This window comes from Coregonus lavaretus (assembly GCF_964263955.1).
Source record: "Coregonus lavaretus genome assembly, chromosome: 28".
NCBI lineage: Eukaryota > Metazoa > Chordata > Actinopteri > Salmoniformes > Salmonidae > Coregonus > Coregonus lavaretus.
Genome location: NC_140015.1, coordinates 23,380,674 through 23,524,852, shown reverse-complemented (window position 1 = coordinate 23,524,852; position 144,179 = coordinate 23,380,674). Strand labels below are relative to the sequence as shown.

Sequence of the window (144,179 nt, the reverse complement as noted above, 5' to 3'; positions counted from 1 at the left end):
GTGCGTATAAGACAAATGATAACAAATTACTGGCACCAAAACTGAATATCTATAATCTTGGCAACTACTTCCACTTCTGTGGAACTCATACCAATACATTTAGCTTGCTTGTCTCTGACATAATTTCACCTCCTTTCAGAGATAAATGACAGTATACGTTCACTTCTTGCCAGTTATAGTATTTGGCAGTGGAAATACTTGGACCTGCTGTCACTATTTAGATGTGTACTTCTGTTACACCCCAAATGGTCCACTGCTGATTTGCTTACCACTAAATCTCTCCATGCCGTCAATCTTACTGCAAGTTTGTTTTTTTATATACATTTTATCCTAGGCAACCATCGTAATTACGATACATATCTAATTCACTTAATCTTCTCAGTGCCTAGATAACAGCCTATCTGGAGAAAGTATCCTTGGGTAGACGACTTATGAGTATCCAAGATTGTGAAATTATACCAGACCGTGGAAAGAAACAAACTCTTTCTTAATGAGGAGAGAAGGCCACTCAGGGCAGAGCTTCAGTGTGGAACCCAGGGAGGGATGAGAGGAACCACTGGTGCATGCAGCAGCACAGTGGTCTAGTGTCTCCAGGGCCGTGCAGTCTGCATGCCTCCTTTCCCGGGATCACTGGATGCAGCTCTGTGGGACCCATCTGTATCTGCTGCAATTCATTTGACGTTCCAGAATATGATATACTGTAGAGCCACTTTCATATCTGTGAGACTGTCATGAACTTTAAAAGGGAGTAGTGTACATTTCCAACTGGCAAGTTATCACTACTATGTAACAGGATGTCAGTACTGTCCTGTTATATCCCTTTCATACACAGACCAAAATCCCACTAATTTATCATGCCTGCTTTTTTATCCCAGATTTTTTTTATATATCTGAAAGGGGTAGGTAAAAAACATGGTGGAGTAGTGAGGAGGCAGACAAGATGTTGCCAGTGCAATGCCCAGGATGAGGGTGTTTTATTTACAGTGAAGGAGAAGCTGGCTGTACACTATATGTACATATCACCTTAATTGGGGAGGACGGGCTCGTGATAATGACTGAAGCAGAATCAGTGGAATGGTATAAAAATACATCAAACACATGGTTTCCATGGTTTCCAGGTGTTTGATGCCATTCCATTTGCTCCATTCCGGCCATTATTATGAGCCTTTCTCCCCTCAGCAGCCTTCTGTGGACAAAACAAAAATAACTAACATTGCATAGACTAAGACAGGAAACATAAACTGGAATGGAGAATAACTGAAAGTAGGCCTAAGACCAATAATAAGTTGGGCTCAAAATAGCCAGGCCTCAATCATGGCTGTAACTGGTAGCACGCCAACCTTACCCTGACTCCCCCAAGGCCTCAATTTAAAAATACCAATATTAACCAATCATCAATTAACAAGTTCAAATAAAGGCATGAAAGTACAAATAACATATTCAGGCAATTATCAGAAATATACACATTTTCAATAATAGTGTTTAACCCTGCTTTAAGCAGTAAGTCAACCAGGGAACACATTTATCTCCTTCTTCGGATTAAGCAACATTAACCACATAGGGTAGTTGGCGTTCCTGAACGCAGCTTTGTTTGACACACACCCACAGAGAGGAACAAATATCCCCTTTCCCAATAAAGAGGAATTAAGGTAAGTTTGCCCCAAAAGATTATGTAGAAATAGCGATCTAGTTACCAAAACATGTGCACTTTGTAGAGGTAACATTGATTGACAAAAGGAATGATTAGAAGAGCTAATGGGCGTGTTCGAGCAGATACATTTTGTAAAGTCGTTGACCATCGTTGGTCACCGCCTTTCAAAGTCTGTAGCATTCTGAGGATACAAATTGCCCAACATGTCGACTGCATTAACTTTACAAAAAACGTGATAAAAGGTCATCAGTTTTTGATGAAGTCTCCTTCAAGTCATTGCAGTTGCTTCTCACCAACTGCACCATGCAGCCATCACCTGCATTGTGGGAGCCACTATTTGTCAACCAATCATTAGGGTGTTTTTGGTTGACCCACACGAATGTGACCAAAGACATGACTGAAACAGGAACCAACTTTGCCGCGATTCTAAAGCTACAGGGGATACAAATGAAAGTGATATTTGAGACCTCTCTCTAACCAATTAATTGTACACACGTTATGTTTTCAGTTTGTGAGTGTGTGATATGGGAGTATAGAAACGTTTATTTTGACATTTATAAAGACAAACTTTTATAAACAATAGCAGCTATGTTGACACTGCCATTTTAATCTGAGCCTTGCTGTTGGAAAACCACTACCGTGTTTGACTTTTGCCTGTTACAGATGTACCTCCCCGACTTCACTCGCCAATTTCCATCTATAGTCGGTATCGTTAGCCTTTCTGCTCGAACACACCCAATATTAGCGGAGCAACAAACAAATTGTTTGCGCACTAAAACCAAATGAATGTTGTCGTGCCGACTACAAACGTCTAAAAAGCCCCTTTGGATAGGCTACTTTTGTGAACTCTATACTTAATAAACTTTATTTACGTAATACTGTATACAGTAAATGTTTTCTTAATGATCCAGAGTGCTCTCCAGGATTAACTCATGGACCAACATGAACACATTTAGAACTTGATGTCAGTGCTTGTCAGGTGGGCCGTGGAGATAAGGCCTGCAGTTTGTTTAGGATAGAAAGCACATTTATCAACTACCTAGACTTTTTAAAGAGTTTAGGATTACTTCTCTTGGCTTTTAACTTAGAAATGCAACACTGGTGGCCTGTATGGTCCAGCGGCTAGTGCTGCGTAACCTGGCACATATGTACAGCCTAGGCTACCAGAGTTTGCATCCGCCCTATGCCCTTCTGACTCACAACCTCTCTTACCTTTCCTGTCTCCTCTTCACTGTCCTATCTCAATACAACACATTAATATATACAGTATATATTCTGTATATACAGTGCTGTGAAAAAGTATTTGCCCCCTTTCTAATTTTCTCTACTTTTGCATATTTATGATACTGAATGATCTTCACCCAAAACCTAATATTAGATAAATGTCTCTAATAGTGGCGCAGTGGTCTCCCGAGTGGCGCAGTGGTCTAAGGCACTGCATCGCAGTGCTAGCTGTGCCACTAGAGATCCTGGTTCGAATCCAGGCTCTGTCGTAGCCGGCCGCGACCGGGAGACCCATGGGGCGGCGCGCAATTGGCCCAGCGTCGTCCAGGGTAGGGGAGGGAATGGCCGGCAGGGATGTAGCTCAGTAGATAGAGCATGGCGTTTGCAACGCCTGGGTTGTGGGTTCGTTTCCCACAGGGGGTATGAAAAATAAAATAAAATATGTATGCACTAACTGTAAGTCGCTCTGGATAAGAGCGTCTGCTAAATGACTAAAATGTAAATGATAAATGGAACCTGAGTGAACAAATAACACAACAATTACATACTTATTTAATTTATTTCATAAACAAAGTTATGCAACACCCAATGTCCCTGTGTGAAAAAGTAATTGCCCCCTTACACTCAATAACTGGTTGTGCCACCTTTAGCTGCAATGACTGCAAACAAATGCTTCTTGTAGTTGTTGATCAGTCTCTCACATCACTGTGGAGGAATTTTGGCCCACTCTTGCATGCAGAACTGCTTTAACTCAGCGACATTTGTGGGTTTTCAAGTATGAACTGCTCGTTTCAAGTCCTGCTACAGCATCTCAATTGGGATTAGGTCTGGGCTGCTTTTTAACAATTTTCATGTAGACTTGATTGTGTGTTTTGGATCATTGTGATCATCTGACATTCTCCTGTAGAATTATCTGATACAAAGCAGAATTCATGGTTCCTTCTCTTAAGGCAAGTCGTCCAGGTCCTGAGGTAGCAAAGCATCCCCAAACCATCACACTACCACCACACACGCACACACGCACACACGCACACACACCACACACGCACACACACCATCACACTACCACCACGCACGCACACACACATCGTGGATGAATACTATCCGAATGCACTGTATATACTGTATATATATATATAAAACATTAGGAACACATGCTCTTACCATGACATATTCTGACCAGGTGAATCCAGGTGAAAGCTATGATCCGTTGTTAATGTCACTTGTTAAATCCACTTCAATCAGTGTAGATGAAGGGTAGGAGACAGGATAAAGAAGGATTTTTAAGCCTTGAGACAATTGAGACATGGATTGTGTATATGTGCCATTCAGAGGGTGAATGGGCAAGACAAAAGATTTAAGTGCCTTTGAATGGGGTATGGTAGTAGGTGCCAGGCGCACCGGTTTGTGTCAAGAACTACAACGCTGCTGGGATTTCACCCTCAACAGTTTCCTGTGTGTAACAAGAATGGTCCACCACCCAAAGGACATCCAGCCAATTTGACACAACTGTGGGAAGCATTAGAGTTAACATGGGCCAGCATCCCTGTGGAATGCTTTCGACACCTTGCCCTGACGAATTGAGGCTGTTCTGAGGGGAAAAGGGGGTGTAACTCAACATTAATGTTTTGTACACTCAGTATATATATATATAAGAGATTGCAACACTGTATGCACTTACTCTAGAGTCTAGGCCTACTGTATATCAAGCAACTGTAGGCAAGGATGAAATAATGATTTGAAATAATTGCAATACATTTACACTGAATCAAATCAAATCAAAGTTTATTGGTCGTGTACACATCTTTTTGCAGATGTTATCACAGGTGCAGTGAAATGCTTATTTTTCTAACTCCAACAATGCAGCAATATCTAGCAATACAATAGCAAAACACACATAATCCAAAAGTTTGAAAAATATATAATTTTTGACAAACCAGAATGAGCAATAGCAGAACGAGCAATTTCAGAGTCCGGAATATAAAGATATATGTATGTGAATGGTGTGTATAGACATTATGGACAGTATATGAATAGAAAAGGTGTGTACAGCAGTAGTTATATAGGATGAGCCATGGCTAGATTACAGTATATACATATTAAGTGGGTAAAACAGTATGTAAACATTGTTAAAGTGACCAGTGTTCAATGACTCTAAGTACAAGATTCAGGGCAGGGTACTGGGCGGAGGCCGGCCAGTGATGGCCTGGAGATGATCAGTCTCTCGGTCCCAGCATTGATGCAGCTGTACTGTCTACGTCTTGTAGATGGTAGTGGGGTGAACAGGCCGTGGCTCGGCTGGCTGAGGCCCTTGATGAGCTTCTTAGCCTTTCTGTGACACTGAGGGCTGTAGATGTCCTGGAGGGCAGGTAGTGTGCCCCCGATGATGCGTTGGGCTGACCGCACCGCCCTCTGGAGAGCCCTGAAGTTGTGGGCGGTGAGGTTGCCATACCAGGTGGTGCTACAGCCAGACAGAATGCTCTCGATGGTCTCTGAAGGACACGTGTATACAACCACTCGATCTTCCAAGTAGTGACAGAAATGCTGTTTTGCTTGTAGGGCCTACTGCAGTTAATGCTTCATAGTTACAATATAATGATTACGGCTTCCTGTACAGGTTAGCTTCAAAGAATAGCCATTGTATTAGCCCTGATTATTCAGCCCACGCTTTTCACGCTCCTAATTAAACTGCATATCTCTGTAAGTTCCACTGCATTGTCTTCCATTACTTTTACATTCTTGGTTTATCTTCCTTTCCGATTTAACACTAGTTTGATTGACAGTTTCTTGAAGGCAGCAGAAACGTATAATTTATTTTGTAGCAAGAGAGAGAGAGAGAGAGAGAGAGAGAGAGAGAGAGAGAGAGAGAGAGAGAGAGAGAGAGAGAGAGAGAGAGAGAGAGAGAGAATGAATTAAAATGTGAAATAGAAAGGGTCATAGCTAAATTAGTAATTCGTTATGAAGTGTTGCTCCTCATGAAAGGATCTCAGTCTTCCTGTGTCCTCTGGATGTGTGGTGTCTTGAAGTACACTCAAAGGAAAACCCCATTGTTAATATACTTTTTGGCACTGGAGGATTCCCCTTTATTTCTCTATACTTAAACATTTAGCTCTGTGTCTTTGTGTCTGCTCCATGCTGGATAGACTTTGCTCAGCATGGCAACTGGAGTGATAACAGCCTAGCTCTACACATGAATGTAAAACTGGAGTAGTGGTAAATCCCAAGTTTCTGATGCCTTCAAGAAACTGTCAATCAAACTAGTATTGAATCGGAAAGGAAGAAAAACCAAGAATGTAAAAAATTATGGAAGACAATGCAGTGGAACGTATAGAGATATGCAGTTTAATTAGGAGCGTGAAAAGCATGGGCTGAATAAACAGGGCTAATTCAATGGCTATTCTTTGTATCTAACCTGTACAGGAAGCAATAATCATTCTACTGTAACAATGAAGCATTAACTGAACAAGCAAGACAGCATTACTGTCATACTTATTAGATCGAGTGGTTGTATACATGTGTCCTTCAGTGTAAATGTATTGCAATTATTTTAAGTCACTATTTCATCCTTGCCTACAGTTGGTTGACGTAGAGTAAGAGCATACAGTGTTACATTCCTTATAGATATATACAGTATTTCACATTTGTAAATGTATCGAATGCTTCCTTAGCTCTGCTCCACCATTTATCTGTTCAGTCTAAGGGAAGTTGCCCTTCAAAGTTCTCCTGGGGATGTATGGAGATGATAAAGAGCGGGCCTATAGCTCTGGTCCTCCACACCATCACAGCAGTGCTTCTTGTTGCAGAGATAAGGAGGAGGTTGCCTAGTGGGATCAGACGCCGTCAAATCACAGATCAGGACGAGACTGTCGAGCAGGAAGAGGAAGACAGGAGGAAGGGAGTGTGTGAGTGTGTGTGTGTCTGTCTGTGTGCGTGCTTGTGTGCGTGTGTGTGTGTGTGTGTGTGAGTATTCACTCTTGTAATCATGAACACACACACACCTATTGATAAGCTGCTGTCCTTGTCCACTGACACTGAACATCTGACCTGACCTTGTATCCCCCAGCTAAGTGAACAGGGCTGAATGATAATCATGTTTTACCAGCCTCACCACCCACATTAACCTTTATGAACAGGTGTTTGTACAGACCTCAGTTTGTTTGTCTACCCTTCTGCATTTTCGCTAACATTGTTCTACGAGGTCTAACTGCTGCCTGGGGGCATTTTTTTGTACGTCCTGCGACTATTAAACTCTCATACTTAGTGAGGATGAATGGAATTGTAGTACTTAAATAGGATTATACAAGTAAAGAGGAAATAGTCATAAAATATGATCTTCCCTGTTGTTTTTCATGGTACAGGATGCTGAAACAGACAGAATGGGCCAGAACAGGAGCACCTGTAACTTGGCAGCCATGGAGGAGAGATTTAAGAGAGGATGGAGGTTGAACTGGATGTGCCTGTCCTGGTTCTGCCAGTCTAACAGTGATGAACAGCTACATTAATCAACCCCGTCCAGCAGACAAGGGGAGAGTCCAAAATTAACACTTCACCAAATTTAGCCGCTACTGAGAGGTTGCTTCCGCCTCCCCAGGAATACCCTGGCCCACTTCTCCCTCTCCCTCCATCTGTCTCCCCCTGCACTCTCCCTCTCCATTCTCTCCCACTGTTTCTTTATTCAAGAGAATCTTCCCTTTGTTGATATTAAGGTTCACTTCCCTGAACAGTTACTGTGAGAAAATATGAAGTTGGTTTTGGCAGACTGAAGCACTTTATGGTATTGTTATGTTGATGACTTTGTGGTTGGATTGATTACACAATCTAGGCTACTTTGCATTGCTGCTTGTCATTTCGAAATAATAGAGGCTACATTGTCAGGGTCAAAATACTTAACCTGTAAACAAGTGTATAGAAGAAGAGGATCTGATATACCAATATGATACCATCTACAGTGTAAACACACTGCTGCACCAAACATACCCAGAGTCTCTCTTCAGGGAAATGGGCTCCAGAGTGATGGGCCTGATTGTTCTGGGGAGATAAGACTCAGGCCTCTCTGATGTAGACAGCTTCCTTTCACACAAAGACACAAAGAAGCGGACTGCATTGATTTAGTATCGATTCAAGGGCCCAGACTTTGGAGATCTCTCCAGTTAGTTCTCGTCTAGCTGGGAGTGTGTCGAAGGAAGCAGATCATATTGTGAGAGATGATAACGCAGTTAGAAAGCAATAGAGAGGAATTATATTATTGTGGCGCTATGATTTTCTCTCCCATCTGAAGGCTCCTGGTAGTGTCCCAATGGCCAATATGAGATGTAATTTTGTCACGGTAGAATGAGCACCTGTCTGTTGAGCCTACAGGCTGCTGGTGGCCCATTAGTTATGGTGAGAGAGAGTATGGCCATTTATCAGCTTGGGCGATTTCTTAAATGAGGACATATTGGGGCAGGTGACAGAGCAGCACGAGAGGAGATTAGGCCTGTAAATCGTCTGTAGCCAGAGAGCCGAAGTGACAGCAGGCATCTCCCCTGGATCTAATAGGAGCTACGCTGTCTGTGTGTAGGCTCCTACTGCACAGGGTCTGTTCCACTATTCACAGTCAATTCCTGGGGCACTGGAGAGCAAGGTGCTAGAGTACCTATCCACGATAGGGAAGAACTGGGGACAGAAGGAAGGGAGTTGTCCCAGTTGTAATAATGGCATGCATGAAGGGGCCCTGGCAGAATTGTTGTAATGTTTTCTAATGCTAAATCAGAACAAGGGAAACAGACAGTCCATCATGACAATGTCCCAAATGTAGAGACTTTAATTCCGCACAAATGTGAACTTGGAATTCAGAGAACTGTGTATCCCAAACAACTAATGCAAAAACAGGAACCTCATTGTACAATGGTACAATGGATGTTTTCTTATTGGCAGATTTGTGACTGTGTCTGTTTACAGATGATAAATCCCAGACTTGTATTTTCAGTATGACTGCAGTCGGCCTGTTATTAATTGCCGTAGGTTTTGCTAAATGGGGGTACTTGAAGAACAGCACAGCCTTGGCCATGCAGAGCATGAGAGATGTGACAAAGCCACTGATGAATTTATAACAATAGAGTCGACCAAGGAAAGAGGATCATATATTAAGTCATACAGACAAGATAAATATGGGGGATCAATTATATTTGCTGCAGATACAAAGGTAGATGGATTATGCCTGTTCCCAAACAGTAAATTAAAATGCAGTATATTTACCTCTCCAAGTGCCTCCTCTGCAAAAACGTGTGATTGGGGCAGTCAGCAGGATGGAATTATAAATGGTGTCTTTGGCGGTTGGTTAAGACTCATTAAGGATTTCTACAGTTGGGACCCTCCTGAGTCTGTGTGCTTCTGAATAGCCCAGAAAATAAATATTGTGTTTCAACCATCAATCTTTTCTCTCCCAGGGATTATATTAAAGAGAAAGTGGGCGTGTGGCAATCAGCTAATGGCTAGGCTGGCCGCAAGCTGAAGGCTATTAGCGGTGGTGTTGCACGGCAATTAGCTTGTGATTGCAAGAGACAGCTGAGACATGGCTGGGTTTCTCTGTGGACGATCTAGCGTTCCACTTAATGGGATGCTACTTAAAATGTTGTCCTTTATTTTTACGAGTAAAACTTTCCCAAACTCCATAATTTTGCCAAAATGTGCATTCCTTCCCAGCTCAAGGGTCATTCATGTTCACTACTCTCCATTCTCCTCCTCTACCTCCTTCTCTATGCCTCTGACCATAACATGTTCTCTGCCATCGAGCTGTCACCACTCAACTGTAACCATGAAACATTGCAATTTCTATATATATATATGCAAGCAATATGCACAACACAAGTGTGTGTGTGTGTGCGTGCGTGCGTGCGTGCGTGCGTGTGTGTGTGTGTGTGTGTGTGTGTGTGTGTGTGTGTGTGTGCGTGCGTGCGTGCGTGCGTGTGTGTGTGTGTGTGTGTGTGTGTGTGTGTGTGTGTGTGTGCGTGCGTGCGTGCGTGCGTGCGTGCGTGCGTGCGTGCGTGCGTGTGTGTGTGTGTGTTTGTTTGCTATTGTTCTCCTTTCTTCTGCAACAGCAATACAATATGAAAGAGAGAGAAGATCATGGTCGTGCTGATTTTTGTCTGGTGTATGCTGTCAGGAGGAGGACAAGGGGAGGTCTCTGATGTACCAATAGTACTGTAGTGAAGGAACCAGGGCTCTGATGTACCAATAGTACTGTAGTGAAGGAACCAGGGCTCTGATGTACCAACAGTACTGCAGTGAAGGAACCAGGGCTCTGATGTACCAACAGTACTGCAGTGAAGGAACCAGGGCTCTGATGTACCAACAGTACCGTAGTGAAGGAACCAGGGCTCTGATGTACCAACAGTACCGTAGTGAAGGAACCAGGGCTCTGATGTACCAACAGTACTGTAGTGAAGGAACCAGGGCTCTGATGTACCAACAGTACTGCAGTGAAGGAACCAGGGCTCTGATGTACCAACAGTACCGTAGTGAAGGAACCAGGGCTCTGATGTACCAACAGTACCGTAGTGAAGGAACCAGGGCTCTGATGTACCAACAGTACTGTAGTGAAGGAACCAGGGCTCTGATGTACCAACAGTACTGCAGTGAAGGAACCAGGGCTCTGATGTACCAATAGTACTGTAGTGAAGGAACCAGGGCTCTGATGTACCAACAGTACCGTAGTGAAGGAACCAGGGCTCTGATGTACCAACAGTACTGTAGTGAAGGAACCAGGGCTCTGATGTACCAATAGTACTGTAGTGAAGGAACCAGGGCTCTGATGTACCAACAGTACTGTAGTGAAGGGACCAGGGAACTCAAGTCCTCCTGTTTTATCTCCAACAACTAACTTTGTTCAAAGATAATCTTGAGCTGAATGCAAAGAGACCAAATTAATACTCTTCTTGAAGCTATCGTATAAAGCCCTCAAAGCATTAAGTCATGGTTTGATTAAGTAATTTAGATATTACAAGTACATGAGATTTTGTCTTGATGATAATCTGTGGTCTCGGTGTAAATGCTTTTTTCTTGTTAAAAAGTTCAACTCTTTCCAGTGACTAGAAAATTACCACCTCTACCTGAACTTTCTCTTAATCTCTATTGCAATTTCACAGTGACTGGTGATACCTCAATATTGTATTATAAATCATGCTATATAGGCTTAATCTTTTATAGGTACCAAACATTCAGTAACACAAGCACACACATATACGTGTGTACTGTAACTAATGACTCATTTGACTGCCTTGTTACATCTTTCCCTCCACGGCTACCCCACACCATTCTGTTCTTAATGTAACCTAAAAGGTACACTCTTAGAAAAAAGGGTTCCAAAAGGGTTCTTTGGCTGTCCCCATAGGATAACCTTTTTTGGTTCCATGGAGAACCCTTTCTGGTTACACATAAACCCTTTTGGGTTCCATGTAGAACCCTCTGTGGAAAGGGTCCTACATGGAACCCAAAAGGGTTCTTCAAAGGGTTATCCTACGGGGACAGCCGAAGAACCCTTTTAGGTTCTAGATAGCATATTTTCTTCTAAGAATGTACAAGCCCTTTGATGTTGCATGGTCTGATTGATCGAGTCATGTAGGCTGCGTTTAGATAGGCAGCCCAATTTTGATCATTTTTTTCACTAATTGGTCTTTTGACCAATCAGATCAGCTCTGAAAAAGATCCGATGTGAAAATATCTGATGTGATTGGTGAAAAGACCAATTAGTGGAAGAAATATCAGAATTGGGCTGCCTGTCTAAATGCAGCCGTATAGACCTGTAGCCTTGAACCTGTTTCTTTATTTTCATTGTCTTCTTCAGTAAATATTGTAGTTGTAGTAAGTAGAAGAAACCCACAGTGTCTTCACCCTAAATGGGAATCATCAGTGAGAGCCACCGAAGTGAGTGAGAGCTATCCGTCTGGGGCTTCTCAGTGACAGAGGCAGGGGTCTGAGTGACTTTGTTCAATAGGATCCACGAGATTCCTGTCTCTGTTGATGATTCCTGGGGATGTAATCTTTTGAAACTAACCCATGCAGCCCTTATTCTTGGCCAATTCCCAGAACAGAACCCAGAAGATATCTTGTGATTTATTTCTATATATATTTTCTGTCTACATTTTGTTTGGTCCCTCCCCCTTCTTCCAGTGTGCCATGTCTTTGGTGTCTGGGAGAGCAGCTTCAGTTCCATCAGCTTCATTGTGTCCCTTACATGAAAAGAGAGTGAGACACCTCCCCTGCGGTAGAGTAATGATTTATTGCACAGCCTTCTTGCTCTTCTCATCTCACTTGCAAGGGGGGGAAGAGAGAGTTTAACAAGCACGCTTGTTTTCACCCAGCCCTCAGATAGTCCCCACTTAGAGCAATGAGAAATGTGCCATGGTGTCACTCTGTGCAGCTGTGACCCAGTTCATAGACTCTCACCAGCACAGTGTCAGTGGGGAGGACACCAGATACACAGTGGGCACACACATTTGATTTGCTGGGGCACACACACCATCCCCCCACACTGGCACTGCCACAGCGTTCTTTAGTGCCAACCTTCTAATGACGGACGAAGGCAAAACAACATTTGTTGACTTCTGATGCCATCACATCTTATAAAAAAATTGTGAACTTAGTGCTTTTCAATTTATTAGCTTGTCCAGAGACTTGCTGTCTTTAACAGTATATGGCTAGTCATGGCAGCCATTTTGGCAGAGGACCAACAACCTAGCAGAAGAACATTGCACTTTAGAGAAAGACTGTTTTCATGGTATCTGTGCCCAGGTTCACCAAGTCGGAGAAAGGAAGTGACTGCACCTGATGAAACAGAAAACCCCATTGGGATTCTCACTAGCTGACAAGATTTAGCACTTAAAAGACTGCATATTGATTTCATACAAAGTCTAAGGGATTAGGGCAACCAAATTTCACATTTGGAAGGGAACATCAAATCAAATGAGCTTATTAAGTAGAAAGAAATACTTTAAAAATAACGTTTTAAATAGATTTTTACAGCAAGAGAGATGAATAGAGCAATATAGCACCTTGCTGTTATGTATGTGAACCCATATCTACCTTGTTAAAATGTTAACAATTTTGGCCATATTTTCACTTTGAAAGTTTGAGATCTTGAAGTTGAACGCAGTCTTGACCATTCACTCTGTTCTATCTTCTGTCATCCTGCCCTCAACTTAAACTATTCTGAATAATAGTTGCTAGGGAAATATTGAAAATGATTTCCTTAACAGCATCTGATAACCATCCATTCTAATCCTTTAGTGTGATTAGACCCAAATTCAATTAATTTCAAATGAACCCCCCTCTCTTCCTTTTTACTCTGCTGGCTAATCATCTTTCTTTCATTGTGGGAACATCATATCCTTTCATCAGTAGTTTAGAGAGACTCCATTATTAGAGCCTTAGAAACAGCTGGCCATAGGGTTGTTTTACTATGGGCCTTCTGTGTTTAAACTGGGGGATAACTTTACTGACTGTCTGGCACAGGTTGATTCTGTGTCAATACACTATTACACTTGTAAGGATGTACTCTCAGTCAGAACCATGTTGGAGCCAAAACCTCTCAGCATTTTATGGTTTATCCAATGATACATTACAGTGCTCTCTACATGCCAAATGGATTCCTAGATCTATTTTGTAGATTCTTAAAAATGTTTTTTCCAACAGTAGCAATACAGTGATCTCCCTCATCCCTATATGAACTATGGCCGCGTCATTCAACAGATAGTGCATATAGGAACAGCTTGTGTGTAGAGTTCAGTCATCCATGGGGATAGAGTTGTTGATGCACCTGTCAGTTCTCTGTCCTGCGCCTGGAGCTGTCGGAGTGGAGATACCTGCCCTTATTAAGATTCATGTACAATCACTGGGTCTGGCTGTTGAGCCTGTGCGTCTTGATGTAATTTCTCCATTCCATACAACACAGGACTGCCCCTTGATGATCTTTTCATGTGAAATTGATTTATATGGAGGTTATTACAATTGGCAATGATGGATAATGCTCCTGTATTTTTTATAATTATGTTGAGATTAAACATGTTTCAGAAATTTCAAATGTCAAAAACTATTAAAAAGTAGAAAGAAGTGAAAGACCTGTTGCTATGGTTCCTTGATCAGTAATTTATTTGAAAGTGAACATTTGAGGAATGTGAGATTTACTCTCAGGATATTTCCTCTTTACCCATGATACACCATTTTCTTCCATTTTGTCTTGCCTGTAGTTGACATCCTTCCAAAACCTTCCATATAGCATAGCCGGCAAAACCTATCCAATATTATATAGTTTGTAAACACATTGCAACTACATGACAATACTCCTCTTAATTTGCCTTACCTGTCATGTGAAAACACAGTTTGTCACGCAGTTCAAGTTTGGCAATCAGAAAATATCTAGCTCTCGAAAGGTCTCGCAGGTTTCAAACAGGCTGTGTGATTGAGGTATGTCAGAGCTTCAATTACTAGTGCAGATAAATGGAGAAAACAGTGATATGGGAGCGAAGAAAAGACTGAAGGTGATCAAGCCAAGGACCGCTGGGCTTCAGTGAGCCTGTCAATGAACCACATACTTCAAGAGAAAGCTTGAAAGTTTCCCGGGCTGAGAAATCGTCCCCTAGAATTGCAAGGTCTTAGTGCCTAATTGAGCTGATTAAAGGAACTCCTAAGCCGGCACTTTTGATTAAATGGAGTGATGGGGGTGATAAAGCCTGCCTGTCAGGTGGGTCAGGCCCATTAGATGGACAGAATGAAGGGAAGTTCACACTATCCTCCATCACCACATCACAGGGAGAGAAAGAAATGAACACATCAATCGTTATGAAATCATTATGGGCTGTAGGCATCAAATGTACAGTTACATCTACAGTATCTACATCTACAAATATAAAGTTGCATCTACAGTACAGTATATAGCCTACTGTATCTGTTTATCTAGGAGCTTCTAGGAACTGACAAACCACATGTAATTCCTGATCTGACACTATAAGGTATCATTCAAGTAATATGCATAATCTAAATCCTCTCCAGTCCATTTTGTTTTGGTCATTTCTTCACTATTCGCTGTATTTTTCTCAAGTCTTAAGATTTGAGAAAAATCTTCATTAAACTGACGTATTTCACGGCACAATACAGCACTTGTAATTGGCAGATAGCATACAATTTTCTCTGAAAGATGTTGGAACAAAAGTGTGATTCAATTTAAAAACAATAACAAGGAGAGGAGAGGCTCCTATGACATCCTGAGGGCATGTGCCATAATTCAGTTTGGATGCCACAAAAACAGTTTGTTACTTGGCTTTATTCCAATGACTTACTGTATGTGTGCTGTGTGCTCTGCGACTTTGTCAGTGTGCCCCTGCACCCTTGCTGTGTCCGCCTGGTCCCTGTAGGCCAGAGCCTGTATGTTCTTCTGGCCATCTTGATAGGACATTTTATATTGCCAACACACAGCAGGACACACACACACACACACACTAAACACAAGGGGCAGGTTTCTCTTGATGGGCCGGGATGAAGCTGAGCCTCTCAGTATAATTTAGGAACAGCAGTCTCTGAAAGAAATTGGGTAGTTGGCAACTTAGCGTGAGGGGTTGGGGTGGGGTGAAGATTTGACCTGTGGAGAGAGTCACATTGAGGCTGTGGGTCTAATGTAGCTCTCACACTTGGTTTAATTGGACGGGTCATTTCAGATCAAAATGTGCTTGATAGTTTTTACTAATTTTGTAGTGTGAAACTAATGCAGGCAAGTTGGGTCAAAATAACTTGCAAATGACCTCTGATCTGATCAGAGCTTCAGCAAATGACCTATAGTATGTGTGAAAGCCACCTTAGACCATAGAGGATGTGCTCTCTTTCTCTCCTTCCCTACTATTCATCTCATCCACTGTCTGTCTTATGTAGCACTTTGAAAACTCTGCCAGATGCATTTTGCAGAAGCTACTTAATAATGCCTTGTGATCTGAGGGAGAGGGAGCGAAAGAGAGAGAGGATGAGAGAGAGACTGGGATATAAGAATAGCTGATAGTTCAGGATTAACAGATAACTACCCTTTCATATGAACCACGTCATGACAAGATGCCCATTACATGAATCATTGAAGTTTAAAAGATATGTTTTGCTACTACCCCAGACATTGAAAAAAAAAAAACAGTCAGTTAAAAATTCAGAGCCCAAGAACAATCTATTGCGAAGACGTGAGAGGGTTTGGCCACTATGGGACCAGGATCATTCTACTGTAGCTGCTTGGTTAAAGCTGTACAACCCTAGACTATCCTACTTCAACACCTCCTTACAATAACCAGAAAGTTATTTTTTCATAAAACATGACACAGGACGGTTATTGCTTCTGGCTTATTAAAAGTAAATGTATTGGCATTTCAATCAGTCAACTTCCTTTTCTTAAATTCACTGACCATCGCGTATCTTATGAAATTCCCTTTGGCCCATATCCGTGCCCTATTTTTAATAAAAATGTTTATTTGCAAAAAGAAAGCTTTACCTTCCTGGTTGTCTATAGCCTCACTCCTCACTTATCACTACACCATTAATTATTCATATACAGAGACAAATGAAGTTTATTTTGTAAGGTTTTGATATGTACATCAAATCTAAGGAACTGCCAGGGCTGCTCATGGTTACTGTCGCTCCAAGTGCTAAGGTAATTTGAGATGTATACAGTTTCATGCATGTTAAACTGTGTGTAAATTTCCCCCATATACTCTCTTTCCACCAGGCATTGGTTTCCTCTCAGTCTGGGTCCAGCGATAGTTTGTGATGTAATTCCAAAGCTGTGACATTTACGTCCAAATGGTAATTGATTCAGAGGAAGCTGTTGTTATGCAGCTACAATTTAACAACCCGTCTCAGGGGGTGTCAAGCTGTGGGAAGGAGGAAACAGGAAATTAGTTGTACTCAATGTTTACCGAATGCCAATTTGAGACTGCCCACGTTCCACACCACAGAGAGGGCAGCCAAGCCCGGGGAACTGTGTAAGAGGAGATTGGAACAGATTTCTTGTTCTCCATATTCTGCTTAGTGGCTTACCTTACTCTACAAACATCCAGGCCCAGCACAACCCTGCTAGTGAGGCTACTATTGATTGGTGGCTGCAGGAAAAAAGGAACCTAGTGCATGCTATCCAAGCTCTGTGCTGTGTTTACTGGTGCGGCATAGTCTCCACCGCTGCAAAGCCAGGCCGCCACAACAGGGACAGACAAGCAACAGTAATCCTCCATCCTTCACAGATGCTGTCAAGCTTTTCCAAAGGAAATTCTGGCATCAACCTCAGTACAAAACACCTAGGATTCCACAAAATGCTAAAAGAGTCCCTCACAATTACTTCTCAACCGTATTGACCATGGTCGTTTGTAAAGATGACATCGTAAAGACGAATGCAGTAATGACGGCCATTAAACATGACCCTTGGCGATCATCAGCAGTGGTCATTTCGTGCTATTGTCCTCATTACACTTCTCTATAACAGCTGTGCATACCAATGTGCTTATAGCTACTCATTTATCATGAACCGCATTAAGCGACAATTAAGGAAAGACAGTGTTATCACGGCAGAAGAAAATGTAATGTCTGTTCCCTTAATGTTGTTGGGAATGAAAAAAAAGAGAACACTCATAATGGTTCTGTATACATTTTCACTGTGTTTGTATGTCTGTAGCCTACTTGTGCTGGAGCTATTGGAATGCCAGTCTCAGTTAGTGAAGGACCAGGTTAGTGTGGAATGTTCTTTCCCTATAGTGGTGGAGTTATTAAAACAGTGTTTTCCTCCATACAACAACCAATCTTAGCTGCCATGATGCCTTCCCATAAATGCATGTTTGTTCATCCAAAAGCAGCTGTGACACACGGTGCTGCCTGTTCTCTGCTCCCCCACCCTCCCCTACTACTGTCTGGGGGTTTGTTTCTGTTTTGCTATTGCTTTTTACACTCACATATTTTGTTTCCTTTCAACAGTGTGTTTTGTTTCCTTTCAACAGTGTGTTTTGTTTCCTTTCAACAGTGTGTTTTGCTGCCCTGAGGTTCCACCATGTGTGAAGATAAACTCTTATAATGTGTCTTACAGTTACAGAAATAAAATGAACCCCCGAGGTCGACAATATGTCCACCCCCATTGTGCAATGATGTTGTTATGTCTCCATTAACTGTGTCCTGGACTTATCATGATGTTCAATACCCAAGTAGTGAACTACATGTCACGTCAAGTAAGTAACAATCAGTCCACATGGAAGTTTAACCGACCCTTCTACTATGCCCTTCCTCTGAATCCTCTGAGTTTGAGAGAGATAAGGGTTTGTGGCGTTAACCGCTAACAGCACACCACACAGACAGTCACTCCTTTCATAGTCTGAGCGTGCCAGCAGCAGCAGCAGTTGCCTCAGTCAGTGCTGGCTGTGCAGCTTTGCTGGGGCTGATAAAGTGAAAGAGGGAGAGAGAGGCAGTGCTGCTACAGCTTTGCTCTAATTTTCCCCAGACTGGCTGCTGGTCCTCTTTACTCTGTCTCTCTCTGATAGCATGGTGTGGTGGAACAGACACAGGCCAGAACCCCTTCCTCCTCCTCCTCCTCCTCTCTCTAACCATAACACTCTCCCTCCATCCATCCATGCTCACTTTCTCTCCACATGCCACATGGGTCCAAACTTTTCTTTGACATATCCCCCTGGACCATGTTGTGGTTCTTTACTATGTGCCGGTGCATTCCCCGAAAAATGGCATGAAAGCAACCATATACAGTGGGGGAAAAAAGTATTTAGTCAGCCACCAATTGTGCAAGTTCTCCCACTTAAAAAGATGAGAGAGGCCTGTAATTTTCATCATAGGTACACGTCAACTATGACAGACAAATTGAGAAAAGAAATCCAGAAATTCACATTGTAGGATTTTTTATGAATTATTTTGCAAATTATGGTGGAAAATAAGTATTTGGTCACCTACAAACAAGCAAGATTTCTGGCTCTCACAGACCTGTAACTTCTTCTTTAAGAGGCTCCTCTGTCCTCCACTCATTACCTGTATTAATGGCACCTGTTTGAACTTGTTATCAGTATAAAAGACACCTGTCCACAACCTCAAACAGTCACACTCCAAACTCCACTATGGCCAAGACCAAAGAGCTGTCAAAGGACACCAGAAACAAAATTGTAGACCTGCACCAGGCTGGGAAGACTGAATCTGCAATAGGTAAGCAGCTTGGTTTGAAGAAATCAACTGTGGGAGCAATTCTTAGGAAATGGAAGACATACAAGACCACTGATAATCTCCCTCGATCTGGGGCTCCACGCAAGATCTCACCCCGTGGGGTCAAAATGATCACAAGAACGGTGAGCAAAAATCCCAGAACCACACGGGGGGACCTAGTGAATGACCTGCAGAGAGCTGGGACCAAAGTAACAAAGCCTACCATCAGTAACACACTACGCCGCCAGGGACTCAAATCCTGCAGTGCCAGACGTGTCCCCCTGCTTAAGCCAGTACATGTCCAGGCCCGTCTGAAGTTTGCTAGAGTGCATTTGGATGATCCAGAAGAGGATTGGGAGAATGTCATATGGTCAGATGAAACCAAAATAGAACTTTTTGGTAAAAACTCAACTCGTCGTGTTTGAAGGACAAAGAATGCTGAGTTGCATCCAAAGAACACCATACCTACTGTGAAGCATGGGGGTGGAAACATCATGCTTTGGGGCTGTTTTTCTGCAAAGGGACCAGGACGACTGATCCGTGTAAAGGAAAGAATGAATGGGGCCATGTATCGTGAGATTTTGAGTGAAAACCTCCTTCCATCAGCAAGGGCATTGAAGATGAAACGTGGCTGGGTCTTTCAGCATGACAATGATCCCAAACACACCCCCCGGGCAATGAAGGAGTGGCTTCGTAAGAAGCATTTCAAGGTCCTGGAGTGGCCTAGCCAGTCTCCAGATCTCAACCCCATAGAAAATCTTTGGAGGGAGTTGAAAGTCCGTGTTGCCCAGCGACAGCCCCAAAACATCACTGCTCTAGAGGAGATCTGCATGGAGGAATGGGCCAAAATACCAGCAACAGTGTGTGAAAACCTTGTGAAGACTTACAGAAAATGTTTGACCTGTGTCATTGCCAACAAAGGGTATATAACAAAGTATTGAGAAACTTTTGTTAATGACCAAATACTTATTTTCCACCATAATTTGCAAATAAATTCATAAAAAATCCTACAATGTGATTTTCTGGAGAAAAAAAATATAATTTTGTCTGTCATAGTTGACGTGTACCTATGATGAAAATTACAGGCCTCTCTCATCTTTTTAAGTGGGAGAACTTGCACAATTGGTGGCTGACTAAATACTTTTTTTCCCCACTGTAGATACGGCAAAAGTGTTTGAAGTCAGTAACAACTATGTGGTTCTGGCTTTACTCTGAAATTGGAGATAAGTAGTAGGCCACACAGAAGCTGCCTAGTAGGCCCCAAATGACTAACTTTGATAACATCGACTAATTTCCCCATGCATATCTGCTGTTGAGGGGAGATCACTTGGGCCTGTCAAAATGGGGGAGATAGGGTGCCATTACATATGTTCCCATTAAATTGAAAGGTGTATTGGTAGTTTGAAGTGGGTTTACTTCTACATCTCAGGGGACATTCACATAGATTTAGCATAACCCTTCCAGACTCAATGATTGTGGGACTTTGGAATACATGTATGTGGGCTGATGGTGCTTCTAAGAATTCAAATCTTATTAAATCTTATACAAATGCCTTAAACAATTCATTTTTCAAAGAGTTCTTGCTTTTTTGATGAAACATGTTTTGACAGTTCCATTAACTCAAAACATACCCAAACATTTCAACATTACACACTACTCTGTTTTGCATAAGAACTAGGGCAGACATTTTGGTTATGCTCTGAGCTGAAGCCCAAACAAGATCCACATACAATCCCTGATTGAAAGAGCAGAGTTTAGACACACAGCAAACAGATGTGGTACAGTAGGTGGGGCATATTCATGATGTCGTCATAACAATGACACATCATTATTGTCACTTAGTCTTCTGTTTGGAGAAAACATACTATTAGACAGTATTGTTTCCAATTAGTTGTTGTTTCAAGATGTTGCTCATTCCACTTAATTAGGAGAACACAAGAGAGCAGAATTCCCAGGTTGGAATCCTAATGATTTAATTCTTCTGAGGAATGGTCTCATTATTCCTGAGCCAATGTCGACCCAGTCGTTACCTGTCAATGCTTTTTGCTGAGGCTTGCTTTCTCCGCCCTAAGCTGTTAAACACTAATGGACAATCCTTCTTCCCTTCGTGCTCGATATGACATCTGATGTGCCATTTTGACTGACAGAGAGTTGGGGGGCTAATTTGCAAATGCTGCCGTCCATAGCATCCAGTGAAGAAACACATTCATCAAAAGCCATGTGCCCTTATCGTGTCTCCTTGTCATATTAGCTTCTGAACACTATCAGGGGCAGCGTGGAGTTTAGGGATTTCATTTCAAAGGCCTCGCTGTCTTCAACATGCAACTCAATGTGTGGACAAGGTTAAAAAGGCTACCTCATTCAACCATGGGCCACAAAGTAACTTACTGTGCTTGGAGATTAACAGTCGCTCATCATACTCATCCTTTTCTTGTAATATGGATCAAACACAACTGAAAGTACACAAACCTGTAGAAATGAACAATGAGGGGGGAAAGTACATCAAATCTGTAGAGTTGTCTGAAACGATAGGGATTGTTAGATTTAGATTGCACAAGGTCTCCCAGGAACCTCCAATGAACTAGGGGCTGGCGTCAATTATGTAGGCCATTGTTCTTTTTCAGTCTCCACTGCCTCATCCAAAATTACATGGAGGTTGAACATGATGCAGTGCCTTTCATTGAAAATGAGGCTACTGCGGTTTCTGGAGCCTCCTATAAGTAAGTGTGTTAGCTGTAATGCAGCTTTTTCACTGAATATTAACCAACTGCATTCTGTTGTAATGTATGTTGTCTCTCTTTCCAACAAGCCGCATTCCAGATTAGATATCAATGTCTTGGGAAATATAGCCACTTTTCTGAACACCAGAATGGAACATTCCAATAGCCTGGAGGCAAACTCTGCTATCATGTCATGTTAAATTGTGTATTACCAGCATATTGTGGCATGTTATTGTATTACCTAAAACAGATCTGTCCCAATCTCTCGCATAATAAAAGCCAACTATATAGAAGCACCAACAATTGCAACATGCTGTTGTTACATGGTATGAGTGAATGCAGCATTGTGCAGTAGAGCGAAGATTTACACCACCAATGTCGGCTCTGAAATAGAAAGCTCTAATGCAGTTCTAGAATGGTCCAGATTATTGAGTGCAGCCTGTAGGCATGACTGAGCGCACTGCTGTCAGGGGCCGGTTTCTAATTAACTGAGGTACCTGTATTTGTGACGTAGATGCACTCATGTGGAGGGGGGAGTGCGGGATGGAGTCTGGTCGGAGCAGAGCGGGGTCTCACGCTGAGCTGAGGTACTTTGGTTCAGTCTGTGGTAGAGTCGAGACACCCCAACGGGTAAGTGCTTATCTGTTTCGTTGCTGGGTGATTTTCGTTGTCTTGTTTGTACAAACGTTTAGTTAGATTCGCCTTCTTTTCTCCATGAATAGAACTGGAGGAAAGTAAACTTCGTACAAGAAAAGAGGGGGGAAACAACCAGCATTTAATATGTGAGGCTATTTCTCTGGAAAATGTGTTAAGACTTTTTATTTTTCTGCGTTATAACTTTGAAGTGGACATTCCAAAATAGAAAGCATAGCACAAAGAACCACTCAAGTATATATTCGCACTGTGACCGCGCTGTGTTGCGCTGTCCATGGTGTTGAAACAGTTTGCGCGTCTGTGAGGGAACGTTTGTTTGACTGAACATAATGGTTTTATGCGCATTCATATGCACCTGTTTAGTTGGCATTGATACGCAATTCATAAAATGAGATTTAATTTGGTGCAGATGGTTATGTTATTTTTCTTATGCAAAATGTTTGTTCGTTTTATTTTATTTTAACAAATTATTTTTTTACATTAGGAATTTACTGAATCTCTGTCTTTCTCTCCTGTTTTCTTCTCTACAGGGAAAAAATGTACAAGATTTAGAGCATTGCTAATAAAGATATACTTATGGTAGATGGCATTGTCGGATATATCCGGAGGGGATTCTTCAGCCCATTTCTCAAGCTGAATCCAAATGACATTTCCTCCACCCAAAAGTCCCCCGATGACCACAGAACTCCACTTAAATTCGGAAGATGGTGCACAATGTGTGACACCGTCGTCCGACTGCAATTGATTGGTGCAAGAAGGGTCCTTCCCTCAACCAGAGCATGACACTCTCAGCAGTGGACAGTTGGAGAAGGACTTCGGAAATGAACTCCTGTGGACAGCCGCAAGACTGGGTCAGTGGCAGGAGCACGACTAGGTAAAGAAGCATAGGTCTTCGTGTGAGGAGAGAAAGCATACAACTAAAAAAGTGGGGGCAAACGATCGCATCAGCAAAGACATACAACCTCAAATCATGGGGATACAGCATCTTCTGCTTCTTTTGATTTACTTGGACCCGCTGAATGTACTGTGCGCGGCTACGGCCAACAAGAAGAAAAACGCTCCAAAGCGGAATCAGAAGATGAAGGAGGTGAACAGCACGGAGGCGCCCACGGCGGTTCCGCGGCGAAACACCCAGGTCCAGGCACCTTCAATCGCTACCCATGACACGTGCCTGGGCTACTACGACGTGAGCGGAGCGTATGATAAAGTGTTCGAGTGCAACAACACTGAGCACCGCTACTGTTGTGGAAGTTGTTTCCTGCGCTATTGCTGTGCAGAAAAAGGGAAACGCATAGAACAGAAAACTTGCACGAATTATAACACCCCAGATTGGATCAAAACGCAGCCTCCCTCCCCGGCACCAACAGGTGACACTTACGATCCTGATTTGGATCAGACTAACACAACGGTATACATCACCTGTGGTGTCATAGCTTTTATCATCCTCCTCGGAGTTTCTGCAAAAGTTGCCTACGACAAAGCAACCAAGCCCCCTCAGGAAATGAATGTCCATAGGTAAGTCACTCTGACATTCAGGTTAAGAAACAGTCATTTACTATGGGGGCCACTTTTTCCTCTCTCTCTCTCTCTCTGTGTGTGTGTGTGTGTGTGTGTGTGTGTGTGTGTGTGTGTGTGTGTGTGTGTGTGTGTGTGTGTGTGTGTGTGTGTGTGTGTCCGTGTGTCTGTGTGTGTGTCTGTGTGTGTATGTGTGTGATTGTTTGTGTGATCACTGTTATGAAACACCAGCTTCAGTTTTCACAGACATGAAAAGTCTCCTGATGACAGTAAAAATGTGTACAGTGGCTATAGAAAGCTAAATTAGATTTGTGAATAGACTAAATCATGAGCACTTCATCACAAAGATGCATATAAATATGATCATCACAGGTGTGCAGCTATATGCTCAACTTTTGAATAGGGAAAGCCATAATTCATAATGATGCTCAATTTCATTCCTCTCTGTACATTTTTTTTACACCACCTGCAAGCCATTATGCAAAGGAAAACTAATCATTACAATCAACTCCCTTTCAAATACCTCTCTTATGCAGATATACACAGTCCCCCAAATGACAGTCAACCTGATTCACCACTACTACCACCACTACCACCACCACTACCACCAGAACATTAAATGTCTCTGTATACTAAAGTATTGCTCAGTTTTCATCAGCAGCACAAACAAACCTCCATGAGGCAGGTGTGGAATGATATAATAAATAATATAATATGCCATTTAGCAGACGCTTTTATCCAAAGCGACTTACAGTCATGCGTGCATGATATTTTTTTTTGTGTGTGTGTATGGGTGGTCCCGGGGATCGAACCCACAACCTTGGCGTTACAAGCGCCGTGCTCATCCAGCTGAGCTACAGAGGACCACAAAGGTCCATTGAATTGAATGTCTCTGTCAAAGAAAAGGCATCACATTCATGGTCATGGTATAACAATCAGGCTAGGAGCAAGGTTGGGTTGCTTCACTGCTAACAACCCAGAGGACATACTGTACAGTATGGATTTAGGATGTCACTCTCCCTTCCTTTGATTTACTTTTTATCTTACGGTATAATGGCCCATGGATGGACTGTTGTTGGGAAAGTATGAGCTAAACACATCATGGTAGAATACATCTAACTGTTGAGGAATCAATGTGTCAATGTATTAATTATATTATGTCCCTATGAATCGAATGAATACATACTGTACCACCAATCCTTATAATCAGGCACTCTGCAGTCCAACAATTTGCAAGTAATTGGATATGTGCTGAAAATAACAAATTGCCTCCGCAATTATTGAAGCTGGTGCTTTTTTCCATGACACATTAGAAGCCTTGACTATATTGTTAAGCACTTCCTAGAGCTAGGAGAGCAACTACTGCACCGTAGTCTGAATTAAAAGACAGTTAACCTTCCAAAGTGGAGGAGTATGTTAGGGGTTTTGTGCTCAGACATCAACACGCCATGAGGAATTATGCAGATTAAGCCAGCAGCTATCTAATTCACTCACTGTGTTCTATGTGAGTAGTATACCTATGCCTTGCAAGAAAAGCTATAACGACACAGTACCCAAAGAGACAGTTTGGGTGGAGAAGCCACATGTTGTTAGCCAATCATTGTGGTTGTCTAATGGTGGTCTGGTGTCTATTAGCCCATAGCAGAGGGGGTTGTCTACCTGTTCAGCCAAAGCTAAGATCTTGATTAAAGCCAATGTGAGGCTAATTGTGCCTTGCTAGGACTGGCTTCTGTAGCCTCGTTACCTGCTGGCTCCACAAAATCAAGGCATTGATTGGAATTCAGATTGATTGTTCTCAAGAGTCCATGCAGCATTCATTTGTACCCATTCTTATGCAAGCCCCTCCTATGGCATCAATCCTAGATAGAAAATGGATGTTTCTCCACTAGAGATAATTTGTACCACTAGCCTAATGGATATAGTCGCTGGTCTAGCAGACTGGAAGACCTTTGTTTGGGGTTAAATGCAGCTTGAATTGTAGTGGTGGCCAGATGTTCAATATGGGGTAAGCTCCAAGGATGACACTGACTGCCATCTTCTCATGACAGGGATCCATAACCATGGATCTGTCTCTCTTGCAAAACATCCATTAACCTCAGCACCTGTTTTTCTCCATTGATACTTCTGCTGTTAGATGACTCACACTCAAACTGTTGTTAGAAGGCCATGCTTCAACCTGTCAATTGTCATTGACTCCTAGCTGAACAATGCATATCAAAGCATTAGAAAGGAAACTTTTTTTTTTCTTCAGTTTACTAAACATCTGGGTCTGAAGAGAAGTCTTTCAGGTTGACAGCTCTGTTGACAAAATATAGACACGAGAACAAGGCTTGGATCAGTGCCCCCCATTCATTTTTCCTTTAGAAAAGTAATGGTTATGTCTACAACCTCAATAGCTATTGATTTAATAGTTACAACAATAGATGGTGTCAAGTAAAGGCCTTTGGTTTAAGAGCAAATTTTCTCAGACACATTTTTCTGCATGTAGAGTGACATTCAAATATAGAATCCTTAAGTGCAAGCCAAGCCATTACCTTGACAGTTTCAAAGATGACAGTACAAGTAGAAAATATGATACCAATATCTGTCTGTCTCTAGTGTATTCCTACAGTTCTATTCAAAGCTATTTCATGCAACCTACCAAACGACTCACTTTGATCCCACTAAAGACTATTAAACTTCTGAGGCTGTAGCAGTGCCTCCATCTCAGTACTCAGAACTGAGGAGACTGTGAGGATTTATGGCCCCTTAATGCTCTCCTATCCTAGCCATGGGGCATACTTTCAAATGGAGATGCTTACTGCCACCACCACATCAGTATGAGTGGTGGTGAGAGAGATGAGACAGCTGCTGCGTTTACACAGGCAGCCCAATTCTGATCTTTAAAAAAAACGAATTGGTCTTTTGACCAATCAGATCAGCAAAAATGAATAACTGATGTGAAAATATCTGATGTGATTGGTCAAAAGACCAATTAGTGTAAAAAAACAAAACAGAATTAGGCTGCCTGTGTAAATGTAGCCAAAGCAGGGATGACTAAACGAGGTGACATTGCATAGCGGACATTCAATAGCTTTTTTTATGATTTGTTTATTTTCAACAATCATTTGGCACAGTGCTGTCATAATGATCTCTACCGGGGGAAAAAAGAAACTTGAGACATCCATGCTGACAACCGTGTCTAGAAAGCTGTATTGGAACATGGGATTAACTATATACTAGGCAATGGTTTGCTTCCTCTGTTAATTTATTTAGCCCTGTAAAGTGATTCAGAGTTTTACCTCAGTGACTGGGGGTGGATTGTGAGGGGAATGTTAAGGCATTGGCAGACCTTTGCTGTGACCTTCATCGAGACACAAGAAATGTCGGGTGAAAGCCAAAGCCAGGGATTTGAGTGGTCTTTATTGATCACTTTCTCGAAAGCAAACCTGGATGCAATTTAAGATGGATCTGTTGCAAAAAAGGTGTCTACTCTCAGATTGAGCACATATTAGGTTTTGTTATGCCAGAGAGAGTCAGTTCCAATAAATTCAAATATAATTTCTAAATTGACCTGCAAGCAGCAAGATTGAATATGTCATTTTTGAGCGATTTTACCATAATATTGGGCAGAGAAAGCAGATTGGGTGAGGTAGGTGAGATAGTATGACTTTGCAATGTCTCCCGTATATAAACCTAACTGGTACTGGTACTGGTCCTCGAGCATCTGACCATATTATAAAATATTTTAGTTCTGGGTTAACCGAGATTAATGACAACCTGAAAGGCAGGGTCAATGCTACAATAATGTTCTAACATATATATTCAGCCATGAATAATGGCTTGGCAAAATTTTTGTGGAGTTCAGGATCCAAGGGGAATAGAAATTCCCATTGGTTTGCATTTTTTTCTCTCCAATGCTTTTTAACCTATTTTAATTGGTAAATGGTCAGGTGCAGCAGAGAAATACCTAGCAAAGCTGCAGTTGGCAAATAAAAAAGCAGCACGCCTTGCCCTTAACTGTACACACAGAGCTAATATCAATAACATGCATGAGTCTTTCATGGTTGAGGGTTGAGGTGAAATGTGCTACTTCTCTTCTAGTCTTTTTAAGAAACGTGTGTGTGTTGAAAATACCTAACCACTTGTATAATCTATATGCATACACTTCAAACAGACATACTGTATATACCCCACCAGATACGCCACTATGGGTTTCTTCACTGTACCCAAACCAAAAACAGATTTAATGCATCGCTCAGTTACTGTATGTATAGAGCCATGTCATCATGGAATGCTCTGCCACCAGAGGTTACTCAGGCAAAAAGCAAGTTTAGCTTTAAAAAACAGATTTTAAAAAACATATTGTATCACAGCATCTCTCCTCTTTCTAGAGATTTAATGTAATTGTATTGTATATAGGAATATGAATATATATATATGAATAGTGTGTAAATAGTATTTTTATTGTCTCTTGGTGTCTTTCCAATATATAACTCTTATTTTATGTGCATTTTTTATTTTTTATTTAATGTAATATTTAATGTGGTTCTTGTCTATAACTGTTCTGTACTTTGTCATGTATTTGTACATGTTATGTGGACCCCAGGAAGAGTAGCTGCTGCAAGTGCAGTAGCTAATGGGGATCCTAATAAACTAAACTAATCCGTTTAGAATGCAGATGATAGACTTGTTGAACATCTGCACCACATGCTCATAATAATTAAATCTCTTTCTCATTCTGAAATAATTGCAAACATGTCGCCAAATCTGTAAACACATTCTAGGCTTCCTTATCTCTTTTGACAATGTAGAAATGTGTTAAAATAACATTAGCTAAAAAAAATCCCATTTCATTGTTGATGCAAGTCCCTCTGATAACCAACAAGACATATTTACATCCTCTATCATGTGTTGCAAGTGCAGTGTGAAGGGAATTAGAAGATCATTTGTTTTCACTTCTCTTCTTTACAATATTTACTTTACTCCCTCGATGGATGATGTCTTGTAGATTTTTTTTTTCCTTCCCATACATAGAAATGAACTGGTGCTATTTAAACATGATTTACCTAAGAGATTTTGTAGGAGAGGAAACTGTGACTGGTCTAGACTTTGGGTCTTTCAAACACAATATTTTTCAAAAGCCCCTCTATTCCTCCACTATGTGGGACTGGTTGTGCGTGTTCCTGCTATACAAGACACAAAGTAGTCAACTGGGGCGATGAAAACCAGGTCGCCTCAGTCTGTGAAAAGGATATGGTTAAAGTGTGCCCATCCTAGAAGGGAAAGGTTATTAATACATAGTTCCCAAATTCACACAGAGTTATGGAAAGAAGTTGACTCAGGTCGACTTTGACACAGTTAAATTACCCATTCAACTCTTTGAAGAAACCAATATGTTCGCCATCCTCACCACTTTACATCAATAGGGGCCAGTGTTGAAAATGGTGATAGCAAGATCCTTTGTGTAGAGCCCTTGAAAATTGGTAACTTGGTAGGAGTTAGATTCCCATTTGAACCTTAGTAGTGGGGGCGTATAGTTCTACCAGAACATTCTTCGAGAAATATTGATGAATGGCTTTAGCTGTTTTCCCTTGGCCTGAAGGGGAAGGCCCATCTGTACTCAGTATTGAAACCTGGCCTATTGGCCACCTTGGGTGTAATTACACTTTACACTGTGCCTGGTTCTGGAGCTCCACCAACACAATTGGAGCTGTAACTAAATAAATTAAGTAGGCCTTCTGGGGATGTTGAGAATAATGGTTGTCGGTGATTGAAAACAGGAAAGTGTTTCTGTTTCTGTTTGTACAGTCTGAAAACGCTAAAATTGCATCTGTGTTTTTTATTTTTATTTTGCAGAGCCCTTGCAGACATTTTGAGGCAACAAGGACTAAATCAGGAGAACGAAAATATTGCAGCGTTGGAGGGTTCACCCAAAGACATAGACACACCTCTCCGAACGTCCAAGAACCATTACACCCCAGTTCACACCATGCTAGCAAACCACGGTGGGTACCTGCACTGTTTTTACTTCACATATCCAAGAATATCTAGCAAAAATGATACAGTATTTGGCCTAAGCATAGGTTCTGAAAATGGTCTTTACCTCTAGTACGCTGCATGGTGCACTATGAGGTGAATCAAAGTCCTTTCTCTGTATCAAATCGACAGAGTTACTATGGAAACAGAGATTGTGTTAAATAGTTAGATACTCTCTTCAGGTAAATTAAATGAAAAGAGGTTCAATATAAATGTCATGAGAACATGATAGAGATGGTGTTATTAAAGCCATATTCTTTGCCCTCAGTTAAATTCTATAAGTGGTGGAGATCCAGTCTGAATTTCATATATATTAATTGGTAGGAATTATGGTGGTAGATCTATATAAATCTCATAGAAACGAGACAGGCAAAGATGACTGAATAAGAAGGTGACATTCTATTATGGACTTTCAATAGCTTTTTATGATTACACAGTAATCTCCATTGTACACGCTTCTATGTAACAGTATATATAATTCTACTGTCATTACACTTCGCTGACATGTGTACAACAATGTTATTTCTATGGTATGAGACCTTTGCATTGTAAAGTGGGACCGTATTGCTTTCATTATTGTTCAAGATGGTCTTTGACACACTCACTGAAATAGATGATGGGCAGTGCTGTGTGAAGCTACTAGTTTACCAATCTACCCACACTGGAGGAAGTTAAACTACACTAAAGCTACCCTTAAAGTTACTACTTAGTGAAAAATTATCATACCTGAATCTTAAATGTCACAGACTACAAATTGCAAGAACAGATCACTCTGGAGTCAGATGTTAACAGAATGTGTATTTTGGCCTATTAAACTCAAAAAGTGTTTCAAGTTAGAATTAGGCAGGTTTGATGCCGAAAAATAAAGGAAACTCTTCCCTACTTCACCCATTCTTTTTGCAAAAAAAAGTAGTGTGTAGTTCTAGTAGTAAGCTACACCACTACATTGAAAACAAGTAATGAACCACTGAAAACACTACCAGGATTAGAATTTAGTTGAACTACCGCCAAGCTACTGTAAAATGTATTTAAATTGCTAGTTGAACCACATGTAGTTCACTACTCCCCAACACTGATGATGGGTCCCTGCTACTTAAGTATATATTTTTAAGACTTAAGAAGATATAGCAGTTTAGACAAAGGGCCTCGGCTGAGTCTATTTTCATGCTGGGGTTCCATAAGCCTACTCAGCATTGGCTCAAAATGGAGATGCAAATGAACATGTTCTTCGGGAGACACATTGCTTTTTTCCGGAGATAATTCTGTCTTGCGACGCTGTTCCTCCTTCTTTTATCCAGTCTCCAGATCCCTGCTCCGGGGATCGCTTGCTAAGTGCCCTAGTATGGTGTCCCAGATTCAGTGTTATGTTTCACTCTCGTGTCAAAGTAGACTCCTCCTCATCCATGGATTGTGTCAGAGGAGAACTGTTACGTGCTACACCACGGGATGTGAGACGCTTTTCTCAGACTTGACTTGGGACACAAAAGCCACAGCTGCTGGTATGTGCAGTTCGTTAAATGAAACTACTGTAAGGGCCATCCAGCAGAGGTAGTTACAGTTATGTTTGCCTGAATTCTAGCACTTGACACTTCAATAGTTCTCATAGGAATCAATAACCACTTTGACTGCCATTTCACAGTTGCCCAAAACTAGGATTGTTTAACCCCTTATCGGCTTTCATCCCCTCTAACAGCTCTGTGCTTCATTGATCCATCATGTTAACCCTGAAGTGACCTCCAGACTACCATGGCTCTCCAGTGTTGTACATTTAGAGATTGTGGACTGTGCTGGATACTTCCCCAGTGTTTTACATTAAGAGATTGTGGACTGTGCTGGATACTTCCCCAGTGTTTTACATTAAGAGATTGTGGACTGTGCTGGATACTTCCCCAGTGTTTTACATTAAGAGATTGTGGACTGTGCTGGATACTTCCCCAGTGTTTTACATTAAGAGATTGTGGACTGTGTTGGATACTTCCCCAGTGTTTTACATTAAGATATTGTGGACTGTGCTGGATACTTCCCTTGAGGCTGACTCTGTTTGGGTTCATGTCAGTCCTGTAATTGGTCTTCATCCCATGTGGCCTCCTTTCTGACATGACTCATCTTTCTGTTGTGAAATGCTGTTTGCATCTCCCTCAAGTCGGGCACCATCTGTACTATACTGGGTTAAACTGGCCTTGACTGAACTGGCCTTGATTTTCACATATAGAAATATATTATGTTGTAACATTATTTTCTCTTTGATGTTGGTTGGTCTCTGCTTGGACCCTAAAGTCTTCTACTAAAGGAAAATCAGCTAAATGACCCCTTTGAGACAATGTATCAGTGTATTTCAGCATAAGAACACAAAGTATCATAGTCAACGTCTCCTACAATAGAACATGAATTCAGCCCTTAGGCACTGTCCTTAGAGTAGACTAAGCTTAGAAAGCTGATTATCCCCATCACAGCTTCTCAAACACTGGCAGAGATACACTACCGTTCAAAAGTTTGGGGTCACTTAGAAATGTCATTTTTTTTCGAAAGAAAAGCAATTTTTTGGTCCATTAAAATAACATCAAATTGATCAGAAATACAGTGTAGACATTGTTAATGTTGTAAATGGCTATTGTAGCTGGAAACGGCTGATTTTTAATGGAATATCTACATAGGCGTACAGAGGCCCATTATCAGCAACCATCAGTCCTGTGTTCCAATGGCACGTTGTGTTTGCTAATCCAAGTTTATCATTTTAAAAGGCTAATAGATCAGTAGAAAACCCTTTTGCAATTATGTTACCACAGCTGAAAACTGATGTGCTGATTAAAGAAGCAATAAAACTAGCCTTCTTGAGACTAGTTGAGTATCTGGAGCATCAGCAATTGTGGGTTTGATTACAGGCTCAAAATGGCTAGAAACAAATAACTTTCTTCTGAAACTCGTCAGTCTATTCTTGTTCTGAGAAATGAAGGCTATTCCATGTGAGAAATTGCCAAGAAACTGAAGATCTCGTACAACGCTGTGTACTACTCCCTTCACAGAACAGCGCAAACTGGCTCTAACCAGAATAGAAATAGGAGTGGGAGGCCCCGGTGCACAACTGAGCAAGAGGACATATGCATTAGGGTGCCTCACAGGTCCTCAACTGGCAGCTTCATTAAATATCTCAGACTGCCCATCTTAATCTTTTGTTTTTATTGGCCAGTCTGAGATATGGCTTTTTCTTTGCAACTCTGCCTAGAAGGTCAGCATCCCGGAGTCGCCTCTTCACTGTTGACGTTGAGACTGGTGTTTTGTGGGTACTATTTAATGAAGCTGCCAGTTGAGGACCTGTGAGGCACCTGTTTCTCAAACTAGACACTCTAATGTATTTGTCATCTTGCTCAGTTGTGCACCGGGGCCTCCCACTCTTCTTTCTATTCTGGTTAGATCCAGTTTGCGCTGTTCTGTGAAGGGAGTAGTACGAGATCGTCAGTTTCTTGGCAATTTCTCGCATGGAATAGCCTTCATTTCTCAGAACAAGAATAGACTGACGAGTTTCAGAAGAAAGTTAATTGTTTCTGGCCATTTTGAGCCTGTAATCAAACCCACAATTGCTGATGCTCCAGATACTCAACTAGTCTCAAGAAGGCCAGTTTTATTGCTTCTTTAATCAGCACAACAGTTTTCAGCTGTGCTAACATAATTGCAAAAGGGTTTTCTAATGATCAATTAGCCTTTTAAAATGATAAACTTGGATTAGCAACACAATGTGCCATTGGAACACAGGACTGATGGTTGCTGATAATGGGCCTCTGTACGCCTATGTAGATATTCCATAAAAAATCTGCCATTTCCAGCTACAATAGCCATTTACAACATTAACAATGTCTACACTGTATTTCTGATCAATTTTATGTTATTTTAATGGACAAAACATTTGCTTTTCTTTAGAAAAAATGAAATTTCTAAGTGACTGCAAACTTTGGAACGGTAGTGTATGTGTTGTAGTTATTTTCCTTTTGGTATTATTCTAAGGCAAGAAGACTTCATGAAGGCAAACCTTTACTAACAGATACAAAATTTACACATAAACGCCTCTTTCTATCCAGCATAAATTGGATACAGTCAACTTCTTTACCAGTTTCTTAGTACGAAAATCCCAAAGTAACAGTGATGGGCAAAATATTTCAGTAATCAGTTTACAGTATCCTTTGGGCTTGAAAACAGAAACAAACAAGCTTTACAGAGCTCAGGCCTATGTCAAACGTCAATGTAATGAAGACCTGGGCTAACGGTCCCAGGTGTTCCTTCTCATTTTGATCATTTGAAATGCGGTTCGATATCTGCCTCCATGGCCCAAAGGTCTGAGTGACACTATTGACTTTGAAGTTGCTCCATTGAGATGAGGCTGTTGAACTATTTGCCAGCTAATGCAGACTGGCACTAACAGGAAGGAAGAGAGTGGGGGGAGTGGAGCTCAATAGGCCACTGTAAGACAGGCCGTCATGTTGTTTCTCCTCTATTTTCAGTTTAAGCTTTCACTGTCTGATACACACTCTTTTCTCAGCCTACCTGCATCTTTTTGTGCGCAACATTTTGGTGTTTGATTGGCAGGACAAATGGAAGTTGTCAGACTGCTGGCAGGCACTTTGATGGTCCATTGTGGACCTCTGCACTCTCAATTACAGGATTCGTTCCAGCCAGACACAATATAGCATCTTGGAACAAATTATGTCACATAGTGATCTTTAAGACCAAGGAAATCCAGGATGAAATGTTGCGTTGCAAGGCACATTTTTTATAAACTGACAATTCATAGATACAGTACTACAATGCAGCTATAACAGATTATGAAGCTAGATCCAATTACACAGTATATTAATCAGTTATATAAGGTCCCTCCGTAGTGTAGGTCTATGTGGGGTAAAAGCATTCTACTGTATAATTTGAGGATGGAACTAATCAGTTTTAAAGCACAGGAGAGTGTGTCGGTTAGAAGCCTTCTTTAGAATCTCTCCACTGACCTTCAGGGTCAAGTGCCCAGGCCTGAAATACATTTTGCCACCCAATTAAAGTTTTAATGTTTTACCTGCCATGGCGAAAGGGCAAGGCTTTTGACCCTGAAGGGGCATCTTTGTTCAATTTGGGAACAATACGAGAAGGGAAGGTCTTCACTAGCTCCCCCAGCTCGCAGCTTTGGGGAGCATGACCTTTGCGGTGGTGATGATCCTGAGTGTACATCAGACAGCATAAATTGTTAATGTGAGACTTACCTTGCCTTCTGTGTCTCTGTTCCTTTATCAGTTGACTGAGCCAAAGAGGGAGTGAAATACAGAGGCAGAGTAATAGCTGAACTGAACTAAGACACCATAAAAGCCAACCTCCCGTGAACACAGCTATTCAGCTAACTAAAGAACGAGGCAAATGCATCATATAATACTGCCATTAATTAGGCTGTTTGGATGAATTAAGAGTGTCCCAGACTCTGATATGTGTAAACAGTTTGTGATTTTGTGTGTGAGTGTTGGTACGAAAATCATCAACGAACATGCTTAGTGAATTGTCTCGGTCAGATAAATGGTATTGGTCTCTTCTCATGCTATCTTAACTCTGCATTTCTCCCACAGGGCACTACGGGAAAGAGAACTTCCGCCAAGGCCAACTTGATCACAACTTCATCTCTTCTGGATTTGTGACACTGGGACGACCGCACCTAAAAGGTATTGTCCATCTCCATTGTCTGTTGGTCTGATGACACTTATTATGTCTTCACAGAGTAAAGACAGCGTCGTCGTACAAACTTCTAACACAAATCTCACTCTCATTTTGACGTTGCCTCTCACCTCCACACATTTCCTCCACTCTTTGTCTAAAAAGTTTTCAATTTTTCGAACCACTGTTTGAGTAGATCAGGGGGAAACACAGTGCAATAGTCCATACAATTATTTGACTTCCTCACTTCTCAGCTGGCAGTCACCTTGGGAAATGGGACTGAAGCTTTTGGCAGAACAATAACGGCATTTCTCAAGAGAAAAGCCTCAATGAGTTACTGCTTTGTTCAGCGGTGAATAGTACTCTCTCCTTTTTGTTATGTTTTCCCCCTGACTGACTCATACAGGCATTTACACAATGGCCATGTGTGGATGAAATAATACTCAGCAGTATCAGCACAGCATGCTGTATTTCTCACATCCTCCACCTCTTCTTTGTGCCAGATCACTGTGTACAGGACTGTCTATGGTACGAGAACAATGGAGTCAGTTGAGCTGACAGAGTCTCGTCTCCGCTCACTAAGGAGGCTTAAAACATTGACGATAGTTGTACAAAGTGACTTCCTGTCAAATGCCTAGAGAACTACATTATGATATACACCTATGAATTTATCAGTTGAAATATAAATAGACTACACGTTTCTATCTGAATTGCAACATAGAAAACTAAATGTTCTTAATCTGGTAATATAAGATGGTAATAGATAGAGTTGGTGTATAAAGCTAAGTAGTAAACAAGTGGCTGTTCTCTGTCTTTGCAGCGCAGCACTCTGTAGACGATTTAGGGCAACTGTCCTGGCAGGGAGATCTGGACGTTCCTAATATCTCTTACAGTATGTAACATATTCTCACTATGGAGACCCCTGCTTCCTGCCAGAGAACAGCCACACACCTGCTTTCTGCTCCCGCCAGATAGGACAAGTCACACACTTCACACACGTAGACCCTGGGCCCATGGAGTGGGTTTTGCCGCTAATTGCACCAGCTCCTCATAATGCAGGGCATCAGAGCAGGCGCCCTGCCACTATCATCAACCAGCCCAGTACAGCTTTCAGAATGCATGGCTGTCTGGTGTACCTAATGCAAAACATTGAGAAACAATTCCACAAGGAGGAGTGGAAAGCAGGCTTGAATGTCTGTGCTGGTCTGTTCTCCAAGTATGAAGCAGTCATGGGTTCCGTAGATGATTAAGATAGATAAGGAGGGTGACAAGCATTAAAATGGTTGCTATGTCATGATTGACAGTGTGTGTGTGTGTGTGTGTGTGTGTGTGTGTGTGTGTGTGTGCTGAGACACAGTCTGATGGTGTTATTGTGTCTGCAATTTCATAACCACTTCTTCTACATTTTAGGTGTCTGCAAGGTAAGTGGTATTTTACCAAGTGACATACACACTTGCAATGAAAAATTACTGTTTTACATTTGCTTCTAATTCAAATTCAAATATTTCCTTGCAAATCTATATAGTTGCTCAATATCTTCATATCTTTATACAAAGAATGCTGATACTGAACGTGGAAATTGGGTAGGCCAATTGGGGTTTGAACAGCAACCCTCTGCCAACCAGTTAGGACACATCACTGCTGCCTGGTGTTATACGAACTGTCATTACAAAGCCGATGGCTTGTCAACCTCAATCACATGTCACAGTCTAACAGCTGGCTGTCAACAGGCTCTCTGTTTGCTCCCTGTACCTCCTGTCACTATCGCCAGTTTGACAGCCAGTATTGGCACTGACCCTGTATATAGCTTCCTCTCTTATTTCTTATGTTTTCTTTATTATATATACACTACCGGTCAAAAGTTTTAGAACACCTACTCATTCAATGTTTTTTCTTTATATTTACTATTTTCTACATTGTCGAATAATAGTGAAGACATCAAAACTATGAAATAACACATATGGAATAATGTAGTAACCAAACAAGTGTTAAACAAATCAAAATATATTTTATATTTGAGATTGCCAAGAATGCCAAGAGTGTGCAAAGCTGTCATCAAGGCAAAGGGTGGCTATTTGAAGAATCTCAAATATATTTGTTTAACACTTTTTTGGTTACTACATGATTCCATATGTGTTATTTCATAGTTTTGATGTCTTCACTATTATTCTACAATGTAGATAATAGTAAAAATAAAGAAAAATTCTTGAATGAGTAGGTGTTCTAAAACTTTTGACCGGTAGTGTATATATATATATATATATATATATATATATATATATATATATATATATATATACAGTGGGGGAAAAAAGTATTTAGTCAGCCACCAATTGTGCAAGTTCTCCCACTTAAAAAGATGAGAGAGGCCTGTAATTTTCATCATAGGTACACGTCAACTATGACAGACAAATTGAGAAATACAAATCCAGAAAATCACATTGTAGGATTTTTAATGAATTTATTTGCAAATTATGGTGGAAAATAAGTATTTGGTCACCTACAAACAAGCAAGATTTCTGGCTCTCACAGACCTGTAACTTCTTCTTTAAGAGGCTCCATCTGTATTAATGGCACCTGTTTGAACTTGTTATCAGTATAAAAGACACCTGTCCACAACCTCAAACAGTCACACTCCAAACCCCACTATGGCCAAGGCCAAAGAGCTGTCAAAGGACACCAGAAACAAAATTGTAGACCTGCACCAGGCTGGGAAGACTGAATCTGCAATAGGTAAGCAGCTTAGTTTGAAGAAATCAACTGTGGGAGCAATTATTAGGAAATGGAAGACATACAAGACCACTGATAATCTCCCTCGATCTGGGGCTCCACGCAAGATCTCACCCCGTGGGGTCAAAATGATCACAAGAACGGTGAGCAAAAATCCCAGAACCACACGGGGGGACCTAGTGAATGACCTGCAGAGAGCTGGGACCAAAGTAACAAAGCCTACCATCAGTAACACACTACGCCGCCAGGGACTCAAATCCTGCAGTGCCAGACGTGTCCCCCTGCTTAAGCCAGTACATGTCCAGGCCCGTCTGAAGTTTGCTAGAGTGCATTTGGATGATCCAGAAGAGGATTGGGAGAATGTCATATGGTCAGATGAAACCAAAATATAACTTTTTGGTAAAAACTCAACTCGTCGTGTTTGGAGGACAAAGAATGCTGAGTTGCATCCAAAGAACACCATACCTACTGTGAAGCATGGGGGTGGAAACATCTTGCTTTGGGGCTGTTTTTCTGCAAAGGGACCAGGACGACTGATCCGTATAAAGGAAAGAATGAATGGGGCCATGTATCATGAGATTTTGAGTGAAAACCTCCTTCCATCAGCAAGGGCATTGAAGATGAAACGTGGCTGGGTCTTTCAGCATGACAATGATCCCAAACACACCACCCGGGCAACGAAGGAGTGGCTTCATAAGAAGCATTTCAAGGTCCTGGAGTGGCCTAGCCAGTCTCCAGATCTCAACCCCATAGAAAATCTTTGGAGGGAGTTGAAAGTCTGTGTTGCCCAGCGACAGCCCCAAAACATCACTGCTCTAGAGGAGATCTGCATGGAGGAATGGGACAAAATACCAGCAACAATGTGTGAAAACCTTGTGAAGACTTACAGAAAACGTTTGACCTGTGTCATTGCCAACAAAGGGTATATAACAAAGTATAGAGAAACTTTTGTTATTGACCAAATACTTATTTTCCACCATAATTTGCAAATAAATTCATTAAAAATCCTACAATGTGATTTTCTGGAAAAAAAATTCTCATTTTGTCTGTCATAGTTGACGTGTACCAATGATGAAAATTACAGGCCTCTCTCATCTTTTTAAGTGGGAGAACTTGCACAATTGGTGGCTGACTAAATACTTTTTCCCCCACTGTATATATATATAAAAAAAATATGTTATACTATTTTGATATTGATTCCTGCACTGTTGGGTTGAGCTGTCAAGTTAAGCATTTCACTGTACTTGTGCATGTGACAATAAACCTGTGCATTCAAGTAGAACTGTAAATATGTATTAAAGAATATCCATATGCTAATACAATCAAGATAGTTTAAACCAGGGCTGTTCAATTCCGGTCCTGAAGTGTCGAAACAATTCCAGGTCTGTATTAGTCCTTATTATAAGGAGATGATGAAAACCCAAAGTGATTAGGCCCTCCAGGACCGACATTGAACAGCCCTGGTTTAAACACAGAGCTGTTCCCTGCTTTACAAGAAAAACAACTGCTTAATACAATAGGAATGACCTCAAATGTTATTAAACAAAATACTTTCATTCTCTGTGGGGGCGACACAGTGCGAAGAACTAGCTGTATACAAAGAATTGTACACATTTAAATAAGCGTTGGGGGTAACAGGAAAACATGTTTACATTAATATTCATACATCACTGACATAACGTTATAGCGTACACTCTACTCCTATAGACACAGACACTATGGGGCTGCAGGCTAACGTACAGTAGCAAGCTCATGTAGCTCAAGGTAGATCGTTTTTGTGGGTGGCTAGTGAAGTGTCTGGTGGAAACTTGTGCAGTGAGTGTGATTTATAAGTGATATCAGTGAGTGGTGTGGATTGGCCATGTCTACCCATCTCCATGATGGATGGGCCAGGCAGACGTCTCCATTTAGCCACTGTGGACCGCTACAGATTTATTAGACACAGTTAAGGCCAAGCAGGTGCCACACAGTAAATGCTTCAGGAGATTCCACTTCATTCATTTAAATGACAAACATTGAATTGATAAAAGGTGTTTTTGAAGCTGGTTAAGATATATCTGCCAGCTGAAATATGTACAGTGCCTTGCAAAAGTATTCATCCCCCTTGGTGTTTTTCCTATTTTGTTGCATTACAACCTGTAATTTAAATCGATTTTTATTTGGATTTCATGTCATGGACATACACAAAATAGTCAAAATTGGTGAAGTGAAATGAAAAAAATAATTTGTTTCAAAAAAGTCTAAAAAATAAATAACGGAAAAGTGGTGCATGCATATACAGTGGGGAGAACAAGTATTTGATACACTGACAATTTTGCAGGTTTTCCTACTTACAAAGCATGTAGAGGTCTGTAATTTTTTATCATAGGTACACTTCAACTGTGAGAGACGGCATCTAAAACAAGAATCCAGAAAATCACATTGTATGATTTTTAAGTAATTAATTTGCATTTTATTGCATGACATAAGTATTTGATACATCAGAAAAGCAGAACTTAATATTTGGTACAGAAACCTTTGTTTGCAATTACAGAGATCATACGTTTCCTGTAGGTCTTGACCAGGTTTGCACACACTGCAGCAGGGATTTTGGCCCACTCCTCCATACAGACCTTCTCCAGATCCTTCAGGTTTCGGGGCTGTCGCTGGGCAATACGGACTTTCAGCTCCCTCCAAAGATTTTCTATTGGGTTCAGGTCTGGAGACTGGCTAGGCCACTCCAGGACCTTGAGATGCTTCATACGGAGCCACTCCTTAGTTGCCCTGGCTGTGTGTGTCGGGTCGTTGTCATGCTGGAAGACCCAGTCACGACCCATCTTCAATGCTCTTACTGAGGGAAGGAGGTTGTTGGCCAAGATCTCACGATACATGGCCCCATCCATCCTCCCCTCAATATGGTGCAGTCTCCTTTGCAGAAAAGCATCCCCAAAGAATGATGTTTCCACCTCCATGCTTCACGGTTGGGATGGTGTTCTTGGGGTTGTACTCATCCTTCTTCTTCCTCCAAACCTGTGAGTGGAGTTTAGACCAAAAAGCTCTATTTTTGTCTCATCAGACCACATGACCTTCTCCCATTCCTCCTCTGGATCATCCAGATGGTCATTGGCAAACTTCAGACGGGCCTGGACATGCGCTGGCTTGAGCAGGGGGACCTTGCGTGCGCTGCAGGATTTTAATTTGTGACGGCGTAGTGTGTTACTAATGGTTTTCTTTGAGACTGTGTCCCAGCTCTCTTCAGGTCATTGACCAGGTCCTGTTGTGTAGTTCTGGGCTGATCCCTCACCTTCCTCATGATCATTGATGCCCCACGAGGTGAGATCTTGCATGGAGCCCCAGACCGAGGGTGATTGACTGTCAACTTGAACTTCTTCCATTTTCTAATAATTGCGCCAACAGTTGTTGCCTTCTCACCAAGCTGCTTGCCTATTGTCCTGTAGCCCATCCCAGCCTTGTGCAGGTCTACAATTTTATCCCTGATGTCCTTACACAGCTCTCTTATCTTGGCCATTGTGGAGAGGTTGGAGTCTGTTTGATTGAGTTGTCTTTTATACAGGTAACGAGTTCAAACAGGTGCAGTTAATACAGGTAATGAGTGGAGAACAGGAGGGCTTCTTAAAGAAAAACTAACAGGTCTGTGAGAGCCGGAATTCTTACTGGTTGGTAGGTGATCAAATACTTATGTCATGCAATAAAATGCAAATTAATTACTTAAAAATCATACAATGTGATTTTCTGGATTTTTGTTTTAGATTCCGTCTCTCACAGTTGAAGTGTACCAATGATAAAAATTACAGACCTCTACATGCTTTGTAAGTAGGGAAACCTGCAAAATCGGCAGTGTATCAAATACTTGTTCTCCCCACTGTATATTCACCCCCTTTGCTATGAAGCCCCTAAATAAGATCTGGTGCAACCAATTACCTTCAGAAGTCACATAATTAGTTAAATAAAGTCCAGCTGTGTGCAATCTAAGTGTCACATGATCTGTCACATGATCTCAGTATATACAGTGGGGGAAAAAAATATTTAGTCAGCCACCAATTGTGCAAGTTCTCCCACTTAAAAAGATGAGAGAGGCCTGTAATTTTCATCATAGGTACACATCAACTATGACAGACAAATTGAGGAAAAAAATTCCAGAAAATCACATTGTAGGATTTTTAATGAATTTATTTGCAAATGATGGTGGAAAATAAGTATTTGGTCACCTACAAACAAGCAAGATTTCTGGCTCTCACAGACCTGTAACTTCTTCTTTAAGAGGCTCCTCTGTCCTCCACTCGTTACCTGTATTAATGGCACCTGTTTGAACTTGTTATCAGTATAAAAGACACCTGTCCACAACCTCAAACAGTCACACTCCAAACTCCACTATGGCCAAGACCAAAGAGCTGTCAAAGGACACCAGAAACAAAATTGTAGACCTGCACCAGGCAGGGAAGACTGAATCTGCAATAGGTAAGCAGCTTGGTTTGAAGAAATCAACTGTGGGAGCAATTATTAGGAAATGGAAGACATACAAGACCACTGATAATCTCCCTCGATCTGGGGCTCCACGCAAGATCTCACCCCGTGGGGTCAAAATGATCACAAGAACGGTGAGCAAAAATCCCAGAACCACACAGTGGGACCTAGTGAATGACCTGCAGAGAGCTGGGTCCAAAGTAACAAAGCCTACCATCAGTAAAACACAACGCTGGCAGGGACTCAAATCCTGCAGTGCCAGACGTGTCCCCCTGCTTAAGCCAGTACATGTCCAGGCCCATCTGAAGTTTGCTAGAGTGCATTTTGATGATCCAGAAGAGGATTGGGAGAATGTCATATGGTCAGATGAAACCAAAATAGAACTTGTCGTGTTTGGAGGACAAAGAATGCTGAGTTGCATCCAAAGAACACCATACCTACTGTGAAGCATGGGGGTGGAAACATCATGCTTTGGGGCTGTTTTTCTGCAAAGGGACCAGGACGACTGATCCGTGTAAAGGAAAGAATGAATGGGGCCATGTATCGTGAGATTTTTAGTGAAAACCTCCTTCCATCAGCAAGGGCATTGAAGATGAAACGTGGCTGGGTCTTTCAGCATGACAATGATCCCAAACACACTGCCCGGGCAACGAAGGAGTGGCTTCGTAAGAAGCATTTCAAGGTCCTGGAGTGGCCTAGCCAGTCTCCAGATCTCAACCCCATAGAAAATCTTTGGAGGGAGTTGAACGTCCGTGTTGCCCAGCGACAGCCCCAAAACATCACTGCTCTAGAGGAGATCTGCATGGAGGAATGGGCCAAAATACCAGCAACAGTGTGTGAAAACCTTATGAAGACTTACAGAAAACGTTTGACCTGTGTCATTGCCAACAAAGGGTATATAACAAAGTATAGAGAAACTTTTGTTATTGACCAAATACTTATTTTCCACCATAATTTGCAATAAATTCATTAAAAATCCTACAATGTGATTTTCTGGATTTCTTTTTCTCATTTTGTCTGTCATAGTTGACGTGTACCTATGATGAAAATTACAGGCCTCTCTCATCTTTTTAAGCGGGAGAACATGCACAATTGGTGGCTGACTAAATACTTTTTTTCCCCACTGTATACACCTGTTCTGAAAGGCCCCAGAGTCTGCAACACCACTAAGCAAGGGGCACCACTAAGCAAGCGGCACCATGAAGACCAATGAGCTCTCCAAACAGGTCAGGGACAAAGATGTGGAGAAGTACAGATCAGGGTTAAGTTATAAAAAAATATCCAAAACTTTGAACATCCCACGGAGCACCATTAATTCCATTATTAAATAATGGAAAGAATATGGCACCACAACAAACCTGCCAAGAGAGAGCCGCCCACCAAAACTCACAGACCAGGCAAGGAGGGCATTAATCAGAGAGGCAACAAAGAGACCAAAGATAACCCTGAAGGGGCTGCAAAGCCCCACAGCGGAGATTGGAGTATCTGTCCATAGGACCACTTTAAGCCGTACACTCCACAGAGCTGGGCTTTACGGAAGAGTGGCCAGAAAAAAAGTCATTGCTTAAAGAAAAAAATAAGCAAACACGTTTGGTGTTCGCCAAAAGGCATGTGGGAGACTCCCCAAACATATGGAAGAAGGTACTCTGGTCAGATGAGACTAAAATTGAGCTTTTTGGCCATCAAGGAAAACGCTATGTCTGGCGCAAATCCAACACCTCTCATCACCCCGAGAACACCATCCCCACAGTGAAGCATGGTGGTGGCAGCATCATGCTGTGGGGATGCTTTTCATCGGCAGGGACTGGGAAACTGGTAAGAATTGAAGGAATGATGGATGGCGCTAAATAGAGGGAAATTCTTGAGGGAAACCTTTTTCAGTCTTCCAGAGATTTGAGACTGGGACGGAGGTTCACCTTCCAGCAGGACAATGACCCTAAGCATACTGCTAAAGCAACACTCGAGTGGTTTAAGGGGAAACATTGAAATGTCTTGGAATGGCCTAATCAAAGCCCAGACCTCAATCCAATTGAGTATATGTGGTATGACTTAAAGATTGCTATACACCAGCGGAACCCATCAAACTTGAAGGAACTGGAGCAGTTTTGCCTTGAAGAATGGGCAAAAATCTCAGTGGCTAGATGTGCCAAACTTATAGAGACATACCCCAAGAGACTTTCAGCTGTAATTGCTGCAAAAGGGGGATCTACAAAGTATTGACTTTGGGGGGGGGGGGTGAATAGTTATGCACGCTCAAGTTTTCTGTTTTCTTTGTCTTATTTCTTGTTTGTTTCTAAGTGGTAGGCATGTTGTGTAAATCAAATGATACAAACCCCCCAAAATCCATTTTAATTCCAGGTTGTAAGGCATCAAAATATGAAAAATGCCAAGGGTGGTGAATACTTTTGCAAGCCACTGTATCTCCACTTGGAGGAGTTTTCGAAGAGGGGTGGGTTCTTCCTGCATTGTTTGGAGGTCATTGCGAGGTTGTTGGAGAATTTGAGAGAGAGAATCTTAGTGTTACAATAAAACTATCCAAGATTTTTGACAGATTAGAGGTATATTGGAGTGGAACAGCCATAAATAAGAGTTAGACATGATTTATCCTCAAATGAGACATTAATCTTGCAATTGACTAATTGGTTGTGAAAAAAAAAATCTTACCAAAGCTAGCCCATGTCAGGAATGCAATACATGCTAATCTGTTTGTCCTAACTGACTAAAGACAAAAATGTGAGGGCATTGCCAGTGGGCATAGACTAATGTGGGTCCAATATTTCATAATAGTGTTACAAATGTTATTTTGTCTTTCCATATCTTCCCATTCTGAACCCCAGGCCTTTTTCCTTCAAAAGTAACTCCTTTCACAAAAGTATTTTTGAGGTCAAACTAATTCTCCTTTGTGCATTGTGACGCTTTCAGATATCAAGTGAACAAACATTACCCTTGTCTTAAGGATTTTTCGTGTTTCGCCCCCCCTCTCCCCTCTGGCTGTGACATCCACTGATGTGCATCCTGCTTAATAATTTTTTCATGAGTTGCTCCCTGATTTTGTCCCAGGGCGAATTGGTTTATTCTCATCCCAATCCACTTAAGGTGACCTTGTCTCACAGGGACTGTGCTGCAGCCCTCCCACCTCCCTCTCTCTCTCTCTCTAATCCCTGAGGTAAAGTAAACCAAGCAGGTGTCATCTGCATGACTACAGGCAGACATTTCAGCTAAGTGATATCCCAGAAAGGAGGGATAGAGGGGTGTTAGAGGGTACTGAGGAGGTAGGTACTGAAGAGGAGATAGTGAGCGAGGAGGCTGTATACAGTATATCCCTAAGAGGGACAGTCAAAGACCCAGCGCAGAGGAGAAAAGGGGTGCCACACCCTGCAGTGAAGTGGAAATGGAAATGGCTGGGCAGAGTGTCTTAGCTGTGACCTCTACTGTTCACGCCAGACTGGGAGGGCGTTAAAAGCTTGACCCCTGCGTGACCTTCCAGTAGCGTGAGCCGCCCAGCCATCCATCGCCCCTCCTGACCAGTCTACTGTGACCACTTCACTGTGCCCTTCGGCTGTGTAACAGTCAGGGGAGGAGAAGAGGCATGTCACGCCTGGCCCTGCCAGCTAGATCCTAATGGACAGGCCTGAGCACCAAGACGGACTGTAATCCAATAATAGTGGGCAATTGTGACGGCACAGAACCCTCTCTACCCTCACACATACGACTCTCTCCACACTATTGTGAGTTTTCAGTCTAAAAGAATACAGGAAGAAATTCTAAAGGATTTATTCATGGTGATATAGTTGATGGGAGAATATTATCTTTGTTGCCTGTCTTTGGAAAGAGGCGCAATCCATTTTTATTTTAAATACCCGGGCACTATTCAGAGTTGGGGCTCTTGCGAGAGATCTAAATTGCTTCTTGTTAAGGCCATGTCTGTTGTGACATAACTGTTTGTGTCCTAGCATGCCAAATGTTGCGTTAGATATGGATATGTGAATAAATATTTTGCAACTGTGGTAGTTTAGATGATCTTTTCGATCGTAATCCAAAATCAATCAGTCAATCAATGCAGCATGGTGATGGTAAATCATAGATTAATTCAGGTGTATTATCTAAAAGAGCATTGTGAATAGTTCACAAACCCATAAAGGCTATCGAGCGACACTGCTTTCACTGACCTTGTTCCTTTCTATTCTCAGCAAGAGCCACATTGGCACGAGCTGCGTTTTCCTTCTCTTTCCTGATGAGCATGTCTCTGAGCAGGCTGCGTTTTCCTTCTCTTTCCTGATGAGCATGTCTCTGAGCAGGCTGCAGCCTCTGCTCTGTGCTGTAGGAATCTGGGACAGCCAAATGCACAATATGAATTGATTCTGATCCTTATTCAGCCTGTCTATTAAAGAATCAGGCTAAAGGAAGTGATTAGGTTGGCTACATGAGTCTCACGCTCCCTCAGTCCCAGAAGCCTTTAACAGGGGCCTGGGTGGCAGTGGGCTGGGGTCAGTCCCACAAGCCTTTAACAGGGGCCTGGGTGGCAGTGGGCTGGGGTCAGTCCCACAAGCCTTTAACAGGGGCCTTGGTGGCTGTGGGCTGGGGCTCAGCTCTCTAACCGCTAGCTTTCTGACAAACGCACTCATACCCTAATAACACCCCTAGTGATCCGTGGCCCTGTCATGCATTATGCACTGCTGTTATGTGTGTTTGTCCAGTGAAATCACATTTGAAGGGCCAGAGATGGATCAGCATGTATGGTGTGTGCGTGTGCGTGCAAGTGCAATATGCATATAGATGCCATCTGAATTTTGATGGTACTCTGCATTATGAATTGGCAAGGAAAAGGCTAGATATGCATTCATGCATTGCTTACTTATCCCAAAGTGTCTTTATCTCAAATTGGAAATATAATTATCTTTCTCCCATCTCCATATCAGGAGTTGCTGCATATAGTCTTGAGGATATTTGCGCGTACCACTTCAGAATAGAATTGCAGAGCCTCCTTGAATTCCAATGTGCCTATTGAGCTTGAGTTAGGATTCAGTGTCTACTACAGTGTTTACTATGCAGTTGTATTATTTTCATATTTGTATCATGTTGCATGAATGTGCTTTGTGAATATGATAGACCAACTTGCACAGCAATACAAACAACAGTATAGCCTATTGTAGGGAATTTGTATTTGTGATCTCACACGTTAAGTGTGATGCAGGTAAAAGTCCTTGGGAGGCTAGTATACCTTATTATAGTTCTCCTCAAGTTTGAGACTCCTATTCATTCTATCCTTTACATAGCATTCCATTAAAACAATTCATAACTGTATGTACCTCTTACGATGTTGAAAAGCAAGGACAATGTACACTATAGCGTTGTGATTATCTCTGTGTGACTTAATGTTATGAGCTCCTGAAGGGGCGGAAGGTATCCTAGGGGTTAAGCGCGTTGGGCCAGTAACCGAAAGGTCGCTGGTTTGAATCCCTGAGCTGACTAAGTAAAAAAAAGATGTTGATGTGCCCTTGAGCAAGGAACTTAACCCTAATTGCTCTGGATAAAAGCAGCTGTTAAATGACTGAAATGTAAAAGATTCCCCCTGTCTTCCCAGCACGGCTTTATATTTAATTAGTTTGCTCATACAGTTGGAAACACATCACACCATATTAAAGACAATGTCAGGCGGGTTATTTGACTGATTAATTTACATCTATATACTGTATATAGATACACAGCCTTTTATTAGGCAGGGATATATTACTGTCTCTATCTGCATTAGTGCTGCATCCTCCATAAGCTCATTAATAAGAGCCATGCATTATTCATCAACTGTGCATTTTGATGGCAAGGTATAAAACAGCATTTTTTATGTAAACAGGGAAGCAGTCGGACACTAGCGAGAGATGAGGAGACCACGCAGCCTTCAGCTTGGGGGTTGAAGTAAAGATGAAGTATAAGACCACTGGCAGGGCTTATTACCTGCTGGGCTGGAGCACGAGGAACCAGAGAAGAGAGGGAGGGTGACAATTACACAGCCATTCAGCTACAGGGCACGGCTATTAGCGGGCCGACAAAGTTGTGAATTGAATGCTATAATGATGAAAAAGCTCTCTATGACATATCCAATCATGTTAGGATGGAGATTAGCGTTATCTGCACTCCACCTGTCAATATCTATTATTATGAGAGAGCAGCACAGGGCAGTGGTGGACATGGAATTGCTTCTGTCAGCATGACGCCAACGAGCTAGCCAACGCCAGAAGAACAGCAGTGACCATACCACACCTGTCTGAATACTAATAACAGGGAGAGCTGATCTAGCATGCAGAGCAGGACTGCTACAGTACTGTGCTGTATGTTGCCCAGACAGTCAGTGCTGGTATTGAAGAAAGGCTGTTGTTCTGTAAAGGGAGGTTCTACCATTACATTGAAGGGATAGCTCATTCGAAGCTGGACCAAAGCTGACACAAATGGAGCAAGTTGTTGAGAGATACAAACCATATCTGACACCAAAAGGCCAAAACGCTGCAACAATCCCAAGCGAGGCTGTGTGTTTGGGGTTTTGTTGGCTGTGATGTGTACAGGGAGGGACAATGTCTTAGCTAGTGTGGAAAGCCAATGGAGTAAGTCAACATTTTTCAGAACGTATTTACTCATAAATAGAGACAAAGATGCACGCAAACACACACACACGCACATACACATACACACAGGAATATACACAATCAGCTCATCAGAGAGAGAAAGAAAACTGCAGTGAGCGCAAATCAGTGCCCAGTAGGGTGGAGAACGAGCGATGAGATGTGTGTTTTGTTATGCACATCAAATTCTCTAGCTTTTCAGCATAATGGTGGTGGTGGAACATTGAGCTGCAAGCGACAAGCTGTCATTCCAGCCACAAATGGCTGGTAATTGCAGCTCGGTGGAATGGCGTCCAAAAATCACAATGCTGGCCCATGTTGACTCTAATGCTTCCCACAGTTGTGTCAAGTTGGCTGGATGTCCTTTGGGTGGTGGACCATTCTTGATACACATGAGAAACTGTTGAGCATGAAAAACCCAGCAGTGTTGCAGTTCTTGACACACTCAAACCGGTGCGCCTGGCACCTACTACAATGCCCTGTTCAAAGGCACTTACATCTTTTGTCTTGCCCATTCACCCTCTGGCACACATACACAATCCACGTCTCAATTGTCTCAAGGCTTAAAAATCCTTCTTTAATCTATCTCCTCCCCTTAATCTACACTGATTAAAATAGGTTTAACAAGTGACATCAATAAGTGATCATAGCTTTCACCTGGATTCACCTGGTCAGTCTATGTCATGGAAAGAGCAGGTGCTCCTAATGTTTTGTACACTCAGTGTATATCTTGTATATCCTGTACTGTATCCTGTAGTGTTCACTCATTCAGGGAAGCACAGCGTGTTAACTCTCTCTCAGACCTGTAACACAAACATAGTATTGACATCCTAAACAAATCCAATGCCCATTCAGAAACACAGCTCTGTGTTGTTCACATTGAAGACACCCTGATGAAGGGAGCTGTTGCTTATGGATATGAAAAATCTCATTTACATGGCATGAAGGAAAACGCGGGTTGACTTCAGAACTGTGCTACTGAATAAGATAGAGGTGTGAGAGCCGAGAGTGTGCCGGTATGACAGGCCTGTTATCAGTAGACTGTCCCTTGGGTGTTGTCCTGGAAAAGAAGGAACCAGGCTCCAGCAGCAGGCAGTACTGACAGAGCGAATGAGAGAAGTAGAGAGAGATGGAGAGAGAAGGAGAGAGAAGTAGAGAGAGATGGAGAGAGAAGGAGAGAGAAGTAGAGAGAGATGGAGAGAGAAGGATAAAGAGAATGAGAGAGAAGTAGAGAGAGATGGAGAGAGGAGTAGAGGGATAGAGATAGGGAAAGAGGGCAGGAGAACCAGGCAGAAAACAAGGATTTTGGAGTTCTGAGGGGTTCAATCCCCCATAATGTGAGACATCAATCAGGACCATTTCATCCTGCTGTGTGGCCACTTTTGATTAAAGCTCATTAAGAGTAGACACCGATTGGGTGCCGGATAGAATGCAAGGAGTATTTTATGCTACTTTCCCCCCATTTTGTTCCCATTCATCATGGGCTGAAGCACATGTTGCAGTGTGATATCGGCAAGAGGCTGGTCCCATTAATCTGGCCATGGAGAACAGAGGCTTTGAAGGCCATATCATATAATAGCAGCTATTTGTCTTCAAACAAATCATTGCGGTGCACGTTCTCATGAACTGTCAACACCGCCCATCAGTAATGGCATTTTCTAACACCAAAGTTGCCAAGTTGGTTACAACATTTAAAAAAATATATTATAGCCAAGTTGTTGACAACGGCAATCTATGATTTACTGGCAAATGTTTTCCTTTCAACTATAATTATAAGTCAAATGACAGTCTGCTTCTGTCTTGTTGATACTCTTGTTACAAGCTATCCTTGCTTGCATCGGCTTGGGTTTAGATTACCACATATCAGAAGATTTCTGGTGTGATATGGTTCAATAATAAAATAAAATACAGAAACAAGACTAAATAAGATCTAAGATGTTTTTATATGAAAGGAAAAATAAATAATATGCCTTTATGGAGCAGTAATGATCCATGTAGCACTCTCATATTCCTCTTGTATCCTTATCATTTTCTGTGTCTGTAATATGTGGCAGCCAGGCAGCCAGGCATGCAGGCAGGTGAGCGCAGGCAGGCAGCCAGGCAGCCAGGCATGCAGTCAGGTGAGCGCAGGCAGGCAGCCAGGCAGCCAGGCATGCAGTCAGGTGAGCGCAGGCAGGCAGCCAGGCAGCCAGGCATGCAGGCAGGTGAGCGCAGGCAGGCAGCCAGGCATGCAGTCAGGTGAGCGCAGGCAGGCAGCTAGGCAGCCAGGCATGCAGGCAGGTGAGCGCAGGCAGGCAGGCAGGCAGCCAGGCGGGCGAGCAGGCAGGCGGGGAAGCAGGCAGGCAGGCAGCACAGCAGCTCTATCAGACCAGATCGGTCCCTGGGCAAGTTGAGTCTTCATGGGGGGAGAGACTGCAGCTCGAGGCTCATCATATTCTTCCATCTCTCTCCAGCCCCTGACAACAGGCTGGGCAAAAGGACTGTGGGTGCCGCCAACTGTGAAATTAATTGAACTTGTGATCCGAGGGGTAGGGACTAGTATTCACCCTGAGGAGGCATGTGTGTGTCCATGCTTACATTAGCTCATGACAAAGGAACAACAGAGCCCATGGGCAATGCATCCCAGGTCAGTTTCCTTCCACACTAAGATGTCTATGGACATGGCTGGATTACTGCTCCAGTTGACTTGGGTCACATTGCAGCTTTTCCATTTGGCTCTTGTGAGGGATAACATTTTTGGGAAAAAAGTGTCTTAACGAAATCTGTAGTGTTAAACATGTCAGATATTTCTCAATCACTATTATTCTTTCAATGATAATCTTTCAAAGAGCCTCATTATTGCTATAGGAATAGACTTTCAACCAGTAAATCAATGATTACACAGGAGAACAGAAGGTTAAGAACACCGCCTGAACACACACTCACAAATGTTTTGGATATAATAGAATTTTATCAGTGGACTCAAGAATTCAATTACAGTAAAGCCTGCTTCTGGACACACTGATAAATATTTGTAGGGGCTGTTACATTTTAGTGGGAAATATATTTTTATTGTCTGCCCACCTGACACAGAGGGGATGGATGGAGGCTTGAAGCAGATTGCAGATGCACGCAGTGCAGACTGCAGATGCACGCAGTGCGGAGAGTAGGCCATCACAAGTGCATTGCTTTAAGCAGTTTGTGTCCCTCCAAAGGTTCCCAGAAATGCAGTCTCTGGCAGGCCCCATGGATACAATGCAATCTCTGCTGCCCCACATTAGATAACTACCCTGAAACCTACATTGAGGTCACATTGCACCAGTCACACAGCAGCAGCACTGAAAGACTCTGCCTTAAGGTTGATGGTTGTGGTTTAGAGTTTAGAAGTGACAAAAGGCTCTCTTCAGTCAAAAAAGTGTCTAAAGTTGCAACCAATAGAGCATGATTTCACTAAGTATATATTTACATCCACTAATTCAGCTAAGCGTAAAGGACTTTAAAGCAAGTATACATGGTGAGAGGAGCAACAATATAACAATACACTCTTAGAAAAAAAAGTGCTATATAGAACCTGAAAGGGTTTTTCGGCTGTCCCCATAGGAGAACCCTTTGAAGAACCCTTTTTGGTTCCAGGTAGAACCCTTTTGGTTCCAGGTAAAAAAAACTATTGGGTTCCATGTAGAACCCTTTCCCAAAAGTGTTCTACCTGGAACCAAAAAGTGTTCTACCTGGAACCAAAAAGTGTTCTCCTATGAGGACAGTGTATAATAAAGGGTAACATTTTGTTGAAAACTGTCAAACCTTGCGAGTAAGAGCATCCTGATAAAAAGGATAATGCAAAGATAATGAGGCAAGCCATTAACAACCTTAAGTACTGTGTAATTGCAACAAAATTAAGACAAAATAACAAGAGTGATAAAAAAAGCAACCTTAGCGCTCCTCCCTGATCTGAACAGTATTTCAGTTAAAAACTGACAACAGATCATTTGTCAAGGAGATATTTTTACCTCCAAAAATGGCTTGTGCATACATTAAATATTAATATCTCTCCAGAATACATTGTTATGGAAGATGTTCAGGAAGGTAGTGAATGAGTTGCTTTACTAGGCATATGATGTTCATGTCTCAAGGCGATGCTAGTCGAATATCATATTGGTGTTGCTTTCCAGGACCAAGGAAATGCAGCATGACATTCATTTATTTACAGTGCATTTGGAAAGTATTCAGACCCCTTGACTTTTTCCACATTTTGTTACGTTACAGCCTTTTCTAAAATGGATTAAATAAATAAAAATCCTCATCAATCTACACACAATACCCCATAAGTAGTTCAGACCCTTTGCTATGAGACTCGAAATTGAGCTCAGGTGCATCCTGTTTCCATTGATCATCCTTGAGATGTTACTACAACTTGATTGGAGTCCACCTGTGGTAAATTGAATTGATTGGACATGATTTGGAAAGGCACACACCTGTCTATATAAGGTCCCACAGTTGACAGTGCATGTTAGAGCAAAAACCAAGCCATGACATCTAAGGAATTGTCCGTAGAGCTCAGAGACAGGATTGTGTCTGTAGCATTGAAGGTCCCCAAGAACACAGTGGCCTCCATCATTCTTAAATGGAAGAAGTTTGGAACCACCAAGACTCTTGCTAGAGCTGGCCGCCAGGCCAAACTGTGCAATCGGGGGAGAAGGGCCTTGGTCAGGGAGGTGACCAAGAACCTGATGGTCACTCTGACAGAGCTCCAGAGTTCCTCTCTGGAGATGGGAGTACATTCCAGAAGGACAACCATCGCTGCAGCACTCCACTAATCAGGCCTTTATGGTAGAGTGGCCAGACGGAAGCCACTCCTCAGTAAAAGGCACATGACAGCCCGCTTGGAGTTTGCCAAAAGGCACCTAAAGGTTACTCTCAGACCATGAGAAATAAGATTCTCTGGTCTGATGAAACCAAGATTGAACTCTTTGGCCTGAATGCCAAGCGTCACGTCTGGAGGAAACCAGGCACCACTCATCACCTGGCCTATACCCTCCCTACAGTGAAGCATTGTGGTGGCAGCATCATGCTATGGGGATCTTTTTCAGGGACTGGGAGACTAGTCAGGATCGAGGGAAAGATGAACGGAGCAAAGTACAGAGATCCTTGATGAAAACCTGCTCCAGAGTGCTCAGGACCTCAGACTGGGTCAAAGGTTCACCTTCCAACAGGACAACGACCCTAAGCACACAGCCAAGACAATGCAGGAGTGGCTTCAGGACAAGTCTCTGAATGTCCTTGAGTGGCCCAGCCAGTGCTTGAACCCGATCGAACATCTCTGGAGAGACCTGAAATTAGCTGTGCAGCGACGCTACCCATCCAACTTGACAGAGCTTGAGAGGATCTGCAGAGAAGAATGGGAGAAACTCCCCAAATATAGGTGTGCCAAGCTTGTAGCGTCAAACTTGTAGCGTCATACCCAAGAAGACTCAAGGCTGTAATCGCTGCCAAAGGTGCTTCAACAAAGTACTGAGTAAAGGGTCTGAATACTTATGTAAATGTAATATTTCCTTTTTTTTTATATATATATATATAATTTGCTAAAAAATCTAAAAACCTGTTTTTGCCTTGTCATGTGGAAAAAGTGAAGAGGTCTGAATACTTCCTGAATCACTGTATAGCATTCAGAATATAGCGATATTTAATTAGAATGCTTTGAATATGGCGTTCAAATATTATGACCTTCATGAACACAGCCATCTGTGTTGCAAATGGAGGCTGCATTACTTAATCAATTAAAACTTCTAAGCTTTTAAGCCGCATTCCTCCAAATATCTGAGATATGCATAATAATGGCCTCATTACAGAAGGCAAGGCAGAATGCTTGGGCATTGTGTTGGGGAGATTGGATGCAAAACCCACTTTTATCATTTGTAATATATCCTTCAGAGGACTCCGAAGAAAATGAAGAATAAAATGAAGGAAGGCAGATTGTAGGGGAACAAGAAAGCGGCACGCTTTTCTTTGAGAAACCAGCCAGTCAGTTCAAAATTGAAACCAGACTGATTCATTCTAGGCAGGAATGCAGCTCTAGCCATCTACGGTATTTGTGATGCGGTCTATTGCAAGGTTCATGGAAAGACACTTTGTCAAGGACATGGGCTCCAGCATCTACAAATAAAATGTATCAACTGTTACCAATTTCGAAAAAGCCAGCATCCAAGCAAATACAGAATTACAGAACAGAATACAATAGTTGTGTTCACTGAGAATACCTTGGATATTTCCTCTTTCAGCCTAGACTTCTCACAGATGAATACGGGCTTCTCTTTTATTTCTCCAACTTTAAATGTTTTGCAGCTATGTTTTGGTCTTAAACATTTAGACCATTCATTGACATGTGCACATCTGATATTACACTTTTATTACTCAAACAACAACAAATATTATTAACCCCTTTTTTGTGATATCCAATTGGTAGTTACAGTCTTGTCCCATCACTGCAACTCCCGTACGGAAGGTTGAGAGCCATGCATCCTCCGAAACATGACCCTGCCAAGCCACACTGCTTCTTGACACACTTTGACCCGGAAGACAGCGGCACCAATGTGTCGGAGGAAACACCATAAAACCGAAGTTAGCGTGCATACGCCAAACCCTCCCCTAACCACGCTGGGCCAATTGTGCACCGCCTCATGGGTCTGCCAGTCACGGCCGGCTGCGACACAGCCTGGGATCGAACCCGGGTCTGTAGTGACGCCTCAAGCGCTGCAATGCAGTGCCTTAGACCGCTGCACCACTCGGTAGGCCTAACAACGACAAATATCAATGTACCACAGTAACTATAGCTTGTGGATAGATATGTTCTCTGACCTGAGATCAGCCAGGTGACATTTAAACATTGAGACATAGAAGAGATGAGTACTGTAAAGGAGACTCTAGCCATCTTAGCTCTCATGTATTCCCCATCATGTTTCACCCTCAGTGGGAGGTTTTCCCATTAATACTCATATTACTGCACTCCATCATCTGAGATGATATTTCAAATAAATTGCATACAGTGTAATGCTGTGTTATATTCGGGAGGAGATAATCCTCTCAACAGCTCTCTGGTCTTACGGCGCATTATGCCAGATTTCCACTTACAAGTCTGGTGTGTTCGTCATATGTGGAGTGTGGTAACGCATTATATAAAAAATATGTATCCTGTTTTCTGCTTTACTTTCGAGGCTGAGGCATCTCCATGAGCCGAACTAACAAATTCTCTCGCCTCTTCTCCAATGCCCTCTGACTCCAATCAACTCCTCACCACATCTATCTCCCTAACATTATTTCACCAAGTGTTCCACAGAATACCAGATGTGGTCCACTTATTCCATTTCAAAATCTTGTTATTTGTAGTGCGTAGCATGTGATGCTCAATGACCACTTCAAAGTCTTTCTTACACAGCAGGAGATTGACAATTGCCAGACGTGCTAGATGAAAAGTTATCATCATAAGCCCTATTTTGCACCAGAGAATAATCAGATGATGGTAAGGGCTATTAATTGTAGCGGAGGGAAGGGAATAAGAGTATCTATCTTCAGTCATCTCAACATCTCAGTCCTTAAGACAATCACCCCACTCCTACTCCACTTCTACACCTCAACAAGAGTTTTTATCGTCATTTCATCCGATCCACCAGCTCCAGTCAGCAGATGAAAAGTCAACCTGAGGCCTGATCCAGTTGACCATGCCTTAACATGTCTCCTAATGGGATCTCAAACATGAATCACTTTCACATTCATCAGAAAAATGACATTTACAGTATTATAGTTTAACGTGAAGTTCAAGAGGCTAAACATCAAACAAGCCAAACAGAAACAAGATCCCACAACTAAGGTAGGCAACATGGCTGCCTAACTATGATCCCCAATCAGAGACAATAACCGACAGCTGCCTCTGATTGGAACCACACCCGGCCAACTGTCACGGTTTCGGCCGAGGCTGCTCCTCTTCCTTGTTCGGGCAGGCTTCGGCGGTCGTCGTCTCCGGAGTACTAGCTGTCACCGTTCTTTGTTTCATGTTCGTTTGGTTTTGTCTGTTCTTAACACCTGTCCCTTATTTGGGTCTTAATTGTTTTCCCTATTTAGTTGCTTGTGTTTGGGTCAGGTGTTATGCGTTATTGTTTTGTGTCAGCCGTATCAGTCTCTCGTGGTTGTATTTTTCGAGAGTTTGCACTGCGTGCGCTTCTTTCTTGTTTTCCGCACAGTGTTTCAGTGCGTAATTGTGCGCCACCCGGTTGGGGAGGCTATTTTGTCCTATTCTTGGATTTACTAAAGTGTTTAACGTCATCCTGGTTCCTGCGTTTGATTCCACACACACACCACTCTGACACCAACATAGAAATATATAAATTAGATTTCACACCCTGACCAACCCAACTAGAGATCTCAATGTCAGGGCGTGACACTTAGCGAGAGCAATTTCTCAAGCAATAATTTTGCTAGGACTGTCTGGGAGTGGACCGAGTGGGGAGTGAAAATTGTGGAAACTATTAACTAATTTACCACCTGGTGATGTCACCAGGCAGGCCAAAACTCCATCCCACCAAAACAGGCTGACATTTCAGGCAGTCTTTTCAAACAGCTCTTAAACTAAAAGGGCATTGTCATCATTTTCATTGTTTTTGACTGCACCCGGTTTTTAACGCACAACACACACAGTACGCAGCATCCCAAATAATTTACATCACTTGTTCCGGAATGCTTCCTGAGTGTTGAACTTTTCATAGTAGTTCTCGCAATTAGCTGTAAATGGTTGGCAGGGATCCAAGATGAATCCTGTCTGAATGGGTATGGCATCTCATCCTATAATGATTTGTTCAGCATCCCAATGCAGTGGTTTCCTCAGTGGCAATGTAAAGTTTGATCAGCAATGTCGTTGTATATCATAACCACTGACAAACAGCCGGGGTTGCTCAGAGGATGAGAGTGTATTCCATCACAGGAAGAGAGAATAGGCTATCCCAGACCTCCGGCTGAACTATGTACAATAGCGTATCACAACACATCACATTCAACCCCATCTGACAAAACCTCTGCTGGTTTTAACATGATTGCCTTCTCTTTGAAGACATCACCATTCTGTATTGGACTTGATATCGTAACCTTAAAAGGCCTCAGACTGTGGCCGAAGTTTGCTATCAGCCCAAAAGGTCAGGCAGAGCGAACAGAATTTCATTAGCTTCTGTCTGTTCAGGTCTTCTGACGTTGTATGCATCGAGGCACTGTGCTGTAGTCGTATAGCCGTGTGGGCATCTCTTCTCTGTGCCCTGTAGTTAATGAAATGTGTACACACTCTGGTTTGATAAATGTGCCCCGAGAGTTTGTCAATGTTATTTATGATAGCAAAAATAATGCAGTTCAGCTCTACACTTCCATGTTGGGATGTAAGAAAGCAGAAACATACTCCAAATTGTAAATGGTTTTTCACAGAAAAGACTGTTTGAATATTGCATAGCATTTTAAATGCATAGCATTTTCTATATGAAATTAGTCGTAGGCCTACAACAAGAAAAGAAAAAACTCCCTCAAATTGTATAGATGTACTGATTACTGAACGTTAAATCAAAGCGGTGTTGGTATTTAGCAAATTAAAGCCATTTAAAATACGATTACACATATTACGATTGAAATGACTTCATCGTGATGCATAGGTGTCTGACATATTGCCTTGGCAATGCCATCACTCAGTGGTAGTGACTACACCGACTATTAAAATGTCAGAGCCAAGGATTTTTTATTTATTTAAGGAAAAGGCTTAAAAATGCAGACTGACAATAAGACGCAATGAAGCCCAAGCCAGATAACGAGATCAGGGAGAGGAAATGAAATCTACAGTGAGTGCTGGCACTTGACCCCATTATTCAGACTGAGCGGAGAGGTGTGTCTCGGCTTTATTGCCCTTTGCACTGACTGCGTTCATTTGAGAAAATTATATGATCTTTGCTGCTGCTCATGGCCTAGTTTCAACACTGAAACAAATGAAGTTGATGATTAGACACCTCATTGGTGCTTTTTATTTGAAATGACCTCAGATTGGATTGTTTTAGATTGATCAAAGTTGTTCTGTTTTACCACTCGACTCTACTAAGATGTAGTAGTTCTGATGCATGTGTTTTTGTGGACAGTTTTAAACCCAACAATTACCAACAAAGACCTAACTTGTTTATTTAGGTGTGTGCAAAGAGCTCATACAATTTATTACATGTTTTTATTTATTTCTGTGGGTGTGTGTGTTTGTCAGGGCGCAGATTATCACAGGAGCTGCCATTCTAATATCAACACATCTATCAGAGGCTGTCACCATATATGAGGTTACCGTAGAAACACGGCCCAGGAAATTGTGTTTTCATACTGTTTTGCAATAGATTGATGTTTGATATACCATACTTGGGGTTGGGTGTGGACCTGAAGCTTACACTCAATATGCATGGTAATATCCCTCTGGTGCTGCCTGGGTTGTGTGCCGAGAGGCCCCAAGACATGTTCTCGCAGTTGCAGCCAGCCTGTTGACATGTTGTGTGGAGTGGCTGGATTCTAATGAAACCAGGGGATCCACAGGCTAAATGAGATGGAAAAATTATCGAGTTTTCCCACCACGCTGCCAGAGAAGACAGATGCTCAGTGGGCAGCGGTTTAGCTTTTCATGTCTGGAATGCAGAACACATTTCAATGCACACTATGTTGTCAGGAGTGGTTATTGCATGAAACATATTCTCATTACCAGGGCTTAATGGAAGATAGAGTGATCTAATGATAATTGACATTCACGTTGGCTGTGTTGCATCGGCTGAACAGGGGTACATTTTTGGCAAGGTTTGGTTACTAAGGGAGCACAAATCCATTCAACTCTTCAATTGGTTGAGAGCAGTTCTTTTTATAGCCTGCCACAAGAGACAATTCAGCCAACCATCCAGTTTGTTTCAATAATGTTGAATATGAGAGATCTCCGGATTTTCTAAATTTGAAGGCTCATATTATTGTTTGGTCAAATAATTATCCGAAAATAAGTCCCTCTGTAAATAAGTCCCTCTGACGTAAACAAATGTTTTTAATATATATTTACAAACGTATTATACAAGTAAAAACGTTAAATGATTATTTACATTAAACTTTATATTCTTGGTGTTACCAGCACCATGCTCCAACCAGTTGAATAATTTGGACCTAATTGATCTTGGAAAAGGACTGGTAAGAATTGGGTGGGTGTTTTTGTGAACCTAGCAGAGCCCAGGACCAGCCCATGGCTGGCGCTGTGTGGAAGACAAGTCAACAGAGTTTTGTGGAGTGTAATGCCAGGTTGGGGAGAGCATGACTCACATTAGATTAGAACAGTCCTCTTTCATTGTTCCCAAGGAACACTTTTGTCTTGTGGCAGTCACAAAATATTGGCTCATTGTGACAAATGCGTTCTGCACAGCACAACACTTTACAATTTATACTCTACTCTCCTGTACAGCGCCTGTTCATTACTAGAATTCATTATGCACTGTGGACAGGCGGACCGGCCTGGCAAATATTGTGCAAATTGAAAGGTACCAATTTACTTTAACAATATACAGGGCATCCTTAATCCCTTACTAGACCTCATCAATGAAATGGATGGCTGTGAATGCAGAGCCCATGCATCTTTAAATACCCTACTATATCAGCTGGGTTTAGAGGCCTGATTACAGAACTTGCTTAGTTGGCAACCTAAACTTTAAAATGGAAGTGCCAGACTTTATCTCCGGCTCTTTCTGGTCGTTTTGGGGGCAGCTCACTTGTATTTGGGTCCCAAGGTCACGATATCTGTGAGTAACTCGTGGCACTCACCCCTCCCCTTGCACCTTTCTATGGACCACAAGACGTCTTGTGTGTTATGTAAGTGCTGTCCTGTGTCCAGACAAATCTCGAAATGAGCTCATGAGATCAAGTTGCTGGGTCTGTGGACAGGTTGTTGGCACTGCGGGTCGATGCTGGTAGCGGTAGTGGAACCCGACCCCAAGCCTCCTCGCGCTGCACAGGCTGCCCTAGTTAAAGAGGTATTTTAAGACTTCACAGACGGGTTTATTTGCCCTCTAACAGCATTCTGTCTCTTTCTCAAGTTCAGCCTCTTCTTCCTTCTGAAGCATCCATCTCCTACAGATTGAAGGAATCAGCGTAAGTCGGCCTCATTGTATCATTGTTCACATTGTGGCACCATGTACCTGTCTTCTCTCAGTGAATTATATGCTACAAATACTGCTACCAAAACAGAAGGTCTGCCATTGGGCACACACTGGTTGAATCAACGTTGTTGCCACGTAATTTGAATGAAATTACGTTGAACCAACGTGGAATAGCCATTGAATTGACGTCTGTGCCCAGTGAGCTGTCACTGTCAGTGATTATCTGTTCTACTCAATAATATTGCTGTCTGCTAAACAAAGAATTCAAACAAAGTGCGTATAACAAGAGTGAGATTGGGAAGGCGACATTGGCTTTAAATGTTGAAGTGCTTGTGTGATTAATGGTATGAAAAGTAATTGAATGACTTGCAAAAACTGCATGATACATCAACAACTGAATCCAAATCAGATGAAAAATGCTGTGAAACCCTTGCAAAATGGTACAGCTACTTGCTTTTAGAGGGTAATTTCTAAAATAAGTAGATAAATGTGCACATTTGTTGTTGATTACTGAGTCATCTGGGTGAAAGCCCTTGTTGTTGATTATTGAGTCATCTGGGTGAAAGCCCTTGTAGTTGATTACTGAGTCATCTGGGTGAAAACACTTGTTGTTGATTACTGAGTCACATGGGTGAAAGCCCTTGCGTTAAGTATCCTGATGAAAAAGAGGAAAAAGTGAATTGATGAACGTCATGACCAGCACAGAAGTGGCTTTCAGTCAAAGTATTTCACATAGCACCATTTTGTCTTCTGATGAGTTTCAGACAAATTATTTCCATAACGCCACGCGTCCATATTGCTCTCATTTTGAATAGCCTTTACCAGACTTATGTATGAGAACATTTAATAGCATGGCATTATTTGAAATGGTCTCTCCCACTGAGCCCTGTTATTTGTCTCTGTTTCTACGCTCTGTGTTTTAACAGCTCAACGCTCTCTCCTCTGACTGCCTCTGTGAATGATGAGCCGCTCCCCGGTTTTATTTCATAAAATATCCCAAACAGGGAAGTGAATGATGAATTTCCATATCTGCCGTCGATTGTTTAGTCTGACAGACTGATAATAGATGTTTAATGAAGTCAGCAGAGAGGGAGGTGTCAGCCAGTTCAGTTCTTAAAGAGACCCATTATCTCTAACACACTTATGATCAGCGTTTCTGGAAAGTTGCTGAAGACCTTTTGTAATTGGGTTTACATCGCCTCCTTTGACTGTTTGGAAGTCCTGACAGGTGTGGAGTGTCAGCTATGTAATTTAAACACACTGGTGGGTGGAGTGATGTATACTGTACTGTATGAGACATGCTGTGTGTAAGACTGACTCAACCGGCAGTTCTTTGTTTTCCCCCAAGTTCCACTTAGTACATTGTGTTCTGAGTTCTAAGACAGGAGCAGACAGCACAGCTATGAGATTGAAGGACCAGATAGATCATAGTCCTTTTATGCCTGTTGACTATTAATCTCCAAGGAGTCATAACCCACAAAACCAATGGATAGATTTGCCTTACACCACAAAATGGGCAAAAAGGAGTGTGGTGGAAATATGAGACTCTGAGAGTAGGCTGATGTCATTCTGTCCTTTGAGGAATACCTGTAAAATCATCCCACTCATAGTCATAGGGGTGCTTTCGTCTCCAAAACCCTATGCCCTCAAGCCATTTCAGCCCATACAGTCTGTGTTCACACAGCTCGATGAGGTGTAATTTTCTATTAACACAGATTTACAGCACCCTCTATCTCTCTCTGATCAAAACATATTAGCTACAGACCTATACTTTCTGTAAACAGTCTGAAAACTACCTTGCTGAGCATGGTCTCTTTTCAGTGGAAATTGGTTTTTCAGGGACATCTTGAAACAGGCAGCCTTGAAAAGGCACAGTGAAATGATCTCTTCCTGTTGTCTAATTAAAGAGCTGAGGTGTCTGGTTGGAGGAAGAGAGAGAGACATAAAAGAGAAGAGCAACATTTAACCTGTGCAGGCATATTGACAGCAGAAGTCTTCAGACGGAAGACAACAAGAGCAGTGTAGAGCTAGCAAGTACTTCAATTACCCTGCAGTTTGATGCCTTCCTAAACACGTCACAGTTCAAAACAAACCGCTCCCTCAAATTGTTGTTTGATTTCTTCTATACGTGTGGTTAACCCTTAACACTCGTGGAAATTGGCCGATATGGATAGGGACAAATTCAAATGTTTCTAACAGAAAAACTATACAAAGTATATACATGACCATGGTAGCAATTGAAAGAGAACACTTTGGAGATCATGGGGAAGTTATCAGACCAAAGGTTAGGACACAACAGTTCACCTGACACAAGTCTGAATCCAAATATTACACTGTTGATTTTATGTGCATTTTACATTAGCTATACTTTCACAGCATTTGTCAATATCGAAATCTGAAAATACTCTGGATACATTCAGTAACATAATAAGAATATTTATTAACATTTTGGAGTAGGTGCAAGATCAGAAAAAAACAATTACAAGGGTTTGAGGGAGAGGTCTAACTGGTGTCTCCAAGTGCCCACACACCTCTCCAAACTTTGCACATTTCCTAAGTAATTTTAATGCACTTTTATGACAAGGAAAGAGCTTTCAACTAAGGTACAATTTTGAGCTCTCCTAGCTTTGCCATTGAGGAACAGAAGCAAGCGCACTTTTTTTTTTTTTTTAGGACACAGCCCCACGTCCCCACCATCACACAATTACTGTTGTTGTTTACACAATCCAAAAACGTTCCATTATAAATCTCAATCTGGGTCAGGTGCGCATCATTTGAAACCGTATTCTAATGCCAACATGGCTAGCTAAGTTATAAAATAGATCTTACAGTGTTAGGCTTTCAAATAGTACTTCAGACAAAAATATTGTAATTTTGGTGGATAGAATGGAGTCAGGAGTGCGTGTTCCGCGGCTAATTACATTTCCGTCATTTAGCAGACGCTCTTATCCAGAGCAACTAGGGTTAAGTGCCTTGCTCAAGGTCACATCGACAGATTTTTCACTTAGTCGGCTCGGGGATTAGAACCAGCGACTTTTCGGTTACTGGCATAACGCTCTTAACCACTAAGCTACCTGCCGCCCCGACAAACATAGGCTTATTCTGTTCAGTAAAACCCAGGGTTTAACGTGTCATCCTTGTAACTGCCCACTGGGCACACACTGGTTGAATCAACTTTGTTTCCACGTCATTTCAATGAAATGACGTTGAGCCAATGTGGAATAGACATTGAATTGACGTCTGTGCCCAGTGGGTGTGGATCAAACATAGCTATCATAAACGCTGAGACTGTAAATTACATGAGTTTTCAAATATGGAAATGTGAAGTGCACATTTGGACTCATGGGTGTGTTGTTTGCTTGTATGACATCAAAGCAGTATTTATTATAATCCTCAATATCTCATCTTTCAGAACACATTGACACAATTTACAGCATTTCCCTCACTCAAACAACAATGTACAAAAGTAGCCCAATTAGCGGGAGGGATGGGGGCATCTTCTTGTCATGCGCTATGCTCAAGTTTATAACTTGGGGTGACAGGTAGCCTAGCGGTTAGAGTGTTGGGACAGTAATCCGTTGCTTGTTCGAATCCCTGTACCGACAAAGATGCAAAAGTCTGCCGTTCTGCCCTTGACCAAGGCAGTTAACCCACAACAACTGCTCCCCGGTTGCCGATGATGTCAATTAAGGCAGCCCCCTGCAACTCTCTGATTCATAGGGGTTGGGTTAAATGCGGATGTTGTGCAACTGACTAGGTATCCCGTATACGGGTTGACAGGGGCTGTGAGTGGAAAGGGCTACTGAGCACTTTGGGGTCTCCCAGTGTAAGTAACGTGTTCCTTTCAGGTAGAGATAGGGATGCAAATAATTATGTGTGATGAGTAAGCATGGTTAGTTGTAGCTCATAGGCATTGCTGAAAATGGTGTACTGCCACATTTATAAGTTTAATTTAACGCCTAACTTACGCTCATCATAGAGGTACCTTTATATATTCAAGAACATTATTTAAATAGCTGCAATCACACAAAACATCACACATAATTGTTTTGTGATGGATGTCTGGCTCAATCGGTGGTGAAAAAGCCTCTCGGAAATGCTTTTAGGGCCACTTTGCTCTTTGATTTTCCCATTGAGTCGCCACATCAGGTATCTGACTCAGGCTCTCCTGAAGAAGAAAAGAAGGTTGCAGGGGAGATGTGGTGTTCATAGAAATGCCATTACTAAAGGAGACCATAACAGAGAATGCTCGATTCACTGATACTCACAAAGAGATGAGGATTCTCTGGGGTTTTGGTGTGAGAAATATTGATCCTTTTCAGACAATGTTTAAGTAATATGACCAAGAACAGAACTAAGCAATATTGGAGACTGACTGCTAATCATTAATGTCAATCACATGAACTGCTGTTTGTGAACTGACATAAGCATAATATAGATTATGACTATAGCTAGAGGATTGTGGTCTTATCAGTAAATTACAATGTTTCACATAATTTTTATTGTGTGAATACTCCATTCAGAGACATGTAGACATGAGTATTTATGCTTCCTTCACAATCAGATCACATTTCATCCTCTCCTCTGTTCATCCCCCTCAGCAGACAGCAAGCATATGCTCAATGTATTCCCCTTCTGGCATTTTACCATCAACCTAAATTGTCTTTAGCTTCTCTGTGAATGTCCCCTTATGCTGCTGATTGACTTGGCTTCCCTTTTCCGCCACAAACATTTCTGATTCTCTTTGTCTAGTCATTTCCTGCTCCCTTCACCATATGTCTTTGGTAAATTTCACCCTTCTGACTCCCCTCACCCCCTTCACCTCTCTCCTCTCTGATCCTGTCAACTCTCTTCTGCTGCGATGCACAGTCGTCCACCCACATCAGTCTCTTTCATGCACTCCGCCTTCCTTCTCATCATTTCTCTAGCCTCTCTCTCTCCTATCCCTCATCTCCCTCATTTCCTCTTGTCCCTTTTCTCATCTCAGCTTTTTTGATTGAACCTTTCACATTTCAGAATAAAAGTGTTCTCATGATACGCTCTACCATGTCATGAAAGCTAATATTTTTAGCCCCCCTCCCTCGACTCACCCTCAAACTGGCAGGACCTGTCTTTTCCTCTTTCCCTTGGAAATATTGTCTGTCCATCAACATCTTGGCTTCAACATGCATTCATTTAGATAAGCCTCAACCTAAGGACCTCACCTCTCTTCCCTGACCTCCATCACATGCTCAATGTCTTCTAATACTTCACTTCCTTCCTGACGTGCCATCTTCTCTTATGTTATGCTAGTTAGATTTTAGACTAATGCAGTCCTAATATGAAAACAAAAAGGACAATGTTCCATGATAGGGAACTATGTGGATGGAATCAGTTCGTATCCTACCAGTCTGGTGTGAAAGCCCCTAAAAACATCACTGCATTTCTCTATGTTCGATCAATATCTCCCAGTGCCTTCTAGCAATGTTTCTCCCTCAAATATAATCCACCACTGATTAAATCACTTCCATCGCCATCTCTTCAATATCATATTTTGAGAAACAGATTCTCCCTTTCTGTCTCTCTGCCTCCCCATTGGTAAGGAGAACAGGTGAATGAATGTACAGTACCAGTCAAAGGTTTGGACACACCTACTCATTCAAGGGTTTTTCTTTATTTTTACTATTTTCTACATTGTAGAATAATAGTGAAGACATCAAAACTATTAAATAACACATATGGAATCATGTAGTAAACAAAAAAGTGTTAAACAAATCAAAATATATGTTATATTTGAGATTCTTCAAATAGCCACCCTTTGCCTTGATGACAGCTTTGCACACCCTTGGCATTCTCTCAACCAGCTTCACCTGGAATGCTTTTCCAACATTCTTGAAGGAGTTCCCACATATGCTGAGCACTTGTTGACTGCTTTTCCTTCACTCTGCCCTCCAACTCATCCCAAACCATCTCAATTGTGGAGGTCAGATCATCTGATGCAGCACTCCATCACTCTCCTTCTTGGTCAAATAGCACTTACACAGCCTGGAGGTGTGTTGGGTCATTGTCCTGTTGAAAAACAAATGATAGTCCCACTAAGCCCAAACCAGATGGGATGGCATATCGCTGCAGAATGCTGTGGTAGCCATGCTGGTTAGGTGTGCCTTGAATTCTAAATAAATCACAGACAGTGTCACCAGCAAAGCACCCCCACACCATAACACCTCCCCCTTTACGGTGGGAACTACACATGCGGGGATCATCCTTTCACCCACACCACGTCTCACAAAGACAAAGCGGTTGGAAGCAAAAATCTCCAATATGGACTCCAGACCAAACGACAAATTTCCACCGGTCTAATGTCTATTGCTCATGTTTCTTGGCCCAAGCAGGTTTCTTCTTCTTATTGGTGTCCTTTAGTAGTGGTTTCTTTGCAGCAATTCGACCATGAAGGCCTGATTCACACAGTCCCCTCTGAACAGTTGATGTTGAGATGTGTCTGTGACTTGAACTCTGTGAAGCATTTATTTGGGCTGCAATTTCTGAGGCTGGTAACGCTAATGAACTTATCCTCTGCTGCAGAGGTAACTCTGGGTGTTCCATTTCTGTGGCGGTCCTCATGAGAGCTAGTTTCATCATAGCGCTTGATGGTTTTTGCGACTGCACTTGAAACTTTCAAAATTCTTCACATTTTCCGGATTGACTGACCTTCATGTCTTAAAGTATTGATTGACTGTCGTTTCTCTTTGCTTATTTGAGCTGTTCTTGCCACAATATGGCCTTGGTCTTTTACCAAATAGGGCTATCTTCTGTATACCCCCCCTACCTTGTCACAACACAACTGATTGGCTCAAACGCATTAAGAAGGAAAGACATTCCACAAATTAACTTTTAAGAAGGCACACCTGTTAATTGAAATGCATTCCAGGTGACTACCTCATGAAGTTGGTTGAGAGAATGCCAAGAGTGTGCAAAGCTGACATCAAGGCAAAGGGTGGCTATTTGAAGAATCTCAAATATAAAATATATTTTGATTTGTTTAACACTTTTTGGGTTACTACATGATTCCATATGTGTTATTTCATAGTTTTGATGTCTTCACTATTATTCTACAATGTAGAAAATAGTAAAATTAAAGAAAAACCCTTGAATGAGTAGGTGTGTCCACACTTTTGACTGGTAGTGTATTTTGTATAGTGATTAAAGGAACTGTAATGAGGAGAGGAGTGGTTAGATATTTCAACAGTTACAAGGCCTGTTTGTTTCTCACAGCTACTCCGCTGTTATTGAATTAGTTGTCACTCCTCAACACAGCCTCAGAGAAGGGGTTACTGGGTAGAACACTGGACACCCAAACAAACACTCCTCCACAAAACAAGTCAATTAATGAGCCACCTCTAGGAGCCGATAGTAGCCAATAGTTATCACCTTGATGTATGCACACTAATAAGTGCCTTGTGATGCCAGGTTTCTGTGGTTGTACATTTAGAAAGCATGGGGATAGAAGGTTGACCGTGGGACGTGGAATGCCAGATGAGCTGCGGCGCATTGTGCCACCACCCGCCACGGTAGCATGGGGGACAGGCATATGGCGCCAATTATTTCCCTAGTATGCTAATTAAAGTATGCAAAAAAGCCTCTCCAATCCTGCCAGTGTGCAGGATCTGTAATTAATGTGGGCATAACTGCGCTGGAGTGCCGATTGCAGACACTGTTAATCTGAGATACTTAGAAGTGTGCTCATCATTATGGGCGAAGGCACATGGAAAGGTGACTAATCAATGTGGTCCATATATTCTCAAGCGGCGCTCAAGTGTGGCCTTCTCGCCATCACTCGAAGTCTGGGGCTGCAGCTCTGGCTCTCACCCTATCATAGGACAGCACAGCATTGATCATAAGTGTCTTAATAAATGCCAGGAGACTAATGTTATCGTCACACGTAGTGCCTCACTGCTCCAACGACTATTAATTAGCATCATCATCGTCCCCAAATGTTTGCGGGCTGTGAGCGATCATTTCATTAGCGAACTTTAAATGGGAGATACGAGGTAAATATTTTGAAGACAGTATAACAAGATGAACAGCAAACAATTCATGCAGATACTTGGCCACGATAAACAAGCTTAACTCTGTAGGACTAGTATCTATCACAGTCATTATGTAAATAGATACAATCACCTCGTCTACTCATCTCATGGATTGATTGTTGCAGGATTGGTTACTCGCAGGGGGGCTGGATAAGAAATTGGGTTGGGTAGGGAAAGAGGCCAGCCATCGTCTGAAAGGCTGGGACATGAAAGTGGGATGAAGCGACTGATAAACAAAGGGATACTGAGCCAAGTCATCTTTCACTCCCTGAAAAGGTTGTAGAATCACACAAAGCTTCCTGCTAAGAGATTGTTAAGTTGCGTCAATTCAAATCTGGTATTGGAACAAAAAGAGGTCAATACACGTCTTCTAAAATAGACTAGTATTTTAATTAATGCAAAACACTTCAATGGTAAATATGATGTTCGTATATACGGGTCCACTGACATACCACGCAGGGCAGACAGAGAACTGAGCCATTGTTCTAAGTTCTTCTTTAAATACTCTGACAGAGATAGTTCCCGCTCCCTGCTGGCCTATCAGAGTAGAGACTGAGTGTGGTTTAGACTCACTCAGCCTATCGTTGGCGCACAGGCTGGTCCCAGGCCCTTGGCGCTTCACTGTTGCCATGCATTAGTTGTTTTGCAACTTGTCCAGAGAGTCAGCACTCTCAGACATCTTTGTAGCAGAACACATGTCCTTGAGCGGTCTAACAAAGAGGCAGTGTTTGTGTATGTGAGACACAAGTCTTATCTCATCCTACTCCCTAACAGTTCCCCACATTAATCACAGCTTGTTATGTTAAACAATCTATGTCAGTACAGCACAAACCTATTATGTTTAATCATTAATGCTTTCTTATTAAGCTAACAGCACATCTAACCCACAAGATTCTATAAGTAATTGTGAAACAGTTGGGCATTGATGGCATATCATTATCCTTTATCGTGGAGTGTCAAGGTGACCGAAGACTATTTTTACTAAGAGGGCTAAAACCTCCACATTGCTCTTAAAGTGCAGTTTTAAAGCCATCCTGCTAAACAAATCAATATTTTACACTAGTAACCATATCTGCATTCCTCCTTCAAGAATTTTTACACCAAAGCAAGCCTTAACTAGGCGGAACGAGAAAGATAATGTGCCATATTTTGAGACCTTTTCCAGCTTTTTATACCCTCTTTTCATACCTTTAACTGAGAGTGTTTCTCCACTGCGTCTAGAATACAGCATGACCCCTGATTCCCTCCAGTCCAGGGCTCAGTGTAAGATGTGATTCCCTCCAGTTCAGGGCTCAGTGTTAGTTGTGATTCCCTCCAGTCCAGGGCTCAGTGTTAGATGTGAATCCCTCCAGTCCAGAGCTCAGTGTTAGATGTGATTCCCTCCAGTCAAGGGCTCAGTGTTAGATGTTATTCTGTCTAGTCCAGGGCTCAGTGTTAGATGGGATTTCCTGTACATGAGTCACAAGGTCAGGCTGAAGGGGAGAGGAAGGCTTTAGCCTCCAGTTGACTGGAAGCAGCATGTCACCAGAGCATGTTTCAGTTCAGCCTAAGACAGTCAGGAGGCGGTAGGGAAGGCGATACAGAATAGATGGAAATGGATCAAAGAGCCTCATTCTCAGGGGCCCATGATGGGACGACGTCATGTGGAACGCTAGACCAGCCCTCTCAACCCGCTTTCATTGGCCTCTCTGAGGAATGGGAGGATTGTCAGAGAGCTTCAGCACCTCACACAGTCAGAGAGACACAGATCTGTCAATGTAATAGATGGACCTTACACCACAAAGCTGCAGTAGACGTGTTCAGAAATCTTAGGGGCAGGGCAGCCACTCCAAATGCTCCATATCAAGGAATACCTAGCTTTGAAAACCTCCTGTCCACCCCTGGATTTGTTGAATTGGAAATGTACGGCAGATGGGGATCATATAGGAAGCAGTGCCTTCCATTTGAATAAGACTTACAAAGTGCATGTGTGACTGACTGGGTATCATGAGTTAAAGCCTAGGCAGTCTTCAATACTTACCCTCAAGGTTGTTGACCGGTCTACCATAGCTACACATGACTGCACAACTTTGTCTCTTCAAAATGAGGACTTTTTGTGAGTGAAATAAAATTAGCCAAGCTAAATGAAAGAACATTTTACTGAAACGTGTAAACGTTTACACTTTGCATTCCATACCTTTGTGATTTAATGCCAGTTCCAGTCAACCCGAGCTCATAATTGCAAAGTCATTAACGGATTTCAGTTGTAATTTTTCCAGCTTGTGGTGTCTTCACAAAGCCTGGCATTTCTCCTTCATTAAAATGTTTCATCACCTCTCCCATTAACAATTTCCTTATGCTGAAAATACAAACATAATTCCGGGAAAACATAGAAAGTAATTATTCAAACAAAAAGTAGAGAAAGGGAAATTAAAAGGGAAATTAATTGATAATTTGTATTCGGTAGGATTTTTGCATGAAAACCGACTCCTTTTATTTTTAATTAGCGTCACTGAAAATTAAATGAATTAGGTTGTTGAGCATTCTTAAATATGGCTTATTGAATTAATATGAAAGCTCTTTAGTATAGACACCTGTTAGCAATAGAAACAGCCATAGAAAGGGTGTGCAAAAGGCTGATATTTGTCTGTGATCCTCAAATCTTTTCTGTAGAAGGTTATGGGAGAAATGTTCCTGTATGCCAAACATTTGGTCGGTTCTGGATTACCACTTCACTCGTAGAGCTCAATGGCGAATTCTGTGTCTTTGAGCTTCATGCATTTCTTTTCAGAATTTGAAAATAACCTTTCCATTAGAACTGAGCCAATCCCATCTATTCATTTCATGTGACTCTGTTGTTTAGGCATTATAATTGCAGTTTTATTTTATGTTAGTTTTTTGGGCTTTTTGAAGTTTCATATCCAATCTATACAGAGTGCTGTTTTTGCAAGTGGATACTGTAGGCTTCTCTCCTAGGACTCCTACATGATTCCAGGTTTTGCAACTTGGATCCTTCAAGAAGATGATAAGATGCTAAGGCACGGATAAAGGCAGCTTTGAATGATGTTACTTCTTTCAAATTGAAGGAGACATCAGATAAATCTGTGCTTATCCTTGTTAGCAACTCACGAGATCAACAAACTTCAGGCGACCGGAGGAGGTTTGGTAAAGTTGCAACATGTTTTTGGTTTATGTCATGTAACTGTTGGTTTTTATATGTCTCTCCCAATATGTTTTTTTTACGTGTGTTTGCTTTATCAGTGGGATCTCTTTGCAGTATGTGATGCAGAAAACTAACAGACTGTGTGATGGCATTGGCAGATGAGCTGGATGAAAAATGTCCCGACCCCCCTACAGATTTGTCAATGTAGGGCAGATACAATTATAGACCAGCGTTAGTTCAACCTCATGTGTCTCAGTGTTTCTTAAAGCAATAGTGATGTATCCAGGCATGCCTTGTAACCTGTTCAAAGTGTCATCTTTCATTGTGCCTCATGACATGTGCCACATGAAGTGAGGTTTACTCTCACAATATTGTTTTGTCTTCTCTTCCGAGCTTTATTGTTGTTTTGTCTGTAGTGACTAATATTCTTTCTTTGAAGCACAGGGATGCAGTTAGTCATCTTGAAGTTGACAATTAGAAGTCCCTGATTTCTTCTGAATGTGTGAAGAGCTCTGGTCACAGCGCATATCGATACAAAGTCCATATCCATGCAGAACCTGTCTGTGTTGATGGGAGGTTGATGGTAGGTTCTTGCAGTGCATTGTCTGCCCCAGCAGGCTCCTGTCTCTCCCTCTACCACCACAGGGTGTGAAGGGGAGAGATGAGGTGAGGTGAGCCTCAGCCCCAGCCAGCCAGCCACCCTGCAGGGCCCACATGGCACTTTACACACTGCCAGGGTAATGACACGGCGTGGGCTCTCATCGTTACAGGCGCTCCATCAGGTTTCACTGACAGAGGCAGAGTGAGGCTTTTAAAATGGATCTGGGTAACAGTGGGATCCCCTCTGTCTTGTCCAGACACTGGAAGCTGGAAGGGTTTTCACTCAGTGGCGCTCAAAATGCCTGCATTATGTTCAACCAAGCATGTTTGACATGTTGAGGTGATAATAATACATTACATATGTTGTATGTAGTTCCTATGTAATAACAATGTTTATTCATTATAATAACCAGAGACATCGGTTTGAGGGTTATGACGAAGTACAATGTGGACTCATAATGGATAAAATGCGAACAATTATTGATATCAAGTAAAGCATTGACCTGTCAAGTCTGGATGAAGACTTTCACACACCAAAGCCGATCTAAATGAGCTCTATTACAGTAGATAGACTAAACCTGGAGTGCAGATGTGTATAGCTCCAACACTACTGTTTTATGTCATTCATTATTTCAAATTCTCCCAAAGTTCCTCCACTGACGCACTACAGATCATAGAAATAAGAATGAATAGAACGGGCATTCCCATTCAAGTCAATGATGGCATAATGGGGTGGGCATGGCGGCCATTGCGAGTGTACCCATGAGTTTACCAGTCAAATTGCCACGTTTAGAGGTTCCAAGCCTGTTCTATTCATTCTTATTTCTATGCTCCAGAGCCCTGCAGGCAGTACAGCTGTTCATCCAAACATTCCTGTTCCAGTTTCTGGACACGTTACAGACTGGAATCAAATGACTGGACACCTCTGAATTTTTGAGAGTCGTGTGACTTCACTTCACAATATCTACTGTACATCTGATTCATGGGTTGATGCATTTACATAGTGGTGGGTAGACTATGGGAGTCCTGGGGCATGACATCTTCCCACCCCCTTACACACAACAACATGATGGGGTTATTCTTCAGCGAAGAACAGCATCTGCGGTTTTTCTCATTTGCTTAACTTTTTAAAGCGTGCAACTGTAGGAGGTACGCTCTGGGAAGATAATCAATGGTGATGGAATACAAAATGGATCCACATACTGTATTAGAAAAACTGAATATATTAGTACATCATGTGCTCTTACCAACGTTCATATACAAGCCATAGGAAATACAATAGGAAAGCAAATATAGGAGCAGTCACTCCAATCAGTTTTTGAACAACCTTTAGAAACCTGAAGTATTCCAACACGTTTCTGGGACAGCCTGATTTTTCCCTAAGGGTGGACAGTTTGTGCAAATAGGGAGATAGCAGAGAACCTCTTCTTTTCCAAAGCTTTTTGCCTGGCAAGCTCAAAGCGGGTTAGTTTAGCTCAGCCATCTGAAGATTGTGTAATTGGTCCCTTGATCAAAGCAGGGTGATTGAACAGGGCAATACAGCCATGGTGTAAAGGGGGATTGGGCACAAATCTTGTTTTATGTCCGTAAAGGATATTGGGATTTGGAATACCGGTACATTGCCATTTAAGTTGGCTTAATTGGATGATGTTGTTGTTCGTTGGTTGTTGTTCTACTCCAATGTATTTTTTCTAAAAGGCTATTCCTTTAGAACTGTGGTAAAATCCAGTTTAACAAGGTACTCTACCCTACTGTGCTGATTGCTTTGACATAAATCTCTCCAACAGGAAGACATTTTCCCTGCAAAATGTATGCGCAGTTCCAGCTACTTATCCAAAGAGCAGAAGATGAAATTAAGGCTTGTGTCTCAGTGTGTTGCCACACATCTCTTTTGTAACTGTCACAACTCTCCATTAGCAAGTCACAGTAATGGAAAGAAAGCGGCTTTTCTTACATCATGGAGATGCTCTCCTGTCACTTCACGTTAAACATTCTAAATAGTTCATACTTTATTTGAGTTTATTTTGTGTTTAGGGTTCTAATAGGATGATCAATTAATTTGTTTAAATGCAAATAAGGTACAGTGTTCAAATATGCATGTCCTGCGTGTGCTGCTGTAGTAGAGGAGAATCTGTGCTCTACATTGACCGACTAGACCTAATTGAATAAAGGGAACATATTCACTCCCTCACATGACATGAAGTCCCACAACTGTCAGGAAGTTAACGATTCTCATTAAATCTGTCTTACCTCATTCTTCAGTGCTCAAAAGGGAATAGCACAAAATGCCTGCCTTAAAATGTGAAAACTGTGGACTCTGTAGTAGAGTAAAGGTGCACACAATCCCATAAATCATCAGTCAGATATCAAAGCACACCACTGCTATCTCTGGACAGATCTCATACTTTGGATTTAGTAACACAAAAAAAGTTTTCTAAAATGTCTGTCAATGGGACATAGGTTTATGTAAAGATAATTCACAGTGGTGTCCAGTCAGCCTGCTTTACAAGAGTCAATTATCACAAAAATGAGGGAAAAGGTGACAATATTGTAATGTATTAACAGCCATTTATTTGACATGAAATGCACATAATGTGAATCTATGGTAATGTTTAATTTGATTTCCAAACCTAAACTTATCATTGTTTTCCCAATAGGCAACCACCAACATAGTCACCTGGATCTTACCCAGGCCCACACACCTAAAATTGGTAAGGATATTTAAGGTTTACATGTTCACATAAGTACAATATATATAAGATTGCTTTGTGGCTTTCCAATGAGTAATACAAATGTTTAGATAGTAACTAACCCTCTGTAGAGATATATGGTAGATGGAATGTACATTATGGATACTAACCATGCCCTTTTAAGTGTGAGATTATAGTGCCACACAACACACAGTGGCTCTTGGGTATGCTACAAAGATGCCTTCATTTACCCCAACAAATTTGAGGGAGGATTAGGTCATATTGATTTCTTGAATGCATGGTTTTAGCAGCTCCAACATGACACATGAACTTTGACTAAATTGGAAATAAGTCAAAATATGCTTTTTTAGAATTCAAGCGAGGATAAAACAATTTTTCTTGACGGGAAATGAATAGCTTAGATAGCAAATGAAACGGGGTCTTGTGGAAAATGAATGATAATGGAATCTGTATGGCTTACTCAAGTTATTGAAAAACTTCAATTACTTATATTGTGCCCTATCTATTTTCCTCAATTAGATTTTCTATGAAAAGAGAGATGCTTTTTAGCATGAAATTACTGAGTGGTCACAGCTCTAACAATGCAGTGAAACACCATGAGTTCAGAGAGAAAAGCTATTTGTACATTGTTGCTAGATGCCTCTCCATCTATCCTACATAATTGGCCAAGAACAAAGTTAATATTTTAGGATTTTCACACTGAGAGGTCTGCACTGAAACACTACACCACACTACACTATATGTTTCAACATCAGTGGAGCTGTGGACTCCAACCTCCTGTCAAGATAGTTTTCCAATTGTATGTTTTGAGGCCAACATTTTCAAAGGCAAAGGGACTTTTGAAAGTAGCCATAAGTAGATAGATCTCTCCAACACAGACACCAAAGGATAGCTTTCAAGGTGGATCAAACCAGAGCTGATTATGAAGAGCTACTATTGAGAATGGCCCCAATACATAGGAATCTGATCACATTATTTGACTAGGATGATCATTATAATTAGTGTAGACTTTCAATTGATTTGAAACAGAAAATGTCAGACACATTGGTTTGGTTATAAATACATACTATGAATAATGTTTGTTATTGTACTGATCCATTTTCTCTTACTTGGATTTGTTATGTAGCCCACAGACAAATGAGACATGGTAAGTAATACGCATATACACCTGCTGTACATGTGTATTCACCTTTCTCTTTTACATACTGTACTGTACTGTAGATGTCCACCTCTTGTTGTGACAGTGACGTCTTGTATATCGCTGGGGTCAAGGCGGGGGGATCACTCTTCCTTTTAGTGCAGACTGAATGAACCAGAGTTGACACACCAAACTCTTTCACTTACTTTCTCACTCTCTTCTGCTCTATTTCTCTCTCTCCAGTATATCTCTTTGTTGGGTTAGCTCGCACACAATGTTTGCAATGGTAGAATCTCATTAAGATCTGTGGTAACGCTTCAGAACCGGACCTTCGTTACACAAAATACACATTCTACTCTCTTTACTTCCATCTTTTCTTGCTCACACTCACATTCTCTTTCACTCTGTCTCTCTCTCCCACTCATGGAATGCCTCACTTCTGTTCCACATGGTCCTTGGTGTTGTGTGTCCCTGTCCTCTCGGCCACAGTAGTCACCCAGCCCTATTTTTAAACTTGCCACCGCTGGCCAGCACCTCAGAGCATTGGCACCACCCCACCCCACCCTACTGCTGCTAATGCTCCAGCTGCCTGCGCCACGACCACTTGTCCCACATAACCACGGCCACACCAGCCAGGCTGGCAGCATAACCACCCGCAATGGCGCCACACATACTAGCGACAGCCAGCGTGGCGAGTGCACTCGCAGTCACAACCAATCCTAGCACAACAGAATTGCACTCTGAAATAACATTTTAAAAAAACCACAACAAATCATGTTAAATCCAGGTTAGAAGAGTCGAACATAGCAGTCCACACTTCATCTATCCTCACCCACATACCCCTACCGCACCCACACACCCTCCTCACCTCTACACTCTGTATCCCCCTGTCTCCCCCATTGAAGACCCCCTGTGTACGAGCCCCTCTGTGTGGCATCCTCCAGACTGTCGGCTGTCTGATTGTAGCCTGATTGCACTACGTCAATCTCTCCTGTCTCCCTTGTAGAGAAGCCCCATCGCATGAACAACATCCTGACCTCACAGACAGAGCCGTACGACCTGGACATGTCCTTCTCACGCTCCTTCCAGAACCTCACCCACCTGCCTCCCAACTACGAGCTGGCGGCAATGAGCAAAGCTGACTTAAGTAAATACTCCTCTCTCCACAAATTAAGTAGGTGGTCTTTCATTACATACACCATCATGTTTGCTTGACCTGCCTGGACCCCGCCAGTACACAGGGGGGAGAAAAGGTTGATCTTAGCACATTGCGTTCAAGTACACATTGCATTCAAGTACTGTGATGCAATAGTATCCCTGTATGGATGCCTATTACAGGGATGCAAACATACAGTGGGGAAGAAAAGTATTTAGTCAGCCACCAATTGTGCAAGTTCTCCCACTTAAAAAGATGAGAGAGGCCTGTAATTTTCATCATAGGTACACGTCAACTATGACAGACAGATTGAGAAAAAAAAATCCAGAAAATCACATTGTAGGATTTTTTTATGAATGTATTTGCAAATTATGGTGAAAAATAAGTATTTGGTCACCTACAAACAAGCAAGATTTCTGGCTCTCACAGACCTGTAACTTCTTCTTTAAGAGGCTCCTCTGTCCTCCACTCGTTACCTGTATTAATGGCACCTGTTTGAACTTGTTATCAGTATAAAAGACACCTGTCCACAACCTCAAACAGTCACACTCCAAACTCCACTATGGCCAAGACCAAAGAGCTGTCAAAGGACACCAGAAACAAAATTGTAGACCTGCACCAGGCAGGGAAGACTGAATCTGCAATAGGTAAGCAGCTTGGTTTGAAGAAATCAACTGTGGGAGCAATTATTAGGAAATGGAAGACATACAAGACCACTGATAATCTCCCTTGATCTGGGGCTCCACGCAAGATCTCACCCCGTGGGGTCAAAATGATCACAAGAACGGTGAGCAAAAATCCCGGAACCACACGGGGGGACCTAGTGAATGACCTGCAGAGAGCTGGGACCAAAGTAACAAAGCCTACCATCAGTAACACACTACGCCGCCAGGGACTCAAATCCTGCAGTGCCAGACGTGTCCCCCTGCTTAAGCCAGTACATGTCCAGGCCTGTCTGAAGTTTGCTAGAGTGCATTTGGATGATCCAGAAGAGGATTGGGAGAAAGTCATATGGTCAGATGAAACCAAAATAGAACTTTTTGGTAAAAACTCAACTCGTCGTGTTTGGAGGACAAAGAATGCTGAGTTGCATCCAAAGAACACCATACCTACTGTGAAGCATGGGGGTGGAAACATCATGCTTTGGGGCTGTTTTTCTGCAAAGGGACCAGGACGACTGATCCGTGTAAAGGAAAGAATGAATGGGGCCATGTATCGTGAGATTTTGAGTGAAAACCTCCTTCCATCAGCAAGGGCATTGAAGATGAAACGTGGCTGGGTCTTTCAGCATGACAATGATCCTAAACACACTGCCCGGGCAACGAAGGAGTGGCTTCGTAAGAAGCATTTCAAGGTCCTGGAGTGGCCTAGCCAGTCTCCAGATCTCAACCCCATAGAAAATCTTTGGAGGGAGTTGAAAGTCCGTGTTGCCCAGCGACAGACCCAAAACATCACTGCTCTAGAGGAGATCTGCATGGAGGAATGGGCCAAAATACCAGCAACAGTGTGTGAAAACCTTGTGAAGACTTACAGAAAACGTTTGACCTGTGTCATTGCCAACAAAGGGTGTATAACAAAGTATTGAGAAACTTTTGTTATTGACCAAATACTTATTTTCCACCATAATTTGCAAATAAATTCATTAAAAATCCTACACTGTGATTTTCTGGATTTTTTTTTCTCATTTTGTCTGTCATAGTTGACGTGTACCTATGATGAAAATTACAGGCCTCTCTCATCTTTTTAAGTCGGAGAACTTGCACAATTGGTGGCTGACTAAATACTTTTTTCCCCCACTGTAAGTCATGAGCAAAATTTCAATGGGGTTATGAGCTGAATCCATAGGAAGACATCTCTGTGTGTGAGATGGGTTTCTTGAAACGCAGAAGCACATGTTAAAGTCACTAGATTCAGCCCCATTGTCCCCATCTATCGACCCATTGACTGACATCTAATTGTCATGTAATTTGGCTCCATCTGTGGACCATGTCATGGTGCTAATGTCTGGTAATGACATATTAACAGCCATTTCTCCATACCCACATGTGTCTAGATGCCAACAAGATGGGACTAATGTCTCTGAGATGAGATCTGGGTCAACCCGATTATTGTCATTATACTTACTCTGCATGATGGCTTGACTTTCACCATTCTCCATATCCCCTATGAGAGCTGCATGATCTACAATATGCTCCTCCTCTAGTATCCTGTGGTTGGTTGCGTTGCATGTGTCATGCAAAAGCATTAGTTCCTTCCTGCTCGAATGTTCAATAGTGTTGTATTAAAATAAGTAGGGGGTGGTATTCTAGTGCATGCTTGTATGTCATGCTTAGTGTGGACACAGATAATCAATGTGACTAAACCTGTGATGTGGACAACATTGATAACATCTGAATTGTCTATATTCAGCAATGCGTTGTACTGCTTCTTCATCTAGTGCTGCTCAATAGAAACATTACCCACTGGGCACACACTGGTTTAATCAACGTTGTTTCCACGTCAATTCAATGAAATTACGTTGAACCAACGTGGAATAGACGTTGAATTGATGTCTGTGCCCAGTGGGTAGATAGAAGACCATGAAGTAATCCAAGGATTGCATAACCTTGATGAAAAAATGAATAATCTCATACATGTTATGCACCAATTTAAACTCCCTTCATAGTATGTTTCATAGTATGTTACATGCCTTTAGATCGTCGATTGTGTATCTTCCTTATCAAACCAAGGGTTCTTCTCTTATTTTCATAGGGCGTTGTAAACACACTGAAATCACAGAGAGGAATCCAATTAAACAAAAAAAGAGTCTCCGTTTGAGCTGGGACCCATAAACCCTAAAGTTTTTTGTCAGAAAAGTGAATCATTTTAAGTTCTCTACCTACCTACAGTACAGTAATAATAATAAGCCATTTAGCAGACGCTTTTATCCAAAGCGACGTACAGTCATGCGTGCATACATTTTTGTGTATGGGTGGTCCCGGGGATCGAACCCACTACCTTGGCCTTACAAGCGCCGTGCTCTACCAGCTGAGCTACAGAGGACCACACAGTGACGGCTCTTCTGAGAGGAAAGTTCCCTCATACCTCTGATAGATGCTGTGGCTTTGTGCAATGAGAGAGGCTTTGGAAAAATGCCAAAAACGTATATAATGAGTTGCTTTTTTAATGAAACCATCTAGAGAGATGATGACGAAAATCTAATTAATATGGTTCATTTGTGATTCTAAATGCACATACTGTAGTCTGTGTGTGATACCTCCTCCTCCTCCTCCTCCTCCTCCTCCTCCTCCTCCTCCTCCTTCGTTCTCCCCTGTCCGTCAGATAGGACTGGAGGGAGCCGGAGATGGAGGACACTACTCTAAAATAACCTGCTCAGACCCTCCAAGGAGCCAGCGAGTGGAGGGGAAGGGAGGGGATGGGGCAGTAGGAATCGTATTTGGCTCGGTCTTCTCCTTCCTTCTGTAATCAACTTAAAAGGCATTAGAACACTCAGAACAACAGAGCCCCTTTAATCCTCATGCAAAGCAAAAAGCTAAATGATATTATTGTGGGCCCCTTTCTCTTACCACGCCTTATCGTAATTCCCTCTAAAGATCCCTTTATAATTGATGTTTCACACGTTTTTTACAAGTGTATCTGCATTATGTGATTACTGCTTCGTCTGAGCCGGATGACGGCGTATTGGGATCAATAGCTACCACAGATGAATATACTCGCCATATTGAATTTAATCTGGGAGAGTGGAGACTTTAGTTTATTTAAGGTTAAGGAAAGGGAAAGGGGATACCTAGTCAGTTAGCCACGGCTAGCAAGTTGAGATGTTTGTGGTTTCACCTCACCTTTGAGACCCCTTGCCCTCTCAAAATTGAACGCAAGTTAAAGTGCAACGTCTTATCCGCAGTAGTAAAGAAATGAACCCAGCATATATTTATTTAACATAAAAGTAAAAAGGAAGGAAATACAAAGCCCTATGTGAATTATTTACAAAAGGCCTAACATTTTTAACAGCAGTTAAAATGTCAAATTGAAATTGATTAAAGCATGAGAGGAGAGTTGATGGAAATGTCTCTGAGTACAACATGAAATCAACCCCTATTTCAACATGGCATAGTATTTTCAATGCAATGATGTCAATTCTAAATCTTAGATCTATAGGCTTAGGATAAACTGAACCCTAATCCCTATAACTCTTGGCAACGAAGAGGCACTTAAATTAAGCTAAGGGACATGCCCTGTCGATTGTAAGTCGCTCTGGATAAGAGCGTCTGCTAAATGACTAAAATCTCAAATGTAATGTAAAAATGATTGTGGGCAAGCTATAGCCTCTGGGTCAGTGTTGTTGACATTTCCTACCATAATGTCATCTAAAGTGACCCCTGGAGAAAAAGACAGAACGCTATTGCCAGAAGCCTAACCCAGGTCTTCTTCATTAGTGATGCATGGCTGGGGAAAATAAATCCTTATGGAGAGAAAAAAAAGGTGACCTTCTCTATCCAGGCGTGGCATCTATCCAAGGAGGAGGGTTGAAATGTACATACCAAAACAAAATCCTTATCATCTAAATCTCAGTCAAGCGCAGTATTGTCCCAACATTTTTAGACCAACTCTGTGTGTTCTTGAGGCCCTGGGATATTAGCTACTGAGGTATCTACCCCCCCAGAGATGACAGTTAGTAACAGTAGTTTCAGGGTGCCATCAATCTGATGTTGCCAGGCCTAGCCAGTCTAAAAGCCTGTTTAAATGTCATTTGAGAGGAGCCCGCCGCTTTTCTCATGCAGATGTAATGACTTTAACATCAGGAGAGTGTTAGCACTCGCTGTAGAGCCCCTCTGCTTTTAGCAGTCAAACCACTGGCTACCCTGCAGTGCCGCACTCGCATCACTGACAGTTGGATTGTTTTGCCTCGCGGCAGGCTTACAGTGAGGGAAAAAAGTATTTGATCCCCTGCTGATTTTGTACGTTTGCCCACTGACAAAGAAATGATCAGTCTATAATTTTAATGGTAGGTTTATTTGAAAAGTGAGAGACAGAATAACAACAAAAACATCCAGAAAAACGCATGTCAAAAATGTTATAAATTTAATTGCATTTTAATGAGGGAAATAAGTATTTGACCCCTCTGCAAAACATGACTTGTTGGCAATCACAGAGGTCAGACGTTTCTTGTAGTAGGCCACCAGGCTTGCACACATCTCAGGAGGGATTTTGTCCCACTCCTCTTTGCAGATCTTCTCCAAGTCATTAAGGTTTCGAGGCTGACGTTTGGCAACTCAAACCTTCAGCTCCCTCCACAGATTTTCTATGGCTAGGCCACTCCAGGACCTTAATGTGCTTCTTCTTGAGCCACTTCTTTGTTGCCTTGGCCGTGTGTTTTGGGTCATTGTCATGCTGGAATACCCATCCACGACCCATTTTCAATGCCCTGGCAGAGGGAAGGAGGTTCTCACCCAAGATTTGACGGTACATGGCCCCCTCCATCGTCCCTTTGATGCGGTGAAGTTGTCCTGTCCCCTTAGCAGAAAAACACCCCCAAAGCATAATGTTTCCACCTCCATGTTTGACGGTGGGGATGGTGTTCTTGGGGTCATAGGCAGCATTCCTCCTCCTCCAAACACGGCGAGTTGAGTTGATGCCAAAGAGCTCAATTTTGGTCTCATCTGACCACAACACTTTCACCCAGTTCTCCTCTGAATCATTCAGATATTCATTGGCAAACTTCAGACGGCCCTGTATATGTGCTTTCTTGAGCAGGGGGACCTTGCGGGCGCTGCAGGATTTCAGTCCTTCACGGTGTAGTGTGTTACCAATTGTTTTCTTGGTGACTATGGTCCCAGCTGCCTTGAGATCATTGACAAGATCCTCCCGTGTAGTTCTGGGCTGATTCCTCACCGTTCTCATGATCATTGCAACTCCACGAGGTGAGATCTTGCATGGAGCCCCAGGCTGAGGGAGATGGACAGTTATTTTGTGTTTCTTCCATTTGCAAATAATCGCACCAACTGTTGTCACCTTCTCACCAAGCTGCTTGGCGATGGTCTTGTAGCCCATTCCAGCCTTGTGTAGGTCTACAATCTTGTCCCTGACATCCTTGGAGAGCTCTTTGGTCTTGGCCATGGTGGAGAGTTTGGAATCTGATTGATTGATTGCTTCTGTGGACAGGTGTCTATTATACAGGTAACAAGCGGAGATTAGGAGCGCTCCCTTTAAGAGTGTGCTCCTAATCTCAGCTCGTTACCTGTATAAAAGACACCTGGGAGCCAGAAATCTTTCTGATTGCATACTTATTTCCCTCATTAAAATGCAAATCAATATAGAACATTTTTGACATGCGTTTTTCTGGATTTTTTTGTTGTTATTCTGTCTCTCACTGTTCAAATAAACCTACCATTAAAATTATAGACTGATAATTTCTTTGTCAGTGGGAAAACGTACAAAATCATTAGGGGATCAAATACTTTTTTCCCTCACTGTATAGTCCTTTCCACACCAGAACAGGAGTGGAATTATTGTGACGCAAGAGAGCCCCTGCCTTCTCCCGTGAAAACATAACGACAGAAAATGCAATCAAAGGGGAATTGTAGGAGTTGTCACAGTAGAACTGCTGAGCTGATCCACTCAGGAGGAGTAATGTTTCTCCTCCCCCTCCCCCTCTCTCCTCCCCCTCCCTCCTTTCCCATTCAGGTGATAAGGATGTAGATGAGTACTACATGCGGAAGCGACACCAAGACTTGGCAGGTCGGCAGACTCTGCAGCCGCCCCACATGGTGAAGCTGAACGCAGAGCCCCACCAGCAGCAGCGTCAGCGGCCTCACCGCGTCCAGAGGGCCATGTCCCAGGACCATGTGCTGTCCCCAGAGAGGACCCCACGCCACGGCTACGGCCTCTCAGCCTACAACATGGGCGTGTCTTCCTACGGCAGCCGCATCCTCTCAGAGGAGCAGCTGCTTTCCGCAGACCGCCTCCAGTCCCAGGACCCCCTGCTCTCGCCGGACAAGATGCTGTCGCTGCGGCGCTCCAACTTCCGGGAGAAGGCCATGTCGCGGGCCATGTCCCATGTAGACATCAACTTTGTGCCCACCACACCTGTCATGGACCGAAGCGAGCGCTACGCTAAGATGCAAAAGATGCACTCCCATCCCACTACCATCAACGACTCATACAACACGCTCACCGTCAACCACCCGACCACCAACAAGAGGCAGCAGTTTGCCTCGCGACGGACACACACGGTGGACCATCTGCAGTACATCCCAGGCCACCAGCACAACAACCAGTACCGCACGGCCAGTAAGAATGAGGTAACTGTTTAACGAGAGGGTGGCTGGCCAAGGATTCCTGTGTCAACAGACTGTCAACAGCTGAAAACAGCAGAAACTTCCAGAGGTGTGCAACCTCACCATAGGTCTTCTTTTCAAAGTAGCCAACAACTAACTCTTCTTGCTTTCAGCTCAAGCTCTCCGTTTCATTCAGATTTGGATTATCACAACTAGAATCAACAACCACAAAGACATCTGTACTTTTCTCTATAGGGCAACATAAGGGCTTTGCACGTTGACACATAAGGAATGCTTTTTGTCAGAGGTCATCCGTAAGAAGACAATATTTTTTAAAAAGGGGAATTGGAAAGGTACTGGATCAACTTTATAAATATATACATATATTTACTATTTGTATTTTCAGTCCTTGTTATAGCTTTAGAGATTCTTATTGAACTTAACTGGTGTTAGAACTTCAAGAGGTGCCTCTCGAAATTGTTCCCATTTCAATGATGAAGTGGATTTGTGGGTTAAAAAGCACAATTAATGGGGGGTTTTCTCTGTTGATTTATTCGTATTTTTTTGTAACGGCCAGCACATATCAGCTTATTAGTGGATATAGTGTCAATTTCCGTTGCATAAATGATTGTAAATAGGCTATATTAGCAGCATTATACACTAAATGAGAAGAGCTGGCCAAGTGGAATTGTTGAGTTTCTACCCAAGAGTCTTTCACAATTAAAGATCACAATTTCAGATTAGTCCAACCCCTGAACAAATATTTGATACTAACAAATGTGTACAATAATGTGTGTGCGTATGTGTGTATATTTTTGTAACTGTGCTTGTAGGATGATTGTGTATGGCTAGGGTTGAATCAACCTCATGCCACTGTTAATTGGCAGCTTTAGACTGTAGACACACTACTCCACAGGTGAACATGTAAACTAATGCTTCTTTCAATAGCTTAATTTTCTGCACTCATTCCCTCGCTATATAAACCAAGTGGATGACCTCCATTTGTTTTGAGTTTGGAAAAGCTGCTTTCATTTTGATATAAAGTATTGTTGTATATTTGACTCCATTCGTCAGAGTTGAAGAATAATAGTTGTTGGTATGTGTTTACAATGGTTACATTGTTGCAGGTGTGTTGACGTACCTGAAACAATCGACAAAGAGGACATCATTATAATCACTAGCTAAGCAAGGATTAAAACTGTGAATTTTTTGTCCAGATGTTTTCATTAAAGCAATGCCTTATTGTGTGGAAGCCCATACTCATGTTCTTAACTGTACAATCACGCTTTTTTTATGTCTTGTGTCTAACGTGTTGATCCGTAACCAGCTTTGTATGTCATTTTTTATCATGGATGATTTACCAGCAGTACAGAAGCAAAGGACAGAATCAGTGTCGGAGATATACCTCAGAATCTGTAGGGCACAAATTTGACAAGGATGATAATCTTATATTAACAACACGCTCTTTGAAAAGAAGCAAATTAAGTGATTGTTTTAAGCAAAAAACATAATAAACTAGAATAGAAAAGATATATCACAGGATAATTTAAAAAATCTTCCACTTTTTCCGATTCATACAGACTTCCTTGTGGACTCCCACTGTGTCCTCTTATACTTATAGAGTAACAGACACATCAAAGTACATGTTTTGTAGTAGCTTTTACTTTTCAACTATCTCTCCAGTTAACAAGAAAGTCCAAAGATTATTGTAAAAACCTGAGTCATGGAAATGGGTATGTAGACATTTACTGTAGAGATGTTGTAATAGAAATTTGCTGGTCATTGGCAATTTCAAACGTTGTCACTGGTGTACTACCTTAAATGTTAAGAGCTTTGGTATCCATTGCATAATATTGTTACAACTTGTGCAGTGAGTCCATATTTAAGACTCACTTTTGCTTAGAATTTGTCATTACAACAGAGGCTAACATTGCAATTTTTCTTAGTAAATTATATGCTTATATCATTATATGATTAGCTATACTATACTGTATGTTCACATGCAATGTAGACACAGTAGAAATTGATGCACTTGAAATATTAAGAGCAATTATTACACTAGTTTCAAGCCCCTGTATCAGCTAAGATATTGAGAGGATAGCAAATACAATTTAATTTATTTTGAAGTTCAAGTTAAGGCCAGAGTAAAAAAAAAAAAAAAAACTTAATGGTGCAATATGGAGTTTCATAGTCCTTGTCAAGCTGGAATGGTAGTTTTATAGCCCTGTGATTTTTTATTTTTGTAGCTATGTCAGAGCAATGAAAAAATGACATTTGATGGCCCTGACTCTGACATGGGATGCTATGGTGGCACTGTTAGAGCTACAACACTGTGTTGTACTGATGTCAGACCACCGGAATCTTACAGACAGGTCTCTAAGCAACCATCTGTCTGGCTCAAATACATCCACCCCATTACAGAGCTCTGGTTTTACTTTCCAGTCAGTCAATAAAATTGTCCACAAGAAGCTTTTCTCACACACATGAGGCTAGAGCTCAGTTTTGGCAGTAGGTTCTGAGACTAACATGCTGTTAAGTTGTTGCGTCCCATGATCTATCTGCTGTAAAAGCACTGTTTTACTTTTGTTGCAAATATTCAATTTATTAAGCTTGTATTTTTATGTGTCAATGTGGTATGAATGAAAATTCCTTTGTGTCTTTGTTGCACAAACAATGGAGGACTAATTTAAAAAGCTTCAAAGCAAACAGTATACAACTGTTCCTGTGCAAATGTTTTTGTTTACAAATGAATTATTAAAGCACATCCCATGTGTATTGTATAAACCAATAATCAGTTTAGTAAATATGGAGTCAGGGAATTTTTTTCACATTTTCATTTATACAACATTCACGAATTAGAGAGTGAATTGGTAATATTGGTATTATGTTTTTTCATGGCTGAGGTGTAAACATTTGACTAACTGTTTCTAAAGAATGACAGAGAACCATAACCCACATATACTTTCTATATGGAATTATACAACTGGCTTGATAGTCTAATAAATGTATAAACCTAAACATTTCAACATCAAATTAGCATATACCCCATAGATATAATACTATGGACCTCCAGGTTAAGTTACAAAACGTAGTTATCCTGTCACCTATATTAACTAGACTAAATGCTACTCTGAGCTTTTTGCAAGAAGTTGTCCAAATTGCAACCTCACCCACAAGGTCTTACACGCCACATATTTGGAATAAGCATGAAACAAGACAAATAAAAAACATCTTTATCCAATGCAGTGCATTGATGACAAGACATGCTATAGTATCCCTTTGTCCTTTGTCATTAAATAAAGCTTCCAGTCAATTTGCCATTTGCTCTTCCACTGCCGTAGTTTGCATAACTGTATTGGTAGGTAAAGTTGTTAACTACACATTAATGATTCAAATCAATAGGGGAGCATTATTAGCTCTTTTTCCCTTCCTCTTCCCCTGAGAGTTTGAATCTACTGTATTGTACTATCGACAGAGGTCACTGACCTAATGGAACTCACAGTAACAACAGAATACATTATGACTGCCATTACTCTGATGACACACATATTAATACCCACTGTTTCCAGAACAGCCAGTGCAATTTCAAGCCTCTTTAAATTCACAGAGTCAGAAGAAAACACTTCCTCGCAACATGAAAACAAAAGCCTTGTGGTTACAATTGTGTACAGATAAATGGGAAACAGCTATGGTTTTCACATTGTGTAGGACCCTCCTATTTGCATTTAGATGGGAATAGGTCATGGCTATTGGAACTTGTGTGGTAAGAAGGAAACAGCAGTGGTCAGACACATTAACAGACAGAAAGCTAAATGAATCTATGCAAATTGGTCCATGGCAGAGTACATTGTACATGTGGTCCTCTGTAGCTCAGCTGGTAGAGCACGGCGCTTGTAACGCCAAGGTAGTGGGTTCGATCCCCGGGACCACCCATACACAAAAATGTATGCACGCATGACTGTAAGTCGCTTTGGATAAAAGCGTCTGCTAAATGGCATATTATTATTATTATTACATTAACCAACTGAACTTATTTTCCATTAATAGTTTTTTTATGAAAAAATAATTTTACACAGGCCTGACAAAAATGAACTTACAGATGTAGGATCTTAATTTGCTCAATCTTTAGTTACTGAGAATTTTCCTGAACCGCTTTGTGATTTACATATATTCACTGAAAACCCACACTAACAGTATTGCATTTTTCATGTAGCCTACTTTTGGCCAGCTAGTAGCCTAACCACCAATCAAGCAACATTATAGAATAAACATTCAACTCCTGTTGCTGCAGGATTATTTTGCTGTGACAATATAGGTCAAATGCAGATCCTACATCTGTATATTCTAAGTCATACAACTCAAGGGAGTTCTCTGATATCAGAGAAGTTGTGGCTTTACCTCAGGGTAAACAGTTCAAAGGAAAAGCCACAGCCAACATGAAGACGGCCATGTTGTTTCTGCCATGGCTCTTGTCATTCACTGCACATTTCACCAGACTACTGCTTTGAGGCCAGGTTTTTTATGGAGTGACCTTTCTATCCTTCTGGGATGAATTTGAGCAACATGACAACTTAAGAGTATGACAGACTTCTCCCTGTATTTCATTCTTCTGTATTACACTGGGGTTGACCTTCTGTCTCACCACCTACGTACCTGATCAGATCAGAATCCACAACACCATGGAGAATAGGATTGTCTAGGATTGATAGCACAGTACAGGGAAGGAATACTATGAGGAATGGGGACCAAGTAGCACATTCCCCTGTCACTTGCAATACAGTAAAAACTCAAATAACAGGTGTTGACCAACCAGAAGGGAAATAGTAGCCATTTCCTCAGCAATTAAACTTTAATAACCTATTCAGAAACATAGCCAAGATTGGACGACATTGATTGAGTGTGTGTAATAAATGGTTCACCACTGCAGCTCCAGGGCCCATGGGTGCAATATAGGCTATGGATGTGGGCAACATGTAAATGCAGAGAGTAAGTGTCGGTGCTAAGGGAGGCCTGTGTGTGAGGAGTGTTAACAGCATGACATTCAGCGCTGACTAGCTGACCGTGGGAGTCAGATGATGAATGCACCTAACAGGGCCCGGCACTGTTCCAAGCACTAAATCCCCCAAGCACACACACAGCCCCCACACAGCCCCCATACATCCCCCACACAGCCCCCATACAGCCCCCACACAGCCCCCACACAGCCCCCACACAGCCCCCACACAGCCCCCACACAGCCCCCATACAGCCCCCACACAGCCCCCATACAGCCCCCACACAGCCCCCACACAGCCCCCACACAGCCCCCATACAGCCCCCACACAGCCCCCACAGGCTGACAGTATTGATCCCCCCCAACACTACTTAGCCACCACTTAAATGAGGGCAGTCAATTGGATAGCGTGCAGGCTCGTAGGCGCCCAAGGTATTCTCTCTTTGGAATGGTGTGGTTGGGTGGAGGAAGGAGAAGGGAGAGGGTAGAATGAGTGTAACTACAGTTGGTGAGGTTTGGTGTTGTAAAGGCCTGTGGGCAGCTATGACGATGTTCGACTTTCAGTAAAACCAATAATGATCCTTCAGTCAACTCAAGTCATCGGCCACTAAGCTGCTTCGCCAGCCAGAACTTCCCCTCATCGAGTGGTAAATTAATGGATGATCATGAGAAGTGGCTGTATGCAGGTAATGATACATAATGGATATACTATTAGGGTCATTTCATAATGAGGCCTGACTAAGCGCCACCAGACCACGGGCGGCCTTCCACGTTCTCTCATATCGCTGATCTGGGCTTTCATCACCTTGGCTGCTTTCAGCCACAGTGTGAGGTTATGAGCCTACTGTGAGAGAGGACTAAGTGGGAAAGGGCATCTGCCCAGCAAATGATGATGATGATTAATGTAATAACCCTAATTACAACAATCAGGGGAGTAATAATGGAAAACCTTTCTGCTGTACAGCTCATGGGAGTAGCTTTTCAATGGAGAACTGCAGTAAGAGAGAGGGGTTTAGGTGAAACCACATTACATAGACCATAATAATAAACAAAGCGTCATCACATAAATATTACAGCCGTGGGAGGGTTTCATCCTTGTAGCTGTGTGGGTTAATATATTAAAATGTTTGTCTTGGGGTAAGTTGAGGCTATGGCCATGGGGGGTAAATTGAGCCAATGTTTTCTTCCCAGGCGTAATGCAAGGCATTATCACTGGGACATGAGGTAACAACAGGGCCGGGCCTATGTTAAAAGTGTTTGTTAGGTGTTAATCCTGTGTTAAAATATGCTTAAAATTATTAAAAGACAGAAAAGTTATTGTGATTGAGACATGGTTTTAAAAAGGTAGTGGTAATATTTAATTCAGTACAAAAATGTGTACGCGACTCAACTAACCCTGTCCTAGGCTCAATTTACCCCATACCCGGAGTAAGTTGTGCCAATAGACCACTTTCTTTTTGAAAAGCTATGTTTTCAAAACTGGAACGTTTACATGAATACTGATTATTTCCAGGGATACACAACATCCTAAAATATATGTAGAAATCTTTGTTAGAAAGAATACAATATTTCCCTTGATGGAGTGATGCTGAATGTATAAAATGGTTTAAATTACCCCACTCTCCACTACCTATTTCTTCAGCCTTCCACACAACACACTGCTATTGCCTAGTAATCATATCATAGGCTATATTACATGGACGTGTACATCTAAATGTAGGCCTACAACGTTTTATATGCATTTTTATAATCATCTGCTTTGTCACATATGCTTTATTTGACATGAGTAGGATGAGCATTACAAAGTGCACAGTAGGATTGTAGTTTGCACTCTCTTTATCATCCTACAGATGGCAGTATTGCAGTTATTTTAAAGAGGTTTATCGCAAATCCATAGGACTTGAATCGACAGTCTTAATGTAGGAAAACACTTCCTACTAGTAGCTAGTAGCCTAGTCAAGGACGCATCAATGCAATGTTGGCACACAACATTTTGTTACAGACCAACTGAACAAAAGTAAACCTTGAATTTGTAGATTTAAAATACCTATTTACCTCATTTAATAAATTCCATTGGTTGGTCGATATAAAGCCTAAGATCTTTGATGGGCTGATGAAGGATTTGTGCCAGGGTATAATCAGTGCTGCCTGTTGAAGTTAGCATAGGGTTAACGTGTGCCATGTTATTTGATGGGACCAGCTACAATTTAGTGTTCTGTCACATGCAAGTAAATCAAGGATTTTAATTGTCTGATATGCATTTTGCGCCAGAAAACCTGTTTAAATTTAAATGGTTGCTTATGTTCGCAAGCAGGACAATGGACCCCATGCATTTACAGTTGAAGTCGGAAGTTTACATACACTTAGGTTGGAGTCATTAAAACTAGTTTTTCAACCACTCCACAACTTTCTTGTTAACAAACTATAGTTTGGCAAGTCGGTTAGGACATCTACATTGTGCATGACACAAGTCATTTTTCCAACAATTGTTTACAGACAGATTATTTCACTTATAATTCACTGTATCACAATTCCAGTGGGTCAGAAGTTTACATACACTAAGTTGACTGTGCCTTTAAACAGCTTGAAATTTTTCAGAAAATGATGGCATGGCTTTAGAAGCTTCTGATAGGCTAATTGACATCATTTGAGTCAATTGGAGGTGTACCTGTGGATTTATTTCAAGGCCTACCTTCAAACTCAGTGCCTCTTTGCTTGACATCATGGGAAAATCAAAAGCCAAGACCTCAGAAAATTTTTTGTAGACCTCCACAAAGTCTGGTTCATCCTTGGGAGCAATTTCCAAATGCCTGAAGGTACCACGTTCATCTGTACAAACAATAGTACGCAAGTATAAACACCATGGGACCACGCAGCCGTCATACAGCTCAAGAAGGAGACGCGTTCTGTCTCCTAGAGATGAACATACTTTGGTGCAAATCAATCCCAGAACAACAACAAAGGACCTTGTGAAGATGCTGGAGGAAACAGGTACAAAAGTATCTATATCCACAGTAAAATGAGTCCTATATCGACATAACCTGAAAGGCCGCTCAGCAAGGAAGAAGCCACTGCTCCAAAACCGCCATAAAAAAGCCAGACTACGGTTTGCAACTGCACATGGGGACAAAGATCGTACTTTTTGGAGAAATGTCCTCTGGTCTGATGAAACAAAAATAGAACTGTTTGGCCATAATGACCATCATTATGTTTGGAGGAAAAAGGGAGCTGCTTGCAAGCCGAAGAACACCATCCCAACCGTGAAGCACGGGGGTGGCAGCATCATGCTGTAGGGGTGCTGGTGCACTTCACAAAATAGATGGCATCATGAGGAAGGAAAATGATGTGGATATATTGAAGCAACATCTCAAGATATCAGTCAAGAAGTTAAAGCTTGGTCGCAAATGGGTCTTCCAAATGAACAATGACCCCAAGCAGACATCCAAAGTTGTGGCAAAATGGCTTAAGGACAACAAAGTCAAGGTATTGGAGTGGCCATCACAAAGCCCTGACCTCAATCTTATAGAGAATGTGTGGGCAGAACTGAAAAAGCGTGTGCGAGCAAGGAGGCCTACAAACCTGACTCAGTTACACTAGCTCTGTCAGGAGGAATGGGCCAAAATTCACCCAACTTATTGTGGGAAGCTTGTGGAAGGCTACCCGAAAAGTTTGACCCAAGTTAAACAATTTAAAGTCAATGCTACCAAATACTAATTGAGTGTATGTAAACTTCTGACCCACTGGGAATGTGATGAAAGAAATAAAAGCTTAAATAAATAATTCTCTCTACAATTATTCTGACATTTCACATTCTTAAAATAAAGTGGTGATCCTAACTGACCTAAGACAGGGAATTTCTACTAGGATTAAATGTCAGGTATTGTGAAAAACTGAGTTTAAATGTATTTGGCTAAGGTGTATGTAAACTTCCAACTTCAACTGTAGGTCAGAACACTCATGGAGATATATTACATAATATGGGGTTACATTATATTAGCACCTTTCTAACACATGCAAAGACTATTTCAAATACAGTACATGCGCAATTAGGGCCCAATTCAGATTCAGGAAATGTATGCCTTTCTTACACACGCCTTTCCTACGCACTTCTCAGTAGTATTAAGACTTACCTTATGCAGGTGCGTAACGGGCTTTGCACAATTTTGGGTTAGGAAAGTATGTATGAATCGTAGAAAAAACAGGTTTGGAGAGCCTTTATACACAAAATATATTGATTAATCAGATATACAGTGTTTGATTCATCCTGAAAGTTTTCATAATCAAGTTCAATCCATGAAATATTGGAAGTTGGAAAAAAAGTGTACAATAAGGGTTGAACAATAGTCTTATTAATCTACCCTAATCCTCACTAATCATGGAATTGTGATGTCAACGGTCCAGGTTTAAACTGCTACGTGTGGTCTGAGTTCCATAATGATTCAAATAGCTAGATGTCCCAAATTATTGCACAAAATTAGCTTAATATGATCCAGCATTGCTAGCAATCCTCAGGAACAATTTACACGGATGTGATAGAGGAAAGAAAGGTAAACGGAATGGAATGGAATGGAAGGATGCAAAATGTAAGCTACAAATTGAAGAAAACTAACACTAAAGTGACAGTTATAAATGTATGTGAGTCTTACTGACGGTGGCTCCTGATAGTGGCTAATATTTAACATGATATAAATTGTAAAATAAAATGGATTAAAGCCCGGGCATATAATTAAAACATTCTAAAGAGCAGGTTCAGCCCTACAGAAGCCTATAGCTTGGGTCTCCAAATTTCATCCACGCAAATTGTGAGTGCATACAATACACATTCACTGTGGAAAAGGGTCCGCAACACATGTCATGTTAATATGATTTCAGTTTGCTTCCATAAGACTGGTTTCACATTAGTCTCCAGGAATCATAAGGAAAAATCATACAAAACAATTGCTATGTGTATTTACAATCCCCTTCTCCAAACAGATTACTTATTTACCTTGCTCTTATCATTTTATAAATTACAGTGCATGGTGAATGCTGTTATTTCTATCAGAAAAAATAAATAAAGTAGAAGCTTTTTCCACTGCTTTTTCCACAAAGTTGGTGGAATTATGAGGGAATTGAATCAAGGTCAGAATACGTAGACACACCTCCCCCACACTTTCATTTCTTAGATCTCCACCCGAACGAATAGCGGGTGAATAGCATGCTATTCTCATGCTTAAGTTCAATGTCATAATACGCATAGAGAGAACAGTGTATAAAAGGGAATTTTGTTCCATTTACGCACACTTAACTCAGGTCGGAATTCCCCACCTTAAGGGTTAAATCATGTTTAACAAAGTCAGTCATGAATTCTGTATTGTTGTGACTCAGAACCTGGCAAAACAACTGCAGTCATACGGATTAATCATGCTGAAGTCGAAAGTCTTTAAATTGCTTACATTTCTCCACTCTCGACTTATCCACTACCTCTCAGGAAGTGTTTTCAATTATTGTCAGTGGTTTCTGCCACCTTAATTAATATGCTGTCTGCATTGTCTTATTGACAACCGCTTCCATTAATCACCACACATACATACACATTCCATAATTCACTCTCCATCTGGTCCTCCTCCTCTCCCTCTCTCTCTCTCTCTCTCTCTCTCTCTATGGAATATGTTCCGGGATTCTTCCGATGGCATTGAGGAGGACACCATATCAGTCACTGGCTTCATCAATAAGTGCATCGATGACGTCGTCCCCACAGTGACTGTACGTACATACCCAAACCAGAAGCCATGGATTACAGGCAACATTCGCACTAACTAAAGGATAGAGCTGCCGCTTTCAAGGAGCGGGACTCTAACCCGGAAGCTTATAAGAAATCCCGCTACGCCCTCCGACGAACCATCAAACAGGCAAAGAGTCAATACAGGACTAAGATCGAATCGTACTACACCGGCTCCGACGCTCGTCGGATGTGGCAGGGCTTGCAAACTATTACAGACTACAAAGGGAAGCACAGCCGCAAGCTGCCCAGTGACACAAGCCTACCAGACGAGCTAAATTACTTATATGCTTTCTTTGAGGCAAGTAACACTGAAACATGCATGAGAGCATCAGCTATTCCGGACGACTGTGTGATCACGCTCTCCATAGCTGATGTGAGTAAGACCTGTAAACAGGTCAACATTCACAAGGCCGCAGGGCCAGACGGATTACCAGGACGTGTACTCTGAGCATGCGCTGACCAACTGGCATGTGTCTTCACTGACATTTTCAACCTCTTCCTGTCTGAGTCTGTAATACCAACATGTTTCAAGCAGACCACCACAGTCCCTGTGCCCAAGAACACTATGGTAACCTGCCTAAATGACTACCGACCCGTAGCACTAACGTCTGTAGCCATGAAGTGCTTTGAAAGAAAGGTCATGGCTCACATCAACACCATTATCCCAGAAACACTTGACCCACTCCAATTTGCATACCGCCCCAACAGATCCACAGATGATGCAATCTCTATTGCGCTACACACTGCCCTTTCACACCTGGACAAAAGGAACACCTATGTGAAAATGTTATTGATTGACTACAGCTCAGCGTTCAACACCATAGTTCCCTCAAAGCTCATCACTAAGCTAAGGACCCTGGGACTAAACACCTCCCTCTGCAACTGGATCCTGGACTTCCTGACGGGCCGCCCCCAGGTGGTACGGGTAGGTAACAACACACACCACCACGCTGATCCTCAACACGGGGGCCCCTCAGGGGTGCGTGCTCAGTCCCCTCCTGTACTCCCTGTTCACTCATGACTGCATGGCCAAGCACGACTCCAACACCATCATTAAGTTTGCCGATGACACAACAGTGGAAGGCCTGATCACCGACAACGACGAGACAGCCTATAGGGAGGAGGTCAGAGACCTAGCCGTGTGGTGCCAGGACAACAACCTCTCCCTCAACGTGATCAAGACAAAGGAGATGATTGTGGACTACAGGAAAAAGTAGAGGGCCGAGCACGCCCCCATTCTCATCGACGGGCTGTAGTGGAGCAGGTGGAGAGCTTCATGTTCCTTGGTGTCCACATCACCAACAAACTAACATGGTCCAAACACACCAAGACAGTCGGGAAAAGGGCACAACAAAACCTATTCACCCTAAGGAATTTTTCGCAACAAAGCCTCCTTCACTCATGCTGCCAAACATACCCTCGTAAAACTGACTATCCTACCAATCCTTGACTTCGGCGATGTCATTTACAAAATTGCCTCCAACACTCTACTCTTCAAATTGGATGTAGTCTATCACAGTGCCATCAGTTTTGTCACCAAAGCCCCATATACTACCCACCACTGTGACCTGTACGCTGGTCCTCACTACATATTCGTCGCCAAACCCACTGGCTCCAGGCCATCTATAAATCACTGCTAGGCAAATCTCTGCCTTATCTTAGCTCATTGGTCACCATAGCAACACCCACGCGTAGTATGTGCTCCATCCCCAAAGCCAACACCTCCTTTGGCCGCCATTCCTTCCAGTTCTCTGCTGCCAATGACTGGAACGAATTGCAAAAATCTCTGAAGCTGGAGACTCTTATCTCCCTCACTAACTTTAAGCATCAGTTGTCAGAGCACCTTACCGATCACTGCATCTGTACACAGCCCATCTGAAATTAGCCCACCCAACTACCTCATCCCCATATTGTTATTTATTTTGCTCATTTGCACCCCAGTATCTCTATTTGCACATCACATCATCTCTTGCACATCTATCATTCCAGTGTTAATACTAATTGTAATTATTTTGCACTATGGCCTATTCATTGCCTTACCTCCATAACTTGCTACATTTGAACACACTGTATATATATTTTCTGTTGTATTTTTGACTTTATGTTTTGTTTTACCCCATATGTAACTCTGTGTTGTTGTTTTTATCGCACTGCTTTGCTTTATCTTGGCCAGGTCGCAGTTGTAAATGAGAACTTGTTCTCAACTGGCTTACCTGGTTAAATAAAGGTGAAAAAAAAAAGGAGACTGAAAAGATTTGGCATTGGTCCTCAGATCCTCAAAAGGTTCTACAGCTGCACTATCGAGAGCATCCTGACTGGTTGCATCACTGCCTGGTATGGCAACTGCTCGGCCTCCGACCGCAAGGCACTACAGAGGGTAGTGCGTACAGCCCAGTACATCACTGGGGCCAAGCTTCCTGCCATACAGGACCTCTATACCAGGCGGTGTCAGAGGAAGGCCCTAAAAATGGTCAAAGACTCCAGCCAACCTAGTCATAAACTCTTCTCTCTGCTACTGCACGGCAAGCGGTACCGGAGCACCAAGTCTAGGTCCAAGAGGCTTCTAAACAGCTTCTACCCCCAAGCCATAAGACTCCTGAACACCTAATCAAATGGCTACCCAGACTATTTGCATTGCCCCCTCCCCCACCTATTTTACGCTGCTGCTACACTCTGTTTATTATCTATGCATAGTCACTTTAATAACTCTACCTACATGTACATATTACCTCAATTACCTCGACTAACCAGTGCCCCCGCACATTGACTTGGTACTGGTACCCTCTGTATATAGCCTCGCTATTGTTATTTTACTGCTGCTCTTTAATTATTTGTTACTTTTATTTCTGATTTTTTTCAGGTATTCTTTGGTGATTTACCCTCCTGCGCCTGACTCCTTCTAATCACACTCATCACAGAATCACCCACCCAAAATGGAGTCAGCGGGAGAGGAGCGCATGCCTGGAGTCGTGGCACGGGTCCAGGAGCATTCCACGATGCTGGCCAGCTTGGGGGAAGTGATGGATCGGGTTCTTCAGGTTGTCCAACGCCTGGAGAGGAGAGGACCCGATCTGTCGAGACCAGCTGGCCACCCGGTTAGCTGGCCACTCAGGGAAAGCCCTGGAGTGGGCCAACGCTGTTTGGAACGAAGGAGTAGCCGCATTGGAGAACTACGAGGAGTTCGCTCGCCTCTTTCAGGCTGTCTTCGATCACCTGCCCGAAGGTCGAGATGTGGGCGAGCGGCTGGTCCACCTGAGGCAGGGGACGAGGACCGTGCAGGACTTCGCTTTGGAGTTTCGGACTCTTGCAGCGGGGTCCGGGTGGAACGAGCAGGCCCTGATCAACCATTTCCGGTGCCATCTGCGGGAGGACGTCCGACTGGAGCTAGCCTGCCGGGACACCATGCTGTCCTTCATGCAACTGGTGGACATGGCCATCCGTTTGGACAACCTGCTGGCAGCCAGAGGACGTCCTGGAAGGGGTCTGCCCGTTCCCACCCCGGCCAACTCGGATCCCGAGCTGATGGAGCTGGGTGGAGCCACCGTCCGAGAGAGCGGAGGACGACAGCAACAGTGCCACTCTGGTGGCACGAAGGGACAGTACACCACACGTTGTCGTCAACGCTCTTTTGGGTCTGGAGGCGGCAGGCAGGGCACTCTCGCATCACCCCAGTTATCGAACACCCACACTCGTTCAGAGCCCTCTGCTGCGCACTGTACCCTACCCATCTACTTTCCCGATCACATGGTAGTTCCCCAGTGTAAGGCGCTAGTCGATTCAGGCGCAGCTGGGAACTTTATGGACAGGGCATTCTCACGCCGTCTAGGCATTTCATTGGTTCCCCTATCCATTCCACTCCCCATCAGAGCACTTGATAGTCGACCATTAGGGTCCGGGTTTGTTCAGGAAGTTACTGCACCAGTCACCATGATTACCCAGGAGACTCATTGTGAGCAGATCACTTTTTTATTATTCAGTCCCCTGCTTTCCCTGTGGTATTAGGGTATTTGGTTAGCACTCCACAACCCCACCTTCTGGCCGCAGAGGGTTCTCACAGGGTGGTCAGCAAGAGTGTCAGGGTAGGTGTCTAAGTGTTTCCGTTGGTGCAACCACGGTGGAAAGTCCAAACAGTACCTCCACCGTGCGCATTCGCCCCGAATACCTCGATTTGGCGCACACGTTTTCAAAAACGCAGGCTACCAAGTTACCACCTCATTGGGCGGGGGATTGCGCGATAAACCTCTGGGTAGACGCTGTACCTCACAGGAGTCATGTGTACCCCCTGTCGCAGGCTGAAACGGCGGCTATGGAAACATACGTCACCGAGTCCCTGCGCAAGGGGTATATACAGTACGTCCCTCCACTTCACCCGCCTCCTCGAGTTTCTTCTTTGTGAAGAAGAAAGACAGCGGTCTGCCCCCGTGCATTGATTATCGACCACTGAACAAGGAGACGATCAGATTTAGTTATCCTCTCCCCTCATTCCGTCAGTGATCGAGTCAATGCATGGGGCGCGCTTCTTCACCAAATTAGATCTCAGGAGGGCGTACAACCTGGTGCGTATCCGATGTGGAGATGGAGGGAGATCACATTTCAGCCGTGCGTAATTGGCCGACTCCAACCACGGTTAAGGAGGTGCAGTGCTTCTTTGGCTTCGCCAACTACTATCGGAGGTTTATCCGGGGCTTTGGCAAAGTCGCAGCTCCCATTACATCCCTGTTGAAGGGTGGGCCGTCCCGGCTCCGCTGGTCTGCTGAGGCTGACCTGGCCTTCAGCAGACTGCGGGGTCTGTTCACCTCAGCCTCGGTACTGGCCCACCCCGATCCATCACTACCGTTTGTAGTGGAGGTGGATGCGTCCGAGGTAGGGAAAGGCGCTGTCCTGTCTCAACGCTCGGGCAAGCCACCCAAGCTCCGCCCCTGTGCCTTCTTCTCTAAGAAGCTCAGCCCGGTGGAGCAGAACTACGACGTTGGTGATTGGGAGCTGTTGGCTGTTGTCCGAGCCTTGACCGTGTGGAGGCATTGGCTCGAAGGGGCGAAACACCCTTTCCTCATCTGGACGGACCACGGTAACCTGGAGTACATCCGGGCAGCGAGGAGGCTGAATCCTCGCCAGGCCAGGTGGGCCCTATTCTTCACCCGGTTCTATTTTACACTGTCATACATCCCAGGTACGAAGAACGTGAAGGCAGACGCATGGTCACGGCTGTATGACACAGAGGAGAGGCCCAGAGACAACACCTTCATACTCCTGGCCTCCTGCATTGTGGCGCCGGTAGTATGGGCGATGGATGCGGAAATAGAGCAGGCATTACACACAAATCCATCGCCACCTCAGTGTCCAGCTGGGCTGCGGTACGTGCCTGCTCTTATCCGTGATCGGCTGATCTACTGGGCACACACGTCACCCTCCTCTGGTCACCCAGGTATCAGTCGTACAGTGCGCTGCCTGACCGGAAAGTACTGGTGGCCTACCTTGGCTAAGGACGTGAGGGTGTATGTCTCCTCCTGCTCGGTGTGCGCCCAGAGCAAGTCACCTAGGCACCTCCCAGCAGGTAAGTTACAACCTTTACCAGTTCCACAATGACCATGGTCTCACCTAAGTGTTGATTTCCTGACTGATCTTCCCCTCTCCCAAGGTAACACCACCATCCTGGTCGTTGTGGAGCGCTTTTCCAAGGCCTGCTGCCTCCTTCCTCTGCCCGGTCTCCCTACGGCTCTGAAAACTGCGGAGGCCCTGTTTACACACGTCTTCCGGCACTACGGGGTACCAGAGGATAAAGTGTCTGACCGAGGTCCCCAGTTCACATCCAAGGTCTGGAAGGCGTTCATGGAACGTCTGGGGGTCTCGGTCAGCCTGACCTATGGGTTCCACCCCGAGTCTAATGGGCAGGTGGAACTGGTAAATCAGGATGTGGGTAGGTTCCTGCGGTCCTACTGCCAGGACCGGCCGGGGGAGTGGTCAGTGTTATTGCCATGGGCAGAATATGCCCAGAACTCTCTCCGCCACTCCTCTACTAACCTAACGCCATTCCAATGTGTTTTAGGTTACCAACCGGTTCTGGCACTGTGGCACCAGAGCCAGACCGAGGCTCCTGCGGTGGATGACTGGTTTCGGCGCACGGAGGAGACGTGGGACGCTGCCCACGTTCACCTCCAACGCGCCGTGCGTCGTCAGAAGGCCAACGCTGACCGCCACCGCAGTGAGGCCCCGGTCTTCGTACCGGGGGATCGGGTCTGGCTCTCGACCCGGAATCTGCTCCTCCGCCTGCCCTGCCGGAAGCTGAGGAGTCCTGAGGAGAATCAACGAGGTCACCTATAGGTTATTACTTCCCCCTGATTACCGTATTAACCCCTCGTTTCATGTGTCTCTACTCAGGCCGGTGGTGGCTGGTCCGCTCCAGGAGTCTGAGGTGCGGGAGGTTCCTCCACTTCCTCTGGACATCGAGGGGGCCCCGGCGTACTCTGTCCGTTCCATCCTGGATTCGAGGCGTTGGGTGGGGGGCCTTCAGTACCGGGTGGAGTGGGAGGGGTACGGTCTGTAGGAACGGTGCTGGGTCCCGGTGAGGGATATCCTCGATCCCGCCCTGTTGCGGGATTTCCACCGTCGCCATCCGGCTCGCCCTGCTCCGCTGCTGGAGCTGCGCGTCAAGGGGGGGGGGGGGGGGGGGGGTACTGTCACAACTTCAGCCGAGGCTGCCTCCCCTCCTTGTTCGGGCAGGCTTCGGCGTTCGGCGTCACCAGCTTACTAACCACTGCCGCTCCATATATCATCATTCAATTTGTCTTGTCAATTACACACACCTGGTTCATATCCCCTCATTAGTCAGTGTATAAGTGTTCCCTCTGCCCCCTTGTCCTTTTGGGTAATTGTTTTATGTGAGTGGTGGAGCTACTCGTACCTTGTATTGCCGGGGTAGATTATTCCCCTGTGCCTGTATTTTGTTGTCGCTATCCAGCGCAACTGTGTACGACAGAATAAACTCTGTATTCAGTGATTTACCCTTCTGTGCCTGACTCCTTCTAATCACACTTATCACAGCATGTGACTAATAAAATTGGATTTGATTTGATTTATATATAGTACCAGTCAAAAGTTTGGACACACCTACTCATTCCAGAGATTTTCTTTATTGTTACTATTTTCTACATCTACGTCAAAACTATGAAATAACACATATGGACTCATGTAGTAATGAAAAAAGTGTTAAACAAATCAAAATATATTTTATATTTGAGATTCTTCAAAGTAGCCACCCTTTGCCTTGATGACAGCTTTGCACACTCTTGGCAGGTGTGCCTTCTTAAAAGTTAATTTGTGGAATTTCTTTCCTTCTTAATGTGTTTGAACCAATCAGTTGTGTTGTGACAAGGTAGGAGTGGTATCCAGAAGATAGCCCTATTTGGTAAAAGACCAAGTCCATATCATGGCAAGAACAGCTCAAATAAGCAAAGAGAAACGACAGTCCATCATCATCATCGTTAAGACATGAAGGTCAGTCAATACAAAAAAATTCAAGAACTTTAAAGTTTCTTCAAGTGCAGTCGCAAAAACCATCAAGCGCTATGATGAAACTGGCTCTCATGAGAACCACCACAGGAATGGAAGACCAAGAGTTACCTCTGCTTCAGAGGATAAGTTCATTAGAGTTACCAGCCTCAGATTGCAGCCCAAATAAATGCTTCACAGAGTTCAAGTCACAGACACATCTCAACATGAACTGTTCAGAGGAGACTGCGTGAATCAGGCCTTCATGGTCAAATTGCTGCAAATAAACCACTGCTAAAGGACACCAATAATAAGAAGAGACTTGCTTGGGCCAAGAAACACGAGCAGTGGACATTAGACCGGTGGAAATCTGTCCTTTGGTCTGATGAGTCCAAAGTTGAGATTTTTGGTTCCAACCGCTGTGTCTTTGTGAGAGGCAGAGTAGGTGAACGGCTGATCTCTGCATGTGTGGTTCCCACCGTGAAGCATGGAGGAGGAGGTGTGATGGTGTGGGGGTGCTTTACTGGTGACACTGTCAGTGATTTATTTAGAATTCAAGGCACACTTAGCCAGCATGGCTACCACATCATTCTACAGCGATACGCTGGTTTGCGCTTAGTGGGACTATAATTTGTTTTTCAACAGGACAATGACCCAAAACACACCTCCAGGCTGTGTAAGGGCTATTTGACCAAGAAGGAGAGTGATGGAGTGCTGCATCAGATGACCTGGCCTCCACAATCCCCCGACCTCAACCCAATTGAGATGGTTTGGGATGAGTTGGACCGCAGAGTGAAGGAAAAGCAACCAACAAGTGCTCAGCATATGTGGGAACTCCTTCAAGACTGTTGGAAAAGCATTCCTCATGAAGCTGGTTGAGAGAATGCCAAGGGTGTGCAAAGCTGTCATCAAGGCAAAGGGTGGCTACTTTGAAGAATCTAAAATATATTTGGATTTGTTTAACACTTTAGTTACTACAGGATTCCATATGTGTTATTTCATAGTTTTGATGTCTTCACTATTATTCTACAATGTAGAACATTTAAAAAATAAAGAAAAGCCCTTGAATGAGTAGGTGTGTCCAAACTTTTGACTGGTACTGTATATTTTTCTCCCATCTCGCTTCTTTCTATCCCTGAACCTTTTTTTTACCACAGCAAAGGCACTTTGAATTTCCCTGCTGGACTTCAAGTCAGGAGCTTCAACTCCCATCCAGACTTCACAAGGCCAGGTCAAGCAACGGATCAATGCACCACTGGAGATGAGGCAATCCCTCAAGTCATGGGTGTGTGATTGGCAGATGTTTCCCTTTGATCAAATGCCAGCTAAAATGACTATGAGGTTTAAGTGCAGACTGTCATCTTTAATTTGAGGGTATAGCCTAATAAGGCATTTTTTGTTTCATCCTTATTTAACTCTTAAGTAATTATTTATAGGCATGCCAGCCTGTAGCATGTCACAAACGCTTCACAATTGATTTCTTAAATGGCATGCTATAGCCTTGAAATAATAATAATATAGCCAAAATAATTTAGGCTACCTGGCTTGCTCCTGACTGATTTAGAGTCAGTATGTTGTTATTTAGCCTGTTGAAATGTCGAACATCAATTGATAGTGACAGAATCACACATTACTTCCCAAGCAAAGTACATGTTTTATCTCCTATCAAAGGTTGTAGCGCAGCCTCTGAATATCATAGAGACAAATCAAAGATATCTTATATGCATCTGTCATGTCTTTCACCACATTTTACAGCTTATTTCTAGTTTAAAGTATTTCGGACTAAAGTGTTGTTATAGAACGCTTGATATAACCAGCCATTTTCTTTAACAGAAGTCACAATACCCTCACATACCCCTTCAATTCGAGCCCTGGTTTTAACTTAACACACCAAGCTCTTCACTGACACTGAGATATTTAAGGAGTGCATGGTGACTAGGGTTGAATAACGGGAACTGGGTTACCGAGATTTACCATCCAAACCCACTCCCTTTTCCAGGAATAAATAACTGTGAGAAACTGGTAAATTAGCATATATTATTTATATGAACAGCATGATGTAAAATGGAACTGTTAAATTATATGCAATGTCTAAATCTGGCTTCTCTATGGCCTTCTCTCTGCTATATGCATGATCAATCATCAACGCTCAGGGTGGGGACAGACCGCACATCTCAGTATGGAGCGCAGTTCACAATGCATGTAGACCTATCATCTCATCGTGGTAACTTTTTTTCTTGTGACTGGTAGGCCTGCATTTGCTGCAGCATACTCCATGCTACAGTAATATACGGACTGAGTGTGCATCTAATTTACACATCTCTATCTGGCTTTCAAGGGTCACCTTATTTTTTAATTGTAAACATAATGAAAATTTTAAATTGCAGCTGCAGAGTTTTAAAACAGCCTAATCACATGAATATCGTTGCTTTAAATCAGTACACACACTAGCACTCTCTCGCAGTCTTTCTCTCTCTCCATCAATTCCATTCAAATTGCATCCAGAATAGATCATCCACTTCAAGATTGATATATATATATATATATATATAGATGTCCTAGATTACCTCTTTCAGGTATTAAATTCAATGCAGTATTATCATTATATTTAGCTAATAAATGATGGGTTATGCATATTAAACTTCTAACTTATAGCCTCTTGTCTCCTGCGCAATACGCACCTGTGCTCCGCTGGCCTCTCTCCTTAAAAAACACTGGAGTCCTTGGAAAAGCTAGGCTACAATAGCTTGCTGGACATTTTTGTTTAGCATTTCTTATTTAATAGACTATTCGAAGAGGGATGCAAGCTCTTGTTTGCTGAATGTTAAATACAGCAGCCAATAGAATGGGTGGTTTGAAAGAAGAGCGAATGCGCGATGGTGGTAGGCTATAGCAGTTATTTATTCAGACCAATAACCATTAAATCTTCATGAAGAGAAGTGAAAGCCATCTGCATCTTATTCTATAGTCCTATATTATTCAAACATGTCATTACAATGATGAAGATAAGGACAACGAAACTTATTTCATTTAACTGTTGAAAGCTAGGAAGGAATGAAGCAACAATAGAGAGAGAAAGAGGAGGTAGGCTAATAACATTGGGGGAAATATTATGAAAGGTATATATGTGTCAGCCTACTAATGACATAAATGGGAAATAGGCCCTATTATATTTCAAAATTAAAATCTAATTGCTAGCCTATAATTGTAACTTTGTAGGCCTCATGTCCTGCACCAGCATCGCATGTTCTCTCCCAGCTTTATGGTTTGAACAAGGTGCGTAATTTCAGTCCATATAATACAGATTAATACAATACAGTACAGTAATACAGTCCACACTCAAAAAGATTAGCCTACTGGAGGTTGTTTCATTTATTTACCCAAGAGAGCATAGCTATTTATGGATCTTTTGGGCACAATCATGTGGGCTTTTTTGGGCTTGGGCTCATAAAATGTCTTTAATGTAGGGCTCATTAAATGTATTTAATGTAGGGCTCATTAAATGTATTTAATGTATGGTTCATCAGGCTCAGGTAGCATCAGGCTTGAATTTTCATGCTGATCAAAGCTCGAATAAAATCCAGACATACAGTATTTATATGCTTTTGAATGACACTTCTGGTTTTATCGGGAAATACCGGGAGAAAAGTGATTTATTTTCGGGATGGAACATTGGTAAAATACCGGGAAAATATTAAACCCTAATGGTGACTGAAGGAATTAGCTGACAGAATCTATGGATAGTAGACTATAATTTTGTCTGTCAAACAGGTAGGCCTAACTCTTATTTCTTGAATAGGAAAAAATAGGCTCCATCACAAAGACCTCTTGTTGTTAGTAGCCTAAATTCAAATTAAAATGAAGACTGTTTAAATGAATTAGGCCTCCTCGAATTAGCCTACTTTCAGCACCCATGCGCTGTCCATCTCAACGACTGCCACGTCATAGTAATGTAAGTTATGTAAATTACTCGAACATGGCTTATTGTGAGGTCAATAACTCGGATAAATAGCTTCATTATGGGCAACGAAACATATTGTTTTTATTTAAATTAATTATAGCCGTAGCAAGCTTAACTCCGGTCCTCCTTCTCATCTTTGCGGTCTCCCTCTCAAACTGAACAGGACATCAGTAGGCCTAGTCTGCGTGCACAGATATGACTTCTTTTTTTTTTACAAATTGACTTGCCTCCTGAAGTGCCACCGCACACAACACAATCATTGGTTTGGCAGCACAAAATGGTTTACATCAGCAAGAGAAGGGCAGGCCGAGGCTCATGATTGGGAACGCCTATCCATTGCAGTGTGTAACGCAGTGTAGCCTATTTTATATACACGATCCCAGCAGCATAAAAACTCGGGAAGGAAGTACAATTTCTTAGGAAATATAACTTTGCCCTGTGCTTCTCCGAGCATGCTCTTCATATAGCCTAGGCCTATAGCCTATAGTATAGACTATGGATCATTTTATTGAGACCACACTAGGCTCAGTTGATATTGCTCGCCCAGCAGATAATCAGGGATGAGGGGCATCATCAGGCACACATGAGATACTATAATAAGCAACTAATTATCAAACCCTGAGCAATATGACATTTAATCAATTACAAACTACAATTACAATTACATTTAAAAATATACTAAATCATCCCCCTGACTGAAATTGAAAAAGCATGACCCTCCCCCATTTTCCTCTGGGTAACTGTTGTGTACATTTCAATCTCTCCCTAACTGAGCAGGTCTGTTTAAGTCAACTACACTGTTACTGATGATAACAGAGGAGCAGGAGAGCTGGGACCTGTTTCCTCTGTCTAAAGAGAGAACTAAATTCGAGGTGTTAGCCTCCATGTTGTTTAATATGCTGGAAATGGAGCGTTCACAGCACCTTCCTCTGTCCACAAGATGTGGGACTAACAACCAACAGAGGTGTTTTCCATTGTGTGTGTGTGTGTGCGTGCAGAGAGAAAGAGAGAGAAATCCTCTCATGACTCACTGTATTACATAACTTCTTGTGGTTCCACTTGTGTACAGAGCATGCAACAAACACATTCTCATCAAGGGCCATGAAGGTCTTAAGAAGTGTGTTCACTCTATATTTTTTAATATTTGCAGAGGGGGCAATTTACTTTTGCAAGAGCTCTCTGCTAGTTTAACAGCTCCGCTCTACCGCAGAACAATTGAATCTAGGCAACTAGGCTGAGATCCCTCAGAGGAATTCACTGCGGGAGCACTGGTAAGCACACAAAAGGAAAAATACTCTTGTTCCCTTTTAAGTTTCTTTAAAGCAGACAACGCTGAAAGCCTCCAGCAGATCGGTAGTTCAAAAGTTCACATAGCCAATCAATTAGTCAACAATGCTGGAGTGGAGAGTGCAACATGAGGCCTAAGACCCATTCGCCAAGCACTAGGTATATTTAACACACACACACGCATTCACACATGCACACACAGGTTTCTGAAATTCAGCTAGAATGGTTGGCATATATGCCCGAAATTCCCATCCAATCTACCAAAACTCCTATCAAAGCCCCCATGTCCCATTTCCCTATTCTCTGTGCAACAAATGTCCGACCAACATTTGAGCAGATTGCATTGTAAACTTTGAGGAGGTCTGACCTTTTTGCCTACACAATGAACATCCTGTTATCTCCCCAATTGGAACTGACATAGCAGTATTGTGGTGCACACGGTCTACATGTGTTGAACCCACCGTTCTGCCACCACACCATGATAATAGGTGTGAGATGAACGGCAGGTCTCACAGGGCGAGGCGTCCTAGATTCTGAAGACACTCCATGACCTTGATTTCTGCAGGAGTGAAATCCATGGAGTGCGGATAATTAAAAAGCCTAAACCCCACCTCTAGAAGACTCAAACTTCTTTGTCACTCCTTCACCATTATGAGTCCACACTGGAGAACATACCTTTCATCTCATCTTATCTTAATTAAAAAGGAATGTGTTTTTGTGGTGAAGAATCCCTTAATTATTGAGTCAAAGTACACTGAGGCTAAACTGCTGCTCCGTCAACTCTGGAGAGAAAAGGAGAGGGTAAAACTGAAGATCTTTTGAGAATAAATTGTATGCTGACCTTTAAACTGGTTTTGAAGCTCCGACTAATATGTTATTTGATAAACACCACACAGAAGTAATGAATGTGCATTTCCCATTGTGAAAAGATAACAGCGTTAAGGTCAAATCCTTTTTTATTATTATGGCTGAGCTGTCCCTGAAGTCTGAAGAGGCTTAACAATGATTAAAATGCAGGAAGACAGTTTGTAGCAGGCAAAAACTGATACAAGTGGAAAATAACACACTCGTGAATTATTCAGTATGTTAGTCCCTCAGTAAACATAACTTTATAATGAACTGTGAGAGCAGAAAAATTAAGGCTTCCTAGAATATGTTAATACTGATCAGCTTATTATTACGTACCACCAAAAACTGTTTCTCATAAAACAAATCCCCAGTGACAGTGACAAGGCTATAAATCAAAATGCTGTGACTGTCATATTTTAACCCATTATGAAAGGTGTTACAGTACGGTACTTAGATTGATTGCTTGATATACAGTTGAAGTCAGAAGTTTACATACACCTTAGCCAAATACATTTAAACTCTGTTTTTCACAATTACTGACATTTAATCCTAGTCAAAATTCCCTGTTTTAGGTCAGTTAGGATCACCACTTTATTTTAAGAATGTGAAATGTCAGAATAATAGTAGAGATAATATTTATTTCAGCTTTTATTTCTTTCATCACATTCCCAGTGGGTCAGAGGTTTACATACACTCAATTAGTATTTGGTAGCATTGCCTTTAAATTGTTTAACTTGGGTCAAACGTTTCGGGTAGCCTTCCACAAGCTTCCCACAATAAGTTGGGTGAATTTTTGCCCATTCCTCCTGACAGAGCTGGTATAACTGAGTCAGGTTTGTAGGCCTTGCTCGCACACGCTTTTTCAGTTCTGCCCACAAATGTTCTATAAGATTGAGGTCAGGGCTTTGTGATGGCCACTCCAATACCTTGACTTTGTTGTCCTTAAGTAATTTTGCCACAACTTTGGAGGTATGCTTGGGGTCATTGTCCATTTGGAAGACCCATTTGGGACCAAGCTTTAACTTCCTGACTGATATCTTGAGATATTGCTTCAATATATCCACATAATTGTCCCTCAACATGATGCTATCTATTTTGTGAAGTGCACCAGTCCCTCCTGTAGCAAAGCACCCCCACAGCATGATGCTGCCACCCCCGTGCTTCACGATTGGGATGGTGTTCTTCGGCTTGCAAGCAGCCCCCTTTTTCCTCCAAACATAACGACGGTCATTATTGCCAAACAGTTCTATTTTTGTTTAATCAGACCAGAGGACATTTCTCCAAAAAGTACGATCTTTGTCCCCATGTGCAGTTGCAAACCGTAGTCTGGCTTTTTTATGGCGGTTTTGGAGCAGTGGCTTCTTCCTTGCTGAGCGGCCTTTCAGGTTATGTCGATATAGGACTAATTTTACTGTGGATATAGATACTTTTGTACCTGTTCCCTCCAGCATCTTCACAAGGTCCTTTGCTGTTGTTCTGGGATTGATTTGCACTTTTCGCACCAAAGTACGTTCATCTCTAGGAGACAGAACGCGTCTCCTTCCTGAGCGGTATGACGGCTGCGTGGTCCCATGGTGTTTATACTTGCGTACTATTGTTTGTACAGATGAACGTGGTACCTTCAGGCGTTTGGAAATTCCTCCCAAGGATGAACCAGACTTGTGGAGGTCTACAATCTTTTTTCTGAGGTCTTGGCTTATTTCTTTTGATTTTCCCATGATGTCAAGCAAAGAGGCACTGAGTTTGAAGGTAGGCCTTGAAATACATCCACAGGTACACCTCCAATTCACATCATTTTCTGGAATTTTCCAAGCTGTTTAAAGGCACAGTCAACTTAGTGTATGTAAACTTCTGACCCACTGGAATTGTGATACAGTGAATTATAAGTGTAATAATTTGTCTGTAAACAATTGTTGGAAAAATTACTTGTGTCATGCACAAAGTAGATGTCCTAATGTCACGTTCGTTCATAGACGGGTCAGACCAAGGCGCAGCGTGATATGCATACATGTTTATTTGAACCGAATGAACAATGACAAAACAACAAATGAAACGTGAAGTCCAAGGTACACAAATAACATACCTAACACGGAACAAGATCCCACAACCCACTAGTGCCAATAGGCTGCCTAAGTATGGTCCCCAATCAGAGACAACGAGCGACAGCTGCCTCTGATTGGGAACCACACCGGCCAACATAGATCTAGACGTACTAGATCTAAACCTAGAAAATACAACATAGAACATCACAACATAGAAAGTCACACCCTGACTCAACAAATAAGAGTCCCCAGAGTCAGGGCGTGACACCTAACCGACTTGCCAAAACTATAGTTTGTTAACAAGAAATTTGTGGAGTGGTTGAAAAATTAGTTTTAATGACTCCAACCTATGTGTATGTAAATTTTCGACTTCAACTGTACATCAGTTATATTCAGATTAAGAAACAGATACATTACGTAATAATATGAGGAGATTTGACTTGAGGAGCTACTGTGATGACATTTTCATTCCCTTTTTTGGTGAGGAAAGAAAAAACTCTTTATTCTCTCAAAAAAATAATTAAAATAAGAGACTAAATCAATGTGTCAAGCGACATGTATGCGGTTAGCGAAGTCAAATGCAGGACAGAGAGCGGCTGGCAACGTTCTTTACTGAACACAGTAAAATAAACGTACAAAACAACAAACCTCCAAAACAGGGAGGAAAACACAAAGACCCGTACATACAAGAAACTGCCGGAATGACAAACGAACAATCACACACAAAATAACCAAATGAGAGACAGGGGTTAATATAGGGAATATAATCCAACATAATGGGAAACAGGTGTAAACAATAAAGACCAAACAAGACAAACACCGAAACATCGATCGGCAGCAGCTAGTACTCCGGGGACGACGAACGCCGAAGCCTGCCCGAGCAAGGAGGAGGAGCAGCCTCGGCTGAATCCATGACAGTACCCCACCCTTGACGCGCGGCTCCAGCCGTGTGCCAACCCCGGCCTCGGGGACGGCCAGGAGGACGCGGAGCAGGGCGAGTCGGATGACTCCGGTGGAAATCCCTCAACAGGGAGGGATCTAGGATGTCCCTCCTAGGGACCCAGCACCGTTCCTCCGGACCTTACCCCTCCCACTCCACGAGATACTGCAGACCCCCCATCCGACGTCTCGAATCCACGATGGAACAGACTGAGTACGCCGGACCCCCTCGATGTCTAGTGGGGGCGGAGGAGCCTCTCGTATCTCATTCTCCTGGAGTGGACCAGCTACCACCGGCCTGAGGAGAGACACATGGAACGAGGGGTTAATGCGGTAATTAATGGGCAGTTGTAACCTATAACATACCTCGTTCAATCTCCTCAGGACTTTAAATGGCCCCACAAACCGCCGACCCAGCTTCCGGCAGGGCAGGCGAAGGGGCAGGTTTCGGGTCGAGAGCCAGACCCAATCTCCCGGTGCATAAACCGGAGCCTCACTGCGGTGGCGATCGGCGCTCGCCTTTTGCCGTCTGATAGCCCGCTGCAGATGGACATGCGCAGCGTTCCATGTCTCCTCTGAGCGCCGAAACCACTCATCCACCACAGGGGCTTCGATCTGGCTCTGATGCCAGGGTGCCAGGACCGGCTGATAACCCAGCACACACTGAAAAGGCGTAAGATTAGTGGAGGAGTGGCGGAGTGAGTTTTGGGCTATCTCTGCCCAGGGGATATACCCCGACCACTCCTCCTGCCGGTCCTGGCAATAGGACCTCAGAAACCTACCCACATCCTGGTTTACTCTCTCCACCTGCCCATTACTCTCAGGGTGAAAACCCGAGGTATGGCTAATCAAGACCCCCAGACGTTCCATAAACGCCCTCCAGACTAGAGGTGAACTGGGGACCCCGATCAGACACTATATCCTCAGGCACCCCGTAGTGCCGGAAGACGTGAGTAAACAGGGCGTCGGCCGTTTGTAGGGCTGTAGGAAGACCTGGCATAGGAATGAGACGGCAGGCCTTAGAAAACCGATCCACAACGACCAAGATCGTGGTATTCCCCTGGGAGGGGGGAAGGTCCGTGACAAAATCCACCGACAGGTGAGACCACGGCCGTTGTGGAACGGGTAGGGGTTGTAACTTCCCTCTGGGCAGGTGTCTAGGCGCCTAACACTGGACGCACACCGAGCAGGAAGAAACGTAAACCCTCACGTCCCTAGCTAAGGTGGGCCACCAGTACTTCCCACTAAGGCAGTGCACTGTCCGACCAATACCAGGATGACCAGAGGAGGGTGACGTGTGAGCCCAATATATCAGTCGATCACGGACCTCGAGCGGCACGTACCTCCGTCCCTCTGGACACTCTGGGGGAGTAGGGTCGGCACGTAACGCCCGCTCGATGTCCGCATCGACCTCCCACACCACCGGTGCCACCAGACAAGACTCCGGAAGTATGGGAGTGGGCTCAATGGACCTCTCCTCTGTGTCATAACGTCGGGACAGGGCGTCTGCCTTAGCGTTCTGTGACCCTGGTATATAAGTGAGCTTAAATACAAACCGGGTAAGAAACATGGCCCACCTAGCCTGACGAGGGTTCAGTCTCCTCGCTGCCCGGATGTACTCCAGGATACGATGGTCAGTCAGAATGAGAAAAGGGTGTTTAGCCCCCTCAAGCCAATGCCTCCACACCTTCAGGGCTTGGACCACCGCTAGCAGCTCCCTGTCCCCCACGTCATAATTGCGTTCCACCGGACTGAGCTTCTTAGAATAGAAAGCACAGGGGCGGAGTTTTGGAGGCGTGCCAGAACGCTGAGACAGTATAGCACCGATCCCCGCCTCGGACGCATCCACCTCAACTTGGAACGCCAAAGAGGGATCCGGATGTGCCAGCACCGGGGCCGAGGTGAACAGGTCCTTCAGATGTCTAAACGCCCTGTCCGCCTCAGCCAACCACTGCAAACGCACCGGGCCCCCCCTTAGCAGGGAGGTGATGGGAGCTGCTACCTGTCCAAAGCCCCGGATAAACCTCCGGTAGTAATTGGCAAAACCCAAAAACCGTTGCACCTCCTTCACCGTGGTGGGAGTCTGCCAATTACGCATGGCTGAAACACGGTCAATCTCCATCTTCACCCCTGACAGGGACAACCGATGTCCCAGGAAGGAGATGGACTCCTGGAAGAACAGACATTTCTCCGCCTTCACATACAGGTCATGCTCCAACAGTCTACCCAGCACCCGACGCACCAGGGACACATGCTCGGCTCGTGTAGCGGAGTATATTAGAATGTCATCAATATACACCACTACACCCTGTCCATGCAAATACCGGAAAATCTCGTCCACAAATGATTGGAAGACTGAAGGAGCATTCATTAAACCGTATGGCATGACGAGGTACTCATAGTGACCCGAGGTGGTACTGAACGCTGTCCTCCACTCCATCCATAATGCGCACCAGGTTGTACGCGCTCCTGAGATCCAATTTTGTGAAGAATCGCGCCCCGTGTAATGACTCCGTCATACTAGCAATCAGAGGGAGAGGATAGCTGTATTTGATTGTAATCTGATTGAGACCACGGTAATCAATACACGGGCGTAAACCCCCATCCTTCTTCTTCACAAGAAACTCGAGGACGCAGGAGAAGTGGACGATCATATGTATTCCTGTCTCAGATATTCGGTGACGTATGTCTCCATAGCTGCCGTCTCCTCCTGAGACAGGGGGTACACATGACTACGAGGAAGCGCAGCGCCTACCTGGAGGTCTATCGCACAATCCCACTGTCGATGAGGTGGTAATTGAGTTGCCTTCTTTTTACAGAAGGCGAGTGCCAAATCGGCATACTCAGGAGGAATGTGCATGGTGGGAATTTGGTTCGGACTTTCCACCGTCGTTGCCCCTACGGAAACACCTACACACCGCCCGACACACTGATCAGACCATCCCTTGAGAGCCCTCTGTTGCCATGAAATGTTGGGGTCATGAGATGTTAACCAGGGAAGTCCCAACACCACGGGAAACGCAGGAGAGTCAATCAAATACAACTGTATTATCTCCTCATGGCCCTCCTGCGTCTTCATCTTAAGTGGCGCTGTGACCTCCCTAATCAATCCCGACCCCAAAGGGCGGCTATCTAGGGCATGGATGGGGAAGGGCACATCAACTGGTACAATAGGAATCCCTAACTTATACGTGAACCGGCGATCGATAAAATTCCCAGCTGCGCCTGAATCTACTAGCGCCTTATGCTGGTAATGAGAAGAAACCTAGGGAAACACAACTTTAATACACATATGTACAACAGAGAGCTCTGGGTGAGTTGGGTGCTTACTCGCCTGGTATGACTCATCAGTGCGCGGCCTACTGCCTCGATTCCTAGGAGACCCTCCCCAGCACCGAACCGCAGTGTGTCCTCTGCGGCCACAGTTGGTGCAGGGGACGGCCTCTCTCCTGGTCTCTCTCCTCGTCTCCCTAGCACCAGCACCCCCGAGCTCCATAGGGCTCGGCTCGGAAGTGCTGGGGGATGGAATGGACGGCCCCGACTCCGGACGTCCGCGGGTAGCCAACAGGGTATCTAGGCGAATCGACATGTCCACCAGCTGATCGAAGCTTAGGTTGGTGTCCCTGCAGGCCAACTCCCGACGCACGTCCTCCCTCAGGCTGCACCTGTAGTGGTCGATGAGGGCCCTCTCATTCCATCCCGCATTGGCAGCCAGAGTCCGGAAGTCCAGTGCGAACTCCTGCGCGCTCCTCTTCAACCTGTCTGAGGTGGAACAGACGCTCACCCGCCGCCTTCCCCTCTGGGGGATGATCGAACACTGCCCTGAAGCGGCGGGTGAACTCCGCATAGTTGACTGTAGCGGCGTCTATTCCCCCCCACTCGGCGTTGGCCCACTCCAGTGCCTTGCCGGACAGACAGGAGATGAGGGCGGACACGCTCTCGTATCCCGAGGGCACCGGGTGGATGGTTGCCAGGTAGAGTTCCACTTGGAGCAGGAAACCCTGACACCCGGCCGCGGTGCCATCATAAGCCCTCGGGAGCGAGAGCCGAATCCCACTGGACTCCGGAGGTGAGGCGATGGGTATAGCTGATGGTGGTGGTATCCTCGGAGGAGGTGTGGGCAAACCTCCTCTTTCCCATCGCTCCAAGGTGTTCATCACCCCTTCCATGGCGGTGCCAAGAGCCTGGATCATGGCCGCTTGTTGTGATACGCGCTCCTCCAGTGATCCATCTGGCACCGCCGCTCCTGCTGACTCCATGTCTAGGTGTGTGATTCTGTCAAGCAATGTGTATGTGGTTAGCGAAGTCAAATGCAGGACACAGAGCGGCTGGCAACGTTCTTTACTGAACACAGTAAAATAAACGTACAAAACAACAAACCTCCAAAACAGGGAGGAAAACACAAAGACCCGTATATACAAGAAACTGCCGGAATGACAAACGAACAATCACACACAAAATAACCAAATGAGTGACAGGGGTTAATATAGGGAATACAATCCAACATAATGGGAAACAGGTGTAAACAATAAAGACCAAACAAGACAAACACCAAAACATCGATCGGCAGCAGCTAGTACTCCGGGGACGACGAACGCCGAAGCCTGCCCAAGCAAGGAGGAGGAGCAGCCTCGGCTGAATCCGTGACACAATGTTATGACATAATCCTGGGGCATAAGTGTTCCTTTGTCTGGAAAGATCACAACTGGGGCCTGAACAGAACCACAAAGTCTTTAAACTAAAATGTGAGTCTTCCACTGCCAAAGGAATTGATCGATGTGAAATATTACCCAAAAGGTTCAATGAAACGTATACACTGAGTATATCAAACATTGGATCATTCTTGATACACGGGACACTGTTGAGCATGAAAAAACCTAGCAGCGTTGCAGTTCTTGACACAAACCGGTGCGCCTGGCACCTACTACCATACCCCCTTCAAAGGCACTTAAATATTTTGTCTTGCCCATTCACCCTCTGAATGGCACACATATACAATCCATGTCTCGACTGTCTCAAGGCTTAAAAATCATTCTTTAACATGTCTCATCCCCTTCATTTACACTGATTGAAGTGGATTAAACAAGTGACATCAATAAGAGATCATAGTTTTCACCTGGATTCACCTGGTCAGTCTATCTCAAGGAAAGAGCAGGTGTTCTTAATGTTTTGTATTCTCAGTGTATACATTTCATGGTGATGTCCAATAATCGACTTGCCTGACAACATCCACAATTAGGCTATATATCTTGAAAGAGTTTGATAGTTACCAGTGTTGACATGAACAACATTCACTTGTTGTCTTAGAACCACTTGTTGCTATTTGTAGGGCTTTTAATCATTGAGGCTATTGGTGTGAGCTAAACACTTTGTAAATGGTTGTGAAAACGATCTGCAAAAAACTGTGAATGTCAGCCACCTACACATTTCAAGGATGAATAGATACTGACAGTTATAGTTAGACTTTGCTGAATGGGAAGTCCAGCATAATCTAACAAGCTGTGAAACAATGTAATGAATTCACCTCACGAGGACACACATTGGTTTGAGGGAACAGAGAGCCACATCAGCTAGCCACCTCTCATTGTTATTGAAAGCCAGTCTCCAGGGTTTCTGTCTGGGCAGTGTAATAACCAACTGCTATGTTGCCTCTCACATCAAAATGGAGGATGTTGCACTCAGACACAAGGATGAACCTTCTCCTCAGACTGATATTCAATAGCATTTGAAGATAAAAATACATCCACTCACACATCTATTCAGAGAAGCCAATGTGACAGAGGCCAAGTGTTCAATATATACCAAAATGTTGCAAATTCCCCTTAAAAGCAATACTTCAGAGTGAAAACGTTATACTTACTTTCTACTTACTAACATAGGTATTTTTCTAAAAACAGTTCCCCGTTAATTTAAAGTCTGCAAGGCTACATACCCCACAGAGAATACTAACAGGTAACAGTCTAGCTGCCATATTGGATTTTTAGCATGAGGCAAAATAGGCCTCCTTTGTCTTTATTAGGCTTCAACATCTGCACTGCCTTAGCCATCAAGCTGTCGTTGAAGGTTAGCCCTGACTATACTCTGAGCACTTCGTGCCCCTTTCAGTACAAACAAGTTATCGAGGTCTGTAAGAATGAGGAGGGATGGTAGATCACTTTCCCATGAGAACGAGGGACCTTCTTCACACTGCTGATGGGCATGTTGGATCAATACCATCGACTGGACCCACCGTTCACAGGGGGATTAGCATTTCAAAAGCTTCTGTAGTTACGGCTAGGAGGTTACGTCCGCCGCAGGGGGTCGCTGTCAAAGGGAGACACATCCTACGCCATACTTTTTTTTTGAGACAAACAAACCCTCCTCCCCAGTCCCCACACAATTGGTAATATACTGTACCCTTTGACCTCTAGTGTCACAGGCAGACGTTTCCCCACTTCATGGGCGTCCTTCAAGAGTATCAATTTACAGCACTGGCCTGATAAAGTGTTGTTGGTCAGAGCACAGCGATATTTACAGGCAGAGATACGTACTTCTGGGTTGCCTGCACCTCGTTTATCTCTTTGACCCCTTATCGATTGCTCTTATTTCCCATGGCTCAGGAGGGTCAGACCCTTTCATGCCGTTAGCCTTTTTCTTAATACCTGGAATTAGAGGTCGGATTCTCATGAAGCACAATCATAACTTGCAGTATATTGCTTTACCCGACGTGGACAGCTTGCAACCTCCGAATGAAACTCTCTCAACCCCACTTTGGTGCTGACACCATACCGGCTTTATTGCTTTTAAGGGGATTATATAGAGGAGGAAGGATGGCAGACAATAAAAGTTTGTTAACCGCCAAAGGCCATTCAATCTTTTTGTTTGGGACTCAGAGTGGACTGAGGTCTGTGTGAATGGGAGTTGGATGTACGGCAGTCCTCTAAAATCGTATTCTTTGCTAGATTCACTTTCATTTTCAAGTGTAAGGCTGCAGAGAACAGCGCATCGGCACTCTTGAAAGCGTCTTGACCTCAAATGATATCTAGGGGATGCTGACAGTAGTAATGTAAGTTGGCCTGTCTGGAGCTTCTCAGCCTCATCCACATATCCACCAACACTGGGGCCAAGTGTTCCAAGTGACAGTGTGAGTATATCCATGGCCCATCTCAACCACTATGGAAGATGTTGAGTCACCAACGACTAATTAAATGAAAATATTTCAAATCGTCCAACTTTAGAATCTTCTGGAGTGAGTTCATCTAGGACTCTGATGGTGCCATACGGACATAGCCTCTGCCATAAAGAAAGTATTCTGTTCTGCCTGAATGGTTGTATTTATCATTGAAAGAACTGCACTCATGCAGAACAGCAGTGACAGAGTTTAAACTGAGATGACACCTACAGGGCACGTCCCAAACAGTTACCTAAGAAACTCGCTATTTAGGATTCCTGGAACTCAAAACTGAATATGACCTGAAATCAAACCTTTTTCATAACTTTGTTTGCATAATGATTATTATCTCCTCTGTCAAAGATCCATTGAGAAAATGTATTCCGAGAGACATTACCCGAAGGGTTTGGTTTTACGCATGATTGTAACCACTCAGCTAGAGGTTAAAAAATTGCACTGACTGAAAATGTAGAGATGGGTCTGATCCTTAATCGTTACTAATAGATAAGGCCAGGCTCGTAAGAGATTTAAAGGTTCAAAGAGGATATAATGAAAGACAGCTTTCTTAAACTTAATCCTCAGTGAGCCCCCACACTTTAATATAGAGCCAAACCATGTGGCCAGTCTCAGTCCAAGGTAGACATCAGCAAAGAAGGCAAACAGAGCACCTTGAGATCAACCAGGGAGTGTGGCGGGCCCCATCCCTGCCAATTACCAGACTGGGAAAACAAATCTGTCAGAAATAAGACCTGCCAGAGCTATTGATCTGTTTATACAATCCACACCTTTCCCACTGCATGCATTAGTGCTCTCTCCCTCTCTGTTTCTCTCTCTCTTATTCCCTCCTCTCTTTCTTTCTCTCTCTTTCTCTGTCTCTGTCTATCTATCTCCCTGACACGCTTTAGCAGGGGTGGCACAGCGCAAGACATTGACTTCACAAAGCAGGGGAGCCAGGAACAAGCAGCATCAGGAGACAACATATGCCTCTCCTTTGAGTGCAACCTGGTCTCAGAGCATTTCGTTTTATTCTGTACGTAAATCCGTGACAATCCATTTAGTATGATATGTTACATTTCTTCTGGTATGTATTCATTTGTGGATGTCCATCACCCATTTCGTATGATATGTTATGAATTACAATTTGTATTATATGTTACGAATTTGCAAAATGTACAATATGTTACGAATTTGCTAAACTTATGATATGTTATAAATTCTTGCTAGGTGGCTAATGTTAGCTAGCTCGATAAACGTTAACTAGGGTTAGTGGTTAGGGTTAAGGTTAGGGTCAAGTTTATGAGTTAGGTTAAAGGGTTAGGGGAAAGGTTAGCTAAAATGGTTAATGTTAGGCGAAAGGTTAGCTAAAAGGGTTAAGGTTAGGGTTAGAGTTAGGGGAAGTATTAGCTAACATGCTAAGTAGTTGCAAAGTAGCAAAAAAATTGTAAGTAGTTGAAAAGTGGCTAATTAGCTAAAATGCTAAAGTTGTCCATGATGAGATTTTAACTCGCAACATTTGGGTTGCTAGATGTTCATGTTATACACTTACCCATCCACCCTGACCAGCCACCCTCCTTTGGTTTTTGCCTTAAGTAACCATCTGTCTTATGTAACCATACCAAACATAACATATCATATCATACTAAATGGAGTGTCCCGGATTTACATACAGAATAATACGAGACCAGGTTGTTGAGTGGTGTGCTACGTGTTTCTCTTCAGTAGCGATAAATAAATAAGGAGGCCTTGTCAAAGGATATGGGAGAGTAATAGAGTACAAGTAAATCCAGCCTACCAAATAAATGTAATACTTCCTTTGAGGAGAAGGTGAGACAGAGGGGAAACTCAGGGTTTGGATCAAACAAGTATAGGTGTAGGTTGTGAATAAGAGGAAAATGGATCTTCAAAACCTGAAGGGTCTCATCCCATGCAGCCTCTCTCTGCAGTCGAGTGGATAAGTTGAATTAATGCTGCGGCTGTTGTTTGCCATCAACCTGGGAGCATGGCTCCTCCTGTGGGCCTTTCTAGCAAATGATGCAAACTTGCCATAGAGAATAATTAGTCTCAAGGTCACCTGGGTCTGCAGTGATAGTGAGACAGATCGTTGTATTGTTCTGAATGATATTTAATGATGAGCTGTTTAGGAGCAAGTGTCAGTGTGACTTTATTTGTCCTAATCTATTTTTCTCTTTCATCCTCTCTCCCCAAAAACAGGGGGGAGAGGATGCTTGATGTGTTAGTTCTGGTGGCTTGCACCAGAGGGTGTGTGCACTGCACCTCAAAGTCCACAATTCAATATAATCCTCTCCTAATACTATTTTCCCTCTCCTCACTCACAAACTAACAAAGCCAGGATACTGTGTCTAGTACTCATTCCAGGCCCCTCACTTCAGTAGGCCTAATCTTCTGTAAATAATACGTAACACCACAGTGCTAACTCATACCTAATAATTGCAACGCAGCATGGCTTTATACAAGTTTAGAACTAATTTGTGTTTTACTGAACATTCTGTGGTCACTTTTAACATATAGAGATACGTATAGTTGCATATTGAAGCATATGGGATGCCATGGGTTGAAGATGGATGAAGCTTTATACTTCCAACCTTCCTGCTCTGTTATCCTCCCAGTTCCTAGACAATAGCAGGTTCTGTACTGGCAACATATTCATGAACACTGTTTGAAGTTCTCACAGGGTATTCATTAATCATTTACCACATTCAGCACCACACTGCTTGGAAAGTTACTATTCTTTGAAGTTAAAAAAATGGCTTTCTCCCCTTTATTTTTCCCTTACCATGTATCTTTGATGCACATGTCTGCAAATAGTATACACACTACAATTGACCAGTTAACAGTCTTATTTCTCTTCTTCCATTTAACTAGATTATGGAGAGAATTCGAGGTAATAATAAAGTAATGTCAGCATGTGACTATTCTAGGTGTCTACGACCAAAGTAAATTAACCATTTAAGATAGATTTAACACATCATAAGCACAAGCTGGCACATTAGAGACAACCGCTAATTAATTTCTCACATATAGCGGTGCACAAAACTGTTACATTCTGAGTAGTAATTCTGGTAGGTAGAGGACCCAAGTATGAATCCTGGTGCAAAATCTCAAATGCAGAGCCTATATAGCAAAACCTAGTAAAGACCAGCATTGCCTTCTAGTGGGTAATATTGCCTACTGCACCACAAGTCAATATCTGACTACACAATATGGAATTTTTGCTCAACATTGTAAGAACACACCCAGTCAGGGAGCACAAGTTATTCACATGGTGCAGTCATGACTCATGACAAAGGAACATGATAATAATTCAATAGAGAGCACTTATGCAAATGTTGTTATTCTATATCAAATTCTAGCCAATTCGAATGAGCCATTTTCCCTGCCAAGGAGCTCTTTGCGGATCCTGATTGAATTAAACAAAGGGATCATGTTGCAAAGATCAATCGTCACCAATTGTCACCAACTTTTTTCCCAAATCAACATACAATGCGCCAAGCTAAACTAACTGTAAGCAATGAGATCACAACAGGGCACTTCAACGGAACACCCATGAGGAACGAATGTATATTGACTGACTAAAGCCAATTATTAGCTAGAGATGGGTGCATTACAAAGAGTTGGAGTTTAGACAATGATCAAGTATTGAAAATAACATTGCCTACACTGTAACAGAAATTTGTAATTTATACTGTAATTTTAGTTATTATTGACAGTAAAAATAAAAATAAACATTTTACTGCATCATACTGTAAATTATGGTGCATTGTGGGAATGTTGCTGTATTTCAAAAGGTACTGTTATTCCACCCCACAGAATAGAGTACTGTAACATATTTTTAGAGCGGCAAAAAACTTTTGACCACTAGTGGGTGCATGGTATTGTTGTTTCTGGGTCATTACCATATTCTGAGGTGTGTCTTGTAAGAGGATATATTTGTTGCACCTGTGGCTGAGAATGCTGTACCAATTTAACTCCTATGTGGTTATAATGCCCATCAATGTAAAAATGTTTAGGGGACAGATTGGAGTGGCAGCAAGTCTTAAACCTTAAATGGTTCAGCATTTTGCCATGTCCTTTTGGTCGGTTTTGCCCTGTAATCGCAGCCAGTTTGGAAGCCTTTCTTAAGGCCTCTAGAAGTGCAAGTTATATAAAACACCAAATATTAATTGATATGCTGTAATGTGTAAACACTTTACCTAGCAGCTAACCTGCTTGCACCAATCCCTTGTAATCACAGTAAAATACTCTGAAATACAAACCCCTCCCCTCAATGAATTTAATTTATCCATTCATTCGTTCCGATTACGGTAGCATTTACATTTTTTTTTTTTACAGTATTATTCAGTCAATTTTACAGTATCATACTGTGTCATTACACAGTACTTGCATTGATACCGTATTTATATTACAGCAGGTGTACTGTAATATGAAATACAGAATTTTACTTGCCAACGAGCTGCCTGTAAGTTACGGTCAAATTCATGGCAACCACTTTACAGTGTACCTTTAATTAAAACAACACTGAAATTAGTAGAGATAACAGATATTTTTGCTCCTTTTGATGCATCTGCCTGGTCTTAGGGCACTTTCTCCAGTCTGATAATATATATAATTGATCCTTTTTCCCTGAACAATATTTACATCCTCCAATATATAGATATTGTTTACATGCAAGCCTCAGCCAGCACCCTTAAGATATTGGACACTGTGTATCACGGGGCGCTTAGATTTATAACAAATGCAAGACCACTCACCAATCACTGTGATCTATACGACATGGTGAAGTGGCCCTCACTTCCTACGAAAAGTCTGAAGCACTGGTACATCTCTGTGTAAAAAGCAGTGCTTGGACTATTGCCTACTTACAGTATCTGTGCTCCTAACTCATTTATAGTCTCCAACCTGTTCTCAGCTGCTACTATCTTTCACGGTTCCTAAGGCCAGGACTGAAATGGGAAAAATGTCATTTTCCTACAATACTCCTTGGTCTTGGAACGAGCTGCAAAATACTTTAAAACTGAAGGAGAGGGTATTTCTTGCTGAGTTTAAAGGTCTGATAGAGGAAAATGTTGTTGACCATTGTGAATATATTGTATTGTGCAGTGGGGAACCATCAAGGCCTTCTACCAGGGGGCCAGGGTTCCGGTCTGGAAGCACACTTTCCACTGTGCTCAGAGGGCACTTTCGGTACTGCAGTTTAGCTGAAGCCGAGCCCAAAAGGACATTCCCATTGATGGCCCCATAGAGAAGTCTGAATAAAAAAAATCCTAAAAATACATTTTTATTATGACCTATGTACCACCTTTGGTAGTGTGCAGGTGTTATCGGCTTTGTAAAGCAGATGGCAGCAACCACGAAATGGGGTATGCGAACGCGAGTAGATTACGTTTAAAACAAGGGCGTCTATTTTGGAAGCAGTCTTCAGTTCTTTTATATGTCAATGCCTTCTACACCTTCAGAGAAGGCCAAGGATTTATAAAATAATTGTTGTATTTTTTAAATATAAATGTCGTTTTAATTTCTATTTCGACTCTCAATAATATTATAATATTATTATTGTAGCTCACTTGCTGGTGTTAGTTATCTCTTTGAAAATAATGTGTTATGCGTGTGAAACATTGTTGTATTTAAACTTCAGATCACTGGTTACTTTGTGTGCTGAACATGATAACGATGTTTGCAATGGGAAGTAATGGTTGTACATTTAGAATTGGAAATGCTTAGCCTAATGTTTGTGTTTTTGTATTCTTATGATTGGGACTTACTGGCGTATTAATGCCGAGTGAATGGCCTGCTTATTCTTTAATATCATGCTGTGTGTGACTGCTGTCTTTCTATTGGCCTGTGTTGTCACGGTTTCGGCCGAGGCTGCTCCTCCTCCTTGTTCGGGCAGGTTTCGGCGGTCGTCGTCCCCGGAGTACTAGCTGCCACCGATCTATGTTTCATGTTCGTTTGGTTATGTCTTGATGTTGTACACCTGTGTCTAGTTAGTCCTCATTAGTGTCCTATTTAGTTCTCGTTGTGTGTGTATGGTGTTGTGTGTGATTGCTCTTCTGTTTTGGTGTTCTGAGCTACGTACTTCCCTCCGTTGTTTGGAGAGGTTTTCGCACATGTTAGTGCGCCTTTTGTTTGACGCCTGTGTGCGCCTTTATTTCGCCTCCGGGCTTATTGTGCTCGCTTACTACGTGAATAATTCACTAAAGTCTTTTGGACTTAGCTTCTGCGTCCTGCGCTTGATTCCTGCACCACACCCACCTTCAGCACCCCTGACAAAATCACACACCTTTAATAATGGAATCAGCAGGAGCAACAGTCACGCCTGAGTCGCTAGAGGAGCATGTCCGCGGCCAGGATGACCAGATACGACAACTGGGGACCGCTCTACAGGACGTCATCAACACCCTGTACCGATGGGAGTCCAGAGGGGTACCCACACCTCCACCTACCCTGCCACCCCCATCGGCCGGTCCACCAGTCCCAGGTCCGGAACCCAGTGGGATTCGGCTCTCGCTCCCGAGGGCGTATGACGGAACAGCTGCCGGGTGTCAGGGGTTCCTCCTGCAGGTGGAGCTCTACCTGGCCACTGTACACCCGGTGCCCTTGGGACACGAGAGCGTTTCCGCCCTCATCTCCTGTCTCACGGGCAAGGCGTTGGAATGGGCCAACGCCGAGTGGAGGAGGATGGACGCCACCACCATCTCCTACGCCGAGTTCTCCCGTCGCTTCAAGGCCGTGTTCGACCATCCACCTGAGGGCAAAGCGGCGGGGGAGCGTCTAGTCCACCTGAGACAGGGGAGGAGGAGCGCACAGGCGTTCGCGCTGGAGTTCCGGACTCTAGCGGCAGACGCAGGGTGGAATGAACGGGCCCTCATCGATCATTTTCGATGTAGCCTACGGGAGGACGTTCAACGTGAGTTGGCCTGCAGGGACACCAATTTCACCTTCGACCAGTTGGTCGATATGTCCATCCGTCTGGACACCCTGCTGGCCACCCGTGGACGTCCCGAGTGGGGTCCGTCCATTCCACCCTCCGGCACCTCCGAGCCGAGCCCTATGGAGCTCGGTGGTGCTGGCGCTAGAGAAAGGAGGAGGAGGAGCCCGAGGGGGCCTGTCCCCTGCACCAAGTGTGGTCGTGGAGGGCACACTGCGGCCAGGTGCTGGGGAGGGTTCCCCGAGGGAGGAGACAACAGGCCACGCACTGGGGAGCCTTCCCAGGTGAGTAGACGCCCCACTTACCCAGAGCTCTCTGTTGCGCACTTTTGTATACCTGTTTGTTTTCCACAGGTTGCACCTCATTCCCAGCATAAGGCGCTAGTAGATTCAGGCGCAGCTGGGAATTTTGTTGATCGGAAGTTTTGTTTAGATTTAGGGATCCCTCTCCTACCTGTTGACAAGCCTTTTCCCGTTCATGCTTTAGATAGCCGCCCGTTGGGATCGGGGTTGATTAGGGAAGTCACAGCGCCACTTAGGATGTGTGCGCAGGTGGGTCATGAGGAGACTATACAGTTGTATCTGATCGACTCTCCTGCGTACCCGGTGGTGCTGGGAATTCCCTGGTTAAGCACCCATAACCCTGCTATTTCGTGGCAACAGAGGGCTCTCAATGGGTGGTCTGCTCAGTGTGAGGGGCGATGTCTGGGTGTTTCCGTAGGGGCGACTTCGGTGGAAAGTCCAAACCAAGTGCCCGCACTGCACATTCCGCCTGAATATGGGGATTTAGCTCTCGTGTTTAGTAAAGCTAGGGCGACGCAGTTGCCTCCTCATAGACAGGGGGATTGTGCGATTGATCTCCAGGCAGGAGCAGCGCTCCCACAGAGCCACGTGTATCCCTTGTCTCAAGAGGAGAGAAAAGCTATGGAAACTTACATAGCCGAATCTTTGAGACAGGGATACATACGGCCCTCCACTTCTCCCGCCTCCTCAAGCTTCTTTTTTGTGAAGAAAAAGGATGGAGGGTTGCGCCCGTGCATCGATTACCGTGGTCTCAATCAGATTACTGTGAAATACAGTTATCCACTCCCTCTGATTGCGACCATGACGGAGTCATTGCATGGAGCGCGGTTTTTCACAAAACTGGATCTCAGGAGCGCGTATAACTTGGTGCGCATTAGGGAGGGCGACGAATGGAAAACAGCGTTTAGTACCACGTCAGGTCATTTCGAGTATCTCGTCATGCCATATGGGTTGATGAATGCTCCATCAGTCTTCCAATCCTTCGTAGATGACATTTTCCGGGATATGCAGGGGCAAGGGGTGGTCATGTACATTGATGACATTCTAGTGTACTCGTCTACCCGAGCCGAGCATATAGCCCTGGTGCGTCGTGTATTGAGGAGGCTGTTAGAGCACGACCTATATGTCAAGGCAGAGAAATGTCTGTTTTTCCAGGAGTCGGTCTCTTTTTTGGGCTATCGGTTGTCCGCGTCAGGGGTGAGAATGGAGGTGGATCGTGTGTCAGCTGTGCGTAATTGGCAAACCCCAACCACTGTCAAAGAGGTGCAGCAGTTCTTGGGCTTTGCGAATTACTACCGGAGGTTTATCCGGGGTTTTGGACAGGTGGCAGCTCCCATCATGTCCCTTCTGAAAGGGGGTCCGGTGCGCCTGCAGTGGTCAGCTGATGCGGACAGGGCCTTTAGGAGACTGAAGGACCTGTTTACGTCGGCCCCGGTGCTGGCGCATCCGCACCCCGCATTATCCTTTCAGGTCGAGGTGGACGCGTCTGAGGCCGGTATAGGGGCCGTACTCTCTCAACGGTCCGGCACGCCACCTAAACTCCGCCCCTGTGCTTTTTACTCTAAAAAGCTCAGCCCGGCGGAGCGAAATTATGACGTCGGGGACAGGGAGCTGTTAGCTGTAGTTCAGGCCCTTAAGGTGTGGAGGCATTGGCTTGAGGGGGCTCAACACCCTTTCCTCATTTTGACTGACCATCGGAACCTGGAGTACATCCGGGCAGCGAGGAGACTGAACCCTCGCCAGGCTCGATGGAGCATGTTTCTCGCCAGGTTCGTATTTAAAATCACGTACATCCCTGGGTCCCAGAATGGTAAGGCAGATGCGCTGTCCCGGCGGTATGACACGGAGGAGAGGTCCGTTGAGCCTACTCCCATACTACCGGAGTCTTGTCTTGTGGCACCGGTGGTGTGGGAGGTCGATGCCGAGACCCCAACCCTCCACAGTGTCCTGAGGGTCGTAAGTACGTTCCGCTCGAGATTCGGGATCGACTCATTTACTGGGCTCACACGTCACCCTCCTCTGGACATCCGGGTATTGGCCGGACAGTGCATTGTCTTAGCACTAAATACTGGTGGCCCACGTTAGCCAGGGATGTGAGGGTTTATGTCTCCTCCTGCTCGGTGTGCGCCCAGTGTAAGGCGCCCAGACACCTGCCCAGGGGTAAGTTACAACCCCTGCCCGTTCCACAACGACCATGGTCCCACCTCTCGGTGGATTTTGTGACAGACCTTCCCCTCTCTCAGGGGAATACCACCATCCTGGTCGTTGTGGACCGGTTCTCTAAGGCCTGTGGTCTTTTTTTTTATTTTATTTTATTTCACCTTTATTTAACCAGGTAAGCCAGTTGAGAACAGGTTCTCATTTACAACTGCGACCTGGCCAAGATAAGCAAAGTAGTGCAATAAAAAACAACACAGAGTTACATATGGGGTAAAAAAACATAAAGTCAGAAATACAACAGAAAATATATATACAGTGTGTGCAAATGTAGCAAGTTATGGAGGTAAGGCAATAAATAGGCTATAGTGCAGAATAATTACAATAGTATTAACACTGGAATGCTAGATGTGCAAGAGATTATGTGCAAATAGGGATACTGGGGTGCAAAAGAGCAAAATAAATAACAATATAGGGATGAGGTAGTTGGGTGGGCTAATTTCAGATGGGCTGTGTACAGGTGCAGTGATCGGTAAGGTGCTCTGACAACTGATGCTTAAAGTTATTGAGGGAGATAAGAGTCTCCAGCTTCAGAGATTTTTGCAATTCGTTCCAGTCATTGGCAGCAGAGAACTGGAAGGAATGGCGGCCAAAGGAGGTGTTGGCTTTGGGAATGACCAGTGAGATATACCTGCTGGAGCGCAGACTACGGGTGGGTGCTGCTATGGTGACCAATGAGCTAAGATAAGGCGGGGATTTGCCTAGCAGTGATTTATAGATGGCCTGGAGCCAGTGGGTTTGACGACGAACATGTAGTGAGGACCAGCCAACAAGAGCGTACAGGTCACAGTGGTGGGTAGTGTATGTGGCTTTGGAGACAAAACGGATGGCACTGTGATAGACTACATCCAATTTGCTGAGTAGAGTGTTGGAGGCTATTTTGTAAATGACATCGCCGAAGTCAAGGATCGGTAGGATAGTCAGTTTTACGAGGGCATGTTTGGCAGCATGAGTGAAGGAGGCTTTGTTGCGAAATAGGAAGCCGATTCTAGATTTAACTTTGGATTGGAGATTCTTTATGTGAGTCTGGAAGTTGAGTTTACAGTCTAACCAGACACCTAGGTATTTGTAGTTGTCCACATACTCTAGGTCAGACCCGTCGAGAGTGGTGATTCTAGTCGGGTGGGCGGGTGCCAGCAGCGTTCGATTGAAAAGCATGCATTTAGTTTTACTAGTGTTTAAGAGCAGTTGGAGGCTACTGAAGGATTGTTGTATGGCATTGAAGCTCGTTTGGAGGTTTGTTAACACAGTGTCCAATGAAGGGCCAGATGTATACAAAATGGTGTCGTCTGCGTAGAGGTGGATCTGAGAGTCACCAGCAGCAAGAGCGACATCATTGATATACACGGAGAAAAGTGTCGGCCCAAGAATTGAACCCTGTGGCACCCCCATAGAGACTGCCATAGGTCCAGACAACAGGCCCTCCGATTTGACACACTGAACTCTATCTGAGAAGTAGTTGGTGAACCAGGCGAGGCAGTCATTTGAGAAACCAAGGCTATTTAGTCTGCCAATAAGAATGCGGTGGTTGACAGAGTCGAAAGCCTTGGCCAGGTCGATGAAGACGGCTGCACAGTACTGTCTATTATCAATCGCGGTTATAATATCGTTTAGGACCTTGAGCGTGGCTGAAGTGCACCCGTGACCAGCTCGGAAACAGGATTGCATAGCGGAGAAGGTACGGTGGTATTCGAAATGGTCGATGATCTGTTTGTTAACTTGGCTTTCGAATACTTTCGAAAGGCAGGGCAGGATGGATATAGGTCTGTAGCAATTTGGATCTAGAGTGTCACCCCCTTTGAAGAGGGGGATGACCGCGGCAGCTTTCCAATCTCTGGGGATCTCAGACGTTATGAAAGAGAGGTTGAAAAGACTAGTAATAGGGGTAGCGACAATTTCGGCGGCTAGTTTTAGAAAGAAAGGGTCCAGATTGTCTAGCCCAGCTGATTTGTAGGGGTCCAGATTTTGCAGCGCTTTCAAAACATCAGCTGTCTGAATTTGTGTGAAGGAGAAGCGGGGGGGGGCATGGGCAAGTTGCAGCAGAGGGTGCAGAGTTGGTGGCCGGGTTAGTGGTAGCCAGATGGAAAGCATGGCCAGCTGTAGCAAAATGCTTGTTGAAATTCTCGATTATTGTAGATTTATCGGTGGTGATAGTGTTTCCTAGCCTCAGTGCAGTGGGCAGCTGGGAGGAAGTGCTCTTATTCTCCATGGACTTTACAGTGTCCCAAAACTTTTTGGAGTTAGTGCTACAGGATGCAAATTTCTGTTTGAAAAAGTTAGCCTTTGCTTTCCTGACTGCTTGTGTATATTGGTTCCTAACTTCCCTGAAAAGTTGCATATCGCGGGGGCTATTTGATGCTAATGCTGTGCGCCACAGGATGTTTTTGTGCTGGTCAAGGGCAGTCAAGTCTGAGGAGAACCAGGGGCTATATCGGTTCTTAGTTCTGTCTTTTTTGAATGGGGCATGTTTATTTAAGATTGAGAGGAAATTACTTTTAAGGAACAACCAGGCATCCTCTACTGACGGAATGAGATCTATATCCATCCAGGATACCTGGGCCAGGTCAATTAGGAAGGCCTCCTCGCTAAAGTGTTTTAGGGAGCGTTTGACAGTGATGAGGGGTGGTCGTTTGACCGCGGACCCGTTACGGACGCAGGCAATAAGGCAGTGATCGCTGAGATCCTGGTTGAAGACAGCTGAGGTGTATTTAGAGGGTATGTTAGTCAGGATGATATCTATGAGGGTACCCATGTTTACGGATTTAGGGTTGTACCTGGTAGGTTCGTTGATAATTTGCGTGAGGTTGAGGGCATCTAGCTTGGATTGTAGGATGGCTGGGGTATTAAGCATATCCCAATTTAGGTCACCAAGCAGTACAAACTCTGAGGATAAATGGGGGGCAATCAATTCACATATGGTGTCCAGGGCACAGCTGGGGGCTGAGGGGGGTCTGTAGCAAGCGGCAACAGTGAGAGACTTATTTCTGGAAAGGTGGATTTTTAGAAGTAGAAGCTCAAACTGTTTGGGCACAGACCTGGATAGTATGATAGAGCTCTGCAGGCTATCTCTACAGTAGATTGCAACTCCACCCCCTTTGGCAGTTCTATCTAGACGGAAAATGTTATAGTTGGGGATGGAAATTTCAGAATTTTTGGTGGCCTTCCTGAGCCAGGATTCAGACACTGCTAGAACATCAGGGTTGGCAGAGTGTGCTAACGCAGTGAATAACTCAAACTTAGGAAGTAGACTTCTGATATTTATGTGCAAGAAACCAAGACTTTTGCGATTACAGAAGTCATCAAATGATAGCGCCTGGGGAGTAGGAGTGATACTGAGGGCTGCAGGGCCTGGGTTAGCCTCTACATCACCAGAGGAACAGAGGAGGACTAGAATAAGGATACGGCTAAAGGCTTTAAGAACTGGTCTTCTAGTGCGTTGGGTACATAGAATAAAGGGGGCAGATTTCCGGGTGTTATAGAAAAGATTCAGGGCATTATGTACAGACAAGGATATGGAAGGATATGAGTAAAGTGGAGGTAAACCTAAGCGTTGGGTAACAATGAAAGAGATAGCATCGCTGGAGGCATCAATTGAGTCGGTCTCCGCGTGTATAGGGGGAGGGGCAAAGGAGCTATCTAAGGCAGGTTTAGCTAGGCTGGGGGGTCTACAGTGATATAGTACAATTAGAAATAACCGAAACAACAATAAACTAACCATGTTTGGGCTGAGGCTAAACATAAACAGGATGTAGTACCGTAAAAAGGAACAGTCCAGCAGATATCAGCTGTATAGCTGAGTTATCATAAGGTCCGGTGGTGAAGCACTAGTAAGAGGCCACGGCTAGCGTGTGCTAGCGGGCCAGGGCTAGCAGATGGATGGAATCTTCGTGGTTAACGTCGTAACCACATCAGACGATTTCGTCGGCAGACCAGTCGTGTAGGATCGGCGGGGCTCCGTGTCAACACTAGGTGGTCCCGTCCGGTTGACAGAGAGGTAGATAGCCGGGAGATGGGCGATGGGCCTAGCTCAGGATGATTAGCCAGACCACAGCGTCCGTTTTGTTGTAGCTGGCTGGTGGTAGCTAGCTGGTAGCGATGAATCCGGAGTTAAAGGTCCAGTGATTCAGTGATTCCGGCGGAAAAACTGATATGTTCTGGGTCGATAACGCGCTGTGCAGACTGGCCGAATATCCGGTGATCAATGTCCAGTGATTAAAATTAATCCCGCAGAAAAAAATCCAATGTTCTGGGTGAAACACCGCTAGCTGTGGCTAATAGCAAATAGCAAGTAGCTAGTTAGCTGGCTAGCTAGTTTCAACTGGAGATTCTAGATTCTAGATAAAGGTAAGTCAATAATAGAATCCGTTCCACATTGAGTGAGGCGGGTTGCAGGAAAGTATATCTTGTAGAAGGATGAAAAGTCTGATAGGGAAATATGTACGAAAAATAGGGTATTTACAGGCTATTTACAGACAGACGATAAAAACACAACTGCACTACTACGCCATCTTGGATTGTCTTCTCCCTATGTCGGGTCTTCCTACTGCCCTACAAACCGCAGAGGCACTATTTACCCACGTCTTCCGGCATTACGGGGTACCCGAGGATATAGTGTCTGATCGAGGCCCCCAGTTTACCTCCCGAGTTTGGAGAGCGTTCATGGAGCGTTTGGGGGTCTCGGTGAGCCTTACCTCAGGGTACCACCCGGAGAGTAACGGGCAGGTAGAACGAGTCAACCAGGATGTGGGTAGGTTTCTGAGGTCGTATTGCCAGGACCGGCCTGAGGAGTGGGCTCGGTACATTCCCTGGGCCGAGATGGCCCAGAACTCTCTCCGCCACTCCTCTACCAACCTAACCCCCTTCCAATGTGTGTTAGGTTACCAGCCGGTTCTGGCACCTTGGCAGCAGAGCCAGATCGAGGCCCCTGCGGTGGATGATTGGATGAGGCGCTCGGAGGAGACGTGGAACGCTGCACACGTCCACCTGCAGCGGGCCATCCGTCGTCACAAGGCGAGCGCCGATCTCCACCGCAGTGAGGGGCCGGTGTACGCACCCGGAGATCGAGTCTGGCTCTCTACCAGAAACCTACCCCTCCGCCTGCCCTGCCGGAAGCTGGGTCGGCTGTTTGTGGGGCCTTTTAAAGTCCTGAGAAGATTGAACGAGGTGTGTTATAGGTTACATCTGCCTGTTGAATATAAGAATATTAACCCCTCGTTCCATGTGTCTCTTCTCAGGCCGGTGGTAGCTGGTCCACTCCAGGAAGGTGAGATAGGAGAGACTCCTCCGCCCCCACTGGACATCGAGGGGGCTCCGGCGTACACTGTTCGGTCCATCTTGGACTCAAGACGCCGGATGGGGGGTCTCCAGTATCTCGTGGAGTGGGAGGGGTACGGCCCGGAGGAGCGGTGCTGGGTGCCGCGGAGGGACATCCTAGACCCATCTCTCCTGTCGGAGTTCCACCGGGACCATCCCGCGCGCCCTGCTCCGCGCCCTCCTGGTCGTCCCCGAGGCCGGGGTCGGCGCACGGCTGGAGCCGCGCGTCAAGGGGGGGGTACTGTCACGGTTTCGGCCGAGGCTGCTCCTCCTCCTTGTTCGGGCAGGTTTCGGCGGTCGTCGTCCCCGGAGTACTAGCTGCCACCGATCTATGTTTCATGTTCGTTTGGTTTTGTCTTGATGTTGTACACCTGTGTCTAGTTAGTCCTCATTAGTGTCCTATTTAGTTCTCGTTGTGTGTGTATGGTGTTGTGTGTGATTGCTCTTCTGTTTTGGTGTTCTGAGCTACGTACTTCCCTCCGTTGTTTGGAGAGGTTTTCGCACATGTTAGTGCGCCTTTTGTTTGACGCCTGTGTGCGCCTTTATTTCGCCTCCGGGCTTATTGTGCTCGCTTACTACGTGAATAATTCACTAAAGTCTTTTGGACTTAGCTTCTGCGTCCTGCGCTTGATTCCTGCACCACACCCACCTTCAGCACCCCTGACATGTGTTTTACAAAAAGTGGGCTCTCCTACATGGAGTGTGCCGGTATTACGGTCACTGTCCTTTCAGCATTACAAGCCTGTCAAACTGTTGTTGTTTTTGGTGAGTGTGATAGTGATGGCGTTAGGCTACCATAGGTTGTGTAAGCAGTGTGGTTGTTGTGGCTGGTAAAGTTAGTGTGGGTGCTGTCTCTGTGTATTTCTAAAAAAAAATGTTTGGTACAACGTTTTGCAAGATTCTTTACCCCACTTATGGCCTATGCCCAATAGTCACGGTTTGCCGCTGGTATTGTGCTCTTGTATTGAGTGTACACGCTGACTACTTTCTGCTGACCTCTTGCCAGGTCCCCCTTGCGAAATAGGTTTTTAACCTCAATGGTATTTTCCTGCTTAAATAGAATAAAATAAAATAAGAAAGACTAGATGATTTCCATACAGAAGCATTGGGAAGTCACAGTTTTGGGTGATGTCAGCCATTTCCAGTGCCCTGCCCTGCTTTCCCATCTAATCTCTAATAGTCTTCCTGTACATTGATTTATTCTGTCTCTCTCTCTTCTGGTCAGTTATAAAGGCTCTCAGACATTCAGATCAACAAAGACTACCCTGTGGATCTGGGGAAGAGGGTTCTCTAACCACGACAGGCATTTTCACATGAATTCTGAAGGCTCAACTCAATACTTGGGAGACTGGACGAAAGCTCTCCAGGGACAGCAAGGCAAGCCCCTAGCCCAGGCAGGAAGCATCATCAGTACTAATTTAATACCAGCCAAGGCAGATGCTGTCGGGGTGAGCATGAATAGGAGTCAGAAGGGTCTGTTGAGGAGGTGGAGAGACCATAAAGGGGGGGGGGGGTTATATGCAGTGCATTCAACTGGACATACTGGGCTTGCAGTCCACAAACATCCACACCCAAAGCTTTTTATTTATTTATTTTTTCTCCGTCTTTTGGAATGGTCTCTAAGATCACTGAGATACTGTTACCAAGGCAGGGATAACATCAAAGCATCAAGTTACTCAGCATCTCAAAGGTAGGTCTTAATCTGATCTCTTTAGATTTTCTCAAGACTTGCCAAGAGCAAATACATTCTAAAAGTTGATAATATGCTCTGTGTTTGATTTAAGGCTTGGAAAATAAGGCGCAAACTTGGATTTCCAATCTGTTGTATAGTATTATATCGCTCCTTTATCATGACATTGAAGTATTAAGTGAAAGTGATATGATACACTGATGTGTATCACTGAGGTGATACGATATCGGCTTCATGTTGTACTCACATAGAGGAGAGATCCAAGATCAAATAGGGTGCGTTCAAGAAGCACAAGAAGCAATTTCCTCTTAATGGAAATCATTGTAACGCAATAGTGGCGTTCACATTTTTATTCAATTTTTTTACATTCCTTTTATTTGAAACAACAAGGAATGTAACTTGAAATGCAGACAGTTACATGACTTCTAAAATATGACACCGGTATACATTTTATTCTCTGGAGTAGAAGCTATTCCCACCTGGATCCCATATCCTTTATGTAATAATTATTTCCACTCAATCAAACCTAAATTCAGGTGAAAATAGTCTGAAAGAGATAGGGATGTATGGGTCATTGTTGAACCTTCTTTTTTCCAACTTCCTCCACATATCTGACTCCCAGGTGAGGAGGGGTAAGGCTAAAGGCTATGCCTGGACTACCAGAGAGCATCCCCCTTGGGGAGCGCACCCTTCACTCCCAGTCCCAGGAGCAGCTCACTCCCCAGACAGAAAGCACCGTGTTCAGCCTGTCCCGCAGCGAGTCCCTCTGGACCAATGAGTCGGCCCGCAGCACATGTGAGATCTACTGGTTCCCATTCCACCTCATGTCCACCGGGGGCAGCATCTTTGCCTGCGGCTTCATCTTGAGTGGCCTGTATTTCGCTGGCTACTGCAGGAAGGCCACCAACATCCTGGGCCCGGCCCTGGTGTCCATTGGCCTGATGGTGCTGGTGGTGGGCGTGGTGCTGATCCCCATCACTAAGGAGAACAGGAAGCAGCCCACCATGAAGAAGCCCTTCAGTTACTACAGGCAACCGGTCTTTAAATTATGAGGTGGGCCGGGCGCGGCATTCCTGTCTTGTATGCTGTGGTCCTGGATAGTCCTCAGGCTCAAAGTCTGATTATCAGACCATTTAGTTTCCCAAAAGCACAATGGAGGATTGGATACTTCTCTGCTGAGCATGGCTACACTACAATTAACTTGTAGGGGGACATGATTCGTTCTATTTTCTTCCACCACTACGGATGTATACATACAGTATTTTAATATCTGCATGACAAAGTATATATTATAACCAAGTTACAGGTGGTTCTTTGACATTTGATCTTAAGCATTTGAAGGCACTAGAAAGTTACCATGCTGCCAAATAACACAATTATAAATATAGTCCACTGCCTTTATGCACAATTATTAGAATGAGTGACAACAAGCATATTGAGAAGAAAGATGTGTGCATGCATATTGATGAGAGCAGGATTGAGTATTGACAGAATGCCTTTGTGGTAGGCTACTGATTCATGAATAATTAAATAAATAACATGTGCTTATTTGGTGATGGATGCATTTTCTTTTCAGTTGTAGCCTATATTCATCACATTCACAGCCATTACAGACTTCCAGTGACATGGATGGGTGTGTGTATGTGTGTGTGTGTGTGTGTGTGTGTGTGTGTGTGTGTGTGTGTGTGTGTGTGTGTGTGTGTGTGTGTGTGTGTGTGTGTGTGTTAGATGTAATCTCTGTGAAGGGCAGTGTGACACTTGACTGACCCAACAAATTGAAAGTTTGTAGTGCCAAGTGTAAGTGAAGAACATCACACTTTTCATAGCATTTGAATGTCCTTCTCGGTGACTGGACTGAAACTTTGATTTCACACAAAACCTCAATTTTAGAGTGACTATAAAATACTATTAGAATAATTATGTTTCTGTTTCTGTTCAGGATGCCCTATGTGACTGACAAGGTTTCTCTAAATATGGCAAATTATATCAACATGGTCAGTTTAGCTGATGTATAGGGTAGTAAGACTATTATTTCCACGACATTCCCTTCTTCATTTTCACTTATAGGTGAATACTAATTTGACTGGCAAATTACATTACGTCGAAAGACCTGAGTTGGCCTGCACACAAGCTGCATCATTTGCATCAAGCAACAACACCCTATGCGAGACAACCACTCCTGGTGAATAGGCTACTGTAAAATAAGTGCACCATTAGAAAGTATAGCTCTTTTTGTTTGTCTATTTTATAGGTCTAAAATGTGTTTGTAAATAATTTAAATTATAGTCTGTTATCGTGACAAATGACGTTTTTTTTTTAAGAAGAAGAAAATAAATGGTGTACTGTCTACCTTTCGCTCTGAACACGTCACGTTGGGGCGGTTCTCACAACAGGTGTGCCCTCTGGGTGCGAGAAGAACAGAAGGAACATAATAGACGCACCTTCCGTTATTTTCAGGGTGTATCGACACAATGATGGACCTTAGATGCATAGGCGGGTGTGTGCCGTTATTTTTTCTGGCTATTGCTTTTGATGTTATTGGTTTCATTATCCTGTTCATTGGAATTTTTGCCAATTTGCGAATCGATGGCAGGTTTTATGGCGATTTCTTGATTTACAGTGGTTCAATTATCCTTTTCATAAGTTTGGCTTGGTGGATTATGTGGTACGTGGGCAATATACAGGTCTCAGAAGACAGCTTTGGAACAAGTTTACTGAAAAAGAAACAGAGTTTTGTACAGTTGGCCAGAAAGTTGTCAGAGAGGCTTTCCAAAAAATGCACACCTGAAGATGTAATCACAAAGTATGACGAGGAAAACAAGGTTAAAGCTGGGACGCCTACACCTGTTCACGTCGCCTCTCGAATAACCTGGGGGAAATCTTTCGGTTATCAGAACGGCGGCTATGACTCCAGCTTGGACTCCTTTTCGATGGAGAAGGAAAAAAATATACCAGATATACCGAACTTGGATGTACAGACCATCGCTAGGGGTAATGTTAAAAGACTGTTCTGATTGTAAGTTTTGGGATAAGATATAGTATTCTAATAAATTGTGCATAATTTCAGGAAAATAAACAATATTTAATTTTCACTAATGAAAAAGAAAGTCCTCTCTGATGAACATACTAACATCATTCAGCTGTTTTGCTCTAAGAACATTACAAAACAGGTAGGCCTAGGTAACCAGTATTAGTTTCACCATAGGTAACTCATATTAGGGCAGGGGTTCCCAAACTCGGTCCTGGGGCCCCCGGGTGCAGGACCGAGTTTGGGAAACCCTGTATTAGGGGACTGCATTGCCTAATTGTAAAATGTAAAGTAAAATGATAATCTGGAACATTTATAAATTGTATCTGCATTCAGGATGAAACGTTTTCAGTCTATTGATTTGGTATTTTCTCATTTGTATTTCAAGATTCTCTGTAGGACTTTCTGATCCCAAGACTACCTTCAACACTGTACGCTTCACGGAATGGGACTACAGACAATTAAGGACATTAATCAGGACTGGTCTGGACATCAGTTCTGGACAACAAAGGCTTTCATCATGATGGGGTGAAATTACCAAAAGTCTTAGGGATACAGGCCTACTGGAGATATTGCTCTGAATGCATATGATATTGTTTTAGTTTTTTATTTACATATCAATTATTAATATATTTGCCATGTGATGTTATGTGAACTTTTTATGTTCTAGGATCAATATTATGTAGAAATGTTTATATGACAAAATGTAGCCTATCTACATGTTGAGGTCCATCTTAGCCATTTTCTAGAATAGTCTCAGACAGAAATCCTAGAGGGCCCCTGTCTGAACGGCAGGTAATTGAACACAGACTCTCTCCAAGCCAGACCCAGAAATGCAATCACCTGCATTTACAATTGTTGACACAACATATAAACAGCAATCAGGCAGGTTTGCCTGTGCCACAACAATTGCATTGCCAAAGCAGGCCTTAAACCCTCAACAAAACATTGTTTGGCCTGGGGCACTGAGCTTGGTTTCACCTGCATGTTGACATTACATGGACATTTGGGCTATACTCTTTTAACTGTTCACTGAGTAGGCTGATTTTGTTTTTATTCATATGCGCAAGCTTCTAAAATGTAAATTGCACCAGACTGCATTTTTTAAAATGTTGTGATATTTTATTTCTTCATATTCTTTAGATTTCAGTTGCCTTACCAACATATAGGTTGTGTCTAACATTACTGATAATGAGTGTGTATGTCAAGTCATTGGACTCAGGGCGTTGCCTGTCTGTATGCTAATGCACAGAGCTAAACCAACCTCCCACGGCTGTCTGACTGGTCTAACAAGGTATTTAAAGGGAGAGGTTTTTCACTCTAGTTCCTCTTTCTGTCATGATGCATGAAGCATGAAATAGTAAATCATCTCAGTGGATTGCGTCCAGTAGGCCTACTGCAGGCTAAATATAAACTGCTGATAAAATCACTTAAATATATCTTCCCAACATACAATCACTTTTCACACACTGTTCATAATGTTGGATGTTATACATACACTACATGGTGAAATGTATGTGGACACCTGCTCGTCGAACATCTCATTCCAAAATCATGGCCATTAATATGGAGTTGGTCCCCCCCTTTGTTGCTATAACAGCCTCCACTCTTCTGGGAAGGCTTTCCACTAGATGTTGGAACATTGCTGTGGGGACTTGCTTCCATTCAGCCACAACAGCATTAGTGAGGTCAGGCAGTGATGTTGGGCAATTAGGCCTGGCTCAAAGTCTGCGTTCCAATTCATCCCAAAGGTGTTGAATGGGGTTGAGGATGTGCAGGCCAGTCAAGTTCTTCCACACCGAATCTCGACAAAGCGTTTCTGTATGGACCTCTCGCTTTGTGCACAGGGGCATTGTCATGCTGAAACAGGAAAGGGCCTTCCCCAAACTGTTGCCACAAAGTTGGAAGCACAGAATCGTCTAGAATGTCATTGTATGCTGTAGCATTAAGATTTCCCTTCACTGGAACTAAGGGGCCTAGCCTGAACCATGAAAAACAGCCCCAGACCATTATTCCTCCTCCACCAAACTTTACAGATGGCACTATGCATTGGGGCAGGTAGCGTTCTCCTGGCATCCGCCAAACCCAGATTAGTTTGTCGGACTGCCAGATGGTGAAGTGTGATTCATCACTCCAGAGAATGCAATAACAACATGACCTTTTTGGAAGTCAGGGATTGCTAAGGAATGAGGTTGGACCATTTGGCTTAAAGTTTTAATGGATTGTTCAAAGTTGTACAACCTGTTGATGTGGTTGGATACCAGTCTTGCCGCTGTGTCCTACAATGGAAGGCGTGCTGAAAATCAGAAGAATGCGACTGAGTTTTGAAAAGGTTGTGGCTGGAAAGGCCTCTCCTCATTCTTGTCAAGTCCTCAGCTGACAGCACCCCAGACAGCGTCCATGTCCCTGCTATGGATAAATCTTCTAAGGCTCGCTGTGTTCTCTTTCTCATCCTGGCTTTGGTTTTTGACGTTGTCGGTCTGATCCTATTTTTCCTGGGGATCTTTGCTCCGTGGAGTTTCTGGGACTTCTTTGTGCTGTCGGGGCCCTTGCTCATCTTCCTCAGCCTGGTCTTCTGGATATTCTGGTACCTGGGGAGCCTCACCGTGCCCTACGAGGAGTTCATCTTGCCAAAGTGACACCCAAACATGGTCAAAGGTGACCCACCTGACAAATGGCTGGTCCCCCTGGACTGATAGCTTGACCCTCACAACTTTAAGGAGTTGACAGGATTCTGGATTCTGAGTGTTTGACCATGTTTCTCATTGGACTGTGAACCAGAGGCCCTTGTTTTCTTTAAACAAGGTTTGAGCTTTAGTTCAAGCAGTGTGTGTGCATTTCTGATGATGATGAATAACAATGAAGAGAGGGCATGGCTGTTGTTTCAAATATATATATACTTTCCTCTGTCCAGGAACCTGTTGGACTCTGGAAAAACTCCTGTTGGAAGTGAAGAATGACACGCACCTTATTGTACCTCTATGTTGTAGAATGACAAGTTGTCATGTATGGACAACCATGATTTCATCTATGCTGGGTTGAAGTGGGACATGAACTCCTAACAGCTCTAAAGCACTTGGGTCCATCCTTTAAAGACTGCATCACTACATCTATTTAACTCCTTTTATAGTATGTGTAATGCTAATAAATATTTGTTTATTTTATTTTTTAAGTTTTATCCTCAAAAATAATAATAAGCTACAAAATGTGAGAGACAACATTTTTGAAGGACTCATTGAAGAAGATGAGTGTTAAATGTATACTCCCCTACATATTTATACATTGAAGTTCAAACTTTTATTTTGGCTTTATACTCCAGCATTTTGGATCAAATGCTTTATATGAGGTGACAGTACAGAATGTCACCTTTTATTTGAGGATATTTTCATACATATCTGTTTTACCATTTAGAAATGAAAGCACTTTGTGTATCTAGTAACCCCATTTGAAGGTGTCAAGTATTTGGACAAATTTACTTATAGTGTTAAATTTAATCAAAAGTTTAGTATTCGGTCCCATATTCCCAGCACGCAATGACTACATCAAGCTTGTGACTCTACAAACTTGTTGGATGCATTTGCAGTTTGTTTTGGTTGTGTTTCAGATTATGTTGTGCCCAATAGAAATTCATGCTAAATAATGTATTGTGTCATTTTGGATACACTTTTATTGTAAATAAGAATAGAATATGTTTCTAAACACTTCTACATTAATGTGGATGCTACCATGATTACAGATTATCCTAAATTAATCGTGAATAATGATGAGTAAGAAAGTTACAGAGGCATACATATCATACCCCCAAATCATGCTAACCTCTGATCATTACCAATAATGGGTGATTAGCATTGTTGGGGGGTATGATATTTATGCCTCCGTAACTTTCTCATTCATCATTATTCACGATTCCTTCATGATTATCCGTAATCATGGTAACGTCCACATTAATGTAAAAGTGTTCAAAAAACATATTATACTGAACAAAAATATAAACACAACATGCAACAATTTCAAAGATTTTACTGAGTTACAGTTCATATAAGGAAATCATTCAATTGAAATAAATAAATAAATTAGGCCCTAATCTATGGATTGCACATGACTGGGCAAGGGCGCAGCCATAGATGGGCCTGGGAGGGCATAGGCCCCACCCACTTGGGAGCCAGGCCCACCCAATGGGGAGCCAGGCCCATCCAATCAGAATTAGTTTTTCCCCACAAAAGGGCTTTATTACACACAGAAATAGGCCTCAGCACCACCTCAGACAATCCTACAGGTGAAGAAGCCAGATGTGGAGGTCCTGGGCTGGCGTGGTTACACGTGGTCTGTGGTTGTGAGGCAGACCACGTGTGAGGCAGGACGAATTGCCAAATTCTCTAAAACGACATTGGAGGTGGCTTATGATAGAGAAACTAACATTACATGATCTGGCAACAGCTCTGGTGGACATTCCAGCAGTCAGCATGCCAATTGCATGCTCCCTCAAAACTTGAGACATCTGTGTTATTGTGTTGTGT

At 43.3% G+C, this 144,179-nt stretch overlaps 2 protein-coding genes across 2 annotated transcripts; both read left to right on the top strand.

Annotated features, from left to right (window-relative positions):
• Nucleotides 1-23,407: 23,407 nt before the first annotated feature.
• LOC311103616 (shisa family member 6) lies at nucleotides 23,408-85,729 on the top strand (the record flags this gene model as incomplete). Its single annotated transcript, XM_084145214.1, has 8 exons — nucleotides 23,408-23,952; nucleotides 29,791-29,939; nucleotides 35,562-35,654; nucleotides 36,467-36,538; nucleotides 76,072-76,125; nucleotides 77,252-77,272; nucleotides 78,270-78,437; nucleotides 85,101-85,729. The coding sequence occupies 8 exons, from the start codon at nucleotides 23,408-23,410 to the stop codon at nucleotides 85,727-85,729; spliced, it is 1,731 nt and encodes a 576-aa protein (XP_084001340.1).
• Nucleotides 85,730-137,281: 51,552 nt separating this feature from the next.
• LOC311103458 (phosphoinositide-interacting protein-like) lies at nucleotides 137,282-137,686 on the top strand (the record flags this gene model as incomplete). Its single annotated transcript, XM_084145027.1, has 1 exon — nucleotides 137,282-137,686. One exon carries the CDS (start codon nucleotides 137,282-137,284, stop codon nucleotides 137,684-137,686), a length of 405 nt encoding a protein of 134 aa, XP_084001153.1.
• Nucleotides 137,687-144,179: the final 6,493 nt, after the last annotated feature.